Here is a 121,306-nt window from a genome sequence, read left to right as displayed (position 1 = left end):
ACTGGCTGCTCTGTGGGACGCCGGTTCTGCCTGTGGTTTGCCGTGGAGTCGTACAAGGAGGCAGGGCAGGAGGAGCAGGCGGTGAGCGTGGCCATGCCCGTGGCTCTCGTGGGTGGACAGCCTGACCAAGGGCCGGGCTGCTCCGAGGGCTTTATCTTAGTGCTGCTTCAGAGCCGGGACACCAGAGCTCGCTGTGGCACGGCCCAGGCAGATAAAACGCAGAGGAACAGTGTTAACTTACGTCAGTTTTAACAAGGGAAGCAAACCCAACAGAGATATGCAGTGGGACATGCTGTTACTCTTTTGCCAAATACCAGCCTTTGCAGCATCTTGCCAGAATTGTAGGAGCTATTTGCGGCTTACCTTGCTGCTTGTGGGAACCGGCCGTTAGGCGTTTGAGGTCGGTGCTTTACCTACAGGACAGTGTTTCCTACATCAAGAAACGGCACACTGAATTCTGTGTATTTTCCAAGCTGGCACCAGCTTACACTGAAACAAGGGAGTTCCAGTTCTGCACGTACCTGTAAATATGTTTCTGCTTCAGGCTCTAGCTACCTCGAGCTGAAAGAAGGCGAAGAGAATTTGATGGTGATATTCTTAATATCTAAATTGCTTTACATATTATTTTGTATCTAAGAAGCTTTTTCTGATGGCTTAGAGTTTTCTGAAGGCAGTAGAAATTGCCATGTTGCATTAATCTTTGGCTTAGGGTGCTTTCCAACAGCAGGCTAACCTGGCTGTGGGCAAAGATTCTGGTCCCTTAGTAGCTTCTCGTTTTCTCTGGTCTTACTTTAGCAGATTGCTGGAGAATGTGCTTAACTTTGATGCCTGTGAAGAGCCCCAGTGAAGTCAAATTTGTTAGGTGAATACTTAAGTGCTTTGACGGACCAGAGCCAGCACGTTCAGCCTCTGCTAGGAAAGAGGCTTTTTTAGCCTTTATTGAGCGTCTTCTTCCTCGTCCTCCCTTCTTGGTGCTGCGTCCTTCGTGCTTGTGCCTTTACATTTTCCCAATTGTCTCCCACATTTGCTGTAACAAAAAAGCAAAGAGCAGAAGATGATGTGGAAGATAAGATGAGCTAGATTCTCATAATTTTATATGTCAAGCATCTTGTCGCCTTTTCCATCCTTATCTCCTTTTAAATAAAGCCTACAAAGGGTTTTCAGCAATGTGGGTCCTGTCCTGATTTTCTGCCTCTTGAGCCAGGTTGTTGGTGGCTTTGCCCTGACATGTCTAGAAAGCCCTGTGGTACCTTGAGGGGTAATAGGAGGGGACAAAAGTGACAAATGCTCTGTCTGTAAGTCCCCCCCGTCTCTGTTGCTCAATATCTGCTCTTTTATGTTGTCTTATTTCATTAGCTCTCCGCTCACCAAATAATGTTTCAGGATAGCCAAAGCTGAAGTTACTTTTGGAAAAAGGAACAACCAAACAAAAAACAAGCAGGAGTTTTGGAAAGAAAAGGGAAGCAAACTTTTGAGCTGTCTTCATCAGAAATGATGAGTCTGTTTTCCCTTCTACTTGCTCTTTTTATAGAGCTGCTCTAAAACCGCGTGTTCGTAATTGGCCTGATAGCAGTCTCCAGATCTGCGGAGGACAGGATTTTTGTTTGCTGTCCGGTGGAGGCTTTCTGGGGCAGGTAGGTGCTTATTTGCTCGGAGTAAGTGCAGGCAGAGGAAAGATAGAGCAGAGGGGAGGTTGGAGGGCTGGCGGCACTGATCCTGTGCACACTCAGGCCAGGGCAGGCTAATGGAACGGGTGTTTCTGTGGGCTGGCAAACAGCTGCTTTCTCTCCCCTCAAGGCAGGGGGAGCGCGTGCAGTCACAGACCTTCAGGAGTATTCCTGGGAATTAGGAGTAATGCCTAATTACAGCTGTTTGCGATCATCGAGACTCGGATGCTGTGTAAACGGGATCGGGATGTACACCGGCTGTATGTGTCATCCCAGAGCGGTGAGTGGGGCTTGAGAAACAAGCGTAGCAGAGCAGAGATCTCAGTAAGGTATCTGCCAAACTTCTGTCCCTCCGAAGAGACCTCTTAAATCCCTGGGCTACCAGATTAGATGTTGTCCAAGGTTAGCGGCCAGATGTTTCTCAGCTGTTTGGACTGGTTTCCAGCTGAGACCAAATGAGGGGCTATCCAACATGTAAGTATTAATATAAACATTTTAGAGGCCTTGCCTTGAGCGAGCCATTAAAAACTTCCCACGATACTGTGAGCAATACTGGCTTCCTTAGAGAGCACCAGTATTTTGTATATCGCGCTTGAATATCCTGAGCGGGTCAGGCACAGGCTGCCACCTGCTCGTGCAGCGCTGGGGCCAAGCCTCCCCCTTGTTTTAGTGGCGCCAGAGCCGTGTGGTCCCTGGAATTTGATTATTTGTGTTAGCAGATAATTTAGGCCAGAAGGCTGAGAGTGTTCCCTTCCTTCCCTGGATGTCGTCATGCTTCCCAGCAAAACAGTCTCGGGTCCTGTGTCCCTTCCCCTCCACTCGCCCCGCAAGTACAACAAAACGGTTTCAACGTCCCTTCTTGTGAAGGGTCACTGTCCACTCGTTTTAAGCTTGGGTTTGGCTTGTGCAGGCCTGCCAGAAGGGGGGGATTTCATTAAATCCAGCATGTAGAGCTATGTTTTTAATTATTACATGTATTAAAAAAAAACAGAATGAGTTTTTGATGTGTGGTTCTTCTCCTGAAATGTTCCTAATGCCACCCATGAGCTTCGGTGTTTGAACACAAGTGATGAAAAATGACCCTCTCTGCTCTCCCACTGGTGTGAAACAAGACCCTTCTAACGCTCTCCATCATTTTCCTCGGGTTTTAATGGTTCGCTTCTCCAAGACCTGGCCTGCTCTAGCCCAGAAACAGCATTTCACGCCGCAGCTGGGTCCCGCTGGAGGTGCAGGATGGTTCTGTGCGGCGGCAGATGCTGTGCCGCAGATGAGCGTGCTGGGGCCGGGTCCTGGGGGATGAGTTTGTCCCTCGGAGCTGGTGCCTGCGGCCGGCACAGCGTTTGCCCTCGGTCTCCTTCCTTTTAAGTTGCTGTATCACAACTTGAAGATGTCGTGGGTCTGTCTGGGTTACTCATCAGCACTCGGCAGCAGCAGGGGGAGGGTGTGTGGGGGGAGGGCACCGTGCTCGCTCCGCTTCCCAAACAGACCCTGCTCCGGATTGCCTGTTGCCTGGGATCGCTGCTGGAGGCGCTTGGGGTGAGATGCAGGGAGTGTTCACCTTGTGGAGGTGTTTTTTTTAAAAAAAAAAAAAAGGTTTGAAAGCCACAAGTGTTAAGGGCATGGACAAAAAGAGAGGATTTAACAAAAATAATTCCAGCATTTAGGCAGAAAGGGTTGGTGTAAGGTGGTGGCTTCACCCAGCACCCGGCATCTTCGCTGGGGACAGTCAACCTGGCCAAACACTCGCTGAAATAGCAAACCCCCAAACCACATTGCTTGCTTATAGCTCTGGTTGAAAAAGCTGAACATCTCACCATGGGATTGGGAGTTGTATCGGGCGCTGGACAGGAGCTCCTGAAATTCGGGACCATAATTTCATTTATTGGCAGACAAAACATGCAAACCTGAGAAGGCCAGGGCAGCCTTTGCTTCTCACTGGTCAAAATCCTCCTTGTTGCTACAGAGCAGTGGGGGAAAAGAGCTCTTCTTTAACAAACCATGTTCCCCTCGGGAAGGCAACATTCCCATCGGCTGCTCCTGGCGGTGCCCTCTGCTCCTGCCCTGGGAGGCACGGCACTGCCCCTCGCTGCCAGGGCTCGGGTTGTTGGCACAGCCTGCCTGTGATCTGCAGGTTGAATCCATCTGTCTGATAGCCAGCCTTGTGACGTTCCTGCCTGGGGTGTATAATTACCTGTAAATAATAGTAATAATAAAGTTTGGGGAACAAGAATTTTAAGCGAGCTTCTCAGAGTAAGGTGTCCCATCAGTTTGCATGCTGTGGTTTAGGTCAGTTGTCTCTGTTGACAAGAAAGGAAATTTCGTAAGGCAGAAATGTGCCATTATAACCTACAATTTTGGGTTTGGGCTGGAATAACTCTGATAAGCCCCATGTGTGGCTTTTACTGTACAATCCACAACCACACTGCTCCTAAGTGAGAATCTAAGACCAGAGATTGGCATTTCTACCCTGGGCTTTCCGTGTTGGCTTTGGCCCTCGCTGTTCCCCGGCTGTTCCCGACGTGCCTACGAGCCAGCTCCTCCCGTGCCTTGTGCCAACGCGTGAGTCGTGCACGGCCCCGAGCCGGGCAGCATCCGGGGGTTGGGGCATGAGGACCGTGCTGGCACGCTGCTGGGAGGTGGGCTGACGGGGGAGGGATTTGTGCCGCAGGAGTTTGCCTCGCAAACGTCTGTGTGCCTGCGTCCTTCAGCCTGCCTGCCATCTTCATTCTGCATCCCTCAGCCATCCTTCATCTCCTCTCATGTGGCCGTTCACCCCCGCCGGGGGTGGCCGAGGCAGGTGGAGCGCAGCGGTGGCCTAAGGGCAAAAAGCGTCCATTCGGCATTCACGCTGCGACTCTGGGCTGTGTGGGGCACGGGTGGGTGCGTGGGTGCTGCCTGGGTGCTGGGCCCCCCGCTGCTGGTGCACACCTCGCTGTGCCCCCCTCGGAGCGCGGGTTGCAGGATTGTTTTGCTGCTCGGCTTGATGCAATGCAACTACGAGAGTTGCATATGCTGGTTAGAAGGGAAACAAAACAAGAGGGACTGTGGAGTCATAAATAAGGTGAAACGTGGAAAATAGTTAAATCAGCCCTGACAAAGCAAAGATTCCTGTTGTTGCCTTGGTGAAAGCATGCCTGTCTCCTGCACCCTGAGAAGCAGCAGCGTGGGAATGGGTTTTCAGCACCCTCTTTCTTATTGACAAGTATTAAGCTAACGTCAAGGGGTGGATCTGTTACTCCTTGCAAAGACCATCCCTGTTTTCTTCATGGGGACCACCTGAAGGACACATGGTCCAGACAAATTGACCTGCTGTTTCTAAACACATCCTCATCTCGCTTTACAGCAGTGACAGCGGATGGGGCAGAGGGCTCCTGCACCAGGCACTCTGTTCCCACCGTGTCGCCGAATCATTTCTCTTTGGCATCAGTAAAAGTCAAACGCGTGAGTAGACCCGTGTTTGGAATGGGCGTGGGGTGGCCTGGTTCTGCTGTCGGTCTGGAGCCAGGAGGGTGGCTACAGGAGTTCGTTACCGGAGGCTGAGGGTGGCTCTTGGGGTCTGTGAGCAGCCCTGGCTTTATGGAAGGGAGAAATCATCAAGTGAGGTTTTAATGAGATTATCAGCTGAGCTGGCAGAATCAGTGGTGCTGAGACAATGTCCCTTGGCTCGTGCTGTGTCTTGCTCGAGAGTCTTGGCTCTCCCACCACTGACGAGGCACTGGACTGAAACCTGGCTCGTCACCTCCCCCGTTAATAACAGGGGGGCTCTGCCTTGGGGTGTCCCTGCCCCTGCTGCGTGGTGCCTCTGCCCTGCGGGCCGTCAATGTTCCTGCCCGCGTACCTGCAGTGAAGGGTGGGCTGCCTGACAGCTTTTTAGCCGCTTTGGAGCTCTTGCTCCGAGAAGGGTGATATGAAGGCGGGGGTGGGAGCTCACCTCCAGCCCCGAGCAGGGCTCTGCTGCCGGGGTGCTGGGAGGGGGGTGATGGTGGCACGGGCTGCTGGACCGAAGGGATGCTCTGGGCCAGCCCACCCTGTCTGGTGGCACGTGAAAAAAAAAAGTTGCCCATCCCTGTCTGCAGGCAAGCCCGAGGGACACTCGGTGTCACTTCACTGACACGCTTTGTGTCGTCCCATATAGCAGCCTGGAGGTCTCGCTTTTGGGAACAATTCTTTTAACTTCACAAGCAGAACTTTTTAGCATTTGTGTGCAGTAAGACCTATGTTTTTCACAGGTCCTGGTGCGAGCAAGAGCAGAATGCAGCTTTTCCGGTTGTTTTTTAAAGATTTTTAAGAATGTCAAGTAATTGAGATGTTCTGAACAGAGTGGTGTCATGAAGTGGCCCATTCCCAACCATTTAACCCCCACGCTGTCAGCTGCTGCCCTGGCTGGACCCCCGTTCATCTCTGCAGCTCCCACAGTTCAGTTGTAACCATGGATTTTGGGGCTTTTGCTCTTTAATGCTGTTCCCTGTGCATCCTCTGTAATCCTGCACCCTGGTGCCGATCCCCTCTGCGCGTCCCACCGGGAGGAGGAGGAAAACCAGCACCTCAGGACCTGCTCCCAGTGCTGCTTTGCCAGGGGGGTGTGGAGGTGCTGCCCCAGTAACCCCTGGAGAGGTGGCAGCGGGTTTCTGGTGGTGTTTCCACCCATCCTTTGCTCAACCAGACCCCTGCTGCAGAACCCCCTCGCGTGGCTCTGGCGAGCTGGTGGGGTTTCAAACACCCTCATGGGTGCACAAAATGTGCTGGCTTTTGCTTGGTGGCCAGCTGGTTTGCGGTGGGTGACGTGCCTGTGGGATGCTGTGCTCGCATCCCTTGGTGGGAGCAAACGTGCCGGCACTAATCCCGGTCAGAGTCCAGGAGCAGTTGGATCTGGGGCTGGGAGTTGGATCCGTTTCTCTTTCCATTCCCTGCAGTTTGGCATCCCTGGCTGGGAAAAAGATGCAGTTTGGTTGAAAAGAAAAATGAGAAGTTATTTTCCCTCCCTCTAGCACAGAAGGCATTCCTGCAAGCAGGAATTGTCGGCCCGGGATGCTGGGATGGGTGTTTTCAATCATTCCATTTCCTTGTGTTTCTTGCTCATTTTTTACCCATTTTGATTTATTTTGAATGGCCCTGACACCCTTGTTTATAATAATAAATAGCAAACGTGTGGACACAATGAGACTGTTTCAGGTTCAAGTGTTTTTAATAACCTTGCAGTGAGAAATAGACCCGAGCCGAAATCTGGAGAAACCCGATGAAGACTCTCTGCTGCTCCAGTGAAATACGATTTCGGAGTCGCTGCTGTGCAAACAGCCCCAGACAGCGATCGCTTCACCGCTTTGACTCCCAGCCAGTCTTTTTAGACAAGACTGCCCTTTGTATCGCTCCAAACCCTGACTTCTAAGCAGTGTTTTTGTCTTCCAGACATGACCTGATTTAAGCAAAGGAAAGACAAGGGGGTAGGTAAAGATATTTTTTCTATTATTATTATTATTATTATTATTATTATTATTATTATTATTATTATTATTATTATTATTAATCTGTGCTGCTTCAGCCCTCCTCAGCGCACACCCTGTCCTGAGCTGGGGCCGGGTAATTCCCAGCTGCGATGCTGCAGCGGTGCAAGGCGAAGGGAAAAAGTGACGATCAGCATTGTGAGGCCTCGCGCCGTTTAATTAAGTAAAACCTTATTAGCTATTTTCAATGGTTAACAACTTCTAGGGAGTGGTCATTTGCCAAGAAAAATAATCAGGCGGGTCTGCCGGCAGCCGAGGCAGGCTGCTGCAGCCTGTAGTTCGAGGCAGAAATGGGGGGCCCGCTGCTGGAAAAGTGCTGCCCTGGGCTGGAGGCGGGTATCTGCCTTTCGGGAAAACAAGGATTTGGTTTTGGAGAACCACAGGATGGTAACACAACCCCTGGGGAGGGTGCCAGCCCCCTGCAGCCAGTGGGACCCCTGGCAGGGCTTTGAGGGGGGTGTCGGAGGGCAGCGGCGCTTGCCGGGCAGTGAAGGGGCTGAGCACATGTGGTACCCGGGTCCCAGGGCTGAGGGCCAAGCCAGGAGCCCTGGGGGAATTTGGTGCCCTGGGGGCACCTCCCACATGACCCCAGCCCCAGCGGCTTGTCCCGTCTCCCTCTCCCGTGTCTGTAGGGCATGTGCTGTAGTTTTCCTGCCTGTGCAGGGGCAGATCTGGGATTCCCTGCTCGCTCGTGGTCTGCAGCATCCCCATACCCGCCGGGCAGAGGCCTGCCCAGAGCTTCTCCTCCCAGTGACACCCTGAAAAGAGAAGCTAGGGGGTGAAACCTCCTTGGTCGTGCCCTTGCAGGGCTCCTCAAACCTGCCCTTGCAGGACAGGTGCCTTTCTGAAACCGGCAGCTCTCCTGTTGGGGTTTCCCTTGCTCCTGCCCTCTCAGTTCTCCGGCATCCCTCCCGGAGACACATGTCGAGGGTAGGGTAGCTGCAGTCATGCTGCGCTATCATCTGCCTTGGCATGGAGCTGTGCCTTCCTGGCTGGCTGGGGAGGGAGGTCATGTCTTGCTCCCGGCAGGACTTGGAGGAGAGAAGGTGGTGATGGTGAGCAGCGGCCCCAGCACCATGGCTGGCGAAGAGACACCGGCTCCTGGCAGGGAGGGAAGCGTGGGGCATCCCGCATCCTCTGCAGCTCCCTCCTGCGCGCCGGGTGTGCCGCAGTCCCGCCACAGCGGCAGGAAGGAGAGGGGTGCATGTGGAGCCGGGGCTCTGCTGTGCCAGGGAATCACCTATCAATGATCATCGTCCTCATTAGCAGAGATGGAGCCCGTGAGAGTACCCCCGTGCTGGAGAGGTTCCTGCCTCTGCCGATGCTGGGGTGGCCCAGGCGATGGGCTGGGGTACAGCTGGTGGAACCCCCAGTGCATGCACCGAGCTTTGCACGTCCTCAGCTGGAGCTGGGAGCTGGGAAATCCGCTCCTTGCTCCCTCTGCAGAGCTGCCCTGTCCCAAGGCCGAGTGGGGCCACACTCAGCCCTTTGTCTTTACAGGGTCTTCTGCCCTATTTATCTTCCCCAGATGACATCTCCCCTCCCCGCTCCATGCAACACCCCCCGAAAAATAATAAACGGCAGCAGGCTCTGTAAACAGAGCCTATCTCGAAAGCTGTTTGAAATGTAGACAGGCTCAAGTGAATTAGTTCAGCGAGGACTTAATTGCCGTCCTGTCTGTCAGTGTGCGGCACTGGGGGTTAGCAGGGGAGCGCTGTGGCAGGGAGATGGATGGGGTCCTGCGCCGGGGTGGCAGCCGGGGTCACTGCTCCAGAAACCACGTCCTGGCGTGACCCCCGCCGCGATAAGCAGTCTCTGCGCTGTCCCCATCGCTGGCTTGTCCTGCTGCTCTGACCCTCCCTGGCCTCCCCCAAAATCCAACCCGGAATGAAAACACTGGGAGAAGGGCCTGGGTTTGCAAGGATTGACCTGTCGTCCCTTCTCCAGCTGGGTTGGCCTTGCTGGGGCTCGGGGCTCTGGTCTCCATGAGGGAACAGGGTGTAGTGGCTGCCGGTGGCAGTGTCATCTGTCCCCAAGGCACGAGGCACCGCGGAGCGGCTGGCCAGGAGCTTTCGCCATGGGGCAGGGAGATATCCCGGGCAGGAGGCATTCCTTTAGTCATATACAAAAGGAGCAAAATATTAATCCCCACATCCCTTCCTGAGCAGAAGCAGAGTTGTGTCGCTCGTGCATTGCACAACAGTCCCGACAACCCCAGGCAGCCCCCTGGCCCTGCGAGAGCCGGCTGCGTCTCTTTTGCATGCTGCTCGAGTCAGCCCGAGCGCAGCTGGTGGGCAAAGATGCTGGAAAAAAATCAAGGATAACCATCCCCCTGCTTAGGCCTGTCACAGCACCGGGGTTTGGGAGGGGGAAGGCAGGAGGCTTCCCAGGGAGGGCTGGGGGGGTCCCAGCCGGGTGAGCGGGGCGCGCAGGACCCCGGGGTATGGTGCAAACAGGGTGTTAGTGCGGGGAGCTGCTGCCTGGCCTGGGGAGTGGGCTTTGGCGAAGGCAGCCGTCAGCAGGGCATCTGGCCGGGCTCTTCCCCACCTCCCCGTTAATTAAATGGCAGCCTCTTATGCATGTGGAAAAGGAAGAAGAAAAGAAAAAAAGATCAGCAAGCCCGAGCCCTTAGATTACTGTTTACCCCCTCGAGGAGCACAGAAGTATATTGTCCATTTAATAGAAGCCTATAAATCACTGAAAAACATTTATAAAATAATTGAAGGTAATGGGAACCATTTGTTTAAATAACATCACGTTCATGCCCCAGAGGTGCAATAAAAGTTAGATTAATTGATAGGATTTTATATCTCACTGTGAAAAACCGAGTCACATTCTAGACACCGACAGTTTGGGAAAGTTGCAAATTCATCAGGCACCCAGCTACTATCAAAATAGTCTCTTCCATGCGAAGAGGCACATTTATATGACCCTGAAGCGTTTTGGGATGAGAACTATTTACTTAAACTGTGAAGTGAACTAGCCAGTGTGAGATCCTGACCCAGATTGGGGTTTTTTTCCTTCCTCTTCTATCTGCTGTTTCATTTTTTTTCCCATTATGATAAAAAGCAAATAAATATCTCTAAACCAGGGGCTCATTGATAATCTGGGGCTAAAGTGTCCCACATCCATCGGTGCCCATGAGAATGGCACCAAGGAGGCAGGGGGCGAGGAGGCTGGGGCTGGAGTGGGGCTGGGGGAGCCCTGCCGTGCCAGGGCCAGCTGTCCCATCCTGGGCTGCTCACCCCAAACCTCACCGGGTGTCTGCTGGGCACCGTGCCGGGCTCCTGGCCGTGGCCACGGCCCCGTGGCAGCATTTGCTCTCCTCGAGCCCCTTTCTGCTGCTGGCCCTGCTGCTTTCAGCTTGTAAACTGTCCCCCCAGCCTTTGCCCCTGTAATCCTGTTCGGTGGTGTATCTGGTTAAAGGGCAGAAAAAGGGCATGAAGCATGGGCTTTAGCAGAAGGGCAGCTGGTGATGGGGCTGCAGGCGCGTAGGGACACCCCGGCCGGGCCACCACTCTGCCACCCCGCCAGCTCCCTTGCTGCCCAAGCTCTGCTCCAGTTTTGCCCCGGTTTTCCCCAACCTCCATTTTCACTTCTTTCCCCTCCTTTCAGTGACTCGTGGGCTGGCGAGCAAGGCCAGCAGCGAGCCTGGGTTCTGCTGGGTGAGATGGTGGCACGTGGGACTGTCACCCCCAGGCCACCCCATCGTCCTGCAGCCCCGTGGCTCCCTGCTGCTGGCATCAGGGACATTGCCTGTCTCAAAACACCCTTCAGGGCTCGTCTGTGCTACGGCTCAATCAACCCCACTGCGGAGGTGCACCCACAGGCTGTCCCCAGATACAGCCCCTTAGGGTGGGTGGCACAGCGGGGACCCACCTCGCTGGGACCCCCGTGCCGAAACATTCCCAGAAAGCCCATCCCTGGGGAAGGACCGGCTCCCAGCCGCTCCTCGCCAGCCAGCCACGCCGAGCCCGAGCGCACGGTGCAGCCGGGCTTCGCATCAGCTTTTGATAAAGGCGCCCTGTCAAACAAGGGCTGAATAAATCATGATGTGTTACCAAGACGCATTACAGCTTTTAAAACAACCACCATGGCATTCTACCCCACGGACTGATGAGTCTGGGGATGCCAGATCCCTGGCGCTCCGCAGCCTTGCTGGAGCCAGCTCACATCTGGAGTGCAGTAAACGTACCCAGAAGCAAGAAAGCAGCTCTGTAAGGGTCAGGAGTACAGAGAGCGGCTGCTGACTCCAGGCGCCACCCCAAAACCCACATGCATTTCCTTGTGTAAACACATGTGGCCAAAAGGCAGCCATGGTCACCTTTCTCCAACGTGAGCCCTATAAAACCGCCAGCAAAGTGAGGAACAATGTCACTATTATTGTTTTAGAGGAATTCCTCCGAAGCAGAAAAGCATAGCCAGGCTGCCGACAAGGGTGTCTTTAAAAGCAGAGCTGACAATTGACTCCAGAGCCAAGGGGAGGGAAAAAATCCCCCTGGGGTTGATCATTTGCAGTTGTTGGGGGCTTCCAGAGCAGCCCGTTAACCTGCTTGGGTCCCGCTGCCGCAGAGGCGCAGCCGGGCACGCAGAGCCCTTGCCTACTCATCACCCCAGTGGGGCCGCCGCTGGTGCCCCGGGGATGGGGTGCTTTGGGGCCAGCCCCAGGAGGAGCCCAGAGCATCCCTGAAACCAGTGCCCAGCGAATCAACCCGCCGAGAGCCAAGCACGCCCAGAAACCGCTCCCAGACCTGCCATGGGTTTATTGCCCATGAAAGAGGATTTCTCCTCCCTACCCAGTATCAGCTGCATCGGGAACCCTGCTGATGCAATCAGAGCTCCCAGGGCTGACATCGTTCTGGGTGAGGGCTTAACTGTACCTGGATCAGAAAACCACTGGTGCCTTCTCAAGGGGGCCAACCAGAGGAAATATTTGGGGTCTGGAGCTGCTTTCTCTTGGGGGGGGGGAATGATCAGTTGCACTGAGACCTCATAGCTGCTTCTTTTGGGGATTTATTGCCCGTCAGCAAAACCAGACGCAGGCTGCCAGAAGCAGCAGGAGCGATAACCTGGGGCCGGATCCTGCCCGTAAATTGGGAGATACAGCCTGTAGCTGGGCACGGACACCTTTGGCGCTGCCTGGGAGGGCTGGGAGCTGGCAGCGGGTGCAGGGGTCCTGCCAGGGGGACTTTAACCCTCCATCCAGAGCCTGAGCTGCACAGGGCTCCAGCACCAGCGGTACTGGGAGGGTCCCTGCAGGGGCCTGGGCAGGAGGGTTTTGGGAACAAGACAGAAAGGGCTGTGAATATGCACGGAGGCTGGAGGCGTGCAGATAGGGTGAGTCTCCATGCTTAACACTGATTGGGATGACCTTGCTCGTGGATAAGGGGCTGTCCTCCAGCAATCATCGATGAACATTTGAATTTCAGTGATAAGCCCATCAAATAGTTAAGTGTGTTAGAGGCTGTACAAATGCCGCACAGATGAAGTTTCTCCAGTGAGTCAGGGTCCCGAAACCTTTCTTTGGGGAGCTTATCTTATCAGGCAGGGGATGCAGCGCTCTGCTCCGCAAGGAAGCTGGGCCAGCTCAGCCTGACTAATGGGGCTCTGAGCAAAGGCATTGCAAAACTAAAGGTACTTTTTAAAAAATCCTGACATTGCAGACAGAGGGGTGAGGAGAGAGGAAGAGGAGGCTTAGTCATGTTGGCCATAACCCAACGCTGTGGTACTTCTCCAGGGCAAGGTCTTTAATGTCCTTCCTGGGACAAAGCTTTACATCTGCCTTCCCCCCTTTCCCTGTGAGAGCAACCAGGGGGCTGTTCCCAGCCAAATCCGCTCCTTAATTCCCTCCATTGGAGGCTGGGGCCAGCGAGAGGGACGCTGCCAGCATCATCCCGAGGAGCTGGGAAGCCCCGTTCCCCCATGGGGCCATTGAACGAGGGGTGCCAGTGGGGCTGGGGGGGTCCCTCGGCCGGCAGCCACAGTGATGCTGGGCTTCCCAGGGACGCCTCCAGCAAAGGCAGCCGGTGCCCTGCCGGAGGAGGCGGTGGCCGTGGGAGGATGAGCTGTCAGAGCCACGGAGACAAGCAGTCAGTTTGATCCTGAGTGAAAACAAACCAGCTGGCCAGTGAGCTCCCTCCCGCCCGGAGCTGAGCCGGAGCCGGAGCCCAGCCCGAAAAGCCCCTGCGGTCCTTCGGGTCCCCTTACCAGCAGGAGCCAGGCAGCATGGGAACCAAAAAGCGCATGTAAATAACGTGCAAATACTGGCCACATTTTTGAAACAGCTAGAATTCCCAGGAAAGACGAATATCAGTGTCGGGGGAATGAATACCCAGAACTGTCCCCAAAAAGGAGGGATATTAAAGTGGAAGGGTGATCCTTCCCCTCTCCTCCTTTCTCCCCATGTTGATGGAGATGATGAATTTCCACCTACATGGGAAATTCTTCCCAGGGTAAGCGCCAGCATTAAATTAAAACCTCCTTGGAGCCTTCCCCTAAAATCCAGCATGTCCCAGCCGACATCCGAGCATGCCCATATGCGGAGGGGCGCCTTCAGGAATGCCTTGCGTATGGTCCCTATAAGCGCGCGTTGGACAGGATTCCTGGCGGCTGGTGGGATGGGAAGCCTCCAAGCTGCAGGAAGCCTTTGGTTTCTGCCCGCTGCTTGCATAAATCCCCGGACACCCACACACTGTAGATAGCATGAAATCGAGGGAATGGCTCTGCCACTTCCAGAGCAGCGTGACCACGCTCTGATCTTGGGGTAGGTGACCAGGACAGACTAGTCGTGACATGTCCCCGGTGCTGAGCAGAGATGGAGGTGGGCTGGTGTGGGGATGTCAGTGCTTGCTCCCTATGGGGGCATGCAAGGGTTAAGGCACTTGCACCTCTGGAGGCCTCGAAGGCAGCAGTTACAGGACACCTGTGATTATTATTGTCATTCCCTTCTTTTTTTTGCATTACCAAAAAGTAGTTGTCCTTAGGATGAGGATTTAGAGGAGGCTGTGGAAGAGCCAGCAGCGTTTCCTGCTGGGCTTCTGTGAAGATGGAAGAAAAGGAGCTTTTTAATATGAATTTTTCATACTCAATAAAAATATAAGATGACAGGACTCTTCAGCCATAGAGGAAAAAACTGTCACAGGTGATTGATGATACTTTGACCTCCTTGTTGAAATATGGTCAAAGTCATCACATGGGAGCAGCCTGGGGCTAGTTCTGCCACCTGCCCGGTGTTTGCTGGGTGCCCAGGGCTGGCACAGGGCTGCTGGGGGGTCACAGCCCCGGCCCCAGATGTCCACCGAGATTCCTCCTGCTTTGCGATGGCTCGGCATGGGGAGCATCTGACAGTCTCCTGGGACACCCATGGACCTCGAGCCAGCCGTGCGCTATGGGACCTGCTGCTTTCCCAGGGCTGGGAGAGCTTCCACCCCAGTGCCCGGTGCTAAGACCCACATCATGGGCTCCCCGACGTGGAGGCAATTTGGAGGAGGGTTCCAAAAGCGGGTCCCAGGCAAGCTTTGCCAAGGGCACCACCTTGTGCAACTGCACGTCTCTTCTTCAGCATTCCGGGGAGACCCAGGCAGCCCCAGATCCTCACCGTGGTGGAAGGCAAGCGCAGAGGAGCTGACGACCAGCTCAGGGAGGGGGGGCCTGACCCATCCCCAGCACCAGCCTGTGGCACAGCTCCACTGCATCACCCGCTCTGAACACCGCCAGGATCCCAGCCCGCCTCTCTTTGTAGTGCTATTTTTAAAACACCAAAGGAGAACTCCCACCTCCGTCTGCTGGAAACGTGGCGTGTCCCCCCCGCTATCTGCAGCAGCCAAGAGCCCTGCTCATTTTCAAACCTGCCGGAGTTAACTTTAGATATAAAACCAAACAAGCAAACTGAAAGGGGCTTGTTGTGTAAAAAAGTTCCTCCGAATTAGTTATATCTGGCTTGTGATCCCTTTTTGATTGAATACTTAATAGCAGCCAGGTGCAAGCAATAAGGGACGCTCGCCCGTGCCTCTGGAAGCAGCCTGGGAACGCAGGGCGGTGGGGCAGTCCATGGGCGGCTCGGTGTGTGGGCTGCTCCTGCCCTTCCTCTGCCTCCCCTTTTATCCACAGGGATCCCAGCCTTTGTTTCCTTCCCTCAGCGCTGAACGAGCACGGGAGATGCACACATATGCATCTATACGTTTGCATGGGGGTGTGTATGCAGGCGCAGAGCTCTTTGTGTCGGGGTGCGTGCAAACGCGTGGGCACGTGCGCGTGTGGTTGATGCAGGCAGGCAGGTAACGTGCACGTAATGCATGCATGTGGATGTGCATTAATGCATGTGCATGTATGTATGTAAACATTGCCTCTTCAGCAGCTGAAATAATACGCCCTCTTGACTCAGCTGAGGGTGCAGGAGCGCTCCCAGCACTTCTGCAGCAAGACGGTCACGTGGTGCTCGGAGACATTTTTCCGTCCTGGCACTTCCAAATGCGTCTGCTGGTGTTTAAGCCCATTTCCATCCCCAAGTACGTATGTGTGCAGTTTTACTGCATTAATTTTAGAAACGTACTGCCTTCGTAGACGATAATAAAAAGTGGATGCCAGGGAGAGAGACTGCCCAGAAACTAGCAAGTTAAAGACGTTGCTCTTCTGGAGCATGAGATGTCCCTGAGAGCACAGGGCCCAGGCATGAATGCTCCTGAAGGCATAAAAATGAACCTCATGTGCCCAATTCTGGGATGGAGCACAGCAGTGCTGCGGTGCTCAGTGGTCCTTGGTCCCTGTCTCAGTGTCAGACTGTGGGAGCAGCACTGCCAGGCAGGTAAACTGCTGCTGCTGGAGATCCCTGGGCTGCTCCTGGCTTGGCTTGGCTTGGCCTCGGGGTCTTTTTCTGTCCCATGTCCCTATTAAAAATGCACTTTTTCTTTCCTTTCTTTTTTTTTTTTTTCCCCCTTCCCCCAGTCCATTTCTTTTTCCCAAGTGATGCAATTTCCACCCAACGCTGTTCTGGAGAAAGATCTACAGCGTGTCACTTCCGATTATAACTCCTGTAGTGTTGGCTGTAGCCTTCCCCGTTACTTGATTTATTGAACTCCTGAATCCTCCAAAGAAATTCAATGATTTTATACGAACAATTCTCTTATGCCTGAAAACACAGCTTTTGCCAGAGCACTTTCTGGGTGTTGGCATCCAGAAAGTGGTTAGTGCCAACAGGAGAAGAAGTGGTGATGGGGCCCTGAAATCTGGGATAGCCACTGTGTGCACTGCAGGTCCGGACCAAGCACGGACACGTGCTACAGCTCCTGCTCTCTTGGGCTGCAGGGATCAGTGTTGGGCTGGTCCCACTGCTGTTGGGGGGGGTTGTCGCCTTCCCCGGGCAGCGGAGGCCAGGCAAGAGCTGGTCTGGTGTGCAGCTGGTGTGGGACAGACGGATGAGATGTCAGCTGGCAAAAAGCCGGCCGGACAAAATTAACCTGTCAAAACATTTTGAATATATATGTTCAGGCAGAATGCGTTTGCAGCGGATCAGCATTTTGCATCATGCAGGGGCAGTGCTTCGGAAGCACTGAAACCAGATTTCCTCTGTTGCTGAAACAGAACTCGTTCCCCACCTGCAAACGGGGCTGGTAACACTTTCAAGCTATGGAGAGGGTGATAAGAGTCAAGGGGAAAAGGCGCTGTACCAGAGCCAAGGAATTCCTTGTTATCCCAGCGTTTCAGGTGTGCGCAAAGGGCTGCAGAGAAAAATCAGTGAAAGGCCTGTTCCTTCTCCCGGAGGGGAAGTGTTTGTAGGATTAGGGCATATTTAGACGTGGCAGAAATGGGATTCCTAAACAAAGGGCCAGGGGAGGCAAGCCCCTGCACCGCTGCCACCGGTTCCCGCAGCGCAGAGGGTTTCCAGATTCGCTGCCTACCTGCCTGCAGGAGTAAAGCTGTCCAGACCCGCCAGCCAGCGCTGTGCCTTCCATTTTAGGAGGCGGTGGAAGCAGGGTTAGGCATTTCTAACCCCCCCTGTTCCTACTGGAGGGGACTTGGGGGGTGGGAGCGTGCTGCTGCCACCCTGACTGCTCCCGCTGCACAGGACCCCACCGCTTCTGGGTGCACAGCCACCGCCACGCACGCTAACGAACCCGGCTGCTGATTTCTGCATGAGGACCCCCCCACCTTGAGCACCATCACGCTGCCACTCTGGCCAAAAATCCAGCACGTGCACAAGGTACATCCCCCTCTCTGGCTGGGTTTGATGCTGGGGCCTTTCGCCTGCAAGTGTTTTGTACTGGTCATGGGATGAAGCCTCCTCTCCATTAATGGCTGCCAAATAAATTGGACTTAAATGCTCAATTGCAACACCACGAGCAATTTATATAGATTTATTTTGGGATGGTGTAATTAGCAGCAGGGGACGTGCAATTCTCTGAGAGTCGGTGCGCAGGAGCAAGAGCAGGCTGTTTGCTATGGAAGAAATTGGGGCAGGCTGAAGAAAGGTGTAAGTGTTAGCTGTGCGAACAGCAACGGCTCTGGGCTAATTACACTTTGGCCTGAGTTTAGGAAATAAAGATGCACGATGCCAGATTACCGCTATGGAGCAAGAAGGGGATGTTGCCGAGGGTTTTGGATGTTGGAGGTGGAGAGAGGGGGCTGCGCCATGAGGGATGGTGGGACACCTCCTCTTGGGCTTTGGAAACTTCTTCCCCCCCCTCTCTGTGTTTGCCCTCAGCTCGGTCCCTGCGCGCGTGCATGGATGCAGCCGCACGTGGGGTGAGTCGCTCACAGCGAGCGCGAGCAGATGCAGGGAGACACATGTGCTGGGCTTGGCTTGCAGCAGCGCTACATATGCAATTTTTTTATTTACGCCCACAATCAGTTTATAATCTCTGGCCAAAACTTCATCTCCTGTATATGGGAAGATTTGGCCCGCGGAGAGACGTTAACTCGAAGGCGAGTGGGAAATATGAAAGGGCCCTCTATGTGGAGAGCAATTCAGTTCGTCTCCAGTACACAACTGTGGTTTTTCCATCCCTCTGGGTTTCTGCTCAGAGACGTCTCCGCGTCGCGAGCTCTGCCCGGGCTGCAGCGAGTGCTGCCTGTGGTTGGGCAGCCGTGGCTGGGGCGAGCCAACAGTGCAGCACCGACGCCAGCAGCACCGAGCCACGCTCCCACCGCCGCAACGCTCGCTCCCAGGGGTTTATAGGGCGAGGGGGACAGGGTGCATCAGAGCCACGGCTGTGCCTTTGCACCAAGGCAAAGCTGGGGTCTGTGCTCTTTGGTTTTTCAGCCCTGGGATGCTGAGCATCCATTTGGGAGCGCTGCCATGTTCTGTGGCTGGAGGAGATGGACCTGGCCCGGATCTGAGTGGTCCTGGTGGACCAGTTCTGTGTTGGGAAAGCACGAGATCCGGCAGCCCCAGCTGGACCCTGGCCACCCAGGGAGCGCCCTGGGATGCTGGGCTCCCTCTTGGCCCTGGAAATGTGGGGTGCGGGCAGCATGCTGCCTGCCTGCCAGTTTGGCATTAAATTCCCAGGGAGTTAATGAAAAAATTTAAAAAATGCGGCTTGCTGTGAAACTCAGAAGACTGAATAGGGGGGCTGAAAGAGGCTGCTGGTGTGCAATTGATCCACTGATTCAGCCACCCCTCTGGAGGATGGAGGAAAATCCTCTGGCTATGGAACTGCCGAGCACTTGGTAGCCCGGCGGTGGCCCTGGCGGCATCAAGTGGGGCAACCAGCCTGGCCCCAGCTCCGTGTGCCGAGGCAAGTGCTGCTCTCACACATGTAGCGAAGGTGTGGGGCCTCAGCTCATAGCCTGGTGGCTGCCCCCACCCCTGTCCCGGCAAAACTTAATTGTTTTCTGCAAAAAAAAAAAAAAAAAATCATTTGGGGAATAGATGGAAAAAGGAGATAGCGTCAGGCAGTCATGGCCTGTTCTCCACCTGTTGTTATTTTGGTCTGGCCCAATCAACCTGCTAGCCAGGCTGGAGCCAGAGACCATCTGGAAAAACTGCCGTGTTTGTAAAACTGACATGGAGCAGCACCCCAGGGCCCTGACCTCCCACACAAATCTGGAAATGATTAAAATGGCCCTGGCTGCCTTCGCGGCGCAGAGCTGCCTGCGGAGAGCAGCCCACCGACTGCATTTGGAGTTCTCATCAGCGGGGCTGGGAACGCGCGCCCTCCTCCCGGCACCCTGCCCTGCCCGGAGCCCCGCCGGCAGCGCTGTGGGGGGATGCGCTGGGGAGCGGAATGCTGCTGCCACAGAATGTGCCAGTTCCCCACTCCGAGCTGCCTCGCTTGGCTGGGAACCCACATCCCAGCCTGGGTGATGGGCACCCACCCCCTGCTGGGGCAGCCAACCCATCCCTCCCTGCCCTGGCTCCAGCAGCCGTAGGCATCTATCCCTCCATCTGCAGTGGTCCTCTATTTTTATGGCTAGCTGGAATTAAAAGGTGAAATAGTATCAGTGAGTCCGATTTCAGCGGGAATTAGAAAGCGAACCTCAGCGCCAAAAGCAGTGAGCGCAAACCCCAGCAAGCTGGCTGCGAGCTTCGGTGAGCTCCTTCTACAAGCACAGTTAGATGAATGCACTGCACAGCTCCAAGTCACTGCTGTGGGACGGGAACCACATCCCGCCCTTCCCCGGGAGCAGAAAGGTGCTGGCGAGGCTTTGGGTTGGGCTCCAGGTTTGGAAAAAGCTTCCCCAAAGGGCTGCCCTCCCCTCTGTGCTGCTCTCAAACCTCCCACCTCCGGGACATTGCTTATCAAAGCAGCTCTGTGTCCTCCGCGTAGCAAAGGGTAAGCGACACCACGGCCAAAATTCAAGCCACATTGGACCTTGCTGACCCACACTGGCCAGGGGACATTTGGCTGTTTTCAGCCTTGCCTCGCCTACTGGACAGCGGTTTAATTAGAGAGGTGTGAATAATGAATTATCCATGACTCTGAGCCATCCATGGAAAATTCAAATCAACCTGCTTTTAGTTTACAAGACGTCAGCGAACTATCTGCCAAGAGAAAGCAGGGGGAGAAAGAAAAGCCAGACTGTGTCTTGGTGGGGGCTGAGGAGCGGGTGGAGGCTGAAGAGTGGGTTGGAGGTGATGCTGTGTGGCGCAGCCCCGAGCCTGGCTGCTGCTGGCTGCTGCTGCGTGGGGAAAAGGGATGCTCGGCCCCTTGGTGTGTGAGCCAGGGCTGGAGCTGCTGGGCCGGCATGGTGGGTGCTCCCCACTCCCACCCCACTCCCCACCGGCCGGCGAGGGGCTGGGTGGGCAGGGTGGTGAGCGCAGCCATGGCCAGCAGCTGGTGGGGACGGCGGGTCCTTCTACATGGGGTCCCATTCCCAAGGTTCCCTCCACTCCCACGGGAGCAGGTGAAGCACTGGTCCTGGCACAGGGGTAAAGCTGGCTCTTGTCCCCCCTCTGGGGGTCCTGCTGGGGCCGGGGGGCGCGGCTAGAACCCTGGTACAGACAGGGAGCAAGGGCGGGGAGAGGCCCCGTCTGCAGCTCTCAATGGGGTGGACCCAAACCCTTCCTGCAAATGGGGCTGCTGAGATTTATAGTGACAGCTTTGGTAAACGCTTGCCTCACCCTGGCACAAGGGGACTTAATCCCTGAAAGGGCCCCGGCCTTGGGCCTGGAGGAGCCCTTTTTGCTGTGTTTGCCTTCATCCCTCCTCTGGTTTACCTGCGTGGCCGCACTAAGCTCTGACCCTGAGTTTGCTGCCGCCGCTATTGTTCCCTGCCTTATCGAGGAGGATGATGGAGCCAGGGACGGGAGCAGGAGAGGCCGGCTGGGCTGCAGAGCCTGGCTGGGGACAGGCGGGAGCTTGAACTTGGCACGGCCGCTGCCAGGCTCAGGTGGGCAGGATGCTCCAGGCAAGGCTTCCCGGCACCGCACCTCTTCCCACCAGGTCCAGCAGTGACCTGGCTGTGATGGTGGCATCTCCTTCCCTCCTCCCCAGCCTGCCCTGCAGCGATGCTTGCCCTGTTCCTGTGTGCAGGGCAGGGAAGCTGGGAAAGGCACAGCTCCTGCACCCCTCCCAGTGCAGGCGGGACTTCTGATGGAAAAGTGTGAAAAAACTTTCAGCCTGAATTTCAGACACTTTAATCGGCTGCTGATAACGAGGGGGAGCCCCACACCGCTGTCAGGGCCAAAGGCTTTGAAACGGGCAGAAAACAGACCTGTCACGTCTTTTGTCCGGGGCCAGCTCTGCTCATTGATCTCTCTATCAGATGAGTAAACCGATACATATTAACCCGGAGCCAAAGCAAACATATTCTGAGTGTTGAAGAAGTTCAGATAAGTCCTTTTCTCCCCGCAAGAAGCTGGATCTGAAACCCTGGATGGGGGGAGCCAAGTGGTCCCAGACCAGTTCCTGGCGCAGGCTCGCGGCTGCGTGTGCCTCAGTTTCCCCTGCCCTGGGGAGGGGATGGGACCCTCTGCCGTGGGTTTGTCCTGGGGGAATCCAGTCCCCACCCTGGAGCCTGCCGGCTGCCATCACTCATCTGCCCCAGGGGACGTGCGCTGTGGGAGCATGCCAGCCCTCCCATCATCAGCCCCCTCCACTCATTAAGATTATTAAATTAACCCCCCCCAAGTTTGTAAAAGGAAGGGCCAGTGGCTGATAAAGCCTTGTGAAAGGACGGATGATAACAGCAGGTAGTACTGCAGATAAACCCTCCTGCCACCCCCAGCAGCAGCGTGGGGCTCCCCCTGTACGCCGGCACACACTCACCTGCCGCTGCCAGCTCCCACTGCAGACTGCGGGTACCACAAGGGATCATCGACCCCCCATTAGGCTATAGCCTCTTCTAAAATGAGGATTAAAACCTGTTACACAAAAAGATTGTGGAAGTCAGTTGGGAGGTTTAGTACTTGAGAACATAGAAAAGACCTGTGGCTGGGTCTGTTACTGGCCGTGGCCAGCAGGCACCTTGGCCGTGGCGCTGGGACTGACCTAAGAGCATCACCTGGGATTGTGGGGGCATTTCTGGGGTGCTGGCACCCACCTGCCTGGGCAGTCAGAAGTGAAATGCTTCACCAGGACACGGAGCATTTTGGTGCTTTTTCCCTGGGAGAGAGTCAAAATGACTCATGCTGATGGGGGTTTTTGGTACAATGATGTCCGTGCCTGATTTTTTAATACATTTCAAAGTTTCATTTCCACATGATTGTCTTGGTAAATTTTGCTCCTATTTTTATATTAAGAACTGTGCTAGATATGTCTACTTCCAATTTTCTGTTAAATGGTGTGCTAAATACATTGTGAATGCAATATATTCAATGGAGTTAGTCATTTGGATGGTGTAAAATTCGATTTTATATAAATTGCAGTCTAGGAATGAGAAGGAGGGTGCATCGCTGGGGTGCCACGTGGAGACCTCATCCCCTCCACCATCCCCTCCACTATTCCCATCGCTGGCTAGCCCTGTCCCCATTCCCCCCACCCTGGGGGCTGAAGGCAAATGAAGAAGGTGGTTGTGGTGCTTCATTAAGGATGGAGGGGGGGAAGAGAAGGGAAGTGACTCGCCTCTGTCACCACCAGGCTGTGTGTCACCAGGGAAGCTGGCAAGCCATCCATGACTGGCCCTGTAACCCAGCACGGCGTTTAGGCCAAGCAAATCAAGCTGAGACATCCACGAGCTGAATAGAGACACCGCTCTGCTATGGGTGGGTGGGAAGCTCTGAGGTGAGGGGGGCTGGTAAGCGGGACGGCTGCTGACACCAGGTTTGAGCTGCACCTTGCAAAGGCTGGGCAGGAACCAGAGGAAACCGTGACAGCCGTGCCCAGAGCGGGGAGAGGAAGCTGGGGCAGCCCCAGCACCGCGACCTTTCCTCCCTCTGGGAACTTGCTGCCTCAGCAGGAAATGCTTGGGGCTCTCCGGCCGGTGGGCTCCTGCGCCCCACCACTGCTGCCAGCTGTGGGAGCCTGGTGGGCCCTGGGAAAAGGTTTGGAGAAGCCCCGGCCACGGGCATCCTCTGCAGCAGCCTTGGAGAAGAGGGATGGCTTTGCTGCAGAGCTCACGGGCAGTGGCTGCAGCACCCACACATGGAGTCATTTGATTTCTCACATTGGTAAAAGAAAAGGGATCTGGAGTGAGCCTCGGTGCAGAACAACCCACCCTGTGGGTCAGACTAGCTCTTACATCCCACAGCGGGGTTTTCTGGCTTCTGAGTCCCGGTAACTAACATTTAGCCTTTTTTAAGTGGTAAGGAAGTTACTTGGGAAATTAAGGCAAAGGATGGGAAAAGCTGACATTGACTCCTGGTTTCTGTTCTCCATCCACACTGTGATGCATTTCTGGGGAAAAGCAGCATCCCACTCAGAGTGTGGAGCTGCTGGCCCCACTGCAGGCGCCCAGACAGCCCATGGGGCTGCTCTGCATCCCCCAGCCCCTGCCTGCTCCCGAGTTAGAAGTGGGCATGAAATACAGGGCTGCCAAAAGGACAGAGCCTGGCTCAGCTGGCAGAGCCCACTGTGGGCAGGGGGAAATCCTGGGCTTGAACCCTGCAGAGCAAAGCTCAGCCCCAGCTGTGGTGGACAGCACGGGGCAGGGATGGAAAGCACACTGTGAAATCTATGTGCTCCCCACCAACTATAAAACAAAATGCTTGCTCAAGGAACAGCCCATGCTCGCTCAAAACTCAGCCCAGGTGAGTCTGTAATGGGATCCAGGTTTCCGCTGAGTGTGGCTTGAGGTTGCCAGAAGTTCAAGCCAGGCAGGAGTTCAGATTGGTGATGAAACCCTCAGGTCTGGGGGCTGCAAGTAGCCCCCGAGCACAGGGACTCCGCTGCCTCCACTTGCCTTCCTCTAGGGATCACCTTGGAAAGGGTTCTGGTTAGCGTGGCACTGCTGCCGTTAACAGCGACGGGAGGGGGAGGTGGCTCAATGGCAGCAGGATCAGTCCCCGTAGGTGAAATCCCAGGAGGAGCACCGGCATGCACGCAGCAGAGGACACCCTGCATAGGAAACAGGAGCCTGTTCCGGTGAGGAAACAGTGCGAATGCTATTTACTTGCAGAGTTTTGTTTTCATTAACTCCGGCATGAGTCAAACCCTTCCTGCCAGCATTTTGCCCGGCACGGTGCCTCCGGCTGGCACAGCCGCTTTGCGAGCGCTCCTTTTCTTGGTGGCTGAAAGCCGCGCGATGGGGCGGGCGCAGGAAGGCAGAACAATGTGGCCGGTGGCCCCGGTGCAGGTGCTGGCCGGCCCGGCAGAGCCGTGTGCTGCTGGCAATTGTGCCACCCACACAGATGTGTCCGTGAGCTGCCTGAGCTGTGCCTCCGCGGGGGCTTTCCAGCGAGGCCCGGCGAGCTGCAGCCATGAATCATGGGCTGGCCGGGAAGCAGGGAGAAACACAGTGATGATGGTGGGGGGCACCAGGAGGTCAGGGGGGCTGCAGCAGCCCCCCACAGGGAGCTGGGGGCCATGTCCGTGCTGGGAACGGCTGCCTGCAGGGTGATTAGGGCTCATTTTACAGGTGGCATGGGGAGGAGACCCCAGGGCCAAGCCCTTCACACCTTCGCTGCCGTGGGTAGTGTGGTGCGATGAGTTGGAGCCAGCCAGCTCGTATCCTGTCTCCTGCGGCCAGCCGGGAGGGAGGCAAGGGGCGAGGGTAAGAATAGCACGGCCGTCCTTCCCAGCGCCCCGGCCCGTGGCCAGGGATTTCCTGAGCAAGGCAGTGCCCCCGGGGATGCGGCACCGTGGCTGTGCCTGGCCACACACCGGCTGGCTGCTGGCACCTGCAGCATCCCATGCACCTTGGTGCCAGGGAGCTGCTCCTCCTTCTGTCCCATCCAAAAGCGAGAGCGGGTGGTGACCAGCTGCAGGTGTTGCAGGTGGCAATGGCGACCATTCCCGGGGTACCAAGGAGCACAGCGGGGGAGAGGGTCCAGCCTGAGCTGCCACAGGACCATTCCAGCTCCCAGCCATTTCAGCTGAGGGAAGGGCCCCTTAGGGGGGAAGAAATGGGGACTTTGAAACCAGGCTGGTGGCAGCCATCAGAGATGCCTTGGCAGGAACGTGTGCAGGTTTCCTCACTGGTTCACTTCCCCCTAGAGATGCTCCAGCATGGGTGAAAGCAAACCAAAGTTGTAAATGCCTTTTACTTCTCCAGCTGAGAGAGACAGCCCCCGCTGTGCCCTTGCCCACACCCTGCCCTTCCCCTACAGACACTGGGACGCTACACCCACCAGATACTACACCCCTACCCAGCCACTCACAACAACGTGTCTGAGAGAATCACAGCCGCTGCAAACCGCAGAGCCCTGTGGACCAGAGGTCTTTGTGTGAGAAGCAGCCAGTTCCCCGCTGCTTCCTCTGCCCTGCTGCCTGTGACCCACCGCGTCCTCCGGGCCCAGAGCCGGCCCAGGCAGGAAACAGGTGGGATAAATATTTGTGCAAACCAGAGTGAAATTTCCCTTGAAGGCCGTGCAATGTGTTTCCCTTGCAGTGGTTATGAATGGGAAGGTAACAGCCGGTGCAGCGGCAGGTGCTGCCAGGGTGGTGTGGAACCAGAGCTGCCGCCTTCCCAGGGAAAGTGAGCCCGTTACTCTTACTTCACCAAGAAGGCAGGCTCGGAAAGCTGCTGGAGGCTGCAGAAAAGCAATCCTGGAAAAATTTAGGCATTTAACTGCTATGGCTCAAACCCGAGGCCCATGGGAGCCCGGCAGAGCAGGAGCCAGCACACCCCACCCCAGGAGAGCCAGGGGGCTGCAGGACCAGCACATTGGACCCCACGCTGCTGGGACAGAGCAGAAGCTGTTACAATCCCAGCACGACATTTCTGAAGAGCCACGCTTCCCCTTCGCCAGGCTGTTTAAGCAGCACCACCCAGGGCCACATCCCCCTGCAGCACCGCAGGCACAGCCACGGCACAGCCGGTGCCCAGCGCCCGGCGTGAGCGGGTGGACCCGGTGGCAGCACGCTGGGCACGGTCAGCAGCGGCCAGGTGATACCTGTGTGCTGGCGTGGGCTGCTCCCCTGCGGCTGTACCCCTGCCTGCTGGGGGGAGGGGGGCGGGTGTGAGAGCATGAGGGGCTCTGTGGGTCCGGTGCCCTCTGCAACCAAGGTGTCACCGGAAAGGATAAACTGGTGGGGTTGGGGAAGATCCAGAAGGTCTTGCTCTTCCCTTGGAGAACGGTGGTCAGGACTGGACCCTCTGGCCCAGCCACATCAACACAAGGGAAGGGGGAAAATGGTCTGCGGCGATGCTGCTCCTTCTCCCCAAGAACACGCTTTGGTGGGAGCCTGCAGCTGTGGCACCTGCTTCCAGCAGTGTACGGGTCGATTCAGAGGGCTGTCTTCAACCAGAGTTAAAACTGAGCAAGCCTGGGATCTCAGGCAGCTTCGTCTGGCTCATTTCAGAGCTAGGCAGTGGGAAAGGAGTGGGAATTTTCTATCTAAATAAGTGGGCGAGGGGAGCCTGGGCAGCACAGGATACAGGCGTCTCTGAGCTAACACACACTCATTACAACCCCAACATCTGCTCTCTGACCTCTTGAGCTCTGATTGCCGACAAACCTGCTGTGGCTGCCTTCCCCCTCCTGGATTTCCTCCTCCTCCTCCTCCTGCCTGCTGAGACCACAAGCTGGCCGAGGGGCAGGTGGGAGCCATGGGCTCCTGCTCCCCCTCAGCGTTCCAGTAGCTGAGCCCTGTGATTTGGGGGCCGGAGGGTGGGGACAGGCTCCACAAACCAACACAGGTTTCACAATAGTTTGCTTAAGGGCTTGTGACTTACAGGCTCATGCTCAGGTGCTCCAGGGCAGGCAGGGAGCAGCCCCATCCCGGCTGCCCACAGGAACCCAGTTAACACTGCCCGGGGGAAGGGGGGGGCAGGGCCCTGCATCCCCCTCAGGGCACAGCCGCACTGGGGATGCTGTGGGGGAGCTCGGGGAGCCACCACCATCCCCCTCAGCACCAGCCGCTCAAGCACACTGGACCTGCTAGATCCAGCCACAGCAAAGTGCCGCTCAGCATCCCGCAGCTTGCAATGCCGGGGAGTTTGCGATACACCCAGCAGACACCAGCACGGCTGATGCGATCCTTTCCCTTCCTCTAGCTTTCCCCCTTTTTTCCTGCCTCTCCTTGCCCCCTCCCCCCAAAAGCTCTTTGTCTCGGGGCTCTGCTGAGGAAGCAGACCTTCTGAAAATAAACTCCTTCTGCTTTGATCTGGTTTATGGGCACGCACTGTTTATAGCTCCTTGCGTACGACTTGACACCTTCCCACCTGCAGCCCCAGCAACTGCTTCTTATCACAGCCACTTTGGATATTAACAGGCCGGCAGGGAGGGTGATCTGGAGGTCCCCAAGGCCCCCCCCCCCCCCCCCCCCCAGGCAGGAGGGAGACAGGCTTATGTCCCCCTGCATGTGCTAATTGCATCAAGCCATGTTTATTGGGATGTTTATCTAGACTAGTGATGCTGAGAGGGTTCTCATAGGTTGGATCCACCCCTTCCCCACAGGAATTAGCTCGTTTTGACCTGTGATTTCAGCACAGCCCGGAACAGCATTGGGATCCCATGCCTTCCTTCTGACCTGACAGATATATGCATTTGGGAAGGGGGGCAGGAAAGGCCTGGAAAGCCCCCAATTTGCTTTATTTTGACCTGATGAAGTGTATAGTAAAGCAGGTGTCACCCACCTGGTCTGGGGACTGGAGCCCATGCAGGCACTGCAGCCTGGCTGGGGTCAGCACCAGAGGCCCCAGCTTCCCACTAGGGCCATCACTGTATGATGGGGTGCTGGGCGGTAGGACAGGGCAGACAAGCTCTGCACCGGGATACCGGGGTGGGGGTCGGGGGGGGGGGGGGGGCGTGTTGCTTCGGCTCACCGCAAATCTGAAATTTTGGAAAGGAGCTTTGCTGTGCAGTGTTGGTCCTGCTGTTGTCACTGCTGTGCCACAGCGCACCGGGAAGAGCTGGGTCAGCCGGGTCCCTGGTTGCTGCACACCACATCTTGCTGCAGAGGAGCTGCCAAGCAGCTCTGCTCCCCCAGCACAGGATGGGGGGGGCAGGCACTGCTGCTTTCTCTGGAGCCCATTCCATGGAGCTTTCTGCTTTACTGCAGCGTCCTGGAAAGGGCCTGAGATGTTGCAATAAAATGAGTCTGTTAATAAACAACATCAAGTCTGGGCTGCACTTACAATCATCTTTTATCCAGGCTTGCCTTCCAAACATCTGCCCACAGGGCATCTCTGCTGGTAACATGAGTCAGCGGCACGTCCCAAACAGTGCACCCAGGCAAGCCCCCCGCGAGGGTTAGCCCCCCGCTGCTCAGCTGGGCTGGCTTACCTGTACCGGCAGGGACTGGGGACCAGGGGTTTGCACCAGCACTGCCTGAACACCTCAGCTGCCCCATGGGACCCCAATACCCCTCTGCCTGCCACCCTGACCCCAGGGCTGCAGAGGTGACCCCAAGCGCCACATTTCAGCACTGACCCTGCAGGAGTCTGATACCGTGGTCCCTGTCCCCACCCCCCCACTACATCCCATGGGTCTCTGGCCACATCCACTCTGCCCAGCCTGGCACATCCAGGGAGCACAGGTGACAGCAAACACCCACTATGGTGCCCAGGTCACTTGTCAAAACGTAAGAGCAGCCCAGGTTTTGGACATCTCCCCTCTAGAAAATGGGGCAGGGGGGAAAGCGAAGCAACCTCAAGGCTCATTCCCAACAGAAAGTCTTGAATTAGATCAGCTTCGCTCCGTTCTTCCACTTTCATTCAGACACTTCTGAAGTATTGCATTTTCACTTTGAACATACAGAATGTTTTTAAGCATATTTAATTAGCTTACATTTCACAGGGAAAGAAATCATTTGGGCTTGGAAAAAATGAGATTTTTGACAACGCTGTAACAGTGGGGGCATATTTTCAAGGAGAGAAATGAAAATAAACCTTTTTTCACCATATTGATGGCAGCTCATAGATAGCTGTCAGTAAGCAGCATTTCTTTAAAACATTCCCCGTTGGCTCCAGTAGCAACACTTACTTCACGCCTCTTGCCACGCGAGAGGAGACGGTCGGTAACACTTGAAATTCCCATTTAAAGCCGATTCAGAAGCGTAACAGGGGGGACTCCTTGCCACAAGGTATTTCAGAGGTCGAGCCGTGGGGAGTGAGCCCCACAGCTTGCTGTCAGAGGCAGGTGATGGTTATCAGCCCCCTGGGCCACACCGTGCTCAGGGGAAGGGGCTCAAAGTCACAACCCTGGGCTGGCGTGCCTGGGGGGAGCAGGGGGTCCTGCCCACGGGGCACGGGCTCTGCCAGAGCACCTGCTCCAAGGTCTCGGGACAGGGTTACCTAATCTCCGGGCAGGCTAATGCAAGCAGCGTCTTGCACAAGTGGCTGTTATCAGCATATTTTGAGGCTTAGTGATGGCGCGCAGCGAGGGACAGGGATTGCTCTTGGCTGTTGAGCGCTCCGGGCTGCAGCCAGGCGCCGAGGCTGGGGGAACAGCCTGCACTGTGTCGTTACAAGCCAACAGCTCCAGCGTATGGAGATGCATGGAAAACCGCCCAGAAATCCCAAGGCTTGGCCCAGCATGGGGAATGACTCGCCCTTGGCCTTCTCTCCCCAGCACATTGCCGCCTTCCCAGCGGCCTGCAAGGGCAGGGGATCCCACCACCCTGCAAACCATAATCCCTGCAGCGTGGCAGGGTCCACACCTGGAGCTGCCAGCTGGATGTGCAATCACTGTGTAAAACACCCAGGGGAAGGTCCTGCTGTGCAGCAGCTCCCACACGGGCTCTGCAGCATGCATTTCTGGCCCTTTGCTTCCTGCCCCACCTAGGTGCAAACCAAGCCCTGGGTGAGGGTCCACAGCCAGCTGGGCTGAGCGAGGGTCACTGCCACCTCCCTGGAGGAGCGTTAACCACAACATCCCTGCCCAGCCCAAACCCTCCCTCTCACAGGGAAACCTGCCTGTACTTTCAGGGAGACACTTGCCAAGGCAGCATCATATAGGAGGACTCCAGCTGTGCTTCGTCTATTAAATATCTGGGGGGGAACCCTCTGGGAGCAGCTGCACCAGTGCCATGGGGACCCACAAAGCTGCGTGCACCAGAGGACAAGTTCTGGCCTGACTAAAGGGCTGCAAAGTGGCTGGCGTGCTCCCCCTCACTTTGCTATTAACGTTATCAGGGTAAATCAAGATTGTTTGCTGTGGTTGCAGGATAACACTGCGGGAAGGCCCTCGTGCTCTGCCGCGGCACATGCGCACACAGCCTCACAGCACCCACAAGATACAGACCCCGCTGTGAGCTCACCTGGCCCTCCTGGGAGGAATTCAAGAGCAGGTCTAGTCGCAGGGCAGGCAGACATACACTGAAACAAGAGCAACCGGGGGGGTATTTTCGAGGCAGGAGGAGCTGCCCCGACTGTCAGAGCAGGGAGCCCCATGCCTGCCCCAGGCACAGAGCCAGCCCAGCTTCTCAAATGCAGTCACCGTGCTGGCGAACTGGCTGTGAAATAAGGCACGGGTTTAGTTTCTAAGCATCACCCATGAACCCTAAACAACTACAAGAGAAGAGCAAAGCAAAGCAGCTCTGGTTACAGAGCCTCCTGAGGGCACACCATCACAGGTAGTGGAGGAGTGCCCATATCCAGGGTTTTTCGGGCAGCTCCCAGGCTCTGGAGCACGCAGAGCAGGACTGAGCAGCATGCCCATCTCCTACAGGGTGTGCAGCAAAGAGGTTAGCTGTATGTCCCCATCAACCACAGTTTGGTGCAGAGGAACCTCTCCCTTCTCCTCCCCAGCCCCATGTTTGGGTGGCGAGGGCCAGGGGAGCATTTCAGTGGCCACATGCCCAGCCACATGCATGGGGGAACAGGGTTTGGCCATGCCCCCCAGCGCCTCCATCCTTCCCCCCCCCCCCCCCCCCCCCCAGGTTGTCAGCGTCGAGGTCTTCATGGCCAGGAGTGGCCGTGCCCGGCTGTGAGCTAGTCACACACTATCAATCACCATTGAGCCACACAGTGCCTCCCACCCCGAGAGCTTCTTGAAAGAAACTCCTAATTTTCAACACCTACTTAAGGCTCTTTGGGCTGCGCTGCTGCCAGCAGACGTGAGCTCATGCTGATGCTCGCAGGCATGTGCTGCCCTGCTCCAAGGCTTACGCCCACAGCAAAACATCTCCTCCAGGTCCTCACTGCACAAGCAGGCAAGCACCATCTGAAAGGCAAGAGGTGGGCTTACAGGTGAGCCCCCCACTGCCTGTGTGGAACCCCAGACTTTATGGTTTTAAATAGGAAAGGCTTAAAGGGACCTGGCTCCTCCTTTGTGCTCAGTTGAGTGTATCTTCATGGTTCACTTGAAGATGCAGGTATCAGCGGGTGTCCCCTAACCAGCAGGAGCCCAGGAGACACCCAGTGTTTGCATTCCCTGCTGACACAGGGACAGCCCTAGGCCTTGCAACATCACCCAGTTCATAACTCACCAGCACAGGGACTGGGAGGAAGTTTCATGCAGCATGTCCCCAGAGCAGTCCTGCTGCCCTGGGACACCTGTGCTGCAGCATGGTCGTTCAGAGACTGCTCCTGCCTGCCCCAGGGGCAGCCAAGACCTTCCCTCCCCAGGTGATGCCTATCAGGGGCAGAGCCAGAGGAAGGTCCTATTTCAGTGGGAAGCTAAAAGGCAGATGGCTTTCAGCTGCTCCTGTGCCAGGGTGTGAGTAACCAAGCCTCGGAACTCCTGCTAAAGGGTCACTGTGCTTAACCACCACCCACCTAGAGGCATCGTCAGCTGCAGGCAGCGTGGAACACTGGGATGCGCTTGTCACCAAGGGGGGGGTCCTCTGGGCATGCAGAAACCAGGTGGGTGGCACCCAAAGGGAGGTTCATCCCAGCCCCGGGCACTCAGCCCAGCATGTAGGCTGTAAGGCAGGAGAAGTCCAGTCCTGCTCTGCCACTGGTGCCTACCACGGCTGGCCGGTCCCTTTCCCCAGCACCCTGGGATGGATGAGCACGGTCAGGATGAGTGGACGGCTCTCTTGGTTTCTCACCAGCCCTTGGCTACCACAAATGTTTTCTTCTGGCTAACCACAGCCCTGGCCACATGTGAAGGTCCCAGACCCTGGGGGAAGAAAGCCTTTGGTGATTTCCTCCTGCTTCATGCAAGCTGGGCTCCTGTGAAGCCACATGAAAGAGCCGGGAGGAGGAGAGGGCACAGGAAAGGTCCTGAGAAGAAAAAAAAATTTGCACCCTGAAAATGGGCCCTTTTGTCAGCCCCAAATAGTGCTGCCCAGTCAGAGATGCCAAGTTGTCTTAAATCTCCTGGGCAAGAGATGTCCTGTGTGCATGGCTGCTGAGCAGCCTTGATGTACAGGTTTCCAGGACATTTATGATGTGTGAAACAGAAGAGGTGTCTGATAACAAACACACATCTGGGGTGAGGTCCCTTATGGGGCTACACCCTACAGAGTCACCGCATGCCCCAGAAGAAAGGCAGGAGCTGGGTGGCTGCTCAGCATCACAGGACAGACCAAGGCTAGGTGGGATAAAGGGGTTAAAAATCCAGGAAAAAGCTGCAAATGGATTTCACAGATGGCCCTTTAGCCACAACTGCAAACCTTCCCAGGTTGCACTCTCTGGTTGTGTGTGTCCCTGGATGCTGGTGCTACCCCATGGGTGCTGGGGCTGGTGGCTGGCTGGCTCTTGGGTACCCTTGTCCCCTCCGGCACCCCCAGGAGACAGCGTGGGACACAGGCTGGGACACAGCAGTGGGGCATTGGTTTCAGCAGGAGGCATGGAAAAAAAGAAAGATGAGGTCACTGCAAAGCAGTCGTGTAGGATGTGATACAGGAGAGGAATGGGGCGTACAGAGGAACAAGGAGCTATTGTAACTTTGCAAAGCAGGGGAAAAACCAGCTGTGGGGATGGCAGGTCACCTCCTGCTCATACCAGACGTTTGGAGGGTTAATTTGTGTGAGGTCACATGTAACGGGTCTAGAAGAGAAGCACATAGAAGGAGGTGGTGGAGGTCTGGTGGGATGCTGTGGCGAAGGTCAGGTGGGATGCTGTGGCAGAGGCACGGACATGGCTTTTCTCTCCATTGCACCAGCTCTGCCATGGGAAAATACAACAGGTCCTGCTGCAGCCAGCTCAGGTACAGTGAAACAGCTGGAGAACACCTGGCTGAGTGCTGGGAATGCCTCTTGTTCGGATCTGCCCTGTTTGTTGTCCTCCAGGCCCCTGGGGCATTCAATGGGACAATGGGATGGGCTGGTCAGAGCCTATGGGGCATCTCTGAGCGGTGGCAGGGGCTGGAGCTGGCTCTTGGGGACAAAGCCAAGAGCCTTTGCCTCACCCCACCACCACCGAGCCTCCCAATTTTTTTAGCTGTGGCATGGCCTGCCCAGTTGGCAGTGGGTGGCACAGAGGACGCCAGTGGGGCCATTACCCTGGGATGCGCAGGAGGTGCCCATTGCTCCGGCTGGGACCATGCACTGACCTGAGGCTCCAGCCCCAGCGCAGCCCCCTTCCCTCCCTCTGTCTCAGCACCACTGGAGCCCCCCCAGCCCTCACGGCCCCATGGCCCCAGCCCTGGCCAGCCCTGTGGTGGCATGGGGCGGCCGCCACGGCGGTGCTGCAGACTTTCTGTCTGCACGGGGACTTCCCGTCCCCGCACGCCGCTGCCGGCGCGAAACCAAAGACCGGCTTGTTCGGCTGCCTCAGCCGCCTCCGCGCTGACTGCCCTGCTCTGTTCCCGCTAGGAATAATATACCCAGAGCTCTGAGCATAAATTGAGTTTCCCAGAGCCAGGCTGGTGGAGAGACTTTAATGGGAAGGAAAATAAACTGTGTACTCGGCATGCGGGGAGAGGTGTGGTGCTGGCAGAGGGGCACTGGGAAAAAGCTCCTCTTGGTTGCTGGTTTTTTTTTTTCTTGACTTGTTTGCTGAGGGAGCACACATATGCATGCCCTCCTGTGCAATTTGTTTGATTCCCAGGATGCCAAGGAAAAGAGGCATTTTAAAGTAGCTGGTTGAGACCTCTGGGGCCTCTGATCTGCCAAAGCACATCGGTGGCTCAACACCAAGCCCAGCCCTCAGAGGAGGCTTTTGCTTCAGAAGCTGCTTCTTTCCCCCCCCATTTCTCTTCTCAGAACCGAGCTGCAGGGCTGCAAAGAGGCTACCGTGGCACAGGCACCGAGGAGGGATGTTGCCATGCCGGGAGGGTGGCAGCATGTTTCTGATTTCTCAGCACAATGCTGCGATTCAGGGACTTGGGAAAGCGCGTGAGTCATGCTGTGAACTTCCCCAGCCAGTCACTGCTGGAAAACACGCTCGCATCTGCTCAGCCACCCTCAGAATGCCTCCTGCTCAGGAATAATCCCCACCACTTCTCCCCTTCCCACCCGCTCCTGGTGTCCACTGGGGCTGTTCCCAGGAATATCAGCAGGTCAGGGACAAGGGTGCGAGGGGAGTGGTGAGAGCATCCAAGGAGGGAGAAACAGCAAAGAATTTGGATGCAGGAGAAGAAAAGTGCCTGAGTTTAATTGCTTGGCTGTGCATAGTGCAACCTTGGGTGCTTTTGAGGCTGCTGAGACTCACACCCCCCATGTCCCCCCTGGCAGAGGAGGCTCTATTGACTGAACTCTGGGGCTACACCTATTTATGTTTACGAAGCCTTTGAAGTCCTTGGGGAGAAGAGCAGAGCCTTTGGATGTGCCTGTGACTCAGGAAAATCCACCCCCTCTGTGACCAATAATTATCCTGAGTGGAGGCATCCCCCCACCCATGGGCAGCCCTGGGCAACAGGAGGGACACAGACGGGCTTCCCCGGGGCCACGTTGGGGCTGGGAAAAGTCCACAGGTTCAGGAAACAGTGTTGTTTCTCTTTGAACATGTTCACTGTCAGCTTTCGCCAAATGTCAGAAATACAAATGGGAAGTGAAATCCCACTTTTATAAAAATATTTGCTTTGAGCTGTAAGGAGGCTTATTAAGGGAAAGGGCAGGCCTGTGTTTCTTCTCAGTGCGATGCTCCACTCATCTTGCTCCCCATGAAGGCAGCCTCCCCATGCCCTGATGTATCCCCAGGGCCACATGCTGATGGCAATGTCCCATCTGTGTCCCCCTGCTTCTACAAAATCCAGCTGAGCCGGGACAGGCAGCCGTGGGGGTCCTGGGAATCAACCCCAACACAGCTTGGGGCAAGCCATTGCTCGGTGGGGTGAATGGTGAAAGCCCAGCTGGCTGCTCGGGGGCACGGGGAGGTGCCCCCCATCCCACATCCAGCTTCCTCTGAGGAGAGCCGTCCCGCGGCGCCGGTGCCTCTGTCTGTGCTGTATCCTGCTGAGTAACGCCGGTCCACAGCCATACATGGGGAAGAGCTGGGTAAGAGGCTTTCTCCTGTCAGACCTCTCCTCACTCAGTAAATAACATTCCTGCTAATGCTGGTATGTAGAAAACTTTCCAGCTCTCCAGCTAACGTCAGCGTCACAGCTCCATCGCCTGCCCCAGCCCGCAGGGTGTGAGCTCCCTGTGGGGCGAGGGGCGCAGCCCGGACGGCCATGGGGTGCTGTGGGGTCCCCGCTGGCCCACCACTCCCGGCTCTGTCTGCACAGGTGGCATTTTATTTTGGGGGAAATACAAATCTCTCAGACAACTTGTGGTTCCCTGTGCCCCATCGGGGTTGAGGAGGGGATGGATGCCTGTGAAGCGATGCAATCTTCAGTGACTAATGCACCAGCAAAAAGCCTCGGCTTGCATTAGCTCCCTGTCCCAGGCTGTGCAGCCACCTCCTGCTGAACCCTGGCTCCTCTGCCTCTGCCGCAGCAGCTCCCGGGGTTACTCACAGGTGAGAAAGAGCCCAGGAGAAGAGGCAGTGGGTGCAGGCAGGGACCCAAGTGCCGGCACATCATGACCCCGTGTCCCTGCCCAGCCCCGCTCCGTGCAGCCTGTGGGTGACTCAGGAATGATGCCCTCCCTCCTGCCCAGCCCGAGCTCAGGCTCATTCCCTTTGTGTCCAGGCAGAGGGGCACGTTGGGGAAGGTGGCAGGGGCTTCCCTGTGCCGCCCCCCCCCAGCCTCTGCCTGCCACCACCTGCAGCCATCCTGGCATCAGGCACTGGTGTGGGCACTGTCATAGCTCTGCTGCAGTGGCCCGCTGTCACTGCCACTGTCACTGCAGGTGGCATTTGCCTTTGCTGCTCTGTGCTTCAGCGGCTGTGGTAGATAACATCCATCTAACATGGGGCTGCCGCAACACCCTCCGGGGTTACCCCAGGATGCTCTTTGCACCGAGCTGTGGCACTGGGCTGCTGCTGAGGTCTGATTTCGCTTGCTAATTAAGGCAGCGATCTCTACACTCTCAGAAAAAGAAGGTTTAGATTTGTCCAAGAATTGCTTGGGTCAATTTAGTGTGTTAATGTAAAGAGCGATCCATTCTCCGAGGACCTGACAAGAGCCAGCTCGGGTTTGGCAGGCAGGGCTGCGTGGGGTTGCCCACCTTGTGCGTGAACTAACCAGCGTGGGGGAAGCTACATACTGACCCAGGCCCATGGTGGTGGTGAAGATGGTCTTGGCAGGTGGAACTGGGCTATAAAGTCCATGCAGGTTTCATCCATGAGTATCCTGAAAGCTTTTGGGTTTTGGTTCCAGGTTTAGTCCTGCTTGGGATGAAAGCACGCACAAAAGCAAAGCTTTGGGCTGTTTCCAAATGCCCAGTGCTGAGCATCTGGGCTGGGCTGATCCCCGGGAGTGGGTGCCAGGGCTCCCCTCCCTGCTGCTGGCAACCATGGCCCTGGCCTTTCCCAGCCCCTCCTCGAGCCACCACCGCACGCCAGGGCCCCCTCCCCACAGCTGCCCCTCGGCTGCAAAGCCAGCACCCTTGGCAATTTGGGAAAGTCCCAGCCACTGGCACGGATTCTGTCCCAGCTCACGTGCTCCCACAGCGCTGCTTCCCGGTGCTGCTCCCTGCAGCGCCCACCCGCTGGGAGCCGGGAGGGGAATTTTTGCTCTTTATCCCTCAGCAGCTGTGTGTCCCCCTGCGAGGGCGAGGGCACGACATGCTGGCCACCTCCCCGCTTGCCAGGCTGCCAGCACGTGCCGCCCAGGGAAATTGCACCCTTTTCCCAAATGGACACAATGAGGCTCCTGGTTCATTTTACAGCCTCAGAGGGAACTCCAGGCTGGAGAGGGCTGGGGGATGAGCCCAGGTGTGGCTGGATCACAGCCCTGCATCCTTGGAAGAGGGGCCTGGCTATTCCCGCTGCAGATCCAGGCGGAGAGATTAAAAGGGGTGCTGGTAGCCTGGGACAGCCGATGTGCTTCATGCTCTCACCCAGTGCCAAGGTGCGGCCTCCCCGTGGGGCGCAAAGGTGGCCCCGCCATCCACCCAAGCCCTCCCTGGCTGCTCGGCAGAGGAAGCGTGTGCTGAGGGCTGCTGGGGACAGGCCGTTTCCTCCCCTGGGTTTTTCCTTCTCTTTCTGTGCCCTATTTAGGTATGTAAAGATCCGTGGAGGAAAACTTGGCCGGCGTGAGGCAGGGGCCGTGTGGAGCTGTGGGTCCTGGTGTGAGGCTGGCAGGGCTTTCCTCCCTAGCATGGCGCCCTGCTGCCGTGCTCCCCTCTCCCTTCGGCCAAGGATGCTGCCATGCATCCCCACAGTGGGTCCAACCCTGCACCAGCCCCAGGGCCACGGAGATCCCTGGCTCTGCGCTTCGAGCTCCCTTTGTGCTTCCTGCAGTGGGAAGAGGCTGGATCCCGGCACAGCGGCCAGGCTGTGCTCCCTCCTGATATGCCTGTGCAAAGTCAGCAGTGCTTTAGCAGTGGGTATCTGGCCCTCCCCGCATGCCTCCCTGCCAGCTTCTCCATGAGTAATGACACAAACGTGCTTCTCACCCTGTCCCCGGCACTGGGCTGCTCACCGGGGCGCTCACGGGCTCCGCTCTCTCTTCCCCGTCTCTGTTTAACATCAGAGTAGCTCCCGTCCGTCTCGTCTGTCTCTCTTCTCTTCTCCCCACAGCACAGCTTCCAGATGGTGTTAAATGCCCAAAAGGAGAAGCGAGCCAGGCAGGCAGGCTGTAGGCAGATTTGAGGTCAGGCAGCCTCCCTGGCATGGCACCACAAGTGCCAGCCTGGCCCCACGTCCCCACAGAGGTGACAATAAGCACCTTTGCTAGCTGGCAAGCGCTAAGAGCTAATCCTGCCCCCGAGTGCCAGGAAACCACCTGCAGACTCACAGAGAGGGTGAAAAGTACCGATGGGCTCCCCTGAACACAGGGAGCACCAAGGGGGACCGGAGTGGCATCCAACTCAGTGGCACCCACTGTCACCTCCAGTGCTGGCGGGCGATCAGCCATGTCCTGCCCTGCTGTGCCAGAGAACGGCTGGCTCCGCTCGCAGGGATCCCGACAGCTCAGCCCCAGCCAGGCAGCTGGTGGGTAACACTCAGCTTGAAATTGGATGGAGGACTTGGCTGACAAACAGGGGCTCCTCCAGGATGGGACTGGAGGCGAGGACCCTGCGCTGCCTGCATGCTCCCACCCCGCTGCCAGGCGTTAGAGGGCAGATGTTACAGCTGTGGGCATGACAGCTCGACACATGGATGGTGAGATCCTGGAAACTTTGCACTGGCAACCTAATTGCTCGTTTGCTGTGGGTCTCCACGGTGAAATATTTGTCTTAAAAGCAGCCCCTGGAGCTGTAGAGCTGTTCTGAGGTACACTGGGCTGTTCACACTTGAGAGGTGGGAGCAGCACTGGGTTTCCATTGCTGGGGGCAATGGAATAATTCGGACAGAGCAATGCAGCTGGCAAGGGGTGGCTGTGAGCTGCCGGACCCTGCTGAGGCATTGCCCACATGGGGAGGCTTCGCGGCTGGGGAGTGGGTTCCTGCCAAGCTGTAGTTACAACGAAGGGAAATGAAAATAAAAGCATGGTATTTCCAACCACCTCCTAACATGCCCAAAAATGTGGTGGGACGGCTGTCTCCGTCAGCATGCCTATGGAGCCTGCCCTGCTCTCTGAGCCCAGCCTGGAGAGGGGAAAAACAGACCATTATTAGGAGGGAGGTATTAGAAGAGCTCAGAGATGAGGGGAGATGTTGGAAAATGCCCTGCTTGTCTGGGGCCCCGGACCTGCACAGCCTCATGTTAGTGGTCAGTGCAACATGGGGAGCCTGCAGCGCCAACAACCAGCTCAAAGAATTCATAGGGATGGGGTGGGCAAAGAGGGACCCCAGAGCCTGGGCAGCCGCATAACCCAGGGCCATTCCTCTTCGCCAGTCTGACCGGCATGTTCTGGGGGCTCAGGAGACACTGGCCACTGGGACAGAAGTTGAAGACAAGCTGCCTCAGCCCCAAACCCCAGACATCCCCTGAACCCCTCTGTGGGATGAACTTGGCAGGAGCTGAGATTTGGACCCACAGCCACCACCTGGGGACCCCGTCCCAGCTCCTCTGCCCTCAGCCCAGGGGCACTGCGGGGTCTGTGCAAGGGTTGCCCTGCCTGGAAGGGGCATGGCATGGTTTATCCAAGCTCTATGGGGACAATCCAGGCAATGGGGCCAGTCTGGTGATGTTTTCACCTGCTTCTATAGCGCTGGGTCCCCCCTTGAGCTGGGGGTGAGTGAGACGGCGCCTCGAGAAAGCATTTGTTCATTCACATCTTCAGCTGCCAGGGAAAGACCACACACACGCGCGTCCCTGGGAGCCATACGGGTCCTCTCCCCAAGCCCCTCCTGCAGCAGGCAATGCTCAGCATCCCTGGGGAGCAGTGGCAGGGATCATCCAGCCGAGGGGAGGCGAGGGCCTCGGCGGGTGTCTGGGAGGGCGAGGAATGTGCGGTTAGCTGGAGACAGCTCCTCTGCTGCAGTGGAGCAGGGGGGACCGTCTCCCCCCAGCACAGCGGTGCCGGTGGTCTGGGCACAAACAGCCCTTTAAGGGCCGGCAGGTTGCACGGCTCAATCCTCCCTTGTCTGACCCGCCAGCGGAGCGGGGCGGCAGGCACCCCCACCAGGACGGGGGTCATCCCAAAGGTGGAGTTTCTCTCCAGCCCTCTCGTAGAAAAATCAAACCTTTCCTGGCAGAAAGGGAGATGCTGCGCAGAAGCCTGCGAGGGGATGCCCACCAGCACCCACTGGGGAAGGGGCACAGGACATATGGGACATAAGGACCCTTCTTTCCAACAGGCCCTTAGGGATGGTGGAATGGCTGATGTTTTTTATTAGGCTTAATAATTATTAATTATTAATAATGATAAGACACTGACTGCCTGTGTATAAGGTGCTTCTTTTTTTCAGCTTTAAACTTCAAAGCTCTTTAGAAAAAAATTGTTGGGTTCACTAAGGCTGTGCTACAGATGGGGAAACTGAGGCAAGGAGGGGACTGAGGCTGACACCATGTCTGCCTGGCCAGCCGGCAGCACTGGGACAGGGCCGACCTGCAAGGACAGGGTGCGGGAGCTCTCCTGGTGGCAGAAGCCCTGGGGCTTTCACCCTGTGGTGGGACCAGCACTGAGCTCAGCTCACAGCCTCTTCCAAGCCCTGGATCAAGCTGCATTACAAAAACGCTCTTAAGTGCTGCTGCAGCCCAGCTAGCAGGACGAGGACTGGGGAGGAAGATGTGGCCAGGGCCTGGCTGCAATCCCTGCAGGAGCCCAGGGATGCCAGCGAGATAATGAGAGGGGATGTTAAACATTACTGCAGTCACAGAGCTATTTATCTGACACGAACAGAGGCAGCCAGGAATCCTCCAGGGTGCACAGCTCAACTTAGACCCCATTAAAGTTCCTTTTATTCCCTGTGTTTTGGCTGACGTTAAAACAGTGCCTGAATTGCTCCTGCGGGAGCCGGCTTCCACGCCTGGCGTCAGGTCTGCTGCTCGCTCCGGCCAGCGGCCATGGGGCCGGGCTGCCTCTGCTTCGCCCATCGCCCCAGTGCCCCCGGCACCACCAGCACCCAGCCCGGCGTGGGTGCTGCGGGGCTGAGTGGGGCTGGTGGGCAGCTCCAAGGCGCAGGGGGCTGCAGGTGCAGGCAGGGCAGGCAGGAGAGGAGCTGATGTCCCGCTTAGATGCCAGCCATCCCAGGACTCGGAGTGCTCCCGCTCTGGCAGGGCTCTCGGGATGGGGAGAAGAGCCCAAGCCAGGAGGGAGATGCCAGAGGCTGTTTTTGCAGGAGCCAGGCTTGGGCTGCCTGTGGTGCAGCCATCTTCCTAGCGCTGGCACTGCCAGCAAATGATCTTCCTGCGTGCTGAGATTTTCTGGTGTTTGGTGGGGTTTTTTCTCTATCCTGAAATAGGAAAAAACCTGAAAAACCTCACAGAGATTGTGCTGTACCTGGGCAGGAGCACAGCAGGCTGAGCAGAACCTTCCACTAAAGAGCTTACACTTCCAATCAAAGCCTATTGTGGACTAAAAACATGTTTAGTTTGGGGGCGGGGAACACACCAAAATGAAACAATTCAAAAACTTTCCAAAAGTGTTTTGGACCCTCTGCCCTGCACCTCCCCACCAGCTGCTGCTGGACGTGGCTTTGGGGCTGCAAAATGACCATGGTCAGGGACAGCGGTGACATGGAGCTGCATTATATGGCCACGCTTTACACAGGCAAGCCAGGTGCCTGCAGCAGTGCCGAGGGGATGCCCAGCAAGCGCAAGGTGCCACCACACCACCATCACCATCACCCCCCCTGCCCACTGCCCACTGCCCGCACAGGTGAGCAGGAGCCGGGAGCTGCTCCTCGAGGCAGGGCAAGGCAGGAGGGCAACGAAGCCGGCACAGGCTGGGGAATTCAGAACCAGAAGTGGAACAGACAATTTCCAAGCCGTCGTGTTGGTGTGCGGTGATGAGCCGGGGCTGCTTCAAAAGGAACCAGCTTTAACTGGATCAAGCCCCGAGCCAAAAGCATAAACACTAGGAGGAAGTTTGGCTAAAGTTAAATCATGTTTTATTTAAAAATCTCCCTCTCCCTGTTGTAAGATGGAAACTCTCCATCTGAAAAGTGAAACTAAGATTGGAAACAGTCCGCAGTCATTAAGTTTATGCTGCTTTTTTTTTTTTTTTCTCTCCAGCTTCTCAAGTAAAATATCAACTGGCTCCACTGTCAGGGACAGGAAACATTAGTAATAAGTTCATAGATTTACATTTTCCCCAGGGAAATACAGGAATATCAGAGATCAAAAGTTGGAGAAAGGAGTTATTTTTATACAGAGTGATTTGCAACCAGCATTCATTGGGGGGAGTAAATAAATTACAAGACCTTCACTTTGGGGTTGTTTAAGTTCTTTTTCTTTAATGCCGTGCCTTTTAACTACTGTAGAGAGTCTGTCAGGACTTACACAGGGCAGAGACTTTCTTGCCTGAAAAAGGGCAGTTTTCCAGCAAAAAAAATCAGTCACTGCAATTAGTTGTCATACGCAGACGTCACATAGGGTGGGCGTTGGGGTGGCTCAGGGCAGGACGGGGGACGGGCCAGCCCTGTGTGCAGGGACAACATGGGGAGGTGGCTCGGCTGGCCCAAAAGGTGTATTTTGGGGCTGTCAGACCCAGCACAGCGTACCCGCAGGAGGTGACACTGATGCTGGTGCTGGGCACAGTGGGATGCGCAGCACTGGGGTTGTTTGGACCTCGCCGCTGCCTTCGCCTGCCCCTCGTGGGCAAGGAGAGGCGCTGGTCGGGGCTGATCCGATCAGGGCAAGGTGATGGCCACGGGTGCCCTGCTTTCCAGGCAGGCAGGGATGGTCCCAAGGGCTTTGCAGCTGCCCAGGCTGGTCCTTGTCACAGCCCGGCAGGTGGCTTGCAGCATCCCTGGCACCTCGGGGTGTCTGCTCTCCTCTCTCCCAAAGGTTTCTGCACCGAGCTGGTGCCCCAGGCTGGGCACAGCCATTGCTCCGTGCAGGGTCTCCTGCAGCAGCCCCTGCTCCCCTGGGAGCCGCACCACGAGGGACCGGAGCTCCCAGCGGCCGTGTCCCACTCACCCTCCACGTCACCTGCCAGGGCAGAACTGTGCTGGCAGGGTCTGGGGTGGCAGGGAGCCAGTCCCAGTTATGGTGGAGACACTGGAAACTTTGACCAGGCATTTTGTCTGGTGTCATCAATTAAAGGTGAGGCACTCGTTGGCTAGGCAGGATAATGAATGATGGTTTTAAGTACAACTGGAAAAACAATAAAATACTCTATTAGGGTGACACAGCTGTGAACAATGAACATTAAACAACTTCACAGCTAGCAGAGCTGCTGCAGCAACACTTAGCCCTGGCGTTTGATGGATTCCTGTTTGGAGTGCGCCTCGCAAAGCAAGTCTCCATCCATCCCAGGCACGGAGGGCTGGGAACCACTCTCTCCTTCTCCTGCTTAAAAATACATCCACATAAAACGTGCTTTAAGAATCCCTTAAGGTTCATTAATGTCACAAGCAGGGGAGGAGAAAAGAGTTGGAAGGCCTTGAAGTACATGTCGGAAACACTCCAGAGAAAACTGTAAATGCTGCTGGGATGAACTGCAGGCTCTGGAGGATCAGTCGCGCTGGAAGACTATTTATTTTCCAGTCTATTTTAAACACTGGACTGTTTCAGATAAGAGTTGCCTGTGGTGGCAGACAGGATCGTGGGACTGGTGTGCAGGAACTCATGCCAGATTCATTTCTGGGGAGTATTTCCTCCCTGCCTTGATTAATCTGCCTTGTCTGCTGTACCAGGTTACTTCCTTTGGAGTTCTCTCTCCTTATTATTACTTATTAAAATTGCCTGCAAATAGCACTTGGGCTTCATGCAACATCCTGTACGAACAATTCATCCTTCTTGTTATCTCAAAGCTGACAATTCCCACCAGGGCTAGGGAGGGTGGGTGGAAAAATGCCTTGAGAAGAAACAGAAATGGCCATCCCTTATTGCATGGCTGGAGAAACCGCACTGGGGAGACCGGAGAGGGCAGGAGATAAGTAGGGACTTCTCCCCCTTCAGAGACAAAACAATGCACAGGAAGAAAACATGAAGAAAACATGAAGAAATGAAGCTGGCAACATTGATGAGCATCCTCCCTCGCCTGCTGGTGCTGGTGTTCAGAGGGGTCAGCAAGCCCCCTGTGACCTGACCTTGCAAACTCCCCTGCTTTGCCTAGATCTTATCTAGAAAATCGCTCTCAGGTTACAGGGGTTGTTGGTGCTGGGCTTTTGGCTGCAGATGGCAAACCTGCATCTTCCCTCTGCACCACACAGAGGAGGCCCAGCCGGGGTCACCGGCCCCTGGACTTTGAAACTCCACTGCATCCCTTTCTGCAGCGAAGAGATACGGCGTTTCAGTGACCCAAGGGTGTATGGAGGAGGAAGGTTTAGGGAGTCGAGCTGCTGGCTGGAGCCAGATGCTCATTCCTCCAAGCAGACTGCACATGGCATTAGTGCTGGGGCTGCTGTGCTGGAGATGCACTGGGGATGGCTCTCCCCACCCTCCTGGCCTCCAGGGCTTCAACCCCGGCAGTGCAAGCCATCAGGATGCCGCTCCCCAGCCCTTGTCTCACACAGTTCTGTCATCCTGATGGGGCTGAAAAGTTCAGCTTAGCTCCTGCAAGCCTGGGGTGTTGCCATCAGGCAGACCATTTCCACCCCAATCATCACTCCTGGGGGACGCAGAAACAGCTCCCCTGGCTCCATCCTGCCATCCCTCCCCAGCCCTGGCCAGCAGAAGCTGGGCTGCCTCCAGCCCCTCCGCTGGCTGCCAGCCCGAGACATCCCTGCCCGAAGCAGCCTTTGCTCCAGCGCGTGCCCTCCATCCCCTGGCCCGGGCACTGCAGCCCCACTCGGACGGCGCTGCCCTGTGCATGTGGGCTTAATCACAGAGCATCTGCTTCCCATTGTGGCCGCCCAGGGCAGGTTTCCCCTGGCAGCCTCCTGCATGGGTGCTAATTTTATATACGATGCTGCCTTCAGCGTGGCCATGGGGAGAGCTGTGGGGCTGGGCGGCAGCAGGGGGATGGGGGGCTCTGCCCCAGCCAGGGGGAGCAGGGCAGAGGGGGGCCAAGACAGTGTGAAGGGAGAGAGGCTCCTCTTCCCACTGGGGTATGGGGAAGCTGGAAGCAAGTCTCAGAGACACTTGGCCCAGCCCGGCAGCATGGAGAGGTGCCAGGGACTATTTTCAGCAGCCTCGCTCGTGGTAGCATCCCAAGCCCAGGGTAATGCTGGCCCGGTATGGGTGGCACAGGCTGGCCCACGCGAAAGCCGGAGGGTTTTGCAAGATGACTCACCTCTTGGTGATGGGCACCCCCAGCGCCAGGCAGGCAGGCATCTTAACTAGCGGTTCCTGACCACAGCTTGTAGAAATGGCAAACGCTGCTGGTGCCAAACGATGGATCGCTCCTCCAGACGTTTTGGAGAAGCCTCTGGAAAACAGCCTCTTCAAGGCAGCTCAGTTTTGGCTTTCTAAATTGAGGCTCCCCAAATTACTTTTGGAAGCATTAGCCATTATTATTTTCCTTCTTTCTGTCTAATTACAGTATTTTCCCTGACACTTAGTGATAACAGGCATCCAAGGGCTTCATGCCTCCCAGGAGGGACCACACGCCATCACACTCCCCAGCTCCACACTGTGGCAGTCACCACTGTTGTGCCAGGCACTGCCGTCACCCCACATCCACAGGCAGGTGCAGGTGACGCTGAGCAGGAGACCCAGCGGTGCCTTAGCAAGGGGCATGGGAGCTCTGCAAGCCCAGGCACCACGGCAGGCAGCCGGTGCAGGAGCTCAGTGCTGAGCAGTGCCAAGGGTCTGCAGACCCAGCCAAGCACCCACCCACCTGCCTGCAGGACAAAAAGAAGGTGGCTGTGCTGGGGGAGGGGAAAACTCCGTACCAGTGGCCAGGGGCTGCTGACAGCAGAGCATTGCCCTCTGAGAGTGCCTCAGACCGCACAAGGAAAACCTCAGAGCACTTTGATCTGTGCTGGGGCTCCTTGACGTAAAGCAGGGATGGGGTGAAGGTGGCTGTGGGATGAGCCCTTTGGCTGCCACTTCTTCTGGCTGGGGAGGAACAGAGCTGGCTGCCCAGCAGCTCTGAGCAGTGAGGCAGCACTGGCCTCGCCAACAGGGACCAAAGGGGCACCCAAAATGCATGTGTGTGACCAGGCAGGGCTGGGCTGCACAGGGATCAACAGCCCTGGTGTCATCTGCTGCAGAGGATCCTTTGCATCTGCCTCTGCCCTCCCTTGCAGAACCCCCAAGGGCCATGGCAGACCTCTGTGGTGTGGGGCTGGGGCTGGATCCTGCTCAGCAGCGCAGGAGCCTGGCTGGGGGCTGACAGATCTCACAGCATCCACCCCATTTAATGGGGGAAAATGGGTCATGGGAAGCAAAGAGCCAAGCCTGGTGCAGCTGAGAAAGCTCAAGTCTCTGCCTTAGCTAGAATGAGACCATGTTGGCAAGATCCCATGTGGCTCAACAGCAAATGGGGCCCTTGTGAAGAGTCGTTCATGATGCACTGGAAATTGTCCCCACAGTGTTGCACCCGGAGGCTGCTTTAAATACCTGCCAGTGGCAGCTCCCCAGGTCAGCAAACGGCTCTCCTCTCCGTGCCCCACCAAGAGCCAGCTAAACTCTGGGCGAAAACACACCCAGCAAGTGTGCGTGCAAAAATCAGTCTGCAAACTCAGTCAGCTTCTAACACTGCAAACCACCCCCAGATGAAGTTTTTGTACCAGAGCAGGGCCCTGTGTGTGGGGCAGGCGAGTCACACTGCCAGCCTGGGGGGGGACTGGAGCACTGCGAGTGCGAGCATCCTTGTGCGGCACCTCTGACTGGCATGGTGCATATGGTCCCTATTTATCTGACTTCTTTGCTGCTGGATCACTTTCAGAATAGTTTTCTGCAATTACTTTGTTTCCCCAGAGCAGACTGGGAGTGAAACTTGTGCTTCGGGAGATAAACTGCAGACCGTTTGGCATCAAGGGAAGCTGTTAATTTGCCAGCAGCAGAGACAGAGGGAAAATGAAAATGAAGAGAGATAATTCATTCCCATCGCAGCTTGGTTTTGAAAGCAAATAGGGGCTGTGGGCTGGAGAGACGCAACTACAACTGGTTATTAATGGCTCAGAGCTGAGGCCAGGCCAGCAGAGAGAAACCCGCAGCCAGCAGAGCCCTGACCTGCAGGTACACAAGGCCAGGCGGTCCTGGGCCTCCCCATGGAGATACCAGTGAGGGTCCCCTGGGAGGGCGCTGGTCCTAGTGCCCCTTCTCACCTTTTGGCTTGTCTGCTGTGCATGCCTGCTCCCCAGCGCCAGGCTCATAGAGCTCCTTACAGGTGCAGCTGTGATACAGTGTTCCCCACTGTGCATGAAAAAAAGTGCATGTGGAGATGATGTGCGATGAGCAAGGATGCAGAGCTGGAGTCGTGATGCAATACCTGCACCTACCCAGCTGTTCCCTGTGCTGCCAACCTGCCCTCGCTCAGTGCCACAAGGTGGTTTTGCAGGTCCCCCCATCTGAAGCTCCTGCTCCAGTGGGGAAACAGCTCTGGGTGCCCAGGAGCCCAGGCTCAGGGCTCAGTGTGTGGGGCTCACCGCAGGGATGCTCCCAGCACACCCCTGCTATGCTGGGCCAGGATGATGCTTGCAGGAAGGATGCTCGGAGGGTGACAAGGGGAAGGCTGGGGGTGTCTGAGGCATGGTCAGATGGGAGCAGCTCCTTGGCACACGTGTGCATCGTGGACTCTCTCTGCTCTTCCGCTTATTGATGTTATCCTGCAGCCGTGAGCTGGAGCATGCAGGGAAAAGCTTTCTGCATCTGCCTCGCCCGCACTTGCAGCCTCCCCCACGCTCCCTCCCACCTTCCTTTATTTATGGGACAGCTATTTCCTTTTGGACAGAAGTAGCCAGTATTATGAAATGGCAAAAGGGTTTGAATGAAAACAAGTTGTTTGCCTAAATTGTAGATGTGGGCTTCCCGATGGGTGATGGTGTGTGATGCCCCAGCCTTCCCTTCTTCCCCAGCAGCCGACGAGGACCACAGTCCCTGTCTCTCAGGCATGTGCCAGCTGCTGTTTTGGCTCCTGGGGTGCTCTGAAGACTGTTTGAGGAAAACCAGTTGCCATCTACCATGGTGTCTTCATTTAAAAACTGGCTTTTTGGTCCTCACCTGAGTCTTGAGTACTAATAACCATAAATTTTTGCAGCAAATGGAGGCCCAACATTGCTGCCCTGCAGCCCGGTGGAAGTGACAGCAGAGAGCTATTGCTGTAAAGTGAGGTTTTGAGGGGGAAATCTGGGTGATATTGATCACAGACAGCAGCTGCCACAACCAGGGCAGTAAACTTTCCTACCCCGGTGCTTCTTTTGACCTAAAATAACTTCTGTGCTTAGGCTGCATCTTCCTGAAGTCTGAGCAATGGTTATTTTTTATGGGGGATGGAAAACCCCCAAGCCCAGCTCCTCCTTTGGCAGCACGGCATGGGAGGGAGTATCTGGCTGATGGACACCCTGGGGAAGGAGGATGTGGGGTGGGCGAGGTGCCTGCGGGCTGTGTCCTGCTGGGGGCTGTGGCAGGATGAGGCCCCAGGGACCAGCTGGGCAGAAGCCTCACACGGGGTTGTAGCTGAAAACAGCCTGGCCATCATGGTGGGGAGATCTGGGGGACCCGGTTCCTGTGGGGTGCAGGAGCCCACTGGCTTTGAAGCCAACGGGACAGGCAGGACATGGGGAACACTTCACAGCCCCATGGTGTTACCCCAGCCGGGCACCTCTGCGCTGGCTGGGAGCTACCTGTACCTCCATATTTGCTCTATCACTGCCTTGAATGGAAGCAGATACCTTTATTAAAAATAAGGAAGGGCTTCGTTTCGCTTCCTGCTCCTCTTGTCAGTGAGTTGTCCCGCACCAGCTGCTCACCCCTTGGTCCCACCGCCTGGTGCTGACATCCTTTCCTGACATACATCAGTTTCCTGCGTGCTGCTCTCGTGCCACTTCCTACCCTGCTTATGTTTCCACTGAGCACTGCGTGTCACGGAACAGAGGAGGGGGGAAACAAAGCAAGAAAAAAAAAAAAAGAAAAAAAAGAAGAAATAGAAAGTAGCTTTTCTTTCTGCCCCCACTATGAACCGAAGAAAGGTGCAGGCTGGGCAGACACTGCCCATCCCTGCAGCTGGTCCCCCAGGAGCATCCCTGGCACTGGCTCACCCATTGTGTCTGGCCAGGTGAAGAGAGGTCATGGTCCCAGCTGTCATTGCCCATGGTTTGACACCAAACCTCTTCTGTTCCCTGATTTCTGAGGTTGGTGAGAAGGGCAGGTGCTCTGCACCCCACATCCCCAAGCTGCTGGGGCTGGGTGCTGCCACCCCTGTCTTGGTTGGGGTGGGTGGGGGGCTGCCCTGGCCATGCTGGTGGGATCATTCCCCCCCTTCTGCTGCAGGGCCGCGCTCCAAACCCGCTTTCTGCCTCATCGGGAAAGCGGGAAAAGCGATCAATGGCTCCAGCCCTGTCTTTAGAAAGTGGATTAGGGCCAGTGAATAGGAACTGTCTCTCTAATGAAGTGCTATTACCAACAGGCTAATTGAGTAATGACATAATGCAGGCCCTTGAAGCTCTTTATAACGGGCCATGACTCTGTGCCGCAACACGCCGCCACTTCCTTGCCTTGCCCCCTCTGCCTCCAGCGCATCGCCAGCGAAGGGGGCTGAGCGTGCAGCACCGTCCTCCTGGAGCAGCCACAGACAAAGTGTCGCCAGCATAACCCTGCGTGGAAAATGCGGAGGTGGAGGGGAACCCGGATTAATTAGCTCGGGAGACGCCAATCTCCTCGCATGTGAAATGTGAGCCTTTTTATTGAGAAAAGTAAAACAGGCCTCGCATTGCTTTCAGGGAGCCCAGTAAAACAGAAGGTGATCCATAAATATGTATGTTATGCTGGATTTAAAATACTTTCTGATGATTTTCTAGGCAGATCTCCAATAAATTACAACACAGCATTGCTATTGTAAAGCCGTCGGTGCAGGCTGGTAACTCCTGCACTTCTTGTTGTGGGGAGGGCAAGGGTCGCTGCTGTGCCTGTGCTTGTGTCCCTTCTGCCAAAGTGCTCATCCACGGGTGAAGAAATGGCACGTAACAGCTTCAGGCCTTTCATTTCCAACCCACTGCCGTTAAGGGAGCAGGCTGAAGTGCTCGGTGCTCTGGCGAGGGTGTCTCTGCGGAGGGTCCCTGCAGCTGTACCGGGATGTTTGCTCAGTCACCCACTGCCTGCGCCAGGGGCAGAGTCCCCCTCCCAGCCCACACCAGCTCGTGCCTGCTGGGGGGGCAGCACCAGCAGCCCCCAGAGCTGTCACGATCGTTAAGACCAGCTGAGAGTGAAAGAGGAGAAACAACCATTTAACCCACAAGAATATCGGGCTTGTCCGTCCTTCCGTGGTCTCCCAAACCCCCCTGGGCACAGCTGGGTGCTGCCCACCCTCCCGCCAGCCATGGCCGCTGCCGTAACATTTGCACCAGGGACGTAAATAGCTGGAGGGTGACACAGCCCCGGGAAGGTGTTTCTCAGCTCAGCAGGATGAGCGGGGCTGCCCCGTGCACCCAGGGTGAGGAGCTTGTGCTTGCTTTGCCCTGGGGAAAGCTGGCCTCCACCGGCACGACTTATGACCTGATTTTGGAGCCAGCGAGGCACGTGCGCTCGCGCTGCTTTGGCAGGTGGCTGGTGCTTGGCTGGGCACGGTGCAGCCCTGGGGCAGGCATCGCCCCTTGCCCCACGGGCACAGGGGCAGGCAGGGAGGCACTCACAGGCAGCACAGCCAAGGAGAGGCGATGCCCTTGGAAAGACGAGCGCAGGTGGTGGCAAGACAATGGTGATGCTGCAACCCAGTCCACCTGCATCCGCAGGGAGGAATCATCTTTATTTTAATCCTCCAGCCTCGCATCCCTTCCCTGGGGTCTCCCTGGCTCCTTCTCTCCTCATTTGCCATGCTCTTTGTCTCCATGGGAAGACTCACACCTCTCCAGCCCCACGCTATCAGTTCATCATCTGATTAAAGATTAATTTGAGATTATTGCTCATGTCAATAGCCCAGAGCCAGAAAAACAATAGCTACACCTGCAGCTTGTTTGTAAACCCCACTCCTTATGGTGAGCTATTAACGGACGGAGGCTTTCACCAGCACCGCCTGTTGACATGGGCTCGCTGAGCCCTGCACCGGCACCTGCTGCCCTGGTCCGGCGAGGATAAACGCACACATCTTCCAAGGCCTCCCGCAGTCCCAGGTATCTCAAGTGGACAACCCGTGTTGTCTCCGTGGATCACCCCACGAGCCATCGCAGCTTCTGCCGTGAAGCTCCGGTCATTCCCTTCCCAAATCAGAAACAGCCCTCCAGCAACTGACTTTAATAACGGGCCTTTCCCTGGATCCTGCCAGGTTTCTGTTTGTTTATTCAGCTTTTTCTAGGTAAGGTAAGAGCCAAAAGAAGAATTAGGCAGCTACGATTTGTAGGAGCTGAGCTTTGCCCACCTTCTCCGGGGGCTGCATGCTCAGATGCTGGAAGCTCTCCTCCAGAGGCTGTGGGGGATCCAGGAGATCACGAAAAGAACATATCTGTCGGGCCATTTTGCAGTGACAGAAGAAAGTGGAAAATTTTTTCCTTCCTACTGCCCTGGAGGTGGGGAGAGGCATTTCAGGGGCCCCCAGAGCTGCTCTTCACCCTCACAGTGCCAGGGCCAGGCATGCCTTGTGCCTGTCCCTGAGACAGACGGGTACAGAAAGGGGTGAAAAAGGCAAATTTGGGAACTACAGCTCCCTAATCACTGAGCAGAGGAAGCTTAGCCTTTGCAAAGGTGGCTGTAATCCACCCATTTCCCTTCTCGTCCCCTCTGGGACATTCTGAATGCCCGCAGAGACAGGACTATTTCAAACAGCCATGTGGAAGCCTTAAAGCCCTTTTTAACCCGGTACCTCCACGTGGGTCTGCCCCAGCTCTCTGCCCCGGGGGCGTCCCGTGGCACGGTGGGTTTCCAAACACCCTTAATTCTGCATCAGGTCAGGGAAGGGAGAAAAAACTACTCCTCTCTGGGAAGAAAAGGCACTTTGTGGTTTTCCCAGAGCCTTTGAAAGGGCTCCAGGAGCCGAGGGGACGTACGTGCTTGTTTAAAGGTCCTGTGGAGGTCCGTGGAAATTAAACAGCGGAGTTCAAACGCTCGACGCCATGGCCGTGCCACCGCCCGGGGAGTGCGGCAGCCCGGAGCCGGCACAGCCTGCACCCCGGCACCACGGCCCCTGCCAGCGGGGCCCCCCGCTACCTGCCGGGCGCTTGATTGAATCCCGGCTTTTACGAGCGCTGACACCGTAATCTGTTACAGATGGTCACACAAGGTGGTCACCAAATGGTTCCTCCCGTTAATCGCCGGCTGCCCCCCTACCCCCCGCCACCCCCACCACCAAAACTGCAGCCTGTGCTACCTGGATGAAACAGCCCGGCTGTGGGCAGCGGCTTTACAGTGTGTTTAGTTCCTGTGGCATTAAAACAGAGAGGGGGAAAAAACAGGGGAAAAAAATGCTGAGGTTTTGCCATGAACCTTCCGGCTTCGCCATGCAGCAGTCATTGCCCAGGCCAGCACAGGGGACCAAGGGCTGGGGACCACGGCACTGCTACCAGCTGCGCTTGCTGCCAGGGGTGCTGCTCTGGGGGGGTTTCCTTCTGAAAATGAAATGAAAAAGCAATTGCAACGCATCCACAAGCCCAGCTTCCAGGTGCAATTCTCCATCATGGATCCCCAAAGGTGTATGGAGGCAGAGAAAGGACAGAGGGGACTGCCTACATCTGCAGCAGGTTTGAGCTGGACACAAGGGTGTCCTTGTCCCAGCCCTCTGCTCACCCTAAGAGCCCTCAGTGTAGAAATAAGAAATATTTTTGCAGTAGGAAAATGAGCAGCCAGTCAGAAGAGCAGGAATCTGGGCCACGTCCATCACCCTGCAACGGGGCAGCAGCTGGTCCAGACCTGGGCACAACCTGGGGAGGTCAGAGGCACTGCCCCAAGCTGCAGAACAGCACCTGAGCAGCCGTGGTCCCCAGGGCACAAGGTGCTTGGGCAGCGCAGGGAGCAGATGCAGCAGCAGCCCAAGTGCCAGTGGGCTGCGCTTCAGTGACTCAGAACAGGCAGCATTTTTTTTTTCCCATGTTTTAAGGCTGCATTTGTGTTTGAATGCTAGCTGGATTTGTCAGACGGAGCCTAGGCTGTCCTCCACCTTGTACCTTCCCTCTAAAAGCCTTGTGTCCCAGCCAGATTCTGGACAAAGCCATCACAACTGAGCACAGGAAAGATTGCTGAGGAGGAGGTTTCTCCCAGCTCTCCTCATCTGCCTAACCAATATTAGTTGAAGCCCATTGAGAGGGAGGGAGCTGGCAGGGTTCCCGGGTGGGTGCCAGTGGATCAAGCAACAGCTTGAATGACGCGGGAAAGGGTCCGCATCCAAGTGTGTGACAGCCACGACATGCGTGGATGGGGATAAGGCACAGCCCATGGCCCTGCGGCTGGATGCATGCTGCAGGGCCCCAACGTTGAGCAATAACCGAGGACTCCGGCACATCGGAGCTGCAAAGCCACCACCGACCCGGGCTGGTGGGACCAACTTGGGCTGGTGGGACCGACCCGGGCTGGTGGGACCGACCCGGGCTGGTGGGACTGACCCGGGCTGGTGGGACCGACCCGGGCTGGTGGGACCCCCCGGGCTGGTGGGACTGACCCGGGCTGGTGGGACTGACCCGGGCTGGTGGGACCCCCCGGGCTGGTGGGACCGACCCGGGCTGGTGGGACTGACCCGGGCTTGCGAGACCGCGTGCACCTCGCTGGGCAGCAGGGCTCGGCGGGCTTCTGCTCCATGCTTACCCGCTCCTTGAGCCTCCTTTCCAGCTCCTGCAGGTGGTCCGTTCTCAAAATTGGTCTTTTTTTTAACTGTTTAGCTGCTTTTGCGGCTCCAGGATTTTATGGATGGAAAGCTGAAAGTAATTAGTGCCCCTCCCCCGCTTCCTGTTGGGAAAAGGAAGAAAAAAGCACACACAAGAGCAAACCCAAAACTTCCTGCCCTGCTTAATAATCAAGTAATGAGTCCAACTCGGCTGGGAAAGTCAGTTTATACTGGGCGAGCTCTTAATTAAAGAAGGGCCGAGCAGCAGCTCTGCTCACTTTTACAGCCACACACATCTTCCTGCTCCGTAACAGCCCCTGGGAGAGGCACAGGGAGCCGGGCGCCAGCGGGCTGGAGGGGGGATGAGTGCTGGGGGGCACACGCTTTTATTCCCTGGTTAAAAGCAATGCCCCGGAGATGGCACCAAGAAAATGCGGGGGAGAGAACGACAAAACCCCAGCCCCCAAGGGAGGCATGTGGCAAGACTGTGGTGTCCCTGAAGCACCCCAGATTTGGAGGTGGCTGGGAAGGTGCAAGGCAGGTGTTTTGGGGCACTGGGATGGTTTCATTATGGAAATCCGAGAGGCAGGTACCTGGGGCATCCCGGAGCACCTGTCCCTCGGTCCCCTCACAACTGTGGGCACGCAGGGGACAGCCCCACCTGCACTGGTAGAAGGGCTCTGCAGAATGTGCCACCTCCACTGCCCCCCACCCACATCAGGTCACCCATCTGGAGGCTTGGCTCACTGAGGTGCCATCCCCAGGGAGGCTCGGGAGCCCAGCAAGAGCTGGAGGCACCCCCACCGCCCCAGTGGAGCAATCCCCTATGCTGCAGCATGGACCTGCTCCCCAGGGAGTGCTGGGGGCCATGGCCAGGCTTTGGGAGCTCCAGTAGCCCCACGGGGAAGCCAGCACCCACCCAGGCAGGCTGGGAAGGATGCGGGGCCAGGGAGATCCACTGCACCCCAGCCCCCACCAGCCCACATCACCACACAGCTGCCCCTTGCCCAGCCCCAACCCTTCGGCAGGAACTGACTCAGCCTGCCTCTTCCGACTTCTCCTCCTCGGAGAGGCTCTGCAGATCCCCTCACCCTTCACCTGCAGCCAGGAGCGCAGGGTGGGAGCTTGAGAGCTGAGCCCAGCACCCCAGTCCCCACAACTCACTGCTGCACATTCCCCCTAAGCACCCACAAAACCCTACTATAAATTAACCATTTTATTGAATATCAATAAACTGTATATAATTATATAAAAAGTTTCATCAGTACAAAATTGTGGCACAAAAATATAAATACCAGTGTACCTTTGAAATGTAAACATCCTCTTTGTAATGATTCCATGAAAAACAATGTCCAAAGAAAGATGCATTCAGGAGGCACCTGTCAATACCCATAAATAGGGCTTTTGGCACACACCTGTCGATGGGCAGCCTTGGGACAGGCCACCATTGTATCAGCTGACAAGTGCCTGCTATTAGTCACAGCTCTCTTGAAAAGCAGTTGTTAAGAGTCATATTAACAGGTGCTTGAGTGCATAGCTGCTCTGTAAACAGGGTTGGTGTTTGAAATGGCTACCCATGCCTTTTATGGACACTGTTAATCTCGCAGGCATTGCAAATTGTCATTGTGCTGGGGAGAAGCAGCTGCTTCACAACTACTGGGATACTGTATTATTGCATAGTTACACCTTCTACAGGCGGCATATATACACTCGGGGTTGGGGGTGTGTGTGTTAACATTTTGTCCTTCATTACAAAAATATTGGTTCTTAAAAGTTACCAAGTGGTTACGGTAAAAAAAACAAACAAAAAACAAAACAACAAAAACCAAACAACATAAAAAAAACCCCAACCCCCCCCAAGCTACACGGTCACAATGTTTGATAGGAGCGGTGGGGCCGGGGTGCAGGTCCAGCCCTGCAAGGTGCCGAGTGCCTCCGGCAAGGGGGTGCACCTGCTGAGGGGCTGTGGCAGCAGCGGGTCAGGCTCAGGGCTGCGGCGCCCGAGCCTCACACACTCGCTTTGCACCGGGGTCCAATCCTGCACCCTCAGACGCTGGGCTCGGAGAAGGATCAGGCCTTCACATTGCACAGGAGGCACCGAACAAGGAGTGTGAGGGCCTTGAGGGCCAGAGTAGCTGGGTCCAGCCCGGTGCACACTGCGATGGTGATGGAGGAAACTAACTCCTACAGAAACTAGTTATAATATAGGTATTCGCGAGGTGAGAGGCCGGGGGGCGCGGGGTCCTCAGCGAGAGCCGGAGCAGCCCGTCTCCTCGTGCTTGTGGAGCAGCGACATACGGGAGAAAGTCCGGGAGCAGGTTTTGCATTGGTACTTCTTTACATCTGAATGGGTCTGCAGGTGGGCTCGGAGATTAGAGCGGTCAGCAAAGGCCCGGTTGCAGTGTGTACAGGAAAAGGGCTTTTCACCTATGGGACAAAGAGAAACGCTCCCAATTAACCAGTGCATCAACACATAGGGAATATCAAAGAAAGAGCCATTCATTAGCCTAAGTTTGTGAAGAACACAGTGAAAAGAAGTGCTGGCTGTTATTGTTTGGAGGGAAAGCCGGGAGAGGTCTGTACAGCATTCACTTTGGGGAAAGCGCGGACTTGGGAATTTCCTACTCCCAGAAAAGCCTCCCCGGTGAACCACAGAAAATTAATGCTGGAAACATCTGCGAGCAGCAATGCAGTCGCACATACAAACGAAGACATGATACTCATCTCCTGCCTGGAGCCAAAGCGAAGCGTTTGCAGAGAGGCAGGAAAGCCAAGCACTATGTGTTAATTATATCATAGCAGGCAGCGGCTGAAAGGCGCCAGCGCCAGGGTGAGTATAGCTATTTCCTAACCCCGCGCTCCCCCTTCTCCTGCCCGGCTCGCACTGAAAAGCCTGGCCAGGGTGAATTCCTCCCAGAAAGCCTCTGTTGGAGGAAACAAATGCGTATGCTCAATTTGGAAAGCACAATTAAGTCTTCCCAGCTTCCTTCAGCCATCATCTTTAGTACGTTAAGAGGGTGTGAAATCAGTGCCAAGTAACAATTACACTATCCCCGCAGCCCCACAAAGGATGCTCAGGAGATGCATTGTACGGGCGGCCGTGGCAGCAGGGTGGGCTGCAGCTGCGGCACCCGGACCCGCATCAACAGGTGCGGGGGGTGGCCGGCCCCGCACCCCCAGCACCTGCCCAGAGGCCATGCCGAGCCTTGCTGTGGTGCATCCCGGCAGCGAGTGAGCCCTGAGCTGGGCTCATCGCTGCCGAGTGGGGCGGTGGGTTGGAGGCCACGGTGGTGGGCAGCCGGGTCTGGACAGCCTGGCTGGGAGCCCTCAGTGTGGGCAGAGAGGGATGCTTTGGGCATCAGGGAGTGCTGCGGCTGTCTCATAGCCCCAGTTTATGAAACTGGGGTGAAGTGTGCGCCGTCACACTGTGGCCCTGGGGCTGGCTCACGGGCAGACACAGCACTAACAGCAGCGGCACAGATTTCCGAGCAGAGCCTTGACCCTGTGCTCGGTTCCAGCCAAGAGGATATTTAAAGGACATTTTAGAGAGATGTGCCAAGGGGGTTTGGGAAGCTCTTATCTTCCCAGATAACACCCGGCCTGCCCATTCGCTGGGGGCCTCGGAGCTGGGAAGCGGGAGGCGATAAGGGAGGGAGGGAGAGGGGCGAGAGCCGGCATTACCGGTGTGCGTCCGGATGTGGCCCTGCAGCAGCCAGGGCCGGGAGAAGGCCTTGCCACACATCTTGCAGACGCAGGGCAGCGTGTGGCTCCGGATGTGCATCTTGAGAGCCCCCAGGCTCACGTACTCCTTCTCGCAGTACTTGCAGCTGAAGGATTTCCTGGCCTGGGCGTCGCAGTGCAATTGCTTGTGCTTGGAGAGCCCGGCGAAGGTGGAGTAAGCCTTGGCACACTGGGCGCAGCGGAAGCGCTCGGCGGCGGCGGGGGCCGAGGCTGGGCTGGGGGGCCCCGAGCTCTTGCCTTCATCCTCCTCGCTGGAGAGCGCGGTCAGGTCCAGGGCGGGGGTCGTGCCGCCTGCCGCCTCGCTGCCCGGGCCGCCCGGGAAGAGGCTGGAGAGCAGCCCCGCATCCCACACCAGCGGTGGGTAGTAGGCGCCGGGGCCGAGCACCTCGGGCGGGGGGATGACGGGCAGCGGGCACGTCTCGTACAGCAGCGGGGCGGCCAGCACTGCGGGAGGCGGCGGCACTCAGCGGGGGCCCGATGCTCCCCGTGGGAACGGGGGCGAGGGGGCCCTGACCCAACCCCACGGGGCTCCGCAGGGCTGCAGGGTGCCCGGCCCAGCCCACCCCCGGGGGACTCCGCACCACCTTGGGGCAACGGGACCCGACCCCAAGCCACTCCGTGGGAGCCCCGCGCTCCACCCGGGGCCGGAGGGGCAAAGGGACCCCAGCCCGTCCCGGGGCAAAGGAGACCCGAGCCCACACCGCGGGGGCCCGGCGCCCCTGCCCACGCTGCTGCGAGGGATGGGGCGAAGGGGACCGCGCCCCTTCCCACCCCCATCACGGGGGAGCCCGGCGTCTCCGCCCGCCCCGAGGTACCAGGGCCGGCTCCCCATCGCGGGACACGGGAGAGCCCTCACCCCGTCTCTACCCGGGACACACAAAACCGAGAAACACCCCCCGCGAGAAGTCCGCCACCCACTCGCTGCCGCGTGGGGACACCGGGACCCCCGCACCGCCCCACGTGCGCGGCCCGTCCCGCCGCGCCCCGCCACGCACCGGCCTGGCTCTCCAGCTCGCTGTAGTTGGGCTTCTTGCTGGCCGAGAAGTGCTTCTTCACCAGGAACGAGCGCGGCATCTTGCAGCCCCGGTGCCGCCGCCCGCTGCGGGGCCGCCGCGCCGCCGCGCCCGCTAATATGGGCCCGGGTCCGGGGGGGCGGGGCGGGGGCGGGGCGGGCGGCGCGGGGCGGCCCCCGGGTCCCGCAGCCAATGGGCCGGGCGGGGCGGGGGCCCGGCAGGTGCCGGCCCCGCTCCCGGGGGTGCCCCCGGGGCTGCGCTCCGGCGGGGCGGCCCCGCTGCCCGCCCGGTGCCCGCGCCGCTGGCGGTGCTGCCGGCGCTGATGGTGGCTTCCTTCCCTCCGGAGCGCTCCCCGTGCCGCGCTGCGGCGGGAGGCAGGGCAAGGAGCCGTGCCACTGACCCGCGGCCCCGGTGGCCGGGCCGGGCCGGCCTGCAGCAGCGGGGCTGGGGGAAGACGCCGTGCCGGGGGGCATGGCCGGGCCCCCCACGCGTGGCGGCCGCGGGGGATGCGGTGCGGGTCAGCACAAACCTGCGCCGCTGCCGCAGGGACGGGTGGGACGCAGCCCGGCGCAGGGAACACGCTTCGCCCCGGGTTATTAATCTTCTGAGGAGAGGCGATGGCTTGCGAGGAGCGGGAGGGATGCAGCACAGCCCTTGCTGACTCCTTCCCCCAGGCAGCGGCCAGAAGCACCTGCCCAGACAGGCTTCTCCCTTCTGCTGGGCAGGTTGCAGGCAGCGCAGCCTCCCCCACCAAGCTGCCCTCTGGTTTTCTTCCCTCCTGCCTTCCCCTGACTCCCCGCGGGCACGGCAGTGTGGGTCGAAGAGCCCCAATGGGTCACACGCTCCCTTTGGCTTCCCGCTCCCCCGGGGACACGCACCCATGGAAGGTGCCCAGGCTTTGCTACCAGGTGTTTGGGGCGCAGTGGGCAAAGCTGGAGCGGTCCGGTCCCCCTCCCTCGAAAGCCCACCCTGGGCTTCCAGCTCGCCCCATCCCTCCCGCTCATGTGGGGATTTCCCTGCTGGAAGGGCTCAGGGCATGGGTCCAGCCACCTGCTGTAGGAGTGGTGCTCAGCTCCAGGCCAAGACAGCTGCCGGCGGCTGCTGGAGGAGGAGGAATGGGACCTGCTGGGAATGCCTCCTCGCTCTCAGCCAGTGTCTGGCTCTGCCAGCTGAAAAGGGGCCCGTGATGCTGGGCCACTCGTGACTCAGCCGTCACACACCACTCGCCAGCCCTTGCTGACCACACGTTACTGTTTAGCCACAACCCACATGAAATGCAGAAGTGGGGAGCAAAGCTTTCCACTGGTACAGCTGCAGCACAGGGGGCTGAGCTCACTGTCAGTCTTTCCTCAGGGCAGGAGCAGCTTGGAAAGCTTGTCCTCCTAGCCACACGCAGTCCTGCGGACACAAGACACGTTTTCAAACTCTTCCCCTGCGGCCACGAGCTCTGGAGCTGGATCCATCCCTCCTTTGCTGCAGTCGCCTGTAGCTTTCAGCAGGTGTTTATCTGACCTGGGTCAGCCTGAAGGTCAGGGGAAAATGTGCTCCTGAAGGCCTTGGGGGATGCTAATCTCAGAGGCCAGGTCCACCCCATTTCTCACAGGGGTCCAGAGGTGCAGCACCCCGCAGTGCAGGGGGAAGGAGCCTGGGTGCTACCGCAGGTGCCTCCCCGGGCCCCTCATCGGTGCCCCCCCGCACTCCTCCACCTGCCACGGATGTGGTTACGCTGGGGACACTTGTACGAGGAACCCAACTAGGCGGTTTTCTTTCAAGAAGCAAAGCCTGCTCCTCTCTCCTTTCTGAAATGTTAATAATCAGATCTGTTCCAACCACCACGCGTGGAAATAACCTACATGTGCTAGAGGAAAAACTGAGATCAAGGGGAGAAAGCAACCTGACCTACCTGTGCTGGTGAGCCAGAGTGCTACGGGATGGAGAGCAGGAGACCAGAGGCAAGGGGAAGCTCAGCAATGATTCACAGGCTGGAAATGGCAGTGGCTTCTAGCCGTCCCACCCTGCACCAGCGCACTGGGCTCTGGCAGCAGCTGAGCCACGGGTGCTCAGAGCTGCCCTGCCACCTGCCCGTGGCACAGATCCACTCCCAGGCCCACATGGGCTGGCCCAGGGAGCTCACAGGCACACTCTATCCACCTCCAGAGCGCAAATCCGCCGCAAATTCTTTTTACCTTTCTCGGCCCCATGGCTACATGAAACATCTCAAATATCCTGCCACAGAACAAAGCTCCTGCTGCCAAGGGGGACTGGGATGGAGCGAAGAGAAGTTCTGGCCACGAGGTGTGGGAATGAGGTGTGCACCCTCACTGCAAGACTGGAGAAGCTGCGTGAAACCCACCGCTGGCCCCTGAGCCCTGTGGAGGAGGAGGAGGACCAGCACCGGGCCGGGAGGTTCTCTCCAAAATGCAAGACCTCCCTCTGCTGTCGGCTCACACCGTGCCTGCCACCGCTCCAGCCACTGGGGTTTATTCCCCCTACGCTCAAGTTATGGAAGGGAACTGGTTGCATGGGGGCACTAAAACAGCTCCCAGAAGCTCCACTGGGTTATTTTTTTTAAGTCCAGTGTCTGAGTCCTAGGTAAAGACCGAACAAATGCAAGGACTAGAAGACAGACCCAAGCCTGCAGCAACCATGCTTATTTTCACTACGTGTTGAATATTTTCCGGAGTTTTGGGGAAGGAGCAGGGAAGGAAAAGGAAGTTTTCTTAGTGGTTTCAACAGTCCTCATTTGTATTACCAGGAGAGTAATGTAGTTTACTCATAAAAAATTGAGGTGCTTTTGAAGAATGAAGCACGGACCAACGCAGCTGTGACGTGAAGCATGTGACAAGTGCATGTTCCCTACAACTGCCTGACAGGGGCTGTAGGCAGGTGAGGGTCAGTCTCACCTCCCAGGTAACAACCGAGAGGACAAGAGGCAATGGCTTCAAGTTGTGCCACAGGAGGTTTAGACTGGCCGTTAGGAAAAATGTCTTCACTGAAAGGGTGGTCCAGCATTGGAACAGGCTGCCCAGGGAGGTGGTGGAGTCACCATCCCTGGAGGTGTTTAAGAAACATAAATGCAGTGCTTAGGGACATGGGTTAGTGGTGGACTTGGCAGTGCTGGGTTAATGGTTGGACTTGATGATCTTAAAGGTCTTTTCCAACCTAAATGATTCTATGAAGCTCTGCATTAGAAGAACAAACAAAACCCCAACCCCAAAACAAGCGAATGCCTTGTTGTCACTCTTAGTTTATTTAAACTAAAGAAAAGCTTTAGGACTGTGAGCCCATCCCTCATCTGCTTTTCCGTGACAGTATAGCCTTGGTACTGCACGAGACGTTAATCCTTCTTATGCTAGTCTTACCAGTGACCATCCAGTATAGCTGGCCAAAGGCCTCAATGCAAATTCGCTGTGCCTTTGCCAATCAGGTGACATGAGGACCCAGAATATACCATTAATGTTCCATTACAGATGGGATCCTTTACCTCATCCCCCCCGCAGCGTAAGGAAACTGGGGTGTGTGTAGCATGTGGCGTTACTGCTGTAATTCCAGATGAAGCAATGCTTTTGTGTTAGGTAATTAAAGCTGACAACAATTTATCAGACCTATTAGGCTTAATCTTTAACTAGAGACAGATTAATTTAAAAAACAGTTCAACTGCAAGCTTGTCTCTTCCCACTCTGTCCCTCTCCCTCTGAGCTAATTGTCCTCCTAAGGCTGACTCCTCGTGCCAGACACGGAGAATTTCACAGGTCTGAGGTGGCCCAATTACATTATCACCAACAATGGGCACTTGGGATCTGCTGTGGCTACAGTATCAGCTGCTGACAAGGTGCGAGCAGCTCTGGCAGAGTCCTCCACTCTTCTGCAGTAACATTCCACTGGATTTAGAAGCCCAGACTAGCTTGTTCCATAATAAGGTTTTTTTTCATCATGAGTTTCTGCATACAAAGGAGATGAATCAAGCCTATACACAGAACACATTCACCTCTCAACAGAATGTCTTTTTAAATCAACCGGCAAGTATCCGTAAGACATACCACAGCATGTGTAAACACCTTTGCTTTTGTTAAATTGACGAAGTCAGCAGCACAGAGACACAAAACTTTTCAGCAGCTAGAGTAAGTGGAAGCCTATGGCTGGGTTTACCTCCCAAGTGGTTCTAGGGATGCTCTCCGCAGCATAGAAAGCAGTGCTGCGAACCCCACTGTTACCGGGGTAGCAGGTGCCGGAACACGGCTTCTTATTCATACACTGACATAATCAAAGTTAAAGTAGAATTAGCATGCGTTTTCCAGTCAGTATTTTTGGCCTATACCTTCTATCAAGTTCTTCCAAGTAATCAATTGATGCAGATCAAACCCAAGTTGTACAGTCCAGGGGCAGGTCTGTGCAGCTAGGGTACTCTGCACAAGCGTTTTCTGACCAGCCATCGCTGCAAGCCAGCCTTCACCTCCTCATTTGAAGCTACCTAAACGGAGGACGACACAAAGGTATAAACATCCCAAATTTCACAGCTAGAAGATTATAAGCTAAGGGGGCTTTACAGATTTCAACAGAAAAGCCCTGCTGGATAGTCGCACTTCCAGGACTTAGTAAGCAACTCTAGGGTGGTTTGTTTCTGAGGCATGTAAAAGTATTCAGGCACCAGACCGCACCTGCAGTATTCTGGCCAGCTCTAGCAGAGCTCAATCTGAACTTAATCTGAACTATTTTTTCATAACCTGCATGGGTCCACTGTTTGAAAGATTATAAACGAAGTTGCAACTAATCAGTACAGAATATTTAATGGAAGCCAGAAGTTCAAGTCCCTGCAGCTGCTCCCTGCAGCGCCCCACAGCCAGCAAGAAGTGTTTTTAAGGAGGCGCTGAAATGAAATATACAGACCATGAGGAAGAAATGACAGGAGTTGACATCAAGATAGGATTTTATAAATTAAATGACCTTTATTTGTAGTTGTCTTCAAAATTCAAGAACATGACAAAGTAATTGCTCGGAAGCTTCTAACTGCTTTTTAAAACATTTTATCAGAATTGCATGGAAGTGCACTTAGAATAGGAGCAGAAATCTAGAGAGTCAATGGGTATCACCCAAACTGTGTTCTAGCCAGAACCCAGAAATCCCCATCCAACCACTAATACATTTTAATGACTTTGCAGATCGAGCATTAAAAATAATCAAACCCAAACACAGTACTTCTTCCACAGTACCATGAGATTTCCTTCTCCCGCCCGCCCCACCCCAAGGCTGAGCTTCCAGTCACCAAGCAGACACTTGAGGATGAGTCTGTAACAGCCCATACCAAGTTGGGGAAAACATACTAAAACCAAGTTCAACTTCAACGTTAGAGGTCTGGCTGACATAACGGGGCATGTTTCATCGTTTTAAGTATAAGGCTATGCTGCAGTCTGCCGAGTGCAGTGATACTAAGTTTACTGCTCAAATATATTAATTAGTATTCAATTCTGTGGCGGTGCAGGTCCACTGCTCCAATTAATCATGCTTAAATTAGACTAGACATCTCAACACTACTGTGATTTACAAGTTCTGTTCAGATGTCTTAGATCATTAGATCTCAGCATCTTGACTGTGCAGTTAATGAGAATGTTAAACTGAAAAGGAATCTCTATAGTAAAGGCATAGACTTGAATACAGAGTATCCATTTACCACGTGCTGGAATTGTCATCCTGCTTTCTTGGTTATATTTTACTTCTCCTTTGAAAGCTATACCTGCATACTATACACATAATATTATATGGAAAACAATCTAAGTACAGCTTCAGCTACTTTAGCAATATTTAAATGAAGAACAGGAATTCAAAATAGCTGTTCAAATCTGTAATGCAGAAACTATGCAAGTGCTATGAATTATTGGTTAGTTTTGCTACCAGGTTGCCTTGAGAGATGGGAAAACTAGGAATATATATATATACGAAAATTTTAGTTCAAATAGAAAGCAGAGGTATTGAAAAAAACTTCTGAATTCCCCTATCAGCATAAGGCTTAAAATCACTAGAAAATCAGTTTCAAAAACACCAGTTCAATCATAAAGCCAGCAAATACAATTCATATTTGCTAAAATAGTTTAAAAATGATGCATTTTAACTAAGACCAACATTAAAGTTTATTTTCCAGGCTAGAAATTATGGAAGAAAGTAATAATCATGCATAGAAGTAAAATATTTTGAACTAGTTGCTTACACAGGTGCAAAGATTGGCTAAGGAAGTTTGTAGTTTGAAGACTCATACTGAAGACATGTTTTCCATATAGTTGAGACGCTGCCTATAAGAATTTAAACACTGGGAAACATCATGAAATCACAGGCATTATAGGTCACTTTAAATGAGAGCTGGTCTGACAATTACGGTTAGCACCTAGAGGTCTCACTAAAGGAAAACAGCTACAAATACACCTCTCATACTATCATTTAAGATATGTAACTGAGATAGGGAAGATATAGTTATTAACTAGTTCAGGACATTCCATTTGGAATGTTTTTAAGACAGTCAAATGAACACAACTGCAGTAGAAACCAAGAAATAGGTATAAGTAAACAGATTTGTCTCCTCCATGTTGATCTACAATCAAGCTGTGTGTTGAAGCAAGTAAGAAAATCAGGCTGACAGGGTTAAACGGCAAAGAGCATGTTAACAAAAGATTAAGTGGTACAGAAATACCAAACCAGGATTTGAAACCAAGATAGGGATTAAAGTATTCCGTATTTCAGGATGCCTGAGTTAATCTTGGGATGTACAGGGAGACATGCGAGGATGCTGGGCATTTCCCCCTCATGGAAGCTTGGTTTTACAGTTAATCTTCTAGTTGGTTCATTTATCCCGTAAGGAACGCATCAAAACCTGTGCCATCATATCATCTTCATCAGCATCATAATCCTATGGACAAAGAGTACAGAAATTCCTTTACTGCAACAGCCGTGCTGGTTAATACAACACCAGGTAAGAACAGAAAAAAAGCTGTTTTTTCTCTTGACTTGCCAATAATCTAATTTCTCTCACGATACTATCTGCATGGATGAGATGTCACAGTAGTGGCTAAGTAAAAAATGTTGGGCTTTTAAGAATCATCAGGATGTATTCCAAAGGTGAGGAAACACATACCACAAAAGTATCATACGAAAAGCGATGTCGCCTTTGAAGGTGCTCCATGAAGTTAGCACTCCTGTAATTTGGATCTCCCCATGGCATTGAGGCACAAATTGGGCAAACCTTCAAGAAAAACCCAAAAAAGCCAATTAAGCCCCAGTGGTTAAGTGCTTTAACATTTACAGTAGGAAGTGCAGGACAGAGACAGTATGGAAGACTGAAATTTGAGGTTTATGACAACTAGTATTCTATATGCAAAATTATGTCAAATATTTTGCTGGGACATTTAATACAAAAGCCTCAAATAACCCTCAATAATTTTGTCTTAGGTCTCTGAAACGGAAAGGCTTAGCCTTCTCCCTACATTCTGAGAATCAGAATTCACTACAGCTGTTTGCTTTACAAAAGTTCAGCCTTTATTTCTCAGTAACAGAAAAGTTTTCTTGATCTCCTTCATAAAGATCACTTCACTCCAAGAGGAAAAAGTAACTTTTTTCTAAATAATTTGGAATTCAAAAAACCTTCTAGAAAAATGGAAGTTTCAAATACAGCTCCATGTTGCACAATTCCTCTTACATGAAGAGGGAGTATCAGCAGATAAAGATTACTAGAGTGATATACTATTTTTTGCAAGCATTTTTCCCAATGGTTTATATTATCTTCTTGCTGAAAATAGCAGAGGAGAAAATTAAATGTCTTTTTTCAAATTATATTTTATTAATTTGATGTTTGTTACTGTGCATAATTAACTTTCAATGTCTACCATTTTTCAAATATGAAAGAAGGATGTGACCTAGCTGCAATAGGAATAAACTAGTCACCTCCAGAGAACGTATCGAAAACCAACATCAAAATTATGTAAAAGTTAAATGCATGAACAGCTGTCATTGTTTAATCCCAGCTGGCAACTAAGCACCACACAGCAACTCGCTCACTCTCCTTGCCCTAGCGGAATTGGGGAGAGAAGACTAAGAGCAAAAAAACTTGTGGGTTGCTATAAAGACGATTTAATGGGACAGAAAAGAAAGAAAATAATAATAATAATGATAAAAGAATTAGAATATACAAAGCAAGTGATGCACAATGCAGTTGCTCACCACTCACCAACTGATGCCCAGCCAGTTCCTGAGCAGCGGCCCCCGGCCAGCTTTCCCCCCCAGTTTATATACTGACCATGACGTCATATGGTACGGAACATCCCTTTGGCCAGTTTGGGTCAGCTGTCCTGGCTGTGTCCCCTCCCAGCTTCTTGTGCCCCCCAGCCTCCTCGCTGGCAGGGCACGAGAAGCTGAAAAATCCTTGACTTAGTATAAACACTGCTTAGCAACAACTAAAAATATCAGTGCGTTATCAACATTACTCTCATCCAAAATCCAAAACACAGCACTGTACCAGCTACTAGGAAGAAAATTCACTCTATCCCAGCCAAAACCAGGACAACAGCATTCCCACATTTGACTTCAACAGGAATAATTATAAATATGTACTTAACTTCAAGAGTAAGTCTCTAATTCATTGTTTCAAAGGGATTTAAGACTAGACTTCATTGCAATTCTTGCACCAAGACTTTTTATTACCACTTGTTTTGCATCCATGCTGTGCAATGTTTTGCAGTGTTCAACTAGTCCTTCTTGATCAAAGTTTTTCTCGCTGCAGTAGGGACAAGGAAAGGTAAAGCGATTTGGGAAGTTCCTGGTTGGGGGGAGAAAAGAGATTACTTATTGTAAGAAAGTTAAAAGTAAAAACTTTAGGATTCAATACTTGAAAGTTGTCTTACTAGCTCTTAAGAATATAAATTACTCAAAGCAATAATCTTATTCTATGCAATTAAGACAGGCTAATTTTAACCCTCAACTTGTAATCCCTAACAATATTTTAAGTAACTCTGAATATCATCCATATTTACACAGAAAGATAGTTCTGTAAATGTTATGAGTGTAATTTATCACTACTTTTTAAATGCACAGGATAACACCCAGTGCACTACAATGCAGATGAATGCACTACAGTCAATGCTGACTTCCCTTCATTATCAGTTACTAAAATCAAGAGCCAGAAAGAAAGGTTTTATTTAAAAAATAGTTACTTTTACCGAGTACCCTGATCTTAAAGACGTCTTGTGCATACTTGCCTGTGCACAGTCATTTGCAGGATTAAGGCTTAGTTTTTAATTATGTGAAAGGATTAAAACAATTAACACACAAACTGAACAAAGAGGTAAAGCCTGCTTTTACTTAATTTTTTTTTTGTGTGTGACACAAAAAAGGACAAGTATTTCCAGAGAAGAGCTAGTTACCTGGTGTTGTGAAGTGGTTCTTTAGTTACGGCTTTCACACCTTCCATTATATAATTCTGGTACTTTGAACAAGAAGCTGCATGGCTACGCATCTTTGAGAGATACATCTGCACCGGCAACAATTGCATAGCAAGGTTAATTTAAACTATTTGCAGTTACTTCCACATTTTTAAGCAGAAGCAGTAAAAAAGTAAAACAGAGCACATTTCTGCAGACAGTGTTAAAGCAGGAAAACCCAAACACTTCAGCTGGCAAGGCAGAAAGCTTTGAGATTATAAATTAGTTAACCCGTAATTTTGCTGCCTGTAATATTTTACAAATACAACACTGTTCAGAAAAGCTCACTTTTCTTAACCTATACTATAGTACAAAAAAAAAGAAACCTTTGGGTAAAGCTAGTTTACCTAGTCACTGAGGAGAAGAGACAGTGTATGGAAAATAATTTGGCTTTTAGTAAAGATTTTGGTGGAGACTGATTGCTAATTTACAATAAGGAAATCTGTAATTCAAGGCCCTACAGTTTCCTGTCTGCTGGAATGAAGATACTACCCAAAAATAAAAAGTGAAATTAAGTGTAATGCTACCCCCCCTTCGTGTGTCTAACTATCCTTTTCTTGTTGTTTTGCCATCTGCTGATATGTTCTTTCATTCAATTAATGCTAAGAAGCTCAACTTTACAAAGAGAAAGATAGTATCTGTATGGCATCCTTCCTGTTACTCAACATGCAGGACACTAACAAACAATAAGTCTATGGAATATAGCACCCATATAAGACAACTTTGACTCATAACTATTTCAAATGAAGCAAATAAATTTCTATTTAAGAGCCAAGAGATCGCTATCTAAAACCCACATCCACTGTTTCATTACAATGTTCCTCCCACAGAGACATGCTCACAGAAGCAGCTTCAGAAGCAATATTTTGCTATAATTTTAAAATCAGTATCTTTCATTTGAAATTCACTTTCTGAACAGGTACCAATAAAAACCTGTGGCAAAAATGTCAACACTTGGGTGCTACTTATATAAATTAGCACTTATCAGAACAAACATTTTGACCTGATGCTGCAGAAAGCTGAAGAGCAAGCACTTTATTTCCCTCTAAGCAGCATGGCTGAGCAGGCACACTTCATGCACTTAGTTTCCAAATACTTTCATACTTTTTTATTGCAGCCATTGCAAGTGGTTTCTGTTGTTTCAATTTGCTTTTCCAAGTCCAGAGCTCTGCTACCAGGTGACAGGGTACTGCGGCAGACCCCACAAACCGGCTTTTTCGGCTTAAGACATTCCTGCAGGCACGGAGTGCAAAAGCTAGGATGCGAGAAAAACAGTGGGTGGTGAGAACAGCCCCGCTGGACACACAGCGTAACCATCCAGAGCCCTTCCAATTCTTCTGCCCTAACCAATAAAGGAGTCTCAAGAAATTATATCTAATACAAGAGCAGCCTGTTGACATTTGTGCATGAAGGGAGAAGTCTAGCTCATCATGCTCGGTGTTCTTAGCTTTCGGACAGCGCTTTGCTCCCTTGGTTTGCACATCCTCCAGAAGGGAAAGATACTGAAAGTGAAAGAATATTAGGTTTTTCCCCTGCCGATTAGGGTTGGTTGGGTTTTTTTTCCCCCTTTCGTTTTTCAGGAAAGCTCCAGGCCACCGGTATGGCGCTGCTGAAAAGCGGAAGGGCCCGCGGGGGCCCCCTCTCCTCAGGCAGCGCCGATTCATCCCCCGGCCCCCAGCGGGATCCAGCCCGGCCGCACAACCAGCAGCCCTGCCTACCTCGCCCCCGGAGTGGAGAAAGGGGAGCTCTAGGGGTAACCGAGCCACGGCCCCTCACCAAGGCCTCGCTGCCCCCGCCGAGGAAGCCGCCTGCGGGCCCGGGCCTAGGTCCAGCTGCCCTCCCACCGAGGGCTCCAGGGCCCCAAACCACCGCCACCGCAGGCCCGGCCTGGCCCCGCCCCGCGCCGCCAGCAGTCGCTCACACGTGTCCGCAGGGCACCCGCACCGGGCTCTCGTACACCTCCAGGCACACGGGGCAGGTGAAACGTGACAGCGGGTCGTGCCGCCGCTCCGGGGACCGGGAGGAGCCACCGCCACCGGCCACCGCCATCTTCCCGCCGCCGCGCCCCGCCCCGCCCCGCCCGCCAACGGGGGAGCGGCCCGTGCGCAGGCGCAGCACCGCCCCAGGGCGTGTCCGCACTGTGGGCGTGGCTTCCCGCTGGTGGGTGGCCTGGCGCTGCCGCGCCCCGGGGCGCCAACCCGTCTGCCCGCAGGGAGCTGGCGCAGTGCTGCCCGGCGGGACCGGGCGGCGGGCATGGGAACGGAAGGGTTTCACCGGCAGCCCAGCGCCATGGCGGCAGCGGGCGGGGGGGTGCCTGGCGGCGGGCTAACGCCAAGCCCGGTCCGTGCCCAGCCGCCGCAGTGCTGGCCGGGGTGCCCCGCCGGCGGCGGGACGCAGCGCTGTCCTCTCCCTCGTTTGCTTCTAGGGCTGTTCTGGCTTTAGAAAAACTACTGACTTTTCAAGGAAGGAGCCACACGGCCCCTCACCGTCGTTTCTAACGCAACACACAAGCTATCGATAGGAGAGCAAAGATTTAACGATCGATCTTTGTTACTGCCGGTGCATAGCACATCCCCCAGGCACGGCCGCTCCGTGCCCCGGTTACGCTCCTTGCCCCGCACGCCGGCTGGCAGGCTCCTCGTGCGCTTCGCCCCCAGGCTCCAGCCGGCAGCGGGGCCTTCCTGGCGCTGGGGCGCCACCGGGCCCAGCCCCCGGCCCCAGCCGTGCGCAGCTCCTGGGGCAGGAGCTAGCCGAATCCCGCCGCAGCCCAGCGCGCTCCCGCTCCCGAACGCACACGCCGCCTCCACGCTCCCACACGGAGCCGCCGCGGCCGCGCGTGGGACGGGGCAGCGCAGAGCAGGCCCGCGGGGCAGGAGGGGCCCGGGTGCTGCCCGCCCTGGCTGCCCTCGCACCAAGCGATCCTGGCAGTCGCGGCCCGCGCCTCTTCCTCCCCGCCCGCCCCACGGGCCCGCGGCTCAGCCCCAGGGGTCCGGCCCGGGAGCTGGGTCCAGCCCGGGGGCGGCTCAGCCCCGCAGCCGGGCGGGCCCTGAGGAGGCCGCCCCGCCCCGCCGACGTCACGCGGCGGAAGTGCATCCCAACGGCAGGAGGCGGTGCCCCGCCCACGACATCTACTTCCGGGGCGCCGCTGTCAGCCGCCCCCTCCCGCTGGCCGCCGGCAGCCCCCGGGCTGGTGCCGGGAGGCCGAGCTGTGAGGGCGGGCGTGCTGCGCCGCTGGGCTAGCCGGCAGCTCTTCCGGGGGGGGGTGGGGTGGCCCCTACTGGGACGTCGCGGGAGCGTGTGAGGGGCCGAGGGGTCCGCGGTCCGCATCCGGGTCACCGGGCGCTTCCGGCAGAGCGGCGGCGGGTCCCGGGCGGCAGGCGCGGCCTGGCGCGGAGCGGTGAGGGACGGGCTCGGCCGGCGCGGGGGGGGCTCTGCCCGGCCGGGTCCCCCGGCGCAGTGCTGGCCGCTGAGGGCCCGGGGTGGTGGGTTGCCGGGGCGGGGCGACGGGCGCTGCGCCCCTCTGCGGCGGGGCGCTGGGGGCAGCCCCGGCGGGGCCGGCTCGGGGTGCCGTGGCCGGTGAGTGCCGCTGGCGCTGGGGAAGCGCAGGCGGCTCTCGGGGCCGTGCCTGCGGCTCCTGGCAGCGGCTGGCCCCCTCCCGCTCTCCCAGCCGGACCGGGCGTCTCTGCAACAAGTGTCTGTGGGAGAACCAGGGTGCGGAGCGGCTCGGAGCCGGTTTGCGTTGGCGTGTCGTTTGCTGCCTCCCCCTCGGCTCACGGGCTGGATTTCCCCGGCGGTGCGGGGTGCTCTCGGGCTATTAAATAGCCTTTGTCGTCGGGATAATTTCCTTTTCAAGTCTTTGGTGCAAGCCTGACGTTTCTGGTCTCCTTGGCGTGGGGCAGGGGAAGGCTGTACCTGCCCGGTGTTCCTCCCCTGCTTCCATAAAGGCTTTTGCATGACAGTGCCCTGCCAGGCAGCCCCGGGTGGGCAGAGTGGTTGGTTCCCTCAGCGGAGGTTTTGACCCAGGAGGTGGACAGAAACGTTTTCTTGTCTTACCAGCAAAAACTGGACTCTGATCAGAACTATTCATGCATCTCCAATGAAATCACGAGGGTTTTGGTCAATCATTTGCAGCAAAACGGCCTTGTTCCATCTGTTCTATCAGCTAGTGTGCTTCTTAAAACTATATTTATCTGTACCTGCTCGCATGCTGAGGTTTTTCTTGAGCCTTGTAACCATGGTTGTTAGCTGTTCGGAGCCTGCCTGGTACTGGATGGGCTGCCTGGGGCAGGGATGTTTTGCTTCTGGAAGATCTGGTGCAGAGGAGCAGCTCAGTGAAGGCTTGCTGGGGTGCTTGCTTTGTCGTGTTTTGCTTTTTGGCTGTGTGAACTCTGCTTTGTGTACAAACTGCAAGTCAAAATCAGAGTTAGCAGTGGCTTTGCAGTGTCACAGTCCGCAGGGCTTTGATGAAGGACTTTCCTTTCATTTGGGGACTTTCCTAATCCTGACGTCTCATATGTGTAACCAAGCACTTTTGTTTAGTAGTTATTAACAGTGGGGGTGGAAGAACTGTAATACATAATCATTGTCAGCACAGGATCATTCCCTGTCCTGGGGGTGTATAACTGATGTGCCAGACAAAGATCCTTCTCTGAAATTGTCTTGTGGAGCTCTTCTTGCTGAGGAACAGACGTTTTGTTGTCTTTGTCCGCAGACTTAATCTTGCACAACTTAAGGAGGAAAGATCTTGGGAAGAGAGAGGGGTTCACTCCTGTCCCTTATGCTCAGATGTTAATTTAGAACTCTGCACTTCCTGTGATTCACAGCTTGTCTCTTGACATCAGTGCAAATTCTGATCGTGGGGAAACTGGGAACAGTGTGCCTTTGAGCAGAAATTGAACTGCTAGTTAACTTTTCCCACTTGGTGTTGCTATTAAGCACACCCTTTCATCAAGTATTATTAACTGCTAGGCTGTTGATTGTTTGTTTGTTTGTTTTCCTGGCCTATTGGTTGTTGGTTTGTAGTGGTGGGTATTTTTGTGGTCCCCCTCCCATGTATTTTGTATTATGGCTCCTTTCATTCAGTTAATTTTGCTCTTAACAGTGATTTTAACTGGAGTGTGTGGGGGCATTGATCAGTATTCTAGCAGCTGAAATTAGTATTGGGTGGAAAGTCTTTTCTAAAGAGCCGTTTCAGACTGACTACAGCCAAAGCAGTACATTGATTTCTCCTGCCTCCCCTCCACTTGATTCACAGTTGGGAAGTCCGTAAGGGCTGGATTGTGTTTTTACTTAAAAAACCAAAGCGCATTGTGTGCTTTTTGATCACAAGCTCTTCGGGCAGAGAGGATGGAAATGGAGTCTGTTGGCCTGTTAATTACCTTGGGTTTGGTAAAGTAGCATTAGAAGCTTCTTTTGTCACCAGCTTTTTCTATGAGCTCAGTGAAGTGAAAATGTAGAGCAGTATATACATAAAAACAGCTATCCCCGCAAACAAAAGTGTACATGATGTAAAAACAGAAATTATTTTGCTCTGTTCTAATAAAGCAGCTAAAAATGGCAGGTGTAGCTTTTTTCTGAAATGATGAAAATCTTCTTTGCAGCTGCCAGCATTCAGCTGAAACTTTGGCTATAGTTTGCAGCAATCAGGGAAGTGTGTTCTCTGTGAGACGGCTGCAGAGCTCTCCCAGCACAGTGATGGCCTGGGTGTGCCATCAGGTGTAATGTGAGTGGCAGTCAAAAGCCTAGAAAATGTTAGAAATAGAAAGGCAAAGTAAATTAATTTGCTCAGTCTAGGGGCAGTCCTGTGCCACTAGAGGAAAAAAAATAAAAGTAGATGCTTTCCCAAGTTGAGTGAAGTAAAACTTCTTTGTTTTTAAAATCTTTATTTCGTTGTGCAGGGAAAAAGAATTAGAATAATGTTTGTGCTAAGTTGTTTGATCTGAAAGGGCAAAATAAAATGCGGAGGAGAGACCCTAAAAACTCATGCTTCTCCTTTCATTTTTTTTGTTGTGAGTTACTTTTGCCTTGATTCCTTGAGCCAAGGAACACTCAGTCTGAGCCTGAGCCTGCCCCAGGTTTATTGTATCATACTCTCAGTGCCTTCCTCGATGTGGGTTTGTTATGCTGTTTTACGTGGATAACTGGAAGAGGAATTCAGAATGACAGTGAAAAGCAGGACAGCAGCACTTCTGTAGGCTCTTGTTCTTTTTCGGAAACCTAAAGAGGCTGTTCTGGGAGCTGGTGTTCTGTGAACCATTTCGTAGAATCCTGTGAAGGAGATAGATGCTGTGGACATCTGGGATTTATGCAACTGTGATGACTTGTCTTTGTTTTCAATTTTTATTCCAGAAGAGTTGCCATTACTGAAGATTCTTAATGCCAGATAATCAACCTGCAGCTGAATAACCATGAAAGAGACGAGGTAGCTGCCCAAGTGTGAGACAAAAACTGATTTCAATGGATACAAAATATAAAGACGATTTATTTAGGAAATATGTACAGTTCCATGAATGCAAACTGAATGCTTCTGACAACAAGCAGCGTCCTATTAATGATGAGTATTTGCGAGTGGCAGCGGCAGCCTTACTTTGCCTTCCCAAAATTGATCCGTTTTATAGATTCCGGTTGATAAAATTTTATGAGATGGCTGAAAACTCACTGAGATCTGTGAAATCCTCAAGTTTACATTCTCTCCATAATGCATTCGGCATGCTCGAGACAGTTGGAATTAATCTCTTTCTTTACCCCTGGAAAAAGGAGTTCAGAAATATTAAGGTAAGACACTTCGTGTGGCCATAGAGAAAGCATGATTTATTTTTCTTTGTTTTAATACATTTCATGCATTTCCTTTAAAGACTTCTTTTTTCCACCTGTTAGCATGGTTGTATATCTTTGTCTACATACAGCTGGTAAACAGAAGTCATAGGAACATTTCTATGTAAAATAAGTGAAGTTTGTGCTGGTGAGAGTATCCGGAGAACAGAAGTATGAATACCGTCAGCATTTATAATTTGACCATAAAGTAGAGAAAGAGCCTATTTAAGGTTCTTGTTCAGCCTACCCTGCTGCAGTGTCTTAATTTCTACTTGGAGATGCTTTCACTAGGGTTGAGCGGTCAAGTTGTGTTTAAGCTCACTCAAAGTTTGATTTTTGTCTTGCAACAGCTATTAATGGAGCACAGGTGCTAACAACCATTGCATGCTTTAGAGTGGATGCTTTGCTGAGGTTCCCACACGTTGTATGATGATGGTAAAGGAACTTCTCTGAAGGAATTGTTTCCAGAATCTCTTACCTGTTTTTTGGTTCTCAATTAACAAAGTTTTGATTTTAATGTACTTTCAAATTATTTACCTGCAAGGATCTCAGAGGGAAAAGTAGGAACTTATATATTGCTCAGCTTGGGTGCTGGAAGCCAGATAACGGCTTCTCTGCTGTTGATTTCTCTATTTTATCTTTTACTTGTTCTTATATGCTAATACAAAATCACTGCAGTGTTTCAGTAATGAATGCAGCAGATGACCTACAAGAATAGTTTTGAGACTTGAAAGCTGGATAAAAACACTGCTGGTATAGGTGTCTGAAGTCACTTGCAGGTTGTGTGCACCAGTGATGGGTATTTTTGTTGTTTTTTTTTTTCTTAAAAAGACAGTATTTCACTATTTAGCAGAGTATTTGAACGTTATTAGAACATTTGAGAGTTCTCCCAACACCCCAAGGGGGAAATTAGCTTCTTTCAAGATCCCTCCATAAATCTTTGTGCTTAAGTTCTGCCCTTTGAAATGCTGGCTGATCCACCAAGGATATCTCTTGACGCACTGCTGATACTGACTTTGGTTAAGTACTATGGATCCAGTACCTGCTCTGTACAGAGATGGGATGGGCAGGCTATTCTTGTCTGCAATCCAAACCAGTTTGAACTAGCTTAAGAACATATCTCGGGTATGCCACGTGAGAAGGATAAACTCCTATCTTTGTTTTCGGGGCTTTTTTAGTGGAAGTTCTTGACCTAATATAAAATTAAATAAAACGGATGTTTGAAACTGCATGGTAATGGTACACAAAAACCATACACACCTCAAGTGTATTTAAAGCTGGACTGAAGAGGACTTTGGTACTCCCGCAGTAATTCTGAGTTCCTGTTATCTCTAGCAAGCCCCTTGTCCAGGGGCAATACATGAAATCTCTGCCTTTTTACCTTCCATAGTAGACTTGCTTGTACACGCATAAAAGTTAATGCCAGTGTATAGCATAGTGGATTTAAATCAACAGGGAGGACATTATGCTAATCAGCATCTCAATTTGAATGAAAACTCTCCTACTTTGAATTTGCCTCGTGAGGAATTTCCATCTGCTGAACAGGAGGGATGCAGAAATGGAGTCGTCTTGCCATAGGAGTTGCATGTGTTCACTGTTGTTATTATTCTATTTAATTATATATTATCTGTCAATTATCTGAGCATCTAGTCCACCACTGAATTTGTAACCTAGTTTTCCTTTTATTCCCCCCTCCCTCCCCTTAGACCTACACTGGACCCTTTGTTTATTATGTAAAGTCTGCTCTAACTGAAGATGACGTAAGGCAGATTTTGAACTACATGGGCTATGTCCAAGAACTGGGAACAATGTATAAGCTCAAAGAGCAGGTTGAAGCCATTCAAGTGAAAATGGTTTCATTTGAACTCTTTTTGGCCAAAGTGGAATGTGAGCAGCTTCTTGAAATTCACTTGCAAGTGAAGGATAAAGGTTATTCAGAGATTGATGTCATAAATGAACGAAAAAATAGCAATGAAGATGTTAGAGGCTGCTCGGAGGCCATGAAACGGCGTGTAGAGTGCAAAGAAAACTTAAACACTTCCATGGCACGAATGGTACTGCAGAAATCGGCTAGTGAAAGGGCCTCTAAAGATTATTTCAAGCCAAAGGTGAGCAAGCCTTCTAAATCAGTGGACACATATGATAATTATTGGGAAAGTAAGAAGCCACCTTTGATGAGCTCACTGAGTCTCAGGAAAGAACCAATTTTAGTTGATGCAGAAGATGACATTAAAGATGAAATTATCCGTCCATCACCCTCTCTTCTGACAATGTCAAGCTCCCCACATGGGTGTTCAGATGAATTCTTGCCAACTTCATCTCATCACAATGGCATGCTAAGAACAAATGTCCCTTACAGCTCCTATTTTTCTGCTCAAGAGGACTTAGATTTATATACTGATCCTGATTCTAGAAGTATGTTAAATTTTAAAAGACAAGAAGCTATTAAGCCTGATGTATGGCTGTTAAAAACCGATGCCAACCCTGTTTACCACAAACGCACCCACCTAGCCAAAGAGACAGCTTCCCTCAAGTGCCAAAACTGTGGCGTACCTTGTGGCACTTCTGTTTGCCAAAAGTGTGACAATCTGTTCAACTCTAGGCAGGACTACCCAGCAGTGAAACAGAGCGCCTATTCAATCAAACCACTTCCAAATGATGGCTTGTCTCCTGCGTCTGCTTTAAGGGAGAAATCTCAGTACACGTCACAGACTCAGAGTCAAGAGAGAGCTGCTCAATTCAGTTCAAAATCCAAACCTTCAGGCACCTCGCGCTGTGGCTTTTGTAACCGATCCGGAGCTGCAAACACTTGCACGTTTTGCTCAAAAGTCTCATGTGACACTTGCCTCAATGCTTACTATTACGATCCCTGCTGTAGAAAAAGCGAGCTTCACAGATTCATGCCTAACAATCAGTTAAACTATAAATCGTCCCAGTTGTCCCATGTAGTTTATAGATAGGCTCGATTAGTCGGTTTTGGAGGGGAAAGAAAGGGGGAGGGGAAAGGGCTATCCTAACTAATGTTCTGACACCACTGATAAGAAAATACACTGACCTCTTACCAAATCGACACGTCCAAATATTTGGAACCATGGTTCAGTGATCAGGTGCCAGTTCTTGATTTTTGTGGCTTCACAGATGCTGCAGATACATTAGATTTCATGCTGCTATAATTTAGGTAACTCCTAAATGATCATTACTTTTCAATTTAAATGGGGGAGAAGAGCACATTTTTCTTTAAAACTTGGCAGCTGTTGTATTTTAGAAAAGTGACATCACACCTTTCTATTACATTGCAGTCATCTCCTTGCCCAAATAAAACCATGCAAGGCTTGAAAATTAAGTCTGAAAATTAAGATTCTCATTTTCTATGAGCAATGAAGCTACTGCCAATTTTTGATAAAGTATGACTTCAAAATGTGCAAGAAATATGTGAATGGCTTCTTTTGCCAACAAGGACTATTTTTTGAAGTGTGTCTGCATTTCTTGCTCTCCAAAATGCAAACACCACAGCATCTCTTCCTTTCATCTTCATGTTTCTTCCTTCTCCCCTTATCTCCCAGTTGTTTATCTCAAGCTTATATAATCTGAATCTGGGTAATACGTGCTTTATTTTCTGGTGTTGCCAATATCATCCTACTGGTTTTTACTGTATGGTATTTTAAAAAGGTGAACCTGTATTCATGTCATTTAAATTATGCCTAGGGTGTCGTCCTTTCAGATGAGTACAGATTTTCTTTACTTTGTGTTGCACATGTATTAAGTACTGTTCTTTGTACTGTAAATAGGTAATTTGGAAACAGTTTATTTTTAATAAATATTTAATATGTTGAGTTCTTAAAAGTGGTATAATCATTATAACTATGAAGTCTCTCTGGGTTATTTGTTCAGGTGACTTTTTGTTTTTCCTTGTACTGTATTTCATAGCTTATTATAATCACTGTGGTAGACTGATATTCTTGGCTCTGATCAATTTTTGGTTTTTATCTGACTTCTTTTTTTTCCCCGCCCCCCCCCCCCCCCCCCCCCCCGATAAGGCTACCATTAGTCTAAGTGGAGTCTTGTCTAAGAATTGCAGGATTTTGGTTCTCGGTGCATGCTTTTCCTTTGTGGTTATGGAAATTGTAAGTATAAATGTTATGCTTGCTTCCAAATTCACTGCAAAATCTGTAGTGTAGTCCAGCAAGTAAAGCACTGGCCTGGTTAAAAATCAGAGCTCATTTGTGACTCCTGTTAAAGTAAACCCATCAGTTATGGATGTGAATCAGATAATAATATTTATCTGTATTACTGTAGCACGTAGGAACCCTAGCTGACAACCAGGACTCCGTTGTGCTAGGCTCTGTACAGTTTGACCCCCAAACAACACATGATTATGAATAGTCTTTAGATTTTTATGAAAAGGAAACCCACAAGAATCCTTCTAACTTCCTTATTCCAACTAGCTAGTTAGAACAAAGTATCAGGCAACCTAATCTGACGTGCAGAATTAAATGTGTTTAAAATATCTGTAAAGAATTCTAGCTGAGATGTGAACTATGTAGTCCACTTTGCACTAAAATTATTCACTTAGGGGTTTTTTAAACACTGTTAGAGTCTAGGCTTCTAAACTTAAATGTCCGTTGATCCCTGTGTGATCGAAACATGCATGAATGATCATCGTTCGTCTTACATTTTTTGGGTGGGGGGAGGGCTTGAGGTAGGTAGAGGGGAAACTATATAGGCTAATGTTGTAAAATAGCTAAAATAATTTTAGCCATAAATGGGTGTCAGAAGTATTACGGAAATAAGATGAAACCAGAGTCTTACAGAGGGCTGAGAACAATAAGTTACTGTACAGTTTGCACTAAGAAACAAAGTGAATGGCATGTTTAGCAATCAGGGAAATTTCTGAATCAAGCGACTGCAACTGAACATAATGTTATAGGCAAGTCTTGCCTTGCTGACCCTGAAGGTTGGGGTGAATATTGTTTAGGTGAATGATTTTAAGGTTTTCAAAATCTTGTATGTTTTTTATAAATATATATATATATAAATATGACACAAATGTAGATACATTATGTATATAGTGAAGAATTTAAAAACAATTTTACTATTAAAATACAGTCTAAGGGTGGTTTTCTTTTCGGTGGTTATTTTGTTTTTGTTCATCTTCTGAAGTGTCATGCCTGTTTGGCTGCTATACAGTGTATCTTCTAGTTCACTAGTTCAATTTCCATATGGCTACTCACACTACAGTGAATAACTAAAACTGTGATGCCACGTAATTTTTACGGTGAACATAGCAGGGACTATACTTGCTTTGAAAACGAAAAGTCCTGTGTATATATGTCATGGAATACTGTAGTACAAAACTGTGTTGAATTGAAGTGATACCATGCTCTATTTTTGTGTATCTTACTGTATGAAGTTGCTGTGATTGATACAGTAAAATATATGCTAATTTAAAATGCAGGTGTTTTGCATCTGATTTGTTTAAATCAATTTGTTTTGAAGGAATTGAAAAATAAAGAGGCCTTTAAGAAAAGGCTTAACTCTTTTCTTAAAGTTGAGTGCATGTAGCTGTCTGTTTCACAACTGCGTTTTGCATGCAGAAATGAGTTTAGTGCACAAAGGTAGTCTTGGGGGCAAAATGGGCAAGAGTGTATGTATCATGAGCCTCAGCTTTATGAAATCGGCTGTGCTGCTTGCAGAATGCAGAGCTTTTTACAAAAAGGTTTATTTTCAAGTCTAAGCAGCATGACTCAGTTTGTTCGGTAAGAGCATGTAAGCCAATATGTCAGCAATCTGCAGCAGACAGACTAACGTGGGGTGGAGAGCAGGTTTCATGTGCAATGTGAAGCTAACCTACATTGATTTTCAGCCTTGACTCTTGATATACGCGCTTTTTCTAACCAGCTTCCTGATGTAAGCCGCATCTCACAGAAGTTGTGTGATACTACTGATGTACTTCTTGGCACTTGAGTTAGGCCTTCTGGCTCCTTTTTCATCCTGCTAGCTCTGGAGCAGGATAATCTCAAGTTCCAAACTAGATGGTTTTGTTTGTTTGTTTGTTCCTTGTGTTAAAGCATGTCAGGTGAACGCTTAAATGCCTGAAGTGGCATTTCTGCAAGCCCTCTAATCCTATGAACTGTTGAGGTTACTGAAGTATCAGGGATGATCATAAAAATCTGGCTCAAGGTAACTAAAATATTCTTGCAGCAAATCTTATCTTACATCAGCACAAGAAGCATAGCGGTGTATTTCTGGTACATATAAAATAAGACTTCATACTGTCCTACTGTCTTGACATCTCAGATTACAGACCTGTATGTGTGTCTGCCATGTCTTTTGCTCTCAGCAGAAGTTCAAAGGTTCAGTACACTGTCAAGCAGTTCGGATTTGATGGTTTGAACTGACAGCTCCTTACATTTTTTTTTTTTCTGGAAGATTCTGTGGATTATTGGATTATAGGTGTTTAGTACGTGTTGCTAATTTTGCTATAGAATCTTTTTAGGGGAAAAGGTTCACCTTTCCAGTATTTGTTTAGAAACAGGAGCTAATCTGAGCATGGTGATAATTGATATGTTGCCAGAGTGAGGAAAAAAAGCAGGAGGTGACTGCAAGTTAAGGTAACATGTTGATGTACCTGGTTTGGCTCCAGTTTAGTTAGTTCTCTGAAATCAGTGGGAGTTAATTAGGACTCTTAGCATGGCCATTACTGTGGTATCAAAGCAGCAACTGAGTTGGGCTACGAATGTTCCTGTTATTTGTGAAGGGTGTTCCATGCTTCTGAAAAGCACGGGATGTGGTCATGTTTGTCTAAAGATTGTAAGCGTGTAAATGTCATAGGGCTCATGTACAAAATCAAGTAAAACTGGACATTGCAGCTACTCTCAATTACTTTTTTTTTTCTACAGTTGATCATATTCTCCTAGAAAATGTTTTCTGTAACTTGCCAGTTTGAAAATGTAGGGGCAGGGAATCAGTAACTAAGTAGCTTTCTGGTTTTGTACTCCTACACCCCTGCTGTGAAAAACAAACTCTGAGGGCAACCTTTTGCTTTGAGCCACCGTGTGAAAATGAACAGACTAGTGCATCAGATCTTCTTAGACAGTGCCTAGAGGAAGGCAAAAGGTTGGAATATGTGGTACGGCAGCAGCTCTTTAAAATCCTGCAGACATGCCACATAATTGAAGCTCTTCCATCTGAGGAGAGGTGTAGGAGAGCCAGAGAGCAGCTGCTTTGTTTGACAGGCTTGCTGTACAGATTTCAATGTGCTAATGTGTGGAAAGCAAGGCTGTTCCTTGCAGCACTGAAAGCTCTCTGCGTTGAAAATACCTTCGCCTATCTTTTTATACTGTCTAGTGGGGTCCTTGGTTTGGACCAGAATCTAGAGCCCTGCGACAAGGTAACCGGTGTGGCACTAGAGCTGGACGGTGAGCTGATGGGCAGGCCCCTGCAGCCAGACTCTGTGCCGGTCAGAAAAGGCAATTATAACACCAGGCTGTCCACGCGGAGCTGTGGGGATGTTTGACCTGTAACCAGGAATTTACAACACGTAGCAGTGCCCAAAGTGGAGCAATCCTTATAATTCCTTGTTTTCCCCCTCTTGCGCTGCTTTTGCTGCTTTCACAGGGTGAAACAGGGTATGAGAGCTCGGTCATTGCTATGAGTTGTTGCTTTTTTGGAAACAGCTGCTTTGCTGCCCTGACCTCTGCAAAAGAAAGGATCTCATCTCCTTAGGAGTCCCTGCAAGCAGGGGAGACCCTGCCATGCTCAGGGACGGTGGGTGCTGCCAGTTGGTTTCTGCCATTTTGTAAGGCAGAGTTGCTCCAAGCTTTTTCAAATGCATGCAAAATGCTTCCCTTATCTGGGCCGTGCTGCCGCGGATCCCTTCTGGGAGAACTGGGTTTGCTGTTCCCTTGCCCAGAGGAACCAGCAGGCTCAGAGGCTGTGATTACTGCTGGTCTGCCACTACAATCAGCTGCTTCTCCTCCCAGTCCTCCCTCAGCTGGCAGCAGTGGGTCTGGCTTTCCACTGCAGTAGCAGAAGCAAAGGGGCTATGGAAATCTTCCTGACACCCATCAGCTTCCTGTGTTGCCTGTGCTTAAAGCCAGGCATGGACTTCTACTGAACTTGGAAAGGCTTTGTGCAGAAAAGAAGTGGGCAGGTGGAAATGTTCCAGATAAAAATGAAACAACCTGCTCTGATTTTTTTCTCCTCTTTTTTTTTCTTTTTTTTTTTTTTTTTCCCCACCTTAGCATCAAGAAGAAATTTCTCTTCCAGTGTTCAGAGTTTGGGAGGCACTGAAGTCATATTGCAGGGAACTTCAGATGAGGTTAGAGGTTGTTGTAATTACTGATACTTCTTACTTGTGGGATCCTTTCTTAGGGCTGCAGATCCTGAGTATAAGTGGTGGTGGTCCTAATACTGCTGTTCAGGCTGGGCTCTCTCGTAGCAGTTACCACTTTGAGATGGGGGTGTGAAATACCTTCTGGCTTGGGTAATACCACCCATTTGTTTTTCCTCTCTTATACTGGACTTTTAGTTAATTCTGAATTGTGCAGTTCACTGCATTGAAGACAATGTCAAAGCTCCAAGTAGCTGTAAGTAGTGCAGGATCAGACCTGCAGTATGTGGCTGACAACTTGCATGTGGCAGCTGCTTCTGCTGTTGTGGGTGTGGGGCTGTCATGCTTCCTGCTTTAGAAATCATTCTTATGATAGTCATACTGTTCTGAGATTTTTTTTTCATCATCAACCTGCTTCAAAAAAAGAAAAAGAAAAATCAACCCACAACTGCTCATCAACTCCTTAGTGAAAAATGTTGCTTTTCCCCAGAGTAAGTAGAATCTGTTTCGTACCTTTGTGTGCAAGGTGCTCTGATTTAACTGCCTTACCCTGAAACTCTCACAGACCAGCTTTCCTAAAGCATGGCCGGTACTGGTAAACCATCTTCACCGAAGCAGTGATCTTTACACATCTCTCCATCACTGCACATATGTAAATCTGCACTTTACCTTCCAGTTAGGCAAGACTGAGCTTCTGTAGTGACCCAGTTGTGGGTGCTTGCCAGTGGCATCTGTAAACCCCGAATTCTAATAAATGCACTGTTAATCAAAATAAATGCTACCAACCAGCAAGTCTAAAAAGGAGCAGCCTGTTTGCATGTCTTGGTGCACTTATGCTAACTAGCATATTTATGGGGAACCTTCCCACAAGGCAGCTCTGTGATGGAGAGGAGAGGCCTCTTCCTCTCCTGTGTGGTCTGCTGTGTGTGTCCCTTGCACCGCCGGGAGCGGTGGGTGTGCATGTGGTCCCACAGCGGGGCCACCGAAGCTGGTAGAAGTTCACTGACTAATAAGAAGAATCTGTGTGGTCCTTAAAGGGTACAGGGGAACCTTGTTAGATACCCACGTTAGCACAGGGTTGGAAGATCTCCTGAAGAGCTGAATCCTGGCATGAAGATTCCCTCTGCGTCCCTAGGAGAAGTATGGCTGGGTGGGAATGCTGAATGCAACCCTTGGGAACAACTACATAACTGTTCCGTGGCAGTTTCTGACGCTGGAAGCCAGCAGACACCTGACAGCACTTTGCCAGCTTGGTTGGAGCATGTAGGTGGGGTTGTCCAGCTCTAAAGTGATGGGGTTTTTGTTTGGCTGGGGTTTTTGGACTTACTTTCCATTACAGCCAAGCATGCAGCGGAGCCTGTAGTTGTTACTGACGTGGCGAGGGTTGTGTGGCCACCCCAGGGAGCTGGTGGAAGGAATCGGCAGAGTGCCAGCGGCGGCTCGCCCTGTGCCTGGCAGCACCAGTGCCCAAGGAGGAGGGCAGCTGTGTGCAGGTTTGCGGGTTGCCTCAGTGGCAGAAGCAGGAGGAGGCAAGGACGTCATCTGCCACATCACCTGTTCAAACCCTGTTTCCTCAGGCTGTGTTTCTGGGGTTAGCTGTAAGCCTTTCTGTCCTGGGGGGTCAGCTCAGCACCGCTGTGGAACACCTCCCCAGGAGCTCGGTTTCCCTTGGGAAGAGCTGGTGGAGGCGGCTCGTTTATCTGTCCTGGGATGTGCGCTGAGGGGAGAGTGCTGTTTCCATCTCTTTTTCCTTTATGCTTGGTTCCTGGCCCTAAAAATGCAAACCTGTTCTACTATCTTTTCATGCAGTATTAAATGAGAAGATATATTCTTATAGCTGTAACAAGCCTGTTTTATAAGCTGGCTTTGGGCCACCTCAGCAGAAATCAGTGGGCTGTATGCATATGCTCTGCCTCTCCTGTTTAGTGGAGAGTGGGGAGAGGGGCTTTATTCCCCACGCTCCGCCTCTCACTCTGGGAGAAGTAGAGCCCCTCTTAGGGTAGCTACCGTTAAATCTTTTGCTATGATTAAATTCTCTTATTCTCAAGCCCTTAAGGAAAGAAGGTTCTGTGAGAGGTATTCCTCATGCCAGGAAGGGGAGAGAGCATGCATGTACGTTTTCTGCTGTGCTGTGAAGTCATGTGCAGCAGCTATAGATGGCACTCTGGTATTGGTTACTGCTGGTGCCTGGTCGGTTTGGTGCTGGGAGGACGGAGCACAGTGAGACACCGTCTTGGGAGAGTAAGATCCATTTGGCCAGCTTCTGAGAGAAGATTTCTGTGTAGCTTCTGCAGCGAACACATGGTGTGAGCAAGGCTATAGTTAAGGGTGGGAAGGGTAGAAATTAAGTTTAAGGAATAAGATGAAGCCTAGTGGTGGAACAGCATCATATTATACAAATACTGTTTCCTGCTATACATATTTTTATAGACAGTGCTTCCACGTAGATGATCTGGCATTTTGGGTCATGTGTTGATAAGGATTTAAGGAAACTTTGTTCCTTAAGGAGATGTTTTATTCAGGGTCTGCCCAGGCTTTCCCTGCCCTAAGAACTGGTGCTGGAGGCCGTGGTGCCCTGCAGTGCCTGTACTGCTGGGGGGTCTGGCTGGCCTGGTGCTGCTCCAGGACGGGGCTGGGGAGGTGTTAGCTGTGCAGAGCATGCAGTGAGGCTCTCTCCCACTCCTAGATCTCCAGTGAGAATTTCTCTCAGGAGAATTTCCTGAGAGCACAAAACTTCTGCATGTAAATCAGTAATATAAATACAATTCAGAATGGGTGAGTCCTTGGAGGGTAGAAGGAGGTGTTTGCTCTGTGTGTGGCCCTTGTCCTGCTGGGGAGGGTCTGTATCTTTGGAGTTTGTTCAAACTTGAAAGGTGCTTTATGTGCACAGTCAATCTCGGGGATCCCTTTCTATCCCTTTCGTACTCCTGCATTTCAATATTCAGGTAGAGAAGCACTGATTAATTTGAAGTGCATTCTCTGCTCCACAGATTGCTGCCAGGCTCTGTGAAGTCTGCCATGTCCAGGTTTTCAGAACTGCTGTTTGCTTGGACTCTAGTTACTTCTGCCTGTTTCAGGAATCAGTCTGATTCACTTTCCATTGCAACTCACAAAGTCTTGGACTATTTAGAGGCATATCAAAAATTAAAAGGATCTCTTCTAGCAGCCTCAAAGCCTGTGGTGTTTGAATCTTTGATGTGAAGATTTCTCCTGCTTGGAGAGTAGTTCATTTTAATGCTGTGAAATAGTGCGTGATAACTTTGCTGCTATATAACTACAGTGAGCATTATGGCTGCTTAATAAAATGATGCTCCTGTCTTCCTTTCCTACTGAACTTCCTTTCATAACGAAAGAGGGAAGGTGCAGTATTCAGATACTAGTTACTCACACCTAAAACTTTAGGCACAAATTTTTTTTTAGTGTAGTTCTACTGCCCGCAGCAGGAGCTGAATTCAGTAACTTTCTGATTCAGTGCTCACTGCTTAAAATACAGCCTGTTAAATGTTGCATTAGCCTAGACAGCTTTGGAACCTAGTGTCTGTCTGGGCTTGCTCTGCAGAGAATTTGGTAAGCAGAAGTGGGGTTGAGACATGAAGACGTGGTGTGTAGCCATCATTCTACTTGGGTTGAGCTCAATACAATGGAAAGCTGAGAAAGAAAACAACCTGTTTTCCGTGAAGTCATTTTTGAGATGTGTTAAAACAACTGTAAAGTCTGAAAACATGATTTGGGGAAAAGAAAGATGAGAAATCCTGGGAAGCAACATAAAGCTGCAGAAGTGCAAAACCTACAGGGCTTTGCCATCAAGAACTCTACCTGCTAGGAATGATCAAACCCAAATGTTCCTTGTTGTAGTACAGGCACAGGGTATAATCACTGTATTTTGTTCCTTGTCTTTTCCTGGGTTTGTAGTCTCAGGGCAGGTTGTAGGCATCTTCTGCTACTTTTCAGTGCTTGATTTAAAAATCCTCTTTTTTTCCTTTCATTGTCCTTCCTTCTTTTCAACAGGCTCAAAGCCTGTTGGCAAAATGACTTTTACTGAGCTCAAGTAGCACGCTCACATGTCTTGGGAGTGAATGTAGGTTTGACACTGATTTGATTCTGGTTTTTTTGCCTGCAGCTTATCACTCAAGCTCTCCAATGAAGGACTTTATTTTCTCAGTCAAATATTTTCCATTTGACTAGGTAATAGCTAGGGGCAGTGATTTTCCTGTCAGTGCTCAGCGCTGTGGATTTTCTGTTCGGAAATCGTATGGCCATCTGAGAAGTAGTCTTAAAAACAACCATGCATTTGTTCAGAGTGACAGGATAAAATGAAGTGATGGGGTATTTTTATTTCCGTGGCACTTAAATCTTGTCTTTTTTTCCCCAGCAAAGCTTGAAGTCATAGGGAGGTTCATTCATTGTCAGCAGACACCTTCCCTGTCAAGCTGAAAGTCATGTCCCAGTTTCTCCATTTGTACTCCCTGGAACATGGTGCTTGTGAAAAGCACCAGCTGAGCTGCTGGGAATGTCCGGATTTCACCCACCTCCCTGATGGGCTGTAGCTATAAGGTTTTTTTTTTCCCCCCTGATGCATTAAAGTTATGATACCTGGCAGCTTTGCCCCAGAAGCAGCTTTGTGAAGGAGAGCCTGATTTCCAGTCTGCTTAGTCAACAGTGCTCCCATCACCAGCAAACACAGAGGTTTTTAAGTGGGTTTATGATTAGGGAAAATTGTGTACTAGAAACCTGACTGGGACACCAAACTAGCCTATGTACCGGTCACCATGATGCTGCCTTGTAATCGTGACCGACACAGCTTTATGTTCAAAACAAAGCCTGGCACCACAATGTTTGTGCTGGTTTTATGCTGGTAGAGGACTGCAGAGGAATGAAGCTGGGTTAATTAGCATTGATAATATACAGCTGTGGGCTGGCTTCAGGGGCGGTGGGTTGGCTGACGTAGATAAGGTGCAGCTGTGGCTGGTTCTGTTAAGTGGTTGGGCAGCCGAGGAAGAAAGAGGAGGAAGAAGCAGAGAGAAGAGAGCACCCTGGGTGAGGAGAGAGGAGGAGAAGGCAGCAGAGGGGCTGGCATGAAGAGTGTGCTGGTATGAGATGGTAAAAGACCTTGTTGCAGCCGGCTAGTTTGCGACAGAGGACCACTGATTACAATGTAGTTAAACCTGATCTGTACGACAGGGAGAGGAACTGAGGGTACAGAATTAATACTAGATAAAACCACAGGTGTGAAAGGCTCATTAAAAACTGTCAAGCCATGGAGTAAAGAAATGTGGGAAAGAAATTACACCGATGCCAAAGAGCAGTATGAGTAGGAAGATAAGGGGAGAAAGTTACTAGCCTGACAGTCCTTCAGAGAGGAGGAGAAAAAATTGGCTTAAAAATTAAACCTTGATAACGAAGCAGTATCTAATGACTCTACACGCAAAAGTGACTTTTCCTTGAAATACTGGTTTTATATTCTAATGCAGAAAATCTAGGTAGTAGCAAAGGAAACTGAGAGATTTCAAAGGGAATATTAATTAGGAACAATTTGAAAGTCCAGCCAAAGATCTATTTAAATTGATGCATTTCTAATGGAAATTTATCTGCCATGTGTCTTCCTAAAATAAAATAACTTGTTAAGATACTAAATCGGCATGTGTTCGAAGTAGACTTTGAACATGAGAAAATAATAAAACAAAAATTAGAGAAATTCTCTCCGGCGTGTGAAATAGCTGGTCTGGTGAAAGGGGGGGGTGTGGGGCTGGATGGCTTCATGCCAGAGAGCCCGGCGTGCAGCCCTTCCCAGCAGTGCTGCTCCCGGCGCTGGGAAGCCTACAGCAGGGCTCAATAGAAGTTCTCACGTCTTTCCATGATGTTTTGAGCAACAAAATACTGATTCTTTTGCAGCTTGTTAAGATATGAGCTAGCATAAGGTGTACACTGAGGAGAGTGGTCCCTCGCAGCGTTCTTGTCAGACTAGTAGCTAACTTCCATTTCTTATGGGGAGAGCAATAGGGCTGGGAAAACCACAAGTACATGGCTTTCAAAGAGGACAGGAGATGATATTTGGGGCATCTGTGTGTGATATGGGACTGGGAAGGAAGGATCAGCATTTTTCTCATTAGATGTTTGCCTCTTGCCTTGATTTTACATTAGAACCCTTTGTCAGCCACTAGATGTTGTTCCTTTGGTGTCGCTTAGAGCTGTGTTTGATTTATGCCAATTGAGAATCTAGTCCATAACTCCTAAGGATGAAGCCTTATACACCACTACAGAGGTTGTATTTCTTGTCAGGTCATTTCGCACGTGTGGATCCTTTTAAAAAACCAGATCACACAGATCTCCATGCACTTCCATTTGCGTATGTTGGAATGTGCTTGATTTGTCATATGGCCCTGCAGCATTTGCAAACTGAAGCATGATGTACAGCATCCTTGTGCAATGGAGACCCAAGCTCCCTTGGTGACCTCTGGAAGAGTTAAAAATATTGAGAAGATACCAAGAAAATTGTTAATGAAACAGAGAGCCTTGTGGAAGAGTTTAGTGAAGTGACAGACCTGAGAGGATTTTCAAATACTACATTTTTCCTTTCCTGGACCACCCCTGAATTCTTGGCACCAGTGCACCTTAGTGCCAGTGGGATTCTGCTCCTGTGTGCATGTATCGAAGGCCGTGAATGGTCTACCAGTGCTCGGTGCACCAGTTCTAATTTGCAAGGCAAATGCGAGACATTCTGAATGTTGATGGATCTGTCTGCACGTTTGCAGAGATTTTTGCAGAAAATGAGACTTATAGGCCTAATGTGCTCAATTTTTCATAGGAGCTTAAAAGTGTGACAGTCTTTTCAGTTTTGTTGGGAAAAGCAGGTAGGTATGTGGCATAAAGGAGATGCTACAGTCAGAGGACACAAGAAATGGCTGAGCTAGTAAGTGCTCTTTGATCTCAGCACACCTGTTCCCTTTGAGATAGCTTCGTGAAACACACAGACCCTTTGCACCATCCCCACAGCTCAGCCCTCGTCACTGCTGTGAAATAGCCACGAGCTGGAAGAGTTCCCTATGTGCTGCTGTTTAAAGGCAACTGTCAGCTATCCCCTGTTGTGTCAAGGTTACTGCAGTCTCTGCAGATGGTTCTTGGCTGAGCTGAGTGCTTCCTACTTATATGTGGGTTTATACCTTTTGCTTTCCAGGCTTTTGTCTGATCCTAGGAAAGTAACCCAAGGCATGTGCTAACCCCTGGCTCCCGGCCTCAGAGCCTGCTTCAGGACCTTCAGCTTGTTGCTTCACAGATGTTTGTCCCACACCCGTCTCCTTCGGTCTCTTCACTGAAGTTTGACTGCTGAGAAACTATGGCAAGGGGTGAGATGAGCTCTTCATGGCAGGGGAAGGTGGAGAAGGAGCACCCTGGTTACCGTGCTGGCTGTTTCCTCCTGGTGGTGATGATGTCGGGTGGGATCCGGCCCCCAGACTGCTGCTGGGGATGCTTTGCGGTATCCTGTCCGGGGCTGTGGAGCTGAGTGGGCTGGCTTAGAGAGAGAGCCAGGGAGAGGATCTTGGAAGTTAAGGGTTAAACTCTGGCCAGCTGGACTTCAAGTAGCAAGCAACATTCAAAGCACAGCGGACAAGTGGGATGTGAGAAGCCAGAATGTGCAGGCACTGGGAATTGTGGGTGGCACCGAAAAGCCAAATACAAGAACAGAAACATGTATTTTAATATATATTTCCATTACAGTCACAAGCACAAATTGTGAGTGGGGAAGTGCATCTCAAGAGCAACATATGTGTTATCTCATGCCTCCATCTAAGTATACAAGCATGAGATTAATGTCTATTTAACATAAAGCTGAAAGTTTGGTGTACAGATGGTAGGAAGTTGGGCAACAGCACGCATAGCTTGTAGCATAGATCTGTCTTAAATGAATGCCGTCACCTAGCGTTGTTTCTCGCAGAATGTTACCCTTTGAATCTGTCCCTAACCCACTTGCAAAGATGCTGAGCTGCCTCTGCAGCACACCAGTACTCAGGAAATTATAGGCCAGTGAGTCTGACCTCAGTTGGGTTAGGTAAGAGTCTAGTGACGAGAACATGAAGCAGTAGGAGAAACAGAAGTTGATAAAAATCAGCCAGTATGGCTAAATCTTGTCAGACAAATGTAGTGGGGTTTCTTCCTCCCCCAGCTTTTAAGGTGATGGTGCAGTGAGCAGAGTTGCACGCAGGAAGCGATGGACATAGACATCAGTGAGACACGACACAGTGAGGCACAGCAGGCTGAGGGTAGGGTTAGCAGGTACAAAATGTGCCTGGCATGCTGCAAAACTCAGTGCATGCAGATTTCACAGCTATGCGCAGACAGGTAATTAGCAGAATCTCGTACCATGCTGTCTGTGAAATAAATACTATTAATGCTGTTTGCAGGTGGGGAGACAAGAGGCCCAGTGAGATGACGTGATTTACCAAAAAGGAGAGCAAAAGAACTGGAAGTAATGCTTTCCAGATTAATTGCATTAGTGTGATGTGCTGTGACTGTTTTGGTACATCCCTGCTCAAGCCAAATAACTGTGGGGTGCTGGGAGAAGGGATGAGGCTTTACAGAGACCCTCACTCTAGTTCAGGCAGGTTTGCTTCAGAATTTTCTTCTGTCTGTTTGTGACGATTGTCTTTATGAATCTCACCAAGCCTATCTTGAAAGTGAACTTAATCTTTCAGTCTGCTGTTACTGAGGTCAAATGTTAGGAGCATGCTTTTAGGGAAGTATCTTTGACTTTGTTGATTATGTTGTAGCTCTGTCTTTTCTAAAGCTTAGGACACTGCCTTATGAAGGCAATTGAAATCAGCACTTTTATTCTCTGCTCTCCATTTGCTCTCTAAAATTAAATGCTCTTGTGGTCTGAGTGAAAGCCAAGAGTGGTAGTATGCAACGCTTCAGCTGCAGCTGGCTGGCTTGGAGACCTCTCAACTGGTGTTCAAAAATTTTATGCCAAGTGAGGACAATAATGCTTCACTTTAAATGCCCTCCTCATGCACGGCAGTGGAGCTGGGAAGTGACTTACAAAGTATCTGCTCTGTTTTAGTCCTTTGAGCCCTCTCTGAAGGGGCATAAAACAGCCACTTGAGCAGAATCTGAAGCCTTCTCTTCAGTTCCCCACTTTCTATTTAGTGGATCAGTTCTGTGTTTTCCATTGTATTTAAAATTAGTCTACTTGTAGATCCCTGTTTTTAGCTGAAATTATCCCCAAATTGTCCTTCATGGGCTCTGTTCCTTTGCAAATGATCCTCTTAACTCATCACTGCTTATTTTTATAGACCTTTCCTTGTAATATACGTGATGATTCTGTGAGATACTGATCTATTGCTTACTGAAGACCATAAATTTCTTTCAACGGTTTTTTTTTGTTGTTGATTGTCCTGAATGAATTTTGCCTGGCAGCTGCCAATATTCCTTTAAAATTTCCTGTGGCAGACCTGACTAAAACATCAGTGTGCTGGTACCTTTGGGGTTTCATACTCCCAGTCGTGGACTAGCAAGTGATGTCAGTGTTATCCATTCTGTTGAGTGCTTACTGGTAAATGGGTTTAATAGTAGGGTTTTCACAAGGGGTTAAATACCAGCTGACGGAGGTTTTATTTCTAATGTAAGGAAGCACAGCTCAGGATTTATACTGACCTAACTCTTCATCTCAGTTACGGCCACCAAAGCTTTGTATCACGCCAAGAGCTGCAGAAAGTTCATGGTCAGTGTTGCATGGAGGAGGTACTAAGGCAGAGTTTCGGTGACTTGCCCGAAGTTACAGAACAGTTCAGTAGCAGAGCCTGGAGCTGCTCCTGCAGATGTACGTAGCGAGGTCTGTAGCTTGCTGTGCAACGGGCGGGACAGTACAGAGGCTGGGAGAAATGGGAAAATGGCTTCCCAATACAGGCTGGGGAATGCTGGAAAAAGGGTTTATCCAATAGTTCTGTGGGGGCAATAAATGTTAGTGGGAACGTGATGGAGTGCATCCTCTAACTCTGGGAATTATGAGGGAAATCAATGGCAAGACCATGTTTTCAGTGCCTGTATAGCTTCAGAAATGAAGGCTCCACCTTGGCTTTGGCTGGTGGGCAGTGAAGTGTTGCTCACCATCTGATCTCTGTGGACTTCTGTGCCTTGAAAAACAAACAACTTTTTACTGTCCTTTGAGACAGGATGTTTTAAGGGTGCAATTTGTCTGGAGACTGGGAGAGGTATTTAGGAGCAGGGACTTGCAGAGGTCTACGCCAGCCGTATTGCAGTGGGTAGGTAGGTCATTAGCTCGCTGCCAGCCTTGGTTTCTTTGTGTCTGATCAATGCGGGCACTTATTTTGGTTGCACCACAGCATCGGTGTGTGAGTAGGTAAGTAATTGTTCAGAATGCCTTGTTTAGCCTCACATGGCCTTTTTTGCTCATACAAAGTGCTGACAAAGGTGCGAGTCCTCCTAAGGGTTACAGTTTCCTTCAGCTCCCACCTGAAGCTTCTCCGTTAGCTCACACAGATTCGGGCTGCAGTTGTGCTGATGGCTGTATACAGAGAACATCAAAAAAGGGCAGAAGTGAATCCCTAGCAAGGATGTTGTGCAAGATTCACCCTCTGGTTCTGATACTGCGCAGCGTTGTGCTTTGTACGTGACTGGCAAAGTGGGTAAGTGTGCCCATCTGCACATCAAGACCTTTCTACCCTACCTGTGGCCATTCAGTTGCTGCCCCTCGTGCTCCAAATAGAGCTGTCTCTTAGGGAACTCCCCTTTCTTTAGCTGCTGGTGCTGGCCTGCACGGTGGAGATAGTGTTTGCATCTGGTACTGAGCCTTTTGCTGCCTGCAGATATCCTCGGTATCAGACACAGCTGTTTGGACAGTTCTCTGAGTCATTAATCCAGGCGAGTATTGAGATAGTTTTCTCCCGATTGTCTCTGCACTCCCTTGTCCCGTGAATACATCCACAGACTAATTTTTCATTCAACTCAAGGACGAGGCTCCTTTCAGCTCCCTGACAATGCAGGATGCAGCAGCGTTTGGCTTGGGCAGCGCTGCGCAGCTGGCTGACTCGTATTCCTCGTGACTGCCCCTGTCCTGGGAAAGAGACCCTTTCATGGGGCTGTGCCATTTGTACTCGCTCTCACAAGATTTGTGACTCTGTCCCCTTTCGCACAGGAGTTTGAATTTCCATCTGCTCACATGCTGTAGTGGCCTGCCTGGGCTGCCTGCTCCTGCAGATGTTCACTCTGCCTCCTCATGCTGTCTCCCCAAGCCTCCTGTTTCACAGGTGAGCAACTGTGGGGCATAACAGCTCTAATTCCTCCTCTCCATCCCATTACCCTGCTGCTCACCTGCTTGGGAGATGATGGAAAGGGCTCATGTCTGAAACACCGTGAAGGGCAAAACCACCCCCAGAGTCTCCATCTTGCCCAACCAACACAAAGTGATTATTCAAGCCTCTCTCTCGTGAATAGTTTTAATATCATGGTTTTTTGAGCAAAATATCCTCAGACCTGTTTTGCCACTTGAGCCCTGTATCCCTGCTCCCTGTCACTTTATTTTTGCCCGTCCCAGCTTGATTATTGATGAGACCAATTTGCAGTATGTCCAGCTTTATTCAGCAGGAACAAACTAGCGTAGAAGAGAGAAAGGTATTCCCATCCTCTTTTGTAGGAGATTGAACAATGTGCTTCCCAATCTCTGCACACGTGTTCTGTCATTGATTCATGTTTCTGCGGACAACTGTCATTTGCATACAAACAACTGTGGTTCTTCCAGGCTTTGCTACACCTCAGACTGCAGCTGGGCTTCATGTTCACGCTATGGGACATGTTCCCAATCTGTATCTGTCACTGCTGCTTAATGAAGAAGCTAAACATAGTCTCTCTTGCAGGCTCTGCTAATGGTGCAATTTTAATTTGCATGTTTCTGACTGGTTTTTTTTTTGTTTAGGGTATGATAACTAAAAATTAAACTTTCAGAACAGAGCTCTAGCTAGCGATGCCAACACATTTTGCAGATTTAAATTACGCCTCACGACGTCTCTGCAGTCTGCTTTCTTCTGAGATGGGAAACTGAGGCAAGCAGAGGTGACCAAGGAAACTGAGAGTCCTAATGCTGGAAGCAAATCTATTGCTGCCAGTACAGAGTCACTGGGCACGGTCCGGTTAACATCTCTGTGTGGCAGCCAGGGGCTGGTCTGAGTTACCAAGTTGAAAGCTCTGGAAAATCTAGTTGTAGTGATTTAAGGCAATCCTATCCATGACTGTCTGCTCTGTTTCTCTGCCTGACATGAATGTCGCTGCAGTAGGGACTGCAGGAAACAGTGTACTCCTCTACATCAGCCCCTCCAGTCCAAGCCTTGTGTTTCAACAGTTACAAACCTTCCTTTAGCTGAAACACTAGTTCAAGCATGGTAGAACTTCTTATTTCTTGGCTTAGTGCTGAGGGTCTTCTCATTTCAGAGGTTTCTGTAAAACTTTGTTCCTAGAAGTCATTGGAATGGAAATGAAACGTTTCACTGGACATTCAGATGTACCACTGCTGCCATGGTATGTGCAAATGATGCGTATGCACAGTTACCTGCTCCTGACATCCAGGTTCAGCGTGTTAAAATGATGTTAATGTTCAAACTCAATAATTTTATGCTGAGGGGGAATGATATTTTCATGTGCTGCTCAGTTATCTGAGTTCCTAACATTGCTGGATGTTAGTAAGTGTTGTACTTAAGTGTTGTCTCCTTACAGTTTTCTGATAGAAATGCCTGTCCCTTTTTAAAACTGAAATATGTGATCAGAAGCGTTGTGTAGGTTTAAGTTCAAGGTGTAGGCTGCACCTTTCATTGCCTGTAAAGGTCACTCATGTAAGTAGGAATTTGTAAGCAATGTTATCTGCCAGCAATACAGATTTCATGGACATTTTGCCTGAATAATTACCTGTGTGGATGCTGTATTCGGTACTGCCATCGCCAGAGACCTTTAAAGTAGGGGTAACCACATATTTTCATAAAAAGGAAGAGTAACACCACAGCTTAAGACTGAGAAGGCAGAAAATTGTGATTCAGGACTTAGCCTGAGCCAAGGAGATCATTAGAGATTAATTCAGTGCCAATACTAATCAGGAACAGGCCACTTAGGAAGTCCATGGATTTCAGGATAGTCTGTCTCATGATTGACTGCAATGATGTGGAGTCTGTCCTGCCTCTTGGTCCATCAGTGGTGGAAGTGCTCACAGAGGGTACTAGATAACCTCATCTAATTTTAAGATAAAGCATTTGTACCACCAGTGCACTAAAATGCAATAGATTCACAAAGTGCTTCCCAGCTGTGCTGCTGTAGAAATCCTAAATGGAAATCTGAACTCCATCAGCCCTTCACTTCTAAAAACCAAAATAGATAAATACATTAAAAGGACCAATAACCATTTGGGAATGTTGGGGGTCTGTGCAGTAGAACTGGCACTTGCTGCCTCAGCGATGGATCAATAACAAGGAAAAGCCTAATAGCATTTTTATGTAGCTGAAGCAGCTTGTGGGTGCACGTAGCATATCCACAGAGCTTTCCCTTCGCAGGGCAGAAGCCAAAATCTCACCCTTGGTCATTAGGGCAGCCATCACAAACTGGAAGGGCTGCTTGATTCCTTCTCCAAGCAGCCTGTCTGGCTGCAGCTTACTCTCAGACCTGTCACCAGTGCCAACACGACCATCTTGCCATGAGATGCAGACTGGTTTGGCTGTGGGATGGCAGATGTTTGTGCTCACCAGCAGCATCGACCCAAGGAGCTGGCTGGGGCCTCCTGAGCCTGGGCTGAATTCCAGGCTGAGCGTGGAGAATTGCTACGAGTTGCTCACTGAAAACAGTAAGGATGAGGCCCTAGGGGCACTTCGTGGGGATGTAACTCAGGCCTGGTTGAAGGCATCATCCCTGCGTGACAGTGGCCTTCGGTGGAGGAAGAGCAAGATATGAACAAGGGTGTAAAAATCTGAGCTTTAGGGGCAAGTTGCCAGGTTCATGCTGCCTTCTTAGGGACCCTGGCTTAGTTAGATCTGTCTGTGGGCATGGCAGGTGGTCTAGACTTTTGTGTTATTGAGGAAATCAGTGGCTAATTAAAAATTCTTTAGTTAGATTAGTACCAGATGTTTCACAAAGCACTGTTATAAACATCTGTCCAGCTGCCTTAGTAAAATCTAGTTAGATAATGCAGAGTCCTGCTGGTCTTCAGTTTGAGAAAATATACTTGACAAAGTTTTAGTTTTTGGATCAGATCTATGGAAATATTTAAAGATTTATCAGATTAATAGGCCTTTACAATAACTCCAGAAGCACGCTTCTACTTCATGAGTAGAAGTAGTGTCTTTTTAAACACGGCAGCAGCCTCTGAAGATGGATGACAGCTCTCAGTTTGATTGTCAATTATGTGTTTATACTCTATTTGACAGATGATTTTTTCGTGGTGATTTACTCTTCTTCATAATTAGATGTAGCAATTAGAATATCTTAATATATTATGCTGGCATTTTCTTCTAATGGTGCTGTAGCCGGATGGCCTGTCAGACACCTGTTCCACAGCAGAGCAGGCATGCGAATTAACTCTCCGCCACACCGATCTGTTTCTTCTTCTCCTCCACCCCGAATCATTTTAGTCTCCTGGTATCAGGGAACTTCCACTGTTCTCTCAGGATATTCCCTATCCCCAGCTGATGTTTGTTTGTCTTACCTTTATCGAAGTTACTTCCTTACAGATCTGATAAGCTGGCTTGCTATCTTTAGCTGGGCAGCAGCATCCCTCCTCCTTTGCCTCAGAAAACATGCTCTGCCATGTCCCTTTGGTACCTCCAGGAAGGCTTTTCAGATCACCATCAATGCAAAAAAAAATAGCCAGAGAACTGAGCACCCAGCAACACCGGCAGCACTGGCCATGGCCGTGTATCCTCTTGTCCTTGGCTTCTTAAAAACAGCTTTCCCTGCTCGCTATCACAAACCATGTACCGCAGTAAGGACAAGAGTTCCCCGCCAGAGATTGCCGCTGGCATCAGGGTTGATATGCAGAAGAGAGGCATGGCTGGGTGTCTGTTTGCAATGTACAATAATTAGACAAGTAAATTAAGTGTAAAGGCACATCTCTGTAATGAATGCTTGTGTGTCAAAATGCCCTATCTGCGCAGAAAAGGTTATAACATTTGCATGCACAAAGTAGGCGCACAATTATGTAGTTTAAACAACTGAATGCACTGTTGTGCTTACAAATTCTTGCATTTAGTGTCTTCCAGCACAAGGACACAACCACAGGGAACAAAGCCCAAACAGAGCCGAACTAATGGTTCTTAGAGTCTCATCTCCTCCTTATCTCCAACACTATCGGAGTTGTGCTGCTAGCATTTTAATGGGGTGCTCCCAGGAAAGGGTCCCGTATCTGGTGGCGAGCTGGCAGTTTCTAAAAGGCACAGGGACATGGGTTTCAGGTTACTTCTCACCATCTGGGCTTAAGAAATGCTGAGCTGAGGCTGGGCAAGGACACCGTGCTGCAAAGCACCTCTGAGGGGTGGCAGCTGGGCTGCACTGTCCCTTCCTCACCTGGTGCCAAAGTGATACCCCCATCCTCAGCGGGCCAGCTGGGGGGCAGGCGAAGCCAGCCCCATGGGGGGAGAGCTGTGTGCTGAGGGAGCAGAGACCTGCCCGGCAAGGCTGAAAGGCTGAGCAAGCAGCAGTGAATATAGCATTTCTGTATGGTGTAGCTGCAAAACAAGGCGGCTTTTATAGGTCTTTGTCACTGTGTGTAGAGCTGGTGGAAAGCTTTAGGAGGTGAACCGTGTTACTCTCTGCTTGTAACATGACTTGCTGGGTTCCTCTGGACAGGAGGACGTAGCATCTTTACACAAGTGTGTGCATGTGCATTTTCTTCCCCTACCAGCTTCCCTTGGCTGAAGAAGAACCCAGATACCCATTTGGAAGAGCCGTGGTAATTTTATTTTGGTTTCTTTTTTTTTTTTTTTCATTTTCAAGTTTGTTGAAAGAAAAAGAGCCCATAAGCTTCATTTCAAAGGTGGAAGCTAGAAAGCTTACCCCTAGGTGTGGAGGCTGGTGGTGTTAACATGGAGCTTCTACCAGCTGCTGCAGTGTCCTGGTGACTGATGGGTGAGCAGGGGAGTTCCCGTGTCCCTGTGCTCACTACTGTTCCCCTCAGTTTTGTGCAATTATGCTGCAATTTCTTAAGCACTTGTGTGTTTAATTACATGAAAAAACTTCTTTGATTTGATTAGTACAGACTTTGAAAAGAATCTGGAGAAAGTATCTTCTAACAGCGAAGCTGTTCTTCTCAGGAGAACACAATTAAATGGGCATTGAGAGACTTAAACCCTGGTCTTTTTTGGAGGCATAGCTGGAACCAAGACCTTAGACCAACAGGTTCTGCTGTACAAAGTTGCCTCACCTGATGCAAATGGGCTGCAGTGGCTTGGGAGCAAAGCCGAGTACTTACAGTCTTGAGATGGAGCTGGAGTCTTCAGGAGGTGGCCAAAGATGAATCAAAACCTTTTGGATAGCCTTCTCCTGTGGCCCACAGGGCAGAGAGGGAGAGACAGAGAAAAAGGAAACAGGATTCCAGTCCCCACGCTGGGATTCATGTTGGTGTTGAAAGGGAGCAGGGCGCTCTGGGTCGCCTGCCTCATCACAGGCTGTGACCTGCTTGGCAAGGCTCTCCCGCTTTAGGCTCTCCTGACTGGCAGCCAGAGGTCTTAATTCTGGGACAGGTGACACTGTGTAGGTTTGACATACCTCTCCTGTTGTTTTTGTAATGCCTCCACTGTCCTGTGGTCATGTGCTGTCAATTGGGTCCTTGTTCCTTTTGTGTGTCCCCCAAATTCAAATGTGCATTCTTTCTTTGGTTTGGTTTTTTTTTGGGGGGGGGGGGGGGGGGGTTTGGTTGGGGTTTTTTGGTTTTTTTTTTTGGGGGGGGGGCCAGGAAGAGGGAGGAAGAAGGGAGAGCTTAGAAAACAAAATTAGATGCTTAAGATAACAAAGGCTATACCAAAAACTCAAGGATTCACAGCAAAGAATTATGCTTCAGGTCAATTTTCATTTCTAGAGATCAACCTGTTGGTTAAATCCCAGATCAAAAGTACTCCTTTTACAGACACGCTCCGTGCCTCGACCATTGCCGTAAAAAAGTGATGTTGAAGGAGCGTGGTAGGTCTGGGTTTAAGTGCAGCTCACTGTGTGCTTGGGCTTGAAGAAAAAAACCTGTTCCATGAACGGCCGACCTTATGAAGTCATTTCCTGCAGGTTTGGTTTTCTGTCCCGTCACCTCTGTAATCCCTGGCTCCTCCATCTCTCTCTCAAAATCTCTCACAGACAAGAAGGGAGGCAGCAAGCAGGGCTCTGTGGGCACTGCTTGATCAGCCACCCGCCCCGTGGCATCTCCACTGAGCTGTCTCACCTCCTCAGCCAGCTCCCGCGGGTCTTTCCTCACTGCACAAAGCAGGTGGGAACTAAATTATCTCCAGGACTTCAATCCCTCTTCCAAATCTGGGTGAGAGCGGCTGACGAATGGAGTGCTGTTGGGGAGGAGTGATATTGCTGAGGAGAGACAGGCTGAGGTGGAGGTCTGTTTCCCAAGGAAACTATGCTGAAAAAATAATGAGATTGTGCAAATGTGCCCACAAAGTTCAGTAACTGTTTGTGGTCCCCATGTGCGGTGTGGTGTGGAGTGGGAAGTGCTGCTGCTCCTGTGTGAGCTTGTGACTCTGCCAAGGACTGCCCGTGTCCCTTGGCATGTCGCTGAACGTCATGCCCCTCAGGTCTATCCCAGGTGAAAGGGAGAAGATGGGGCACATTCCCTGGGGGACGTCGGGGTCTTTGGGTTAACTCTGGCCATGAGGAGGGGACGGCGCAGCAGGGCCTCAAACTTGGCTGAGGCCTTTGTGTTTCTGGAACACAAACAACTAACTTTCCGTTTATAATAATCTCAGTATGTATCTATTTACATAGCTGTTTAATCCACAAACGTTTCTCATGTAGGCTCTCTCCAAAGCACATAGGGTGCGTAAGGCTATTGCTATGTATTTCTCCAGCTCCAGGGTTCCTTTCTGAAGCAAATTTAAGCAGCCAAATCCAAACTGACCAGCAATCCTGACGATGCCTGGAGCTCCAAAAATGAATACTAGGATTTTTGATATTGGTCCCATGTCTAACTGGCAACCAAGGGAAGGCTCTTGGTGTGGAGAGAATTAACGAAGCACGCAGTTAAGTGATGGTTGTGACTCGTGTTTTGCCAAGCAGAGACAGGTCAAATGATTTGGGTGGAAAACAAAACCCAGCTCCAATTGGCAACAGGCTCCGCACAGCGATCCCCACCTCCTCGTCTCCTCTGTCACTCCAAGCATGTCCTTGGAGCACCTCACAGCACAGCATGGGGCTGTGCCGGGTGGCCAGCCAGATCTTCAGGGAGAGGTGAGTGAAGTACCAGCCTGTCTCCTTTGAGGGGGGATGAGGGGAGGGGAGAGTGAGCCTGGGGATGCAGGGGCTCCAGGGTGCTGCTTTGAACTACTCTCTCTGTGCCTCAGTTTCCCTTGCTATGAGAATAGCGGCTGGGAGGGCTGTGCGGCCGGGGAGGAGGGTGCTGGGGAGCGGGGTGCAGGGAAGGTGGGTGCCCGGGCTGAGCTGGCCGTGCCAGCCCTGCAGCGCAAGGGCTGCCCGGCGGCGGGGACGGCGACCCGCAGCATGCCCTGCCCGGGGGCTGTGCCCAGCGCCGCGGGGCGGGCAGGGCAGGTCCCGGAGCGGGCAGGGCAGGTCCCGGGGCGGGCAGGTGCGGGCAGGGCAGGTCCCGGGGCGGGCAGGTGCGGGCAGGGCAGGTCCCGGGGCGGGCAGGGCAGGTCCCGGGGCGGGCAGAGCCGGGCAGGGGCGGTGCGGGAGCGGAGCGGAGCTGTCCGCGGCCGCCGGTGCTGAGCTGCGGTGCAGCCGCCGCGATTCCGCGGGCGCGGAACCTGCCCCGCCCCCCCCCCCCCCCCCCCCGCGGAGCTGCCGCGGGAGCCCCAGCGAGTTGCTGGCGGGGCAGAGCGGGGCGGGCTGCGCCGGGGGCTCCGCCGGGAGAGGTAAGGGGGGCCCGGCCGCGGGGGGGGGCGCTGCCGCGGGCACCCCGGGAGGGACACGGTGCCGCCGCGCACCCGGGCGTGGGGAGGACAGCGGACCCCGTGCGTGTCCCCAGCGGCAGGAGGGAGGCGACCCCGGGACCCCAGCCCCGTTCGCTGTGTCCCCGGCGGGGTGCTGGAGCGCAGCACCGGGGCGGTGCGTGTCCCGGGTGGGCACGGGTCCTGGGTGCGAGCTCCGCTTCCCCCCAGGCAGCCTTGAGCGTGCGAGTGATACATCCCACTGGGCACTTTAGGGGAGGTGTGCATGGGACTGCATCGCCTCTCAAAGGGGCTTGCAAGAGTCCGAGGTGGCTACCGGGGTGGCAGAAAGCAGGCTCCTTTTGTCTGTAACCGACAGGATGGGCAGCCCTGGCACGGGAGATCTCTGTCATCTACAAAGCGATTTTGGGCAGGGGGCTGAGGGCTGCCTTGCCTTACACTGCAACCTGTCCTTCAGGAGCTGAGCAGCCACTCAGCCGTGCTCTTTTGCTCTTCTACGACTTTTAAGGCTTGCTTTACTCGCTAGGCAGGCAGTGGTGTCTGAGCTTCCCCCATGCTAGGAATTGCAGAAATCGATTCCTGCTATTTACTATTGAAAGAGACTGGAGGTCAGCTGAGTTTCTAGGCTCATCAGGTTTCCTCCTCCTCTTCTCCAAGAAAGGCTCTGGCTTTGTGGCACGTTGGCTGAGGAAAAGCAACTGTCCAAGTCTGGAGAGGAAAAGGGCAAAACCAACAATCACACAAAATAAAACGCGTGGCTTTTCAGGTAGACATGGTGCATGTGATCAGGCCAGTCCAGCCAGCCATGCCCGTGTCCTCCCAGGTTCCGGACGTGGACATGTGAGGGAGGTTTAGGTTTGATTCTTCTAGCAAACACAAGATTAGGCTCTGGGATGCAGAATACAAGGGTTTCCTGGTAATGTACCTGTGGCAGCAGCTGCCTGGAAAACTTCATCTCATTTTGAAGTCTGATTAAATTGAGGGGAAGGGAGCTTTCACAGTCTGTCTCTTCTTAGAACAGAGTCTGAGCATTGAAGCTTAAATCAAATTCAACAGCAGCTTTGTATGTCCAAAGACTACGTGGCCAGGCAGTTTGATTTTAAAGGGCTGCGTTGTGCTGGCTGGGTAGCCCCCGATGCGACATTCTCGTCTGAAGTCATTCCCAGAGGAGTTACAGTTTTAGTCTTGATGGAGCATAGTCGTGTTTTTGAAATGTTTTTGAACTGGAAGAAAACTCCAGCAGCTGTTCCTGTCAGAAATGAATGTGAATGTGTTTAGTACCTGCAATGATACTTCTGCAGCTTGTGATTTAATACTAAACATGACAGCAGAGAGGGAGGCTTGTGCGAGTCCCCCTCTGTCACACGCTCACCCGAGGGAGCAGCCCAGAGAGAGGGAGGACTTTGGTTTCCAGCACAGAACCGGAATTTGTGAACTGGCAGGGAGGCAGGTTAGTCACTGTCTTGTTTCCACGAGGGTAAAGACCATGGAAGCACCTCCTGGGGCCAGGTGTAAAGGAGCCACACCAGCATCCCCCTCACAGAGTAGCTCAGACAAATGGACCACCTTCTAATTTGTCTGTGGGGGAAAGGATTTACAAGCCCCCCATGAATGCAGCAGGGCAAAGTCCGAGATTTTTGCTATAGTTTTTATACTGATCCTACCTTCTCTTGCCTGTACGCTGCACATAGCTACAGTATGTCTACAGGATGTAGTTTATGATTTACTTCCAGATGCAAAAATGACTTTCCATATTTCTGTAAAACTGATTTATTGTCCGTGTGTCAATGACATCAGCATATCTATCAGTGCACGTGATGCATTTTTATCATTTTCTGTATCACAATGAAAGATGCGTGCTTTACAAATAGCTCAAGCACAGCCATAAAAATAAGGCCTATCCGAAGTAATATGTCAGAAATATAATTTCCTCTCCCCTGGATTATTGTTATTTGCCAGCTTGATCTCAGAGGACACTTGTAGGTCCCCTGATGTATGGTAGGATGGAGACCTGCCAGGGTTCTGAAAGAAATAAAAGTCCTGCAGGCTTTGCCAGTTCTCTTCTTCCTTTGCTGCGTGTGTGCATGCACGCTGAGGAGCAGGAACAATTCCTTCCAGACTGTTTGTGCTAGGCTTTGCCCTGTCTTGTCACCAGTGCAGCTGTGTGACCAAAGTCCTTCCTTTTTCCCAGGCTCCATGTTCTTAATACACATATACTTTGCTAAAGCATCTCAGAGAGGTGGTGTGTGTGTGCTGTGTTCAGCGTGTCTGCTTCCGAGGGCTCTTGAGGAAGAATAAAATATGGCCTAAGGGAGAACAATGCATTATGAGAATTTCAGGAATGATTTGCTCAGCCCTAAATGAAGGTTGTTTCCAATTAGGTTAATGAAGGACGTCATTCTCATGGCCAGAGTCACTTAGTGTGGTACAGGAAAGTATAAATCACCTGTCCCTCTACATGGACACTCTTTACCCTCCAAAGAGCACAGGAGAGTAAGGGAAATTATTCTTATTAGGCAGAGAAGCATTTAGCATCCAAGGTGCTCTGTGGAGGAGATGAAGCCAGCAGCCCCCTTTCACCACCAGCACTCTGTCCTCCTGCCCACCCATAGCACAAGGGGGGGCTGCCAGTCTCCATCACCTCCGCATCCTCCTCTCCTGCTAGGTTCACTCTCCTCTACACCAGCTTTGCTCCCAGGGTGGGTGACTCCCAGTCCCAATCCTGGGTGCCAGTCTGCAGCCTGGGACACAGCTGCAGCACTCTGACCCCTCGGCTGGGTCTCGCCCAGTTTGCACTGTCACAGGGCTCTTGTTGCCAGGAACCGCACCTCCCTCCCTCGCAATCTCTTGCATATAGGGATGTTCAGAGCAACCGGCATCGTTGAAGGCACTTGTGTGGACAAGTGCTGTAACTAGGGCTGCCCAACAGTGCGTGCATTTGTCCCAAAGGCACAGGCTCATGTCTTAATGCCCATGTCCAAAATGTGCCCGTGGGAGCTCTGCCCATTTTCGATCTGTTTGTGGTTAAGGGGAAAGAAAGAGTCACTTTCTCAAGAAATTTTGAAGAGAAACTTTGAAGCTGATGAGTATGTAGCAAAACCTCCTCCCTCATTCTCTTTCCACATCCACAGTGTCATACTGTGGGTCTAATAACTTGGTGGTTTTCTAATAAATTTAACTTTAGCATCAATTAAAATGCTTTGGCACACAAGGAAGGGAGAGGTGGACTCCTAAGGACATTCATCATAGAAAGCACATTGAGATTGGATTTTCATTAGTTGTGAAATTAAATACTCTGAAGCAGCTTTTTCACCTTGACAATTACGAATATGCATCAGAGTGATGTTCTCACCCAGCCCTGCCTGCTCCTGCATGTGCTGGTGAGGAGGAAAGCCCGTTTCCTCACAAGCCTTTTAGAGGGTGGCCTGAAAAAGGGAGAAGCTGGGCTCCAACCTTTTCTGCGTCCTTGTGATGGAGAAATCTTATCAGGGAACTTTTCTGCAGCATCCAATCAGTTCTGCCTGCACCCTTCAGTTAAAGCCTTAGATCCCGTAGCTGTCTGTCGTCCACCAGCTGCCTTCCACTAAAGCCCAGATTTGCCATTGCTGCTTTTCCTAAGACAGAATGACTCAGAAGATTTTAAACAAAACCTGAACACAAGCCCCATTGATTTTGCTGTTCTTTATGAGTCACTGCATCATATGGTGAGGATTTGAGGCTGAGGACAAGATTCGCACAGGGCAGGTGAAGAAAGGCTGGGAAATGTTTCCCTTTTTCCTGCTAGGGATTTCCAGCACAAGTGTCCAACAAGTCAGGATTGTCAGTGAAAATCTCAAGGGAGAACCTGAGTCTCCACTGGACAGTCAATGAAGGGAGAGGTTCAGCTTGAACCCCGGGTGTGAAAGCACATGGAATGCTTGCAAGGGGCCCACATCGCAGGGTCGGTGCCAGGTATCCAGGAACATCTTTTTGTTGGCACGATTGATCTTGTAAAGGGAGAAAACGCCCATCACAGAGCTACTGTGCTCTCCTCCTATGTGATGTTGTTGTTCCTCTGCAGTCAGGCAGCGTGTAGGTGATGCCCAGAGCCTGGCTGGCACTGGGTGTAAGCTGGCAGGAGCGCAGCAGCCGGGCTGGTTACAGAGGAGGGACAGTTTAAAGCTGCCTGGTGTCACCTCTGTGCTGGTGCCTCTGTCTGGGATTCATGGGCTCCGCTCAGGATTCCTGCCAATTCTATTCCCCAAGCTCCCAGGGAGCAAATGGGAAAGGCCACCCTGGATGGACACCAGCACGTCCCAGTGCCTCAGACGGGCAGACAGGGAGGAGCTTCCCAGGGCTGCAGGTGCCATCAGTCATGCTGAGGACGCAGAGAGGGGACAGTCACCTTCAACATAAACCTGTAAGTGAAAGCCTGAGAGCAGGTGGCGAGCTGAGCAAACTGACTTATCCTGAGATGCTTTTAGTGTGGTGCAGAAAGATCAGGCAGTGAATTGCTTCCCTGGGTATCCAGCACGGGGGAAGGAATGGCGTGCAGCTTCCCAGGTTACTATTAGCTGAGATAAATTCCTGCCTAAACTCTTTTCCCTCTAAGCAGAGCTCAGGGTGGATCTTGGCCCGTTGCTGTTCAGACTCCAACCTTGCGTGCCCTGGTAATTACGTTGTGTAGACATTTACGAGGATGGCCAGGGAGGTTGCACTCTGCCCAGAGCAGCTGGAAAGCCCAGGCAAGCGGAGGGTGGTGACAGTGACTTCTCATAACCTCGTAAGCAGCATCTCTGCTGTGTGGCCACGCTGAGGGGGCTCGGTTCTCTGCACTGTGACCGGGCCAGATGAATAGGGAGAAGGTAGGAGGGGTGTAAAGCAAGCACCTTGTGAATTGTATTTGCTAAGAAAAGCAAATTGATGCAGCTGAACTATATCATGCAAATGAGGACATTCAAATGTGTTAAAGTGGTCCAAGGCTACACCAGTGCCAAAGCAGAAATGAGAGAGCAATGTCCACCAGCCAGGAAAGCAAAAGGAAGAGCGGATCCGGGGAATAAGCACCTGCAAACCGTGTGCTGGGCTGGCAGCGAGAAGCCCTCCAAGTCAAGTTGCTGCTTTGACACCAGCACTATGTTATTTAAAGTAGGAAGCCTCTAAGATGCAAATATTAATATTTTCTTACACCTTTTAGCAGGCAATTATTAAAAGGTAATGAATATTTAAGGCTGAACATCAAAACTGCATGTACGTAAATTCAAGTAATAATGCATGAGAAGTTACCTACCGTACTGTATTTCTATGTACTGGCAACAAGACAGGGGACATTTGATATGTTCAAGTAGCAAACTGCCTGTGTGGCTGCCAGCCTGCCTGGGCAATCACACTGCTGGGCGCTTGTTGCCCTAGGTGCTTGCATATCGAACCCCCAGGGCTACCAGCCTCTTCCTAGCCAGTAGAGAATGGCTGGGGTTTAGTTTCTTAGTAAAGCACGTGCTGTTGTTAAATGAATGCTTTGTTTTGCACAACAAAAGACTAGAAAAGTCCCAGGTGTGGTAGTCATCTCTCTGAAGTGAAAGATTGTGGCAGGATTGTGGCTCTTTTGTACTAGGAAACCCAAATAGGAGTGGTTAGACCCCCTGGCTGTGCATGTTTACCTTCACAGTGTCCATACAGTGCCACAGACCGACTTTCCAGACCCAGGCAGGAGGATGAGGCTTTTCAAAACGATACAGGATCTCTTTCTCATCACCAAAAGCCAACAAATGAGTTGGGGAAGGAGGAAAGTGTGCCACACAGCTTCCTGAGAACCTCTGTCAGTTTAGCAGGACAATGTAAATGGAGCTTAATTTAAAATCACATTTACATCAAGCTGTCCAACCAGTAACCTGGGCAAAATGTGTCTCAAGGATGAGGGACTCTGCCAGCAGCACAAGGGCTCTGGCCATGTCTGCTAGGGTGAGCGAGCCAAAGCCTGGCTTGCTGTTGCTCCTTCGGTCTTCGGCGCATGGCACCTCTCCCTGCGGAGCACACACTTGTTGGGACTGTTTTGCACAGACCAGTTCTCCTGCTTTCCACTGTCTCTGTTCATAAGGGGAGCAGGAACCACCCAGAGAGGCCAGAAGTTCAACAGGGTGATTTGAGAACCACGAATGACCATTGCAACTCCCATTAGCTATATTAACCAGCATCCTACCTGGCCTGCAAAGGCAGCTCCATCATATTCATGGTATGTAGGCACTGACCATAAAAATATTAGATTGCTTAACATCAGATGCTTGAGACAGGCTCACTGAAAAGTAGTAAGTGAAACTATGCGAGTTGTAAACATCCCATAGGTTGTGTGCCCACCTAACCCAAGAAAGCCATGACCTTTGTCCATTGGTATTTGGCTGTATGGGCCAATAACACAGAGAATGAAGAACTATTGTCAGGATCTCTTGGCACTTTAACACCAATTATTGTCTTAAAGTACATTTATACTGAAAGCAGATTTACTCGTTACTTCAAGTAATCAGCTCCATCTCTCTGAATGCAGCCTTGGATATGAAGGCGTTTTCACCGGGGTACGGATAACAAGGGTAGTTGCTCTGTTGGTGAAGTCCGTGTCAGCAAAACCCGTGGAAAGGCTCCGTGTCCCTGCCTCCTGGCCCACGCGATAGCTCCCAAGCCGCCTCACGGCACTCAGAGGCCAGGTAGGAATCTCTGCTGGGGATGCTGCTGTTACCCACCTCCTCCCCGTAAGGCCAGATCTGTTCCCTGTTCCAGCTCACGGTGTGGCCCTATGAAAACCAGGCACCGGGGCAGGAATCCGCAGCCTGATGCCACTTGTCAGGGTTGGACCATGCCACGGCTGCCCCCAGCTGCCTCCCCCCAGCCCCTGCTCCTTCCCAGGGCACTGGTTTCAGTTCAGGGAGGGACCTTGGGGAAGGAGGCAGGAATACTGCATGCATTAAACATCCCAGCAAGCAAGCTAACAGCTATTGAAACATATAATTAAACCATTATTTTCTCTCACCCCCTCTTTTCTTTTTTCTTCACCTGAACAAAATATTTTCCCATTTACTTGTTATCAGTGAAGGGAGTGAATATACTGAAACACATCTGCTGTTCTGCTAGACTACCCCCTATTAACTCCCTGAGCACTTGGGAACCTTTGGCTCAGCTGCACAGAATAACAGGGAAACTAATTAGTTCGATAAAGCTCAATGATTGAGACAGGCACCCTGAGAAAGGGAGTGACTTTTTACTACTGGTTTTTTTATTTTATTTTATTGTTAATACATGGGTTCACCCTCACGTTCTTCACTGCCTGCACTGCTGGCAGCATGGAGCAGATTTAGTTCCAGCTGAACAAGGAAGGTCCCAGGCAGGAGCAGTGATGATCGGGGTGACAATTCCTTTTTGTCCCAAGCTGTGGGGTCTCCTAGGCTGGGGTTTGGCCAGCAGCTTGTTGCAAGTCCCCTTGTGTGCGTAGGCTCTTCTCAGCACGCACAGTGCGTGTCTCACAGTAGAGGCAATTAATATGCCGCCAGGACGGCACATGAACAGGTCTTGGCCACATAACAAAGAGAGTTTTGGCCAAGTCTTTACGCTGATGTGGACACAGGGACAGGCGGAGGCACGCGAAGGACGGGGCAAGCCTGGAGGAGGGGGGGCTTTGCAGAACACGAGGCCTCCAGCTCCGAGCAGCTGGTCCCCGCGGCCAGGCACACAGCGCCTGCTGCGGTCAGCACATGGCTGAGGCAAAGAAAATTTAGATCCAAAGGCTAATCCTAATCAGTAAAATCTGTAATTGAAGAAATGGTAATCACGTGAGATTACCAGCCCGATCCTGTTATCAGCCCCCTGCCCAGCCGGTTAGGTCAGCGCTGCACCAGCGTTAACAAAGCCACCCCTGCAGCCGGGGGCTGGGGGGCTGCACGCTGCTGCCTCCATCATCATGCAGTGCCAGGAGCGAGGCGCAGAGCTGTCCTCCCCGCGAAGCAAGGAAGCTGAACACTCCTTCATTAGCCAGAATTCACTCTCACTTCTATTTGTGTCTTGCTTTGCAGATGGGAAATGCGTCCGACACCTCAGTGTTCATCTCCACCTTATCGGAGAGAGAAGACCTGATCTTTGGCACACTCTATTTAGTCTTTGGTAAGCAAGGACAGCCTGTTATACCTGTGTCCCTGCCAGAGACATTCAGGCCTTTTGCAGTCACTGATGCTTCCAGAAGTGTGCAGTCATTAGCAGAACAATCAAACTGGTCCTTCCTGTGTCAGCCTTAGGTTGCTCAAAAGGATGATCTGGCCAAAGCTTGGGGGCTGCATTCCCCTCTCAGGGGAACTGCAAGTACCACTTAATGTTTTTAAATATTTGGAAAGTTGAACAACGTTTGAGGAACGTGCTGTAACTCCTACCGCAGCCACCCAGCCTGAGATGGATAGGGGCTGTGTTAGCGCTGCCAGCTTCGTGAGTATTGAAGGTATTTAGACCTGAGCGGCCCTTGCTTTCAGCAGAAGATGCTGGTGAATGTCCTGTGATTTGGAGTTAGTGGCACTGAAAAGCCAGCAGGCACAACTGAGGGGCTGGGGTGTGCTCTGAGGTGGCCTAGACCTGCGTGGTGCGGTCCAGAAGTGAATGATGGCCAAAGAAAAGCCTTCCAGTGTTCTGAGCCCTGAGCAAGTTGTCTCCCAATGCTAGAAGAGTTTTGCATGCCTGTGAGGGTGGGGAGCCCAAGGGATGCTCACGCCACTGGCACTACCAGCAGCCCTATAGGCACCTACAGCTCTTCAGAGTTAGTAAAGCTAATGAAATGTACTTAGTACGGATGTGAGACTAGCTCTGTGGGAAAGACGCCTTGTGAGGCTGGGAAGAAGGATAAACATCTCAGTATTCTGCCCTCCAGCAGCTCCAGAGCCTCCAAAGCTCTGGTGTTGACCAGGTCCCGGAATCATGTTCCTGAGGGGAACTTTAGTGTTGGCTGTTCAGCGGCTTTGGAAGCTGATTCTTTCCATGGTATTTAATTTACAGCCTGATTCATTAGGGAGAAACCCTTGTCCTACCCGAGCTGTCCCAAGAGCAGCAAAGATCCTCCTTCTGAGGACACAGAAACCTCTTTTCAATGAAAGCACAAATAGGTAATTTAAAAAAGAGAGAAAGCCCTTGTTACAGAATTTTAATCGCTGCTGCTGTTTTAAATACACTAATAGCAAGCAAAGAGCCTTCTTTTGTTTAGTCTGGATTTTCCTTGATCTTCATAATGCCTTTCTTCTTGTTTATTTTGTTACCATGATATTGGACAACACAGACTCACAGGAGTGACATTGCCAGGAAGAAATTAAAAAGGCGAAGGGGCCCAGCTCCTTGGCCTCACATCAGAAGAGCAATCACACAAAGCTCCTGTTATTTATCTAGCTGGAAGGAAGTGCCCCCCTTGCTCCTTCCAGCTGGAAGAAGTGACTCTGGCCAGATCCTGCACCCGGAGCCCATTGCAGTCTCATCCCATCACTGCACTCCTACCAAACGCCTCTGTAGGATCTCAGGAAGGGGAAGGGATCATATGCAATGTAAAGCAGCTGCAGATGTACTCACAGAGCCCTGCAGGTCCTGTGGGCTCCCCTGGTCAGCCCGCTCCAGAGAGGGAAGCCTGGAAGCCCTTCCCATCCTCTGTAGACATCTCCAGTGTTTGCTTCCAAACATCTCAAGATGATCCTGGCTCCTTTCCCGGCCCCATTACATACAGCACCGTTCCTCTGTCTTCTCCGCAGGAATCATGTCCCTCTCTGGGAACTCGCTGCTCCTGCTGGTGGCCTATCAGAAGAGGTCCATGCTGAAGCCTGCTGAGTTCTTCATCGTCAACCTGGCCATCAGTGATTTGAGCATGACAGTGACGCTCTTCCCCTTGGCCACCTCCTCCTTCTTTGCACACAGGTACCTTGTGGACATGGCTCTGCACCGGCCAACAGCCATGGGTGCAGTTTGAAAACCTTGTCTTGGAATGGGGAGATCCCTGACAGGGGATCACTCTGGGATCACTCCAGAGGTCACTCTGGTGGCACGGGGCACTGTAACCTCGCAGCCAGCCAGCCCACAGCAGGGTGCTTTGCTCTTCCCTGTCCCTTTGGTTCATCACATAGACCTGCTGTAAAAGGGGTTTGGTGGTGGGTTTCCAAAGCAGCACCTGCGCGGTGTGGGCACTGCTGTGGTGTGCACCGGCATGGACCAGGGCAGCTCCCACACCCATGGCTCCATCTGTGCTTGTCACTGGGATGCTCAGGGAACAAATTAGGGCAAGATCATGCCTGTGTTTGCTTGGGCAGTCAGGTGCCGGTATCCATGCAGCCTGTTGCAGCCACCCCGCACACGGCCAGCTTTGCTTCTGGTGTGGGACCAGCAGCTGCAGCTCCACTGCTGGGAAATGCCCAGCCTTCCTCCAGAGCAGGGACCCTGGGGAACACTGGGTCCAGCCGAGTGCCAGGGGCTGTCATCCAGCCGCCCGGCGGGGGGAAGGGCCGGGTTTACCTGCAGGCTTTCCCTTGCAGGTGGCTGTTCAACCAGGCGGTGTGCACCCTCTACGCCTTCTGCGGGGTCTTGTTCGGGCTCTGCAGCCTCACCAGCCTGACAGTGCTCAGCACGGTTTGCTGCCTGAAGGTCTGTTACCCAGCATATGGTAGGTGCTGGGACACGTGTTATCTGATCTATACTTACACCCCTTTCTTTTTAATGGGCCAGATCCACCTCTTCTGGGAAAGCTTTGCCCCAGGGCAACCTATTCCCAGTCAATACACAGAACCATAGAATCGTTTAGGTTGGAAAAGGCTTTTAAGATCATCAAGTCCACCACTAACCCATGTCCCTAAGTGCCACATCTACATGTCTTTTAAACACCTCCAGGGATGGTGACCCCACCACCCCCGTGGCAGCCTGTTCCAATCCTGGCCAGCCCTTTAGGTGAAGAACTCTTTCCCAATATCCAACCTAACGCCCCCCTGGTGCAACTTGAGGCTGTTTCCTCTTGTCCCATCGCTTGTTACCTGGGAGAAGAGACTGACCCCCACCTCCCTACAGCCTCCTTTCAGGTAGTTGTAGAGAGTGAGAAGGTCTCCCCTCAGCCTCCTTTTCTCCACCCCCAGTTCCCGCAGCCGCCCCCCATCAGACTGGTGCCCCGGCCCCTTCCCCAGCCCCGTTCCCATCTCTGGACACGCTCCAGCCCCTCCACGTCCCTCCCGCAGCGAGGGGCCCAGAGCCGGACACGGGACTCGCAGTGCAGCCTCACCAGTGCCGAGCACAGCGGGACGATCGCCGCCCTGGTCCTGCTGGCCACACTGCTGGGGACACCAGCCAGGCTGCTGTTGGCCTCTTGGCCACCTGGGCACACTGGGGGCTCCTGCCCAGCGGCTGCCGCCCAGCCCCCCCGGCCCTTTCCCGCCGGGCAGTTCCCAGCCCCCTGCCCCAGCCCGCAGCTGCCGGGGGCTGGTGTGACCCCCGGGCAGGGCCCGGCACTGACCCCGCTGAACCTCACACCGGTGGCCTCGGCCCCTCGGCCCGGCTGCCCAGCCCCCCCGCAGAGCCCCCCGCCCCCCAGCAGGCCAGCGCTCCCCCCCAGCTTGGTGGTGTCTGCAAACTGACTGGGGGTGCACTCGATCCCCTCGTCCAGATCATCCATAAAGACATTGAACAGGGCTGGCCCCAGCGCTGAGCCCCGGGGAACATCGCTGGTGCCCAGCACCAGCAGGATGAGACTCCATCCCACACCACGCTTTGGGCTCGGCCGCCCAGCCAGGGCCTCACCCAGCGCGGAGCATCCCCATCCCAGCCATGAGCAGCCGGGTTCTCCAGGAGATGCTGTGGGAGACAGTATCCAAAAGCTTTACTAAAGTCTAGGTAGACACCAGCCACAGCCTTTCCCTCATCCACTAGGCAGGTCTCCTTGTCATAGAAGGAGATTAGGTTCGTCAGGCAGGACCTGCCTTTTATAACCCCACTCTGGCTGGGCCTGACCCCTGGTTGTCCTGCACATGCCACGTGATGGCACCCAGGGTGATCAGCTCCATAACCTTCCCCAGCACCGAGGTTGGGCTGACAGGGCTGTAGTTCCCTGGATCCTCCTTCCAGCCCTTCTTGTAGATGGGCATCACACCTGCTACCTTCCTGTCAGTTGGGACCTCCCCGGTTAGCCAGGACTGGTGACAAATGATGGAGGTTGGCTCGGTGAGCGCTGCCGCCAGCTCCCTCCGTGCCCTCGGGTGGATCCCATCCGGCCCCAGAGACCCGTGTGTGTCTGAGTGGTGTAGCAGGTCGCTGACCATTTCCCCTTGGGTTATGGGGGCTTCATTCTGCTCCTCGTCTCTGCCTTTCAGCTCGGGGCTGGGTACCCAGAGAAAAACTGGTACACTTGTGCCGCAAACTCTGAAGGCTTTGATCACTTGTGTATTCACTCCTCTCCACCTGCATGGGGCTACGGAGCCCCAGCACCCTGTGCCCATGCCCTGTGCATGCATCCCAGCTGTCCCCTGCTTCACTCTAGGGCTCAGGAACATCATCCCAAAAAGTGTCAAGGGGCTTGTCCTCCCTCCGTAGAAAACTCCCAGCTGCTGTATCACAGCAGGTTGCAGAATGTTAAATGTCCCGGCACAGACTTGAGCTTAGACTAGAGCAGGCTCTGGGAAGCCACAAGCTGTGACGGTGCAAGAAGAGCTGCTTTCCCTTGTCCCTGGTGGGAGAGCCATAGGCCAAATGTATTTAATTCACCGAAATAATTAATACAAGAGAGCTGGGTTTTCAGTGTTATAGCTCACTTCTGTAGCCCTATTTTCACCTGGACTTCCTCTGCAGAGCTAATGTGAGTGTTTGCAGCTCTAAGCTGGGGCACCAGGTCTTTGTAAAGGACATGCACTGCAGAGAGCACCTGAGCAAGCGAGGGGACGCAGGGATGTCCCCTGTACATTTACAGCTCCTCCTGTTTGTGGTTGCTTCTTAATTTCCTCAGCTCAGCTGCCAACCCTCCATCCAGTGTGTATCTTCAGAATAGAGTTTGGATTAAAGGCCAAGAATAGACATAAAATAAGAAATCAAAGATACTAGTTTGCTTTGCAGAGCAGCACCCCAGGGTACATCCTCACCCCCCGTCCTGTGGCTTGCTGTCTGGCTGTCCCGAGCCTGTGGCTGTTGCCAGCCACCAACACGCTTTGTCCCCGGCAGCTCGCAGTGCCTCAAGGACAATGCTGGAGCAGAGTCACCTTGGTTATGTGCCAGCACGACAGCTCTGGAGATCACTAAAAAGGTAGAAGGAAAGATAAAGATAAAAGTTGGCTTTTCAAAGGCAGCCCAGGTACCGGTGGCTTTCCCCGCGCAGGTTCTGCTCGCTGGATTAGCCGGCGCTTGGCAGCCTGGCACCTTGGGCTTATCTCCCCGTGGGTCCCCAGCCCTTTTTCCACGAGGAAATGGCCCATCTCAATGTGCTTTTCATTGCTTAGGGTCAAAGAAAAATGTTACTGCTATGTATGGCTGAAGATTTAGCACTTTAAGCTGAGCTCTTAGAAGAGCAGGGTTTTAGATTTGACAGGGGATGGGTCAAAAAGGAGAAGACACACCTCCCCCAGTGCTTCAGTCTGCTGGCGAGGGAAGGGTCCTTCATGTGGCAGTGTCTGGGGAGGCTTTGCGTGGTCCCTGCCCCATGTCCAGGCTGCTGCAGCCAGCCAGGCTCCCTCCCAGCTGCCCAAGGGCCATGGGTGCAGCCCTGTCCCTGCGGGGCCATGGGTGCAGTGTCCCCTCCCATGCCACCAGCAGCCACGTGGCCTCCCAGCAATTCCTCCCGAAGCTGCGAGAGGCTGCGCTGCTGATCCTGCCATTGCAAACCCTTACGTTTCTCTCGGCTCCGTGCTCTGGCCACTGGCCCAAGGGGACAGGAGGATACCTGTGTGTCCTGGGGCAAGTGTCGGTGTGGCTCTGCCTGCTCCACGGCACCAGCTCCTGCTCTGCTCCGGTGACCCTGTCCATGTCCCAGGGCAGCTGGCTTCGGCCCTGGTGCCTGGAGGTGTGGGTGGCTTGGGGGTCACAAGGCTCTCTCTCTGCTCCCCCTGGCCCATGGGAAGCCATTCTCACCCCAATCCCTCTGCCACAGGCAACAAGTTCTCGCCCTGCCACGCCGGAGTGCTGCTGCTGTGCGTCTGGGCGTACGCCCTGATGTTTGCCACGGCCCCCCTGGCCGAGTGGGGCAGCTATGGCCCCGAGCCCTATGGGACAGCCTGCTGCATCACGTGGAAAGCCTCGAGCAGGGAGGCCACGCTCTACATCCTCGCCCTCTTCATCTTCTGCTACCTTCTCCCCTGCCTCCTCATCCTCGTCTCCTACTCGCTGATCCTCTGGACGGTGCGGGTGTCCCGGAGAGCCGTCAGGCAGCACGTTTCCCCCCAGCGCAGAGCCCGCAGCGTGCACAGCCTGGTCATGAAGGTAGGGGGGGGCTCGGGGCACTGCAGGGTCTCTGGGAACCCCCTGCCCCAGCCCCTGCCCCAGGCAAACGTGGCAGGACCCTTTCTGCCAGGATGTCTGCTGTTCCCAATGAATTCTCCAGGTGTTTGTATCTGTGGGTAATAACACATTTCTCCTTGTTTAAAGCCATCGGGTGGAGGAGTTTTCATTTTAAATTACATTGGAAAAGATCACAAAAGGAGCTTGCATGAGTCATTGTTCCCCAGACTACGAGCTAATACTATAATTTACCAAGGATATGTAAAAAAAAAAAAAAAAAAAAAAGTGGATACCCTTTAAAAAAAGCCACAAACACGAAAGAAAACAGCTTGCAAGCCTGGCCTCGAATGAAACGTTTGTGTCTGCTTGGAGGAAGGGGGTCTGAGCGTGGCCGGTTTCCAGAGCCTCTCGGTCGGTCTGCACGCCAGCACACATTGCTGGAGGGTTTTTAAGTGCTGCCAAAAGGCTGCTGGAGTCCAATGCTGTCCTGGTCCCAGGCGGGTCCCTGGGTGCTTCGTACCCGTCTGCTGTGGTGGGCCGAGGCAGCTCCTGAGTTCCCCAGGTGGGACAGGGTGGGAGTCGCCTGCAGCGAGTGCAGGTTAATGCTGTCACGCTGGGACGTGCTGAGTTGCTGTCCTGATGTCTGACATCCCGATGTTCCAGTGTGATGGGTCCAGAAGCACCTTTCCCTGGGGATGTGAGCAACTGCTCAGGGTGGGCGCCCACTGTGGTGTGACCCCACGGGGTCTCAGCATGTGGCTGAGGTGGGGGGAGGGGAGCAGTTAGCATCCCGCGTGTGCCGCAGGAGGCTCAGGGCATTGCTGTCTCCATCGCCTTCTCTTCCAGCTGAGCATTGCCGTGTGCCTGGGGTTTTTGGCTGCCTGGACCCCTTACGCCGTCGTGGCCCTCTGGGCAGTCCTCGGTGACGCCAGCCAGGTGCCGGCACTGGCCTTTGTGCTGTCGGCCGTCTTTGCCAAGTCCTCAACGCTCTACAACCCCCTGGTGTACCTGCTTTTCAAGCCCAACTTCCAGAAGTTCCTCTCCAAGGACGTGGTGCTCCTCCAGGCCATCCGCACCCTCCTCTGCTGCGGCTGCCCGAGCACTGCGCTCCAGCCTTTCCCCTCCTCAGGCTTCGGTGACCATCCTGGAGCCTGCAGAAACTGCAACGATACTTTTGAGTGTTTCAGTAACTACCCCAAGTGCTACAAACTGCCCCAGGCCCCTGGCAGCTCGCCCCGGCGTGCTCCCCTGGCTCTCTTGGCCGATAGAGCTGCTTGCCAGCCGGGGCTGAAGAGGACGGTGCAGGTGATGGTGCTTGTCACACGGAAGAGATCGAGCCTGGGTGCTGCGAGTGTGGCGGGGGAAGCCCTGCCGGCAGGTATCATGAAAGACCTTCTCTGAGCCCAGCCGTGCCCAGCTGTATCCTGCCAGCGCACGGAAAGACAAACCTGGATGCAACATTTCTCTCGCCTACACACCCGATGGGTCCCCGGCATGTTCTGCAGATGAAGCGACGTGAAAATTTGAAAATTCCAGACCAGCCTTGCCTCTCCCTCTGGTCTGGCTCTTGCAACTTTGAGCCTAGTCTTTGCACTTGCAAAACAAACAAACAAAAAAAAGACCCCCGGTGCCTGAAATCAGCCCAGGGTGCAAGCCCTGGGTGCAGTTGCTCCTGCAGTTTGCTCTCTGGGCTCATGGCCTTTGTTTTTCCATCCTGGTGCTCTGATGACCAAGTAGGAACTTGGTTGTCTTAAGAAACAGTGCCTAGCAGGGGGGGCTGGGGGCTGGGGGGCCCCGGGAGCCATCCTGCCTCCAGCGCCAGCCCCTGCAGCCCCCACTGACCGTGTCCTTCCCCGCCGGGGAGCGGGACCATGCCGCTCAGCTACCTCACTGGGGATTATGAAGCATTTTTCTGTACCTCTCAAGAGACGACTCTTTGTGCAGGTAGCGTTGCCCCACTCCCTTGATTTGAACACAAACCCACCACCATCCTACAGATCGAAATGGGAGCTTGTCTTTAAGGATTTGGGGTTGGAATAATCCCGGTGCAAGTAATAGCAGTCCCAGGTCGTGCTCTCCAGGCAGGGGACGGCAGGTCTGTGGCTGAGCACCATCCCGAGAGGGGCTGTGGCTGCAGGGACAGCTCATGCCACCTGCACTGCTGCACAGGGGAGCAGCTGCCTGGGCAGCTGTGTCCTGCGGGCATTTGGAGATCAGTGTGGGCAGGTCACCCACGGGAATGGTCTGGGATGAGAAGGACCCAGAAGCTGTGAAATGGCCCGATGCAAAGCCATGAACAGAAGACTCCCCATGTTACCCGCTGTGGCAGGCGCAGGGCAGGCTTGCAGGAGTCTCTCCAGAAGCGTGGTGCCCCCACGGTGAAGGTCACCTGGGGCTCAGCTCGAGGGGTCCCCATCCCACCCCTAGCACCGAGCTGCCCTGGGCATGGTGGGAGCTGGTTTTGCTTTGCAGGGGCTGAATAACAGCCGGAGTGCTGAGAGAGGTTGGTTATGTCCCCCCAAAATTACAAGATATATTCAAGATGATGAGAAGAGGTGGGGAACATGCTGCCCTCTGGCACGCAGCCAACCAACTTACTGGTGGGACCGCTTTACATTGTCACTGGTGAACGAACAGAACCACGCCGCAACCCGTCACCAGAGCTGCAGCAGTAAATCATGGCTGTGCTAAAAGGGAATAGCGATCCGCTTTCTGCACCGAGTGCTGGGAAACAGCTGGTGCCCCCAGTGCTGTCACTGGCTGCGATCTGCCTGCCAGCCTCCCTGCCAGCCTCCCTGCCTGCTCTGCCTGCCTGCTCTGCCTGCCTCCCTGCCTGCTCTGCCTGCCAGCCTCCCTGCCAGCCTCCCTGCCAGCCTCCCTGCCTGCTCTGCCTGCCTGCTCTGCCTGCCAGCCTCCCTGCCAGCCTCCCTGCCTGCTCTGCCTGCCAGCCTCCCTGCCAGCCTCCCTGCCTCCCTGCCTGCTCTGCCTGCCTGCTCTGCCTGCCAGCCTCCCTGCCAGCCTCCCTGCCTGCTCTGCCTGCCTGCTCTGCCTGCCAGCCTCCCTGCCAGCCTCCCTGCCTGCTCTGCCTGCCAGCCTCCCCGCCCGTAAGCCGACCCTGAGCTCTCCCTCCTCCCGCTGCTCTCCAGATACAGATACTGCTATTTTTAGCGGTCGCTCCTAGAACCAGGATGGATCCCTGCCTTTTCTTAGCACAGCTACGGCAGCCTCCTCCCTTCCAAGGACACACAGCGCTCCGCAGAAGACCCACCAGCTGCAGGGGTGTGCAGAAATGGAGGGGCGGGTGTGCTCCTGGGGGGCAGGCAGCAGATGCCCACCACCAGTCATTTAAGCTGCAAACTTGGTACCCGCTGAACCTAGGCATTAAAAACACCAAGGTTTTTGGCCTTGATGTTATGGCCCAATTCTGGCGTAGGTGGCAATGGGGCTGGTGTGAGCTCTGCAGTAGAGGAAGCAGTTGCTGCACACAGAGGCACCCAGTGAAGCAGCGCAGGGTGCTGGGGTGCAGGTGGTGCTGCCCTGGCTTTCCCTGTGTGTGCTGCACAGCTCTCCGGCGCACGACAGCATGGCAGTTGAGGCACTTGCTTTTGTCCCTTGGTCATTCCACTTAACCACTTTAACTAGCAGTTCCCTTGTGACAGGAGAGGGTCATCGCTGCCTCTGGGGTGCAGTTGCATCTTCCTGGGATGGTTTTGCCCACGTGTGATACCCACAGACGGTTGGGACAGGGCAGGGTTTATGCACAAGAGCCAAGTAATAACGGGGAGGCCGTGCAGGGATTGACTCTTCTGCCTTCGCTCCCTCCTCCTGCTGTGCAACCCCCACCCCCAACCCAAAGATGTGCAATATTTGCAAAATGCTGCAAACAAACAAAGAAAAATCAGGGCAGCCAGTGAAGAGAGGACATTTCCAACACAGGTGCAGGTTTCTAGGAGGGCTGGTCCCCATCTGGCATGGGGCATGGCTGCTCGGCCCCTTGCCCCCCTCCAGCTCGGGCACCACTGCCCGCGCCCCATCCCAGGCACTCCGGCACACAAGAGAATCACACGCACTCGGTGTCTCTGCTGATTTGTCATCATGTTCCAGAAATTGTACATTTCTAAAGTAAATTCATTCATGCAAAATGCATTCGGCTTGGTTCAGTTGGGTGTTAGCCGCGCTCTGGGATGAATGGAAATGCTGCTGCTGTGCCTGCTGCGGCCAGGCTGGGTGCAGTGGTGGGTGCTGGCAGAGACAGGGCATGGCTCAGGGCAGGCAAACCTCGCCTTCCCCAGCAGCCAAGCCCGGGGCAGCAGGGCCCATGGGCTGGGCTGTGCCCCCCAGCTGCCCCCCTGCCCCACCGAACCTGCTGCCCGTTGCCCTGGGCAGAGGGGAGCCTCCAGAGCTGCCCCAGGGCTCATTTCCCCCCGCGAGGACACACGAAGGGCTGCTGCCATCTCCTGGGGGCTCTCGGGCCATGGCCACCCTG

At 52.7% G+C, this 121,306-nt stretch overlaps 4 protein-coding genes and 1 long non-coding RNA gene across 12 annotated transcripts; 2 read left to right on the top strand and 3 right to left on the bottom strand.

Annotated features, from left to right (window-relative positions):
• Positions 1-34,609: 34,609 nt before the first annotated feature.
• Positions 34,610-38,095, bottom strand: LOC129736945 (uncharacterized). The gene is made up of 2 exons (XR_008734189.1): positions 37,978-38,095; positions 34,610-36,745 (listed from the first exon to the last, which is right to left on the bottom strand). It is a non-coding gene; the product is annotated as an uncharacterized LOC129736945 (long non-coding RNA).
• Positions 38,096-55,125: 17,030 nt separating this feature from the next.
• SNAI1 (snail family transcriptional repressor 1) lies at positions 55,126-58,935 on the bottom strand. 2 transcript variants are annotated; one of them, XM_055722368.1, is made up of 3 exons: positions 58,664-58,879; positions 57,609-58,112; positions 55,126-56,354 (listed from the first exon to the last, which is right to left on the bottom strand). In XM_055722368.1, the coding sequence occupies exons 1-3, from the start codon at positions 58,740-58,742 to the stop codon at positions 56,173-56,175; spliced, it is 765 nt and encodes a 254-aa protein (XP_055578343.1). In that variant the 5' UTR covers positions 58,743-58,879; the 3' UTR covers positions 55,126-56,172. The 2 variants fall into 2 exon arrangements, with proteins under 2 accessions (XP_055578343.1, XP_055578342.1); XM_055722367.1 differs by having other exon boundaries at positions 56,221-58,112; positions 58,664-58,935.
• A 4,667-nt stretch (positions 58,936-63,602) lies between these two features.
• RNF114 (ring finger protein 114) lies at positions 63,603-70,221 on the bottom strand. The gene is made up of 6 exons (XM_055722369.1): positions 70,061-70,221; positions 69,244-69,394; positions 68,083-68,189; positions 67,364-67,478; positions 65,802-65,909; positions 63,603-65,576 (listed from the first exon to the last, which is right to left on the bottom strand). The coding sequence occupies exons 1-6, from the start codon at positions 70,186-70,188 to the stop codon at positions 65,511-65,513; spliced, it is 675 nt and encodes a 224-aa protein (XP_055578344.1). The 5' UTR covers positions 70,189-70,221; the 3' UTR covers positions 63,603-65,510.
• Positions 70,222-71,274: 1,053 nt separating this feature from the next.
• Positions 71,275-80,453, top strand: SPATA2 (spermatogenesis associated 2). Its single transcript, XM_055722305.1, has 3 exons — positions 71,275-71,536; positions 74,488-74,913; positions 76,659-80,453. Exons 2-3 carry the CDS (start codon positions 74,596-74,598, stop codon positions 77,910-77,912), a joined length of 1,572 nt encoding a protein of 523 aa, XP_055578280.1. The 5' UTR covers positions 71,275-71,536; positions 74,488-74,595; the 3' UTR covers positions 77,913-80,453.
• LOC106631528 (opsin-5-like) lies at positions 74,780-120,962 on the top strand. 7 transcript variants are annotated; one of them, XM_055722308.1, is made up of 9 exons: positions 88,206-88,374; positions 90,459-90,627; positions 93,770-93,924; positions 101,326-101,704; positions 110,418-110,505; positions 112,119-112,281; positions 112,893-113,020; positions 116,474-116,802; positions 117,667-120,962. In XM_055722308.1, the coding sequence occupies exons 4-9, from the start codon at positions 101,636-101,638 to the stop codon at positions 118,219-118,221; spliced, it is 1,332 nt and encodes a 443-aa protein (XP_055578283.1). In that variant the 5' UTR covers positions 88,206-88,374; positions 90,459-90,627; positions 93,770-93,924; positions 101,326-101,635; the 3' UTR covers positions 118,222-120,962. The 7 variants fall into 7 exon arrangements, with proteins under 7 accessions (XP_055578282.1, XP_055578283.1, XP_055578286.1 ...); XM_055722311.1 differs by adding an exon at positions 108,902-109,058 and having other exon boundaries at positions 90,459-93,924; XM_055722307.1 differs by lacking the exon at positions 88,206-88,374 and adding an exon at positions 74,780-74,913 and having other exon boundaries at positions 90,459-93,924.
• Positions 120,963-121,306: the final 344 nt, after the last annotated feature.

The sequence above is a fragment of the Falco cherrug genome, chromosome 10 (assembly GCF_023634085.1).
Source record: "Falco cherrug isolate bFalChe1 chromosome 10, bFalChe1.pri, whole genome shotgun sequence".
Classification (NCBI taxonomy): domain Eukaryota; kingdom Metazoa; phylum Chordata; class Aves; order Falconiformes; family Falconidae; genus Falco; species Falco cherrug.
This window is presented reverse-complemented; position numbering and strand designations above follow the sequence as displayed.

Excerpts from the sequence above, each read along its gene's own strand:
- SNAI1 (XM_055722367.1), bottom strand. The coding sequence starts at position 58,742 with ATGCCGCGCTCGTTCCTGGTGAAGAAGCACTTCTCGGCCAGCAAGAAG. Across the intron at positions 58,113-58,663 it reads CGAGCTGGAGAGCCAGGCCG|TGCTGGCCGCCCCGCTGCTG; the intron begins GTGCGTGGCGGG and ends CGCCTCCCGCAG.
- RNF114 (XM_055722369.1), bottom strand. The coding sequence starts at position 70,188 with ATGGCGGTGGCCGGTGGCGGTGGCTCCTCCCGGTCCCCGGAGCGGCGG. Across the intron at positions 68,190-69,243 it reads GCAATGGCTGCAATAAAAAA|ATGTATCTCTCAAAGATGCG; the intron begins GTATGAAAGTAT and ends TTGCCGGTGCAG. Across the intron at positions 65,577-65,801 it reads TTTCGTATGATACTTTTGTG|GATTATGATGCTGATGAAGA; the intron begins GTATGTGTTTCC and ends CTTTGTCCATAG.
- SPATA2 (XM_055722305.1), top strand. The coding sequence starts at position 74,596 with ATGGATACAAAATATAAAGACGATTTATTTAGGAAATATGTACAGTTC. Across the intron at positions 74,914-76,658 it reads AGGAGTTCAGAAATATTAAG|ACCTACACTGGACCCTTTGT; the intron begins GTAAGACACTTC and ends CCCTCCCCTTAG.
- LOC106631528 (XM_055722307.1), top strand. The coding sequence starts at position 101,636 with ATGTCCTTGGAGCACCTCACAGCACAGCATGGGGCTGTGCCGGGTGGC. Across the intron at positions 101,705-110,417 it reads AGCCAGATCTTCAGGGAGAG|ATGGGAAATGCGTCCGACAC; the intron begins GTGAGTGAAGTA and ends CTTGCTTTGCAG. Across the intron at positions 113,021-116,473 it reads GGTCTGTTACCCAGCATATG|GCAACAAGTTCTCGCCCTGC; the intron begins GTAGGTGCTGGG and ends CCTCTGCCACAG.